Below are 144,179 nucleotides of genomic sequence, written 5' to 3' on the forward strand. Positions count from 1 at the left end.
CATATATTACCCTTTTGTTGAACAAAATAGTACTGTGTAATCTCATTTTATGAGCCACACCAATAAGTCCTCTTTTTGTTTTTCATATTGTTCCAATAGTTAATGAATGCTAAAGTACAAAGGGATATCATCACCCTTTTCTGTGTACTCCCAAAACTTCATATGAGCCTTTATACTAATTAACACTTCCATTGAAATTTCTTACATTCACAGTATCTAAAATATATATTTTATTTTCAAGACTAGGCAAACCATTGATGAATTACTTAGTTAAGGTGGATTAGAGTTTATATGAGCAATAATCTTTAAAGCTATGTCTTTAGTTCTCTAATATACACTAGACAAACCTACCTTGATTGTTCTCTCTATGTATATGTGTGTGTGCATGCATGCACGCGTATATATATGTGTGTCTCATTAAGAACTTGTTTCTATCTCTCTCATTGATATATATACATATGTATGTGTGCATGTATTTGTGTGTGTATATTAGAAGTCTCAACAAGTGCACACACATATATACACACATATGATTAGTTCAAAGAAGTATAAATATATCTTATAACCTATGAATATTAATATTTCAACAACATGATGTCAACTTAGCAAAGACATGCACAATGAGAGACCAAGATGATAGTCTCTCTCTCTCTCTCTCTCTCTCTCTCTCTCTCTCTCTCTCTCTCTCTCTCTCTCATTAAGCATATTAATTGAGCATCGGATTTATACTTGTTTTCACCAAAAAATCAATATCCCTTGTTGCCACCATAATAAATAATCCAAAAATGTGCAAGATTTAATAATGTGTTTTTATTTTTTAACCAACGTTTAATAAGGTTACTAGAGCCACGTATAAAGAAAAATGTTTAGTGAGTATTTGGAATGGATGCAAGTGAACATATGTTTATACATCAACCCATGCTTACCAAAGAAAACTTACATCTCATATTTGGAAAGAGAAGAACTTTTCCAACGTTGCCCATAGTGTGACCATCAAAGCAAAGACTTTGCTAATTATTAGAGTAAATGCATTTTATTTTGTTGAGAAAATACAAACATATCTCGCTTTGGTTAGCTATGATTAAATTTATGATAATCTTTTACTGTTATTATCTGACAATTTGTGAAACAATCATTAGGGGAGTTTTGAGGTCTCGAAAATGCCCTGTAAGAGATCCTAGAGAGAGAAAACAATTTACGAAATAAAATCATTTTATAGATTTTTTAAAAGGTTTATATTTTGGTAAGTTAAAATATCAAAATTCGTTAATAAGTCATTGTCGTGATATTCTCGTGGTCACATCAAACCTAGAAATCTAGGTCACCATAAAGTTGGCAAGGTTGTCATAATGAAGATCTTACCTCTCCTCATTAAAGTGAAAAGTAATATTCAATTTGAATTTTGGTGGATACTCGATTGCCTCCATCGTTTCTCCATCGTTTCTCTCTTCTTTTTTTCTCCTCCTTATAAGTCTCTTCTTTGTTTTCGTTCTTGCTTCTAATCATATCCTTAGCTATGGATCAATCACCCAATGATCTCTGTAACTCCTCTATGGATCAATCATCTAATGATCTCTGTAGCTCTCATAAAAGACCTCTCTATCATCTTCATATTGAGTTGGAAAATGAGTATGAACCGATAAGAAAGAGAACAAAATCTATCACGGCTACAGAGTCTATGAAACATATACTGAGGTTTGAAGGAAAGAATAATATTGATCTTTGGTTAGATGGAAAGCTATATCCCAAAGATCTTGGCAGAAATAGCACTCCTCCTTTCTATAATAGCTCGTCATTAATGAGGTTTATTGGTGATGGCTACAATGGATTTTTAGGTTATACACTTAATCTTGTTGCAGAAAAGGATATCCTTGGACTAGAGAATCATCTTTTGATGAAACACAATATAGAGTTGTTGTAGAAGCTAGAGGATTGTCAACAAAAAATTCATTCATTGGAAAAGCGTATCAACAAAAGCAAACTTTATTAGGCCTTCGAAATCGACAAAGAGCTCTTAAAAATATTGAGAATCTCAAACGAGGAGGAGGAGGCTGTGATAAAAGAATCCAAGCAGCAAGGTATATTTTTTTTCACTTGAAAAATCTTAAATATGGCTTTATTTAAACTACTTGCATTGATTTGTGATGTTAATTTTGCTTAGATCTCTTCTACAACCAAATGCAAGTGAAAGAGAATCTTTAAAAGTAGCTCAGTTTTATTATCATCTTCTTCCTTCAGTGGTTTCAAAGGATATTTTGGAGAAGAAGAAATTTAAAAAGGTAAAGAAACAATGCTTGGAGTCATTTGTGAAGGATCATTCTTTGGATTCTGAGTTGGTACAGAAGACACTGGGTAGTATTGGTATCAGTCGAGATGCTTATATGCAACTTTTCCAACTTTTACAATCAAATATGAAGCAAGGACAGGTACACAATTGCATACTTCCGAAACCATTTGTGGTTAGGACTATCAGACAGAGAGTTAATAACAAAGTGATGGAGATTCTAGGTGAGCCTTTTCATATCAAGGCTAGCTTCAAGGGCAAGAAAAAGGAGGTTACATTCAATGAATTTAACAATATTTTCCTTGACTTGCCCACCCTACAATGCTTAATGATCAAATTTTATGACTTGTCAGTAAGCAGAGGCACAGGGAGTGGCTAGATTTGTGATTAAACTTGATGAAAGTGAGATTTTGAAATGTAAAAAATTGGAGAGAATCTCTATCACCTTGATGAATAGAGCACTTTTGTCAAGTCATTGCAATCACTCAACATCATTTAGTGTTCAATCTGAATATAACATCTGGTGGCTAGGAGCATTTGAGGTAGATACTGAGAATTTTGATATACTATATTGGGTTTTTCATCAAACATCAATACCTAATGTTATTCAAAGGCAACAAGCAGGAGAAGAGCTATTTGTTGAAGGATTAGGGAACTACAGGATTGAGTGGCACATAGCCGGTGACCTAAAGACACTCAAATGTATGTATAATGTATCAAAGGGAGCTAACTCGAGATCTCCTTGCTTATACTGCATGTCACCAGCTGTAGAGTTAAACTCAAGCAATTGGAATAGAGCTCCCTCTAGGCATAATAAAGATCCACAGTTTAAACCAGTCTTGGACATTCCTTTAGTGAATGCCCATATTTGTACACTTCATGCACTTTGCAGGATAATCGAAAAGCTTGTTCATCTCTATATAGGATTTGCATGGAAGTTGAAGCCATTATCAACTAGAACAGATGCTATAACAAAGGTTGAAAAAGTTCTCTCTGCAATTGGTTTGCATGGTGGCAATGTTGTTATTGAACCAGATCTTCAAAAGTCTAAGGATGGTAATTGTGTCCCAAAAAAACCATCTATTGGTGGAGTGAAGGCTAGAAGGTTTCTAGGCTTTCATGGGAGACTTGGCAAGATAAACTCAAGAAATGGTGGCTCAACTATTAAATTTAATCAGTGGAAATCCCTACATAATGCAGTTAAGGATCACACTGATAATGGACAAGCTAGAAATAGAAAAGCTAAAGTTTGGGAAACACTAGACAAAGTGTTTTTTTATTGCGATAAGACTGAATGGAATGACGATGATCTCAAAGACTTTAAAAACCAATTGAACCTTTTCAAAAAGGCGATGACAGAAGCTTGGGGTGATCAACACTTTACTCACTATATGGTAAGAAGTTTGTATATGTTTGTTTCTTCATTGTCGAACTCATATAATGTTTTTTAATAACTTTCCTTATTTGTTGACTATGCAGCATATTCTATACAACCATGCTCCATACTTTATTAAACAATATGGATCTCTATCTATCTGGTCAACCCAAGGTATGGAAAAATCACATTATCAAGCAAGAACAAAATATTTCAGACATACAAGACATGGAGGTGGAAGACACAAAGCCAACAGTTTATTAGAGGTCTTTCAATGGTTCTATCGACAAATTTGGCATAAATTCAAGCTTAAAGATACAACCACATCAAGTAATACATCATCTTTAGCAAGGACTATACAAATTGTTACCCAAAGAAGAAAAGATAGATATTTAAATTCTTGCGCAAAGCAAAGATTTACAGAATGGTTACAAACCAAACAAAGAGTTGGGAAAAGATGGGTTTCAAGAAACCCTTAATCTTTGGCATCTTCTAGTCTGATTGTGTTGCAAAAGAGTCCTTAGTTTCAAGCACCTCAACAGGGCCTTCAGAGGAGTCCTTGGTTTCAGGTAGCTCGACAGGGCCTCTAGAGGAATCTTTTGTTTCATCCCACTCAATAAGACCTCTGTATTTCAAAAACTCTTGTTTCCGATAGCCTGGAAGAAGCTTCAAATTCTTACTATCTCCTACATAAGAGAGCAAATAGGAGCCAAGAACTCCAAAATATCCAGCTCTAGATCCACTGTATCCAGGCATAAAGCAAGAAACTTTTATGGCTTCTTCCTTCTCCGCCGAAATGATCTTGTCCAAACCTCTGCTGAAAACTTGAGATCCAATTACCTTTGAGATAGCTCTCAAAGCCATCATTGGTAGACTTGGAGAGCTTGACAATCTACTATGATATATTATAATTGTTTGATTGTTTAAGTTTCCAATATAATGGCCAAGGCTTTGATTTTTTCCAAGCTTCATTGGCCTAGAGCCCTTGGCCCTTCCAAGAAAGTTGTCCAGATCTTCAATCTCAATCTATAGAACAAACCACAACAGTACAAGATATAAGATATTTATCTATAATGCATAATAAAGTCTAACATAAACTCAATGGGTAACTTCGAATTATATTTCATACCTTAGGATGTTCATCTTCTTCAAGAAGACTATCATCATAAAGATTTATTGAACTCTTGGGCTTCTCATCTGATGGAGACTTCAATCTCTCTTCATACCCTATATCATCAATATGAAGTTTCTTCTGGACTTGCAAGAACTCTTCTTCTGTAGGTAGCCCCCCCTTTTCGTATTCTATGATCTGATTAATACATGTATGTAAGGCTATAGAGCTATCTTGGAAATTCTCTCCCTCGACATCAAGACTTGCTAGTGGTTCTTGTTTATAACCTATAAAATTCATGTCATTTTTGCCCCAACCTGCAAGGATTGCTAAGCAATAATCTTCTCTAAGATCAAAAAGATGTTGAATATCATTTAGCAATACATATCTCTTCTTGTTGATAAGATAAGTGGGAAATGTTGGAACACAGGCAAGAGGACCTTCTTCATCAACCTGTGCACTTGGCTCAATCTCCTTTTCTTCCACCATTGTGATATTGTCACTCTTGAATAAACCTACATCAAAACCTTGGACAAGTTGATTCTCAACATCTTCTTGGAACATCTCCTCCTTCTCTTCAACCTCCTTATCCATACTTGCAATATCCTCTAGCTTTCTCTGTTGATCTATATCTGGAGAAGAATTTTCCATGTACTGAAGATACACAATAAATCCAACGTCCTTGTGGATCAGAAGGCATTGGTGTTGGTACCTGTGGAAAGGGCAACATGTTTCTTTCTTTCTGAATTCCTCATCAATGAGGTTGAACCTGCCGAGCAAAGTTGACCTGGATGTATTGGTGGCTCCCATGACATCACTATAATGAACAAATCCATTAACTTCCAAACCTTGCACATGTCTATCATAAAAACATCTGTACTCCTTAAGTTTATCATCAAGATCCTCCAATAACTCCTTCAAATCAAAAGGAACATTGAAAATTTCCCTGATATAGCAAAAATTGGAAGAATTTCCAGTGGTGTGTAAAAAATCAAAGAGCCTATCATCAGATGTCTCAATTATCTCCTCCTCATCCATTCCTTCCAGAGATAGCTTCCTCTTTGTCATCTTGACGAGAAAAATATTTATCCCTGAAAAAAAAGAAGCACAATAGAACCAATATCCAATAAAACAAGATGATATCATGGAAAGAGGCCCCAACATTGATTTTCCAAGACAATAAAATCAAAACAAGAGAATTTTTTTAGTTGACTGGTGAAACACGAAAATTCAAGTGTGTAAGGCAAATGCCTATGAAGAAATCGCGTTTCATCGGACACTAGCTTGAAGACAAAAATTATTCTAATATGTGGCGGTGAAACATAATACTAAGCAAAATATCATCAACAGAGACATTGTCTCGCGTTTCAATGGTCAAAAATTGCAAATGAAGAAAAAAAACATGAACAATAAATAAATTCTATGGAAACACACAAATTGATGATATAATCATTTTTGGAAAAGCTATGCTGCTTTTGAAAGATAGAAAGCACATAACATCTTTAATTGTTCAAGTGTTATAAAACATTCTTTCTATATTAATCAAATTTATTTTGTTAAAATGCTTGTAATAAAAAAATTTGTTACCTATCAAAGATTATTGAACTGCTCTCCACACAGGATGTAGGGACCTTGAAGGGAAGTCGAGACGAAATTTTGGCAGAGAAGAAGACAATGTCGGAGAAATGGGTTTGAAATGCTTTTATATCGACCGTTAAGCATGTGGTGATAGTTCCAACGAAAAAGTTTGTGTAATAATGGAAAAATACATGTACACGTATCTGACTTAACACAGCGTAATAAACTCCTCAGAAGACGTGCGCATTCTCTTTTTCCAAAAATACGTCACACGTGTGTTAAATAACCCTTTTCCAAGTAAATAAAAAATTCCGATAAGCGAGAGTACGTCACACGTGTGTTATTAACACTTTGCGAAGAACGTTGAGTCCATGCAAATTCACCGCCTTCACCTTTCATCGCATTTCATCGCTACTCCATCTTTGTTTTTGGTGTTCCTTCCAATCTCCAAGCATTTCCTTCCAATCTCCAACCATTTCACTGCTTCCCCAACAAAGCAAACCTTCAAGCATATTGTCATCTTTAGGCTGAGATTGTGAAGAACAAGCTAAAAACAAGGTATGATTTCTGCATCTTGCTTTTCAATAACAAGCTCTATTCAATGCATTGTTTTGATATTTTTCCTTAATCCTTTATGTTATTATTAGCTCTAGATCACTACAAAAGAATTTTTTCCACAGTGAAAGCATTCCTTAATATTGTGGATATTTAAGAAAATCTTCAAATTTCCTCCCTAATTCTGTGGATATTTTAAGTAATTTTAAAAGCTTTTCTTGGATCAAAGCTCTTTTTTCTTGGTTTTGTCAAATTTTATGCTATTCATGAGCTGTCCGGTGAAACGTGAAAATAAGGTACTTCAAGCAGGTTTCCTGGCTTAAATTCGCGTTTCACTGGACACAATGGACAACAAGTCCTGTGAAACGCGAAAAGAAGCAGCTGCAAGGAGGCGCCTTGCTTGACACTCGCGTTTCACTAGACAGCTCGAGAAAAATTCAGTTGATACGAGAAAACGCCATGCAGCATAGATAACTCTTGTATGGGACTCGCGTTTTGCTTTACATGCTGGAGAAGAAGTAACATATGTTTTTTGGCAGATGGCTAGGACTAAGGCAACAGCAAGAAAAGAGAAGATTGATCCTAGGGATTTAGCATCAAAGATTCATCAGTCTTCAAAGCCTCAGAAGCTCTCTAGAAAATCAAAGCCAAGGAGAAGGTTTTCTCAAAATGTCAGGTGTCTAAGGGAGATTAGGAAGGCAGTAAATGCTCTTGACAATGCAATTCCAAAGTTGTCTTTTCAGAGGCTTGCCAGGGAAATTTGTGACAAATATAGTTTGGATAGTTTCAGATGGACAAGAACAGCTCTTAATTGTATACAAGAAGCCACAGAGGATTTTCTAATTGAGTTTTTCCAAGATACCTACATTTGTGCTGCTCATGCTCATAGACTCACACTCATGGACAAGGACATGGTAATTCTTAGGAGGCTAAGATATAGATTTTCAAAGGTCCTTGAGCCAATTCCCCTCACTGATATGAAGACATTTAATATCCTTAATGTGCCCCTAGCCTAGAAGAAAGAAAGATGATTCTGGTGTCAGGGTTGAGGATGTCACCCATGAGAAGGATACAAGGCAACATGAAAAAGAGGAGAAGGCTAAAGAGGAACAAGCAGATAAATGGAGAGAGTATAGGAGGCAAAGGGTTGAAGAAAGGGAAATAGAGCAACTAGAGTCCTTTGAAAATGAGCTAGCCACCCTTCTTGAAGCAGCTAATCCAAAAGGATTCAGTGTGTTTTGTTTCTTACCTGGTGACTTAGGCAAAAGAACTGAGGTTATCTCCTTTGATGCTGCATGTGTTCAGATTCTTAAGGATAAAAGAAGAGAAGTAAATGACAGTCTTATTCTTGCTGGCCTAAGGTATGTCCATCCATAATTACTTATACTTTTTGATATTTTTTTAGCAATAAGATTTTTCTTGTTTATACTCACTATTTTTATGCCTTTTCTAGGTGTATAATGCATGAGTTTCCTTTGGATATACAACAAAAAATTGAGGTTTTTAATCCATCTATCTCATTCTTTATGAGGAATGAGCTTGATGCAAGTTTTATTGAGCACTGGCTCAATTTGATTGACTTCGATACTTTGGAGCTGCTTATAATTCCATATAATGAAAAGTAAGTGATTCAATATTCTATTAGATTTTTTGAGATTTTATCCTACTAATTTGTTGATATATGATTGCTTTTAGTTCTCATTGGAGCTTGATTGCAATAGACCTTGTGGATAAGCAATGCTTTTTAATCAACTCTATGAAAGGAAGCCATGGAAATGCTAAATTGTAAGTTATATTATCCAAGGGCTCCTTGATATTTCAATTCTTTTTTTTGTAAGTACTCTAAATTTCAACATATTTTATATACAGAGGTGCCAAAAGATTAATTGAAGAGCTAGAGAAAAGACCCCCTATGCCATTTGATTTGCTTGCAACAATGCAATATAGACAAGTTGCGGTAAGTTATTCATTAAAATAATTGAAACATGAGTTTATTCTATGAACTACCATTCGTCCTCTTTATAGTTTTACTTTGTGTTGGTGGTTGCAGTGTCCCCATCAGGATGATAGCCATTCTTATGGCTGGAGGGTGATTGCAAATGCTAGAAGAATGGTTAACTTTGTTTATCTTAATGATGATAAACATGTAAAGGTAATATGAAAGATGCTAAACTTTAAGATAGATATTAATTGCAAATAGTCCATTGATGATAAAAATATAGTCTATTGTAAGAACAATAATGAACTAAAACTCTTTTTTCTATAAATGTGTGACAGTTTTCGAAGGATTGCTATACATCTGAGCATGTTTGGTACATCAAAGCAAAGCTCTTGAAGTATATGATGGTCAATTGTATACAACCAACAACAGAGATTGGTGGGGATTTGCACCATGAAGGAGATGCGGTGCCTATAACCACGGAAGGCAAATCCACAGCTTCAACACCTTCTATACCCAAGACATCAAAGAAAGGCAAAAGGACTCCTAGAAAGGATAGTTCTCCAAAAAAGAAATAGCTTTGCCATATCGCCTTGTAGGCCTTCATATATAGAAATTTGCCCTTTAGCCCTTGTATATCTCATAGAGATGGCAGATAGACATCTGCTACAAAATTTGTACATGTATTTTATATTGATAGTAAAGATATATTTTCTTGAATGTCATTGCAGTGTATTTTATTTTCTCTCCTTTTCGATATCTGCAAAAAATAAATTACAAATGTTTGTTAGTTAGAAAGTGAGATCTTGATATACATCTAAGTAGATATAATATGATGTGAAAACTTACTCATTTCTTGTCAAGTTGGAATACAAAGGAGCATGGTAGTTCAATGTCTTCATTTTGTAAATCCATCCTCACTTGATGTAGCGTACATGATTTTCTGATCTTTAAGATTGCAATAATATCCTCGTTGAACCAAATATCAAGATCCACAATAGGATCCTTGCTGAAATCATTAAGACTCTAGTCTAAAGCAACTAGACTACTACCAACAAAATGCCATCGACCATAGTAAAAGCTAAGGATAAAATTTTGAGTAGCAATCATATATTTACAAGCTATAGAGTCTTGATCTATCTTACATATAATTTTTCCTTCTGTCCTTGTATCCCATCCTTCATCAACAAATTGTATGATATGATCATATGTTATTCTCTTCACTGAAAGCATGGTTTTTGTTATTCTTATCTCCATATTAGAGAAGAAATCAATAAATATATTAATAGGCATAAATAAAGTAACTTTGCTTAGCCTACTTGAGATATTAGATTTTAGTGCTTTCTGGATCTCAGAAAATATCTTACATCTATAGCCCTCACTAGTAGCTGGACTTGGCAAAGGCCACTTAAAGCTTGAAAAATCTGGTAAAGGAAGGAGTTTTATTGATCCCCATTGGCAACGCCGCATAGGAATAACATAAGAATGGTCATAAAAGAATATTCCATTCTCTGCAAGCTCTGTCTTCTTTCTACCTCTATACATTTCTTCTCCAATTGAACCATGTATAACATCAATAACATCAATAATAGATTCCACTGGTTGCCATTTCTCAAGATTAGAGGGATAGACATCTACAAGACAAACAAATATTATAATGGAAAAACCTAAACCATGTTTAAGAAAGGAAAAACTTTAAGAATCAAATTCTTACAATTTGGTCTATGCATTGGAAGCTTTGAAGATCCAAGTTTCAAACACAGCTCTCTATGCATGAACACATGTTGCACTAGTACCTCTTTGATACTATTCTTATTTGCTCCAAGCTTAAAATCTCGGATTCTGCCCTTCCAAGCAGAGATAAACGAGCTCTCATGTCTTTGCCTTTTTCCACGTTTTGCTTGTTGCATGGTGATCCAACTACCTTTGCTAATGATAGTAGGAATCCATCTTCCATCATTTTGGAATGAGTTAAACATTGATATGGATGTGATTTGGGAGCTTGGACGCCTTGTTGAAGGTCGAATTTCTGTATCCATGGTAGAAGAGAGAGATACATGCATAGAGAGAGAGAGAGAGAGAGAGAGAGAGAGAGAGAGAGAGAGAGAGAGAGAGAGAGAGAGAGAGAGAGAGAGAGAGAGAGAGAGAGAGAGAGAGAGAGAGGACTAGGCTATCATAACGGAGGGAAAAACAATAGAGGAATAAAAGAAAGGAGGGAAAAAACTGAGCGCCATGCTTTTCACCAATTTGAATTTCGATTACATCAGTCATTATCATTAATGTAGAAACATCATTAAATAAAAGTAGCCGAGACTCTATGCCATTAATGCAAAAGATGTCATAATCACGAATATAAGAGACTAAAAATACATAATAAAAATACGAATTCGTAATATTATTATATTTATATATTTTTGTAAAATGATTTTTTAATTTTTTTAAAATAGAAGTTCCGTTACTGAGGCTTTGCTCTTATTGGTCTAGAGCACTCTCTCTCCACATCCTAAAAGGCATTTTCGAGACCTCAAAACTCCCCTAATGAGTACACTTGTTAGAGATCACCATAATATGAATCTAGGTCCAGATTGCTTGCAGAAAATTTTTTGTATTGTAAATATGAGAGAGAGAGAGAGAGAGAGAGAGAGAGAGAGAGAGAGAGAGAGAGAGCTATATATTGGTAAAGAGAGAATTGTTCATTGGAACACATGTCACAATCCAATAATGTAATACAAGTTCTATCGATTTGGATTGCTTGCACAAATGTTTCTATATTGCAAATGAGAGAGAGAGAGAGAGAGAGAGAGAGAGAGAGAGAGAGAGAGAGAGAGAGAACTATTTGTTAGCAACCCCTGTTTTTTGTACTTGCAAATGCATTTGTGAATTTAGAATTTTTTTTTTGTAGTTTTTGTAGTAAGTTCATGCAATATAATGTGAAGTATATCAGTATATTAAAATATTTGATTGTTGAAGTTTGGAGTTTAAAATGAAGAATTATTGAAAGGAATAACAGCTACAAGTAATGAAGCAATACATAGCTATATTTTACGAAGATTGTGAAGCAATTGTTTGCAAGGGTCTATTGTAAACGAATGCATAACTTCAATCTATATGTAAGCCTAATCAAATGAGGAAGAGAGAGAGAGAGCAATGTGCAAGTATAAGTGGATGTGTCTATAGTTTGCTTGTGTGTGCATAACTAAAGTACTAACACATCAAGATGTAATTATAAAATATGTGCAAAGAAGAGAGGGGGGATATGAATGTATATGTAGTGTGATATCTCATATGTATGCGTAATTGAACTATTAACATTGTGATAATATTATCAAAGATAAGCACATAAGATTAATCTAGTGATGTAAATAAGTTGAGAGAGAACTACTAATTCATTGTTATATATATATATATATATATATATATATATATATATATATATATATATATATATATATATATATATATATATATATATATATAGAGAGAGAGAGAGAGAGAGAGAGAGAGAGAGAGAGAGAGAGAGAGTTGGAGGTAAAAAAGAGAAAGAGAGAGATAGAGATAGAGAGAGAGAGAGGGTGTTATTGAGGGGAAGGAGGAGAGGGAGATGCATGTTGTGGGTCTCCAAGATATGAGAGAGAGAGAGAGAGAGAGAGAGAGAGAGAGAGAGAGAGAGAGAGAGAGAGAGAGAGAGAGAGAGAGAGAGTTGGAGGTAAAAAAGAGAAAGAGAGAGATAGAGATAGAGAGAGAGAGGGTGTTATTGAGGGGAAGGAGGAGAGGGAGATGCATGTTGTGGGTCTCCAAGATATGAGAGAGAGAGAGAGAGAGAGAGAGAGAGAGAGAATTGTGGTTTTGATGAGGAGGAGAGTAAGATGTGGTGGTGTAGTGGCGGGGCTAGAGGTTGTAATGTTATTGAAGGGGAGTGAGATGTCGGTGGTTGGTCCCCAACATATGAGGAGAGAGAGAGGAGAATTGGTTGTGGCTCTAATGAGGAGGGGGAGAGTAAGATGTGGTGGTGGTGGCAGCGGAGGCAATGGAGGAGCAGCATTGGTGCTTGATATATGCCCAAAGGAAAAAGAGGACCAAGTGGACTATGTGGAATAAAACTTGAGGTTGCCAAAAAAAGCTCGCTCAAAAGCTCACTCCAAAAGCTCGCTTCTCGCACACACTCATGGGACCATAGGGGTAACCCTATCAAGGAGAAGGATAGAGCTAAGCATGGTTGTCACTGATGAGAGATGAGAAATGACAAAGAATACAAGAGTCATAGTGCATTGAGAGCGCAAAGTGGAAATGGTAAGAATAGAGATCACAATGAAGAGAAAGACAATGAGAAAATTACTTTTGAGGGCATTGGATGCATGTAGAGTGAGGTGTTTGAATGTGGCCACAGCTAATATATCCATAAGGAATGAATGGCCCAATAAATAATACTAAAACTTCTTAACTGAGTAGATAATTCCAAGTCACTCCCTTTCAATTACAAAATAATTTTTCTTAGTAGAAGAGAGTTGTTTGCTAACATAAAACATAGGCTAGAACCATCCATTGATATCATGTTTTATAATTACACTACCTATTGCAATATTTGAGGCAACCATGAAGACATGGAAAGTTTTGTCCAATTTGACAAGACTAGGATGGGGGCCTTTGACAATAGTGGTCAGAGACATTAGAATGCTAAGTCTGCCACCTCATTCCAAGTGAAGGTTGCTTTAGGGATGTGAGCCAATTGATTGAGAGGGATAGCCACATGGGCTAGAAAGCATAAGTAGCATTGGACTTGCCTAACAAATCATAGTACCGTAGATGGGAAATCTAGGATTGAGGCCTACATAATGGCATGCACCTTGTTGGGTTCCATAGTAATGCCATCACAAAAAATAATGTGACCCAAAAGAACACCACCCTTCATAGAGAAAAGACACATTTCATGGGGTTAAGATTGAGATTGACTTCACAGAATCTTATGAAAGAGAGCCGAAGATGGTGAAACTAGAGGAATAATGTGTCAAAGACACTAAAATCATCTAGAAATACTCTCATGAAGTTTGTGAGCTACGGCCCAAAAAATTTCTTGCATATCCCATTGGAAGGAAGCTTATTTGATACCACTACGTGCAGACTAGAACATCATCTTGTTTGAATGGAATCGAGTGCTAATAGAGCTGAGGATCTAGTCCTTTCATAAACCCATGCAAAGACATCTTTGAATTCAGGAATGCCATGCATTGCTCTTCAAATTCAGGTTACAAGTGAGCACTGATTTATATTGGCTTAATTTCTTTGGGACCTAGATAGATGATGGAGAGAGCATCCATTGTGACTTTAGTCACTTTTTGTATTTGTGCTTTGAACTCCCTTTCCTATCTAAGCACATCTACTACATATGATTTGGCTATAGTCATAGTTTGAGTAGCTTATTTTGCTTCAGAGTCTAGACTCAAGGTTTCCATATCAAATCCTATGTTGGTACCATATCCTCCTGGGCAAGATATAGTAGGGAATGGGGATTCAAATACTACTAGCCAATTTGCATGATGTCCACTAGACACAAGGGTTCCAAGTGACCATTGTTGCTAGGAATGTAGCCTCTTCATCATCCTCCAATCCATCCAACATATTGACTATCTCAGCCAACCACCATTGGTTGACAAGTTGATCATGGAGGTAGAATCCTCTTTAAGAAAATTTTGATTTTATCGTGACCTTAGCGTATGGTTAGCCAATCACAATCCCAATTGTGATTGGCCCGTGCTTGTCATAACCAAGGTTGTTCGAGTAAGGGGTGGTAATCTTCACCTTCATGCTCCATATTTAGCACTACTAATGAAATCAAGAATGACACATTAGCTACCTCCAGACCCTCTATTGGTTGGCCATTCGGACTAGGAAGAGCATTGTGGTTTCTAGTTCATTAGCCCAAAATCTTGACAAGTGACCACTATGATAATAATGATTCCCGATCCACTATCTAACATAACATTGTTGATTACTTCATTCTAGAACCCAAGAGAGATTACTTGGATAGTAGGATCTGACAATGGTCTTGATAGAATTAGCTCTTGCTACACCTTGTAGACTTTCTCCTCTAGTGTGTAGTAGAACAAGCCAATTTAATTGAATCATTTGTAGAAAATGGACCTTGAAAGTTGGGACCTAATTTAGTAGATCTCCCAATGGAATAGTAATGGAGACTAAGCCCCATTCCATCCGTCTCTAAACTTTTTGAAATTGTCGGTGTAGAGGGATGTATCTCAACTACTAGTATTGGCTAGTTCATTCTATTCTCGTGCATATTGTGATTGTTGGTTGTAGATTCTACTTTGTAGCAGTTATTTCTATAGTCTCTTCCTCTCTCGTGGGTGCTAACTTCAAATTAGGAGTTAGCTATAGTTGTTGACTTGTTGTGGTTCCTTCCGCTCTTGTGATTCTTGACTTTGGTATAAGAATTGGCTATGGATTCCTCATCATTGTCAGCTCCTTTGGTGTGCACTCAGCCACCTACTAGTAATAGACTTTATCATACTTTGCCCAAGGAATTCATGTAGGCTTCTCCGCTATTTCTTTTAGCTTTTTACTTGACTAGGTAACCACATTGACTACGAGCTCAAGTAGCTCTTTGATCTCCATCATATTGATAGATGGCAAGGGATTCTAGTCTTGGTTTTGCTACTTTTGAGTATCATATTGTTGGGCTTTTGGATACTTTGATCTCTAGTATCCTTCTTGCATACAAAATAAACATTGTTTATCTAGGGGACAATAGTATCCTCCTCTGCCTCCTTGATTACTTTTGCATCGTGCATGGACCATGCTAAGAGATGGGTAATCCTATTGCATATAAGCAACTACCAATGCCATTGTTATCGATGGGTTGGGGTTATTCCAATGGGCAAGTTGTGCTCCCTCCATGCCTTGCTAGTTGGCATGCTATGCTCCTTGTGTGTCTTGCCATGCCAAAGGGTGTCCCATCTAACTTTGGGTGTTGTACTAGCACACCTCCATATTGTGAGTATTGAGATATTGAGCTCTACATGAGTTGGCATACATTATGTGTCTTGGTGATGTGGTGCAATATTATTCATTGGTATGTTAGGTGACCAACATGAGGATAGACTAGTGATTCTACAACTAGACTACACCCACATAGTCCATCCTTGGTTATTCCATATTTATGCCACAACTTCTTTCCTAGCAGAGTGAGTTCACACTTAGTGATCATGTGTATATACATTGTGGTACTTTAGCAAAGTGAGTTCTTTTGTGTGGAGGAAGAAGAAAAAAGAAGAAGAATATTTTAGCTATATCTCACTGTGTGCTCAAGTCTCCATTGCTTTTGTGTGCATGCTTTTGGTCTCTTCATCTCTCTTCCCTCTTATCTATTTTCATGATATCAAAGCTATCCCACAACTATGCGGAGCTCAATTGAAGGATGAGGTGAAGGTGTTGGAGCATGAAATTAAGCAAGCAAGCAAAAATAAAAGGCTCTTCCATCTTGCTTGATTTGCCTTAGGTTATACTCACAGGAGGCTCATGAGGCTAGCAAGGTTGTAGGCTTTGATTGTAGTAAAACTTGGTGAGAAAGAAAAATAGTATATATACTACAAATAGATCCTTAAAAACTTTTCCACTATGATTTTTGGCATCTTAGGTCATTTTGGCTTTCATTCTAGATCTACGTGGTCTCGACAACAATTTTTGGGTATATTGCAATTTTGGGTGCATCTGCCCCATTGGCAGGGTGCACAAGTTACAAATTTCAAATCTATAGGGTTTCAAGTGTTTGCTAGCTTGTATACATAAAAGGCATTTGTATGCATATTGTAGATTGTAGTTATTCTTGTGTAGTTAGTGAAAAAGGCTTCATGTTTAGTTGTGGTGTACTTGGTATTAGCTTACTTGTAGATAGCAAGTTTTTGCAAGATTTTCTATTTTGTCAAAATGTTTGACAACTTCAACAAGATTATCAATGAGAAGCTTGATAAGAAGAATTATCCTATATGGAAGCTAAGGATGACAAATTTCTTGAAGGGAAAATGTGTTTGGAATTACATTGAAGGGGATATGGTAGTAGCACCTGAAGTTCTTGCACGAAATGCTACTATAGAGCAGTTAAAGGCTAAGAAAGATTGGGAGTAGACATAAAGTCATGTATTGGCTATCTATTAGTGTTACAAATAGCATGATGGGCTATTTATAGGGATCTGAAACCCCCACTACTTCATGGAAGAATTTGAAATTTTTTTTCAAAGTAAATAGAAAGGCGAGAAAGCTACAACTCTAGTTAGATCTAAACCATGTGGAAAGAGGAAACCCGTCCATTAATTATTATGCCGCCTTGAAGATCAAGAGTATTGTGAAAGCTCTTCAATCTATCAGTGTGGTAGTTGATGATAATGTTGTTTTGTGTGCATGTTAAGATGGACTTGGAGATGAATAGAATAGCTTTTAGTCATTTATGAATACAAGGAATGATATCCTTGAATTTGCAGACTTGATTTCTATGCTAATAGTTGAGGAGAAGAACCTTGGCTTAGATTCCTCTTCTTATCAAAGTAAAAACAAATTAGAATTGGTGTTTTACTCTACTACCAGAGGTAGAGATTATGGTAGAGGCCAAGGTGGTAATCATGGTCAAGGCTATTATGCACAACAAAATAGAGGAGGATAGTCTTGAGGAAAGGGGGGTCAAAGAGGACAAGTTGCAGATTCTAATAGCTAGAATAATTTTGATGATAGTAGAGAGTTCTAGCATTGTGGTAAGAAAGATCACATTTTTAAAATTTGCTTAAAAAAGAAGGTTGAAATTTAAAATTTAAAAAAGCAACAAGATAGTTATGTATCCAATAGTAGATCTAATGATGATAGAAGTAAACAATTGTTTGTTATGCGTCACTTTATGAATATTATAAATGATAATGACTTATTAAAAAATGATAAATGTATGTAGACTCTAGCGCTTCTAAGCACATGACTTCTCATGGATAGTGGTTTAGAAAGATACATAGTTTAGAGTCTCTGAGCTATGTAGAGATAGGGGATGATACAGCTCACCCCATTACTCATGTTGAAAATGTTCATTTGAGTATGTAGGGTAGAAAATATAAGTACTTGGCTAATGTGCTAAATGTACTAAATATTTAAAATTTTTTGGTTTCTCTTGGTCAAATTGTAGAATAGGGATTGTAGATTTGGTTTACATCTGATGATTGTTATATAGAAGATCTAAAAAATGATTGTAGGATGATTGCAAAAGGGAAACATGCTAGTAGATTGTTTGCTCTTGATGTAAGTCTACCTGAAATGGATGTTGCTATGTTTGCACAAGATTCATGTGTTGTGGCTGATATTGAAATTTGGCATAAGAGAATTGGTCATGCGAATGTGTGGTGGTTGAAAGACATGCAATTCAAATAGATTGTGGATGGCTTGCCTAAGTTTAGAGTTGATGGGATGCACAAAGTATGTGAAGCATGTCAACTTGAAAAGTAAGCAAGGCATGCATTTCCACATGAAAAGCATGTATACAAGAAGTCACTTAAATTGATACATTCTTGATGTGTGGGGTCCTACAAAGATTGAAACTTTGAGTGGTTACATGTATTATGTTTCCTTCATTGATGATTATTTATGTGTGAGAAAAGTGAGGTATTCACTCACTTTAAAAGCTGTAAGGTCTTGGTTGAGAAAAAGATAAGGCTACATATTAAATGACTAAGATCAGATGGAGGGGAATAATATGTCTCTAATGAGCTTTTTGATTTTTTATATAAAAATTGTATACATAGGTAGTATACATGTAGATATACTCCGCAACAAAATAGAGTTATTGAGAAAAAAGTTAGGCATACTATAAAGATGGCCCGTGCATTGATGTCAGAAAAACAAACTTGTCTCATTACTATTGGGCTAGTTGCTAATGTTGTATACATTATGAACATGACACCCACTATTGTTGTATATGGTATGATACTTGAAGAGAATTTTACAGGTAGAAAGATAAATCTATTCCATCTAACAATATTTGGATGTATTTGTTTATATGTATATTCTTAATGAATTTGTGCAACAAATTGGATCCCAAAGAAAAATATGTATTTATTGGATATTCTCTTGAGCAAAAGGGATATAGATATTATAACCCTATTATACATGAGCTGAGAGTTAGCAGGGATGTTGTTTTTAATGAAATGAGTAGTTGGTACAATAATGTGCAGAATTAGTCGGGATTGATGAGCATGAGAGTGTGGTTGTGCAAAAAATAGGCCAATAGTCATAGACATTGAGTGGACCACGAGAGTCTTCTAGTTATGGTTTTATTGATAGACCTTGGAGTGGCAGATTGAAGTCACAGGTTACTCCACCAAGTATATTACAAATGTCAAGAAAAGGTAAAGAGAAATTTGGGGACTCACCTATTGTGACAAATGTATTATCAAGTTTCTCTCATATTGATGGTGATTTAGATGGCTTTGAGCAAAGCTTGGAGTAGTGCTTGGATGAGAAGTTTGGGATTCCATCTATTAAAACACTTGGTGTGTGGAAGACACAAGAGGATACTAAAGTATCTAGTAGTGATCTAAGTCCATGCATGCCAAGTAGAGTGAGAAAGCCAACGTAGCAATTTACATATGATAGCTATGTAGCTTATCACTATGCATACATGGCTAAGGTTATGCAGGATATGGAACCCACTTATTTTGAGGATGTAGTTGATAATAAGTATTGAGATCATGCTATGGATGAAGAAATGGCTGCACTAATGGATAATTATACATGGGGGTTAGTACCCTTATCTAAAGGCAAGAAAGTTATTGGTTGTAAATAGGTTTACAAGGTCAATATGTATCTATTGAGTGCTATAAGGTATGGCCAGTTGCTAAAGAGTATACACATGCTCATGGTATTGATTACGAGGAGACTTTTGCTTGAGTGGCTAAAATGGCCACTATAAGGGCTGTCATAGTAGTGGATACATCAAAATCTTGGATCATATATAAAATCTACTTTTCTACACTTCAAAATCTCACTTTCATTGAGCTTAATCACAAACCTAGCTAGTCCTTGTACCTCTTCTAGAGACAAATCATAGAATCCAATCATCAAATGTTCCAGGGGGTGTAAACGCCGCGAACAACGTAGTATGCTTAACAATTATGATATTTGCTTGTTTTCGAGATTTGATATAAAAGAGAATGAACACTTAAAGCTGAAAATGAAAATTACTCACAAAATTACAGCCATGAAAATGTAAAAGTAATGGAGACAAGATTGAGGGTTGAAGATGGGCAACCCCCCCGAAGGAATGTATTTCTGCTCAACCCAAGTCCCTTAGGGAAGAGCTCAGTTACAATCAACCTGAGAGTGAGAAGAAGTAATTCTCACTCTCACAAGATCATGCAAAGATGTACAAACACACATGCATTATCTATTATGCAATGATAAGAACTGATTTCTTTACAGTATGAGAGAAGAAAAAGGGGAAATCAGCCTTCTCCATCGTTGAACAGCAGTACATGGATAGGGCTTGCTTCTTGTTGCTAAAATGGAAGAAAGAGCTTGAAAATGAGGTGCTATAATGAATTTATAGGCTTGTTGTCCTGTAAAACAGCAGTGATAGAATAGGGAATATGGAGGAAGTTGATAATGGAGAAATGGGGGATGATGATGGGGATGGATGGGGCCAGTTTTTGGCTATCTGTGGGTGCTGTACATGAGTTTACATCAAAGAAAAATGATACTGAATGAAGAAAAACGAGCTCTTATTTATAGGAGAGGGAAGAGCTAGTACAAAAGGGGAAAGTGGAGTAGCACAAGACAAGTGTCCAGCCACATGTCATGAGATGTGATAAGTGGTGGGACATTTGGAAACTTGTGTGACAAGTGTCTTGACACTTGTCTCTTCTCTATGGCCTTCCTTTTTGGGTTGAATACTGTCAAGAATAGAAACAACCAAATTTAGTAAGCACAATTAGAGTACAGAACTTACTATTTTTAGAATGACATCCCTATTTTTTAGGACTAGCATTTTTAGGCTAATTCGAGGCTCCTAAAATTTAGGGACCTCCTAGAATTTAGGGATCTCCTAAAATTTAGGGATCCCCCCCAATATGGGTGTCATATGAAAGCTTTTTCCATGTACATCGCAAAAATGGTATCCGAATCTTCATGTGACTTTCCTATGCAAAGAAATGTGCATTTCAAGCTTTCAGTCCACACATGCACATTATACAAGCATTTCATGATCATGCCATCTTGTTGATTGTAACTGTCTGTTCTGGTGGATCTAGCCCACACTTCAAGGCATCAATCCTTTCTGTGTGCGAGTCTAACCCTGATATGCGTGAGTTCTAGTCACAGGCGCCCAATCGGGCCATATAGGTGGAAGTGTGAACTATCTTTTCTCTAACCCACCACGTGGGTCCACCATAACATGCGACCACTCATCAGTGGCCAGCTCCAATGCACTTTTCTTTATATCTAATTAGTGCAAAGGAAATAAATTTAATAAATCATTATATAGAAAAATTAATGAAAAAGGATACAAATGCTGTTTCTATAGAGTTGTAACAGCCCTCTGGCTTTTATTCAGCTGTCCTCAGCTGAAAAGCTTCTTGATATTGTTGTAGAATATTTGGGTAATCCTTCATGAATTTTTCATCTACCCACTGTGCATCTGTTGTGGGTAGATTCTTGAATTTTAGTAAGAATTTTCGTGTCACAAGGCCACTTCTCGTGGTTCGCTCCTTGAGAAACAAAATCTTTTCAGGTTCCAAGAGTTGCTCTGTTTCTTCAACTTCTGGGGGATCTTCAATAATGGGTTCCTTTGGTTCTGGTCCTATGTAAGGTTTTACCAAACTTACATGAAAAGCGTTGTGTATTTTCCAATGAGCAGGAAGCTCAAGTCGATAAGAAACTTCATTTATTTTCTCAATCACTTTGAAGGGTCCAAAGTATCTACTGGAGAGCTTTGGAAAATATGAATTTTGACCAGAACCTTGTTTGAGCCTGCTTTTATCAAACTTTAGCAAGACATATTGACATTTTTCAAAAGCCAAAGGTCTTCTTCATTTATCTGCTTGCTTCTTTTGTTGCTCTTGGGCAACTTTGATAGTGGCTCGAACTTGATCCATTGTGGTTTTTAAATCTGAAGCAAACTCATCAACAGCAAAAATCTTATATTTAGTGCGAATAATTGGAGGAGGAATCACTTTACCCTATACTATTTCATTTGGAGCTTTCCCTGTGGATGAGTGCATTGTATTGTTGTAAGCAAACTCCAATAATGGAAGATATTTCTCCCATTGTGACTTATGTTCACTAACATAAGCTTTCAACATATCCAAAAGAGTGAGATTCATCACCTCTGTTTGGCCGTCAGTTTGAGGATGAAAAGCTAAGGAGAACTTTAAAGTGGTTCCCAAATTCTCAAATAAAGCACGCCAAAAGTTACTTGTGAATTTGGAGTCTCTATCTGAAATGATCTCAGAAGGCATACCATGTAATCTGAAGATATGTTGAATGAAAAGTCTTGCAGCTTGTGCGGATTTCAATGCTTTATGACATGGAATAAAATGTGATTGTTTGCTGAATCTATCAATTATGACCCAAATCATATCATGACCTTGAGGTGTTATTGGAATACCTGAGATGAAATCCATTGTAATAGATTCCCATGGATCTTTGGGCACTGGAAGAGGTTGCAACAATCCTTGAATCTTCTGCCTATCATATTTGGATTTTTGACATACCAGACAAGCCTCAATGAAGTTATGTGTATCTCTTCGTAATGTTGGCCAATAAAAGTAGCGCTCAATTGCACTTAGAGTGGCTGCCCTCCCTCTATGCCCTGCATAAGGGGGTTCATGACTTTCTTTAAGCACCTTTTGTCGAACAAGAAGAGTGACACAAAGGCGATTGTTCATGAGAAGGTAATCGTCTTTATATGGAATAATCTGGATGAGAACCTCCTTGCTGTAAATTTGACCAAATTGCTGCAAAATCAGTATCTTCATCATAAGTATTCTTCATCGTTTGAAAATCTTCATGATGAGCCACTGTAATAGTTGCAATGCGAGGCACCCTAGAAAGTGCATCAGCAACTACCTTTTGTTTCCCTGGAGTGTACATAATTTGAAAATGAAACATAGACAAGAAATTTTCCCATCTTGCATGTTTCTCCTGCAAATGCTTTTGAGTCTTGAAATACTTCAAGCTTTGATGATCAGTTTTAATAAGGAATTCATTGCGTAAAAGATAATGTTTCCATATCTTTAAAGCATGAACCACTGCTAAGAGCTCCTTTTCATAAATGTCATACATTTTCTCCACATCATTTAGATGGCGGCTTTCAAAGGCTACGGCATGGCCTTCTTGATTTAGTACTGCACCAATACAATCACCGCAAGCATCTGCTTCCACCACAAATGGTTTTACCAGATCTGGAATGATAAGAACAGGTCCAGAAGTAAGAGCTGTTTTCAGCCTTGTGAAGGCTGCCTTCTCTTTTTCCTTCCATTAGAAAGAGATCTTCTTCTTTGTAAGGTCATGAAGTGGAGAAGCCATTTGTGAAAAATGCTTGATGAAGCGGTGGTAATAAGAGCATAAGCCAAGAAATGATCTCACCTCATGTACATCATGAAGATGAGGCCATTCTTGGATTATCCTGATCTTTTCAGGATCCATCTGAATCCCTTCAAAAGAGATGACATGCCCAAGGTAATTTATTTTATGCATGAAAAATTCACTCTTTTTACCATTTACCAAGAGTTGATTTTGCTGTAGTAATTGTAGAACAATTTCCAAGTGTTGATGATGCTCCTCTTCATTCTTACTAAAGACAAGAATATCATCAAAGAAAGTATTAACATATTTTCGATGCTCTCTAAAGATGTGCTCCATCATTCGATTAAAGGTGGCTGGTGCATTGGTTAATCCGAAAGGAACCACCAAGAATTCATAAAGACCGTATGAAGTGCGGAAAGCAGTTTTGTGTACATCTTATGGTATTACCCTAATTTGATGATAACCGCTCTTTAGATCAATGCGGCTGAAAACCTTTGAGCCTCCTAGACAATCCAAAATTCGTCAATTGTGGGAATAGGAAACCGATTCTTCACAGTGATTTTGTTGAGGGCTCGATAATCAATGCACATCCTGAATGTGCCATCTTTCTTTTGAACAAGAAGAACCGGTGAACAAAATGGTGAGCTACTTGGCCTAATTAGCCCACGGTTGAGTAGGTCTTTGACTTGCTTTCTGATTTCTTCTTGTTGAGGACGGCTCACACGGTATGGTGCTATATTAGGAGGAGAACTGCCCGGAATAATATCAATATGATGGTCTTTTGGCCTTTCTGGGGGAAGCTGATAAGGAAGATCTTCCGAAAAACAATCTTTATACTTTTCCAAGAGCTGAAGTCGCTCTTGGTTTTCAACATTCATATTATCTTTTACATTAGTGACATAAAGCAAACAACATTGAACACAATCCTTAATTGCTCTAGAGACTTGCATATGGCTTACCATAGGTATGGTGTCTCCAGAAACTCCAGCTTGGATCTTGTACTTCTTGCCTTTGTTGGTGAGTTCTACCTTCCTTTTCTGAGAGAAGATGGTTGAATCTACTCTATGATTCCAGGGCATGCCAAGAATCACATCGCAACCATCAAGGTCTCCGATACAAAAGGTATCTTCGTCACTGTAGCCTTGAATTTGAAACTTGAGCTTGCCAATGTAGGGTATCACAGTCTTCACTGTGTCACCTTCATCAGCATTTAAAGCTTGGCGAACTTTTGCCTGCCAGAGTGTCCATCTCTTCATTCTTTAATCCAAGCTCTTTAGCTAATTGCAAGGAAATGATATTTTCATTCGCCCCAAGATCTATCAAGAATATTGCTTGCTTACCTTGCAACTATCCCCAAGCTTTTAATAATTTGCGCGTCCCTGGAGTGTGAGTTGTGTTTGCAACTACATCACTGATAGCATTGATTTTCACTGGCGACTTAGGCTTGTTGTCAGAAACCTTGCTTTGTCCCTTGTTTGGACATTGCTTCGCTATGTGGCCTGTTTGTCCACATTTAAAGCACTTCCCTTCTTTCATGAAGCATTGCTTTTCTTCTTCGAAAAGTTGCTTTGCTTGTGGGTATAGATTGGAGCGAAATTGAGGAGCATTAGGAGGTGCATAGGGCTTCATCTTCTTTTGATTTGATGGCTGCTTTTTCCGCTGTTTTTGTCCTTCATTTGGGGCTGAATACTCCTCATCATCAGCTACTCTCTTCTTATCATTATTTTGGAATGATTTGTTGCCATTGTGCTCCATTTCCCATGTCTTAGCATGGTTAATGAGTTTCCTGAGACTAGAACAATGATAATGATTAAGAGCAGTATGAAGTTTAAAATGCAAACCTCCTTGAAACTTCCTAAGCTTTTCCTAACTGTTGATCTTCTTGAAATGTTGGACCTTCAAAAGTAGCTCCCAAAATCTCTTGGTATAGTCACCAAGTGACTCATTTTTCCTTTGCCAAAGCCGATCCCATTCCATTTTTACATCTCTTTTGAAATGAACAGGAATAAATTGGCTTTGTATCATGTGAACAAAGAACCGCCATGATTTTGGGACAGCATGATCATATTCCAACCCCGTCCACCAAGTATGGGCTAAGTCGGTTAAATGTAAAGCTGCAAACTTAATCTTTTCTTTTTCTTTATACTTGTCACGACCATACAAAATTTGAAATTGACGAATAAACTTTAGAAGAAGATCAGGATTTCGGGAACCATCATACATACTGAACTTGATCTTCTTTTCAAGTTGATATAGTGACTTAGTCTTCTTCTTCTTCTTATGCCTTCGTCCATGCCCGGATCTTGAGGTTGAAGATGATGAAGTGCTTGATGGGGATGAAGATGGAGACGAGGGTAAAGAATGTCGACGCCTTTGACGATGATGAGGTCTTCACGAGAAGGGTGTGACTCTTCGTTACTAGAAGAGGATCCATCAGAATAGGCGCCAGATGACTTTGAAGAAGAGGATGAGCTTCGACGTGATTTCTTTCTTTGTCTTGAAGTAGAATGGGACTGCCTCTTAGAAGTAGTTGGACTTCTTGATCGGCTCCTTTCATTGGTATGGCTTTGTCTCCTTGAAGTAGATGGGCTTCTTTCCTCGAATTCTTTGGGAGTCTCAACTTTTTCTAGTTTGAGAAGTTGCTCACGAATTTGCTGATTCTCCTCTCTAAGACTTTGAATGGCTTGAAGGATAGCACTCAACTGATCCATTGAGACTCTTAAGAAAAAAAAAGATGCTCAAGCACTCAATGCAAGGGTTGAAAATAAACAAACTTATAATTGTAAGCACTACCAGTGTTGGGGGTGAGGACCGAGCTAAAGCTCTGATACAACTATAAATGCCCCGAACAACGTAGTATGCTTAACAATTATGATATTCACTTGTTTTCGAGATTTGATATAAAAGAGAATGAACACTTAAAGCTGAAAATGAAAATTACTCACAAGATTACTGCCATGAAAATGTAAAAGTAATGGAGACAAGATTGAGGGTTGAAGATGGGCAACCCCCCTGAAGGAATGTATTTCTACTCAACCCAAGTCCCTTAGGGAAGAGCTCAGTTACAATCAACCTGAGAGTGAAAAGAAGTAATTCTCACTCTCACAAGATCATGCAAAGATGTACAAACACACATGCATTATCTATTATGCAATGATAAGAACTGATTTCTTTACAGTATGAGAGAAGAAAAAGGGGAAATCAGCCTTCTCCATCGTTGAACATCAGTACATGAGGGCTTGCTTTTTGTTGCTAAAATGGAAGAAAGAGCTTGAAAAGGAGGTGCTGTAATGAATTTATAGGCTTGCTGTCCTGTAAAACAACAGTGATAGAAGAGGGAATATGGAGGAATTTGATAATGGAAAAGTGGGGGATGATGATGGGGATGGATGGGGCCAGTTTCTGGCTATCTGTGGGTGCTGTACATGAGTTTACATCAAATAAAAATGATACTGAATGAAGAAAAACGAGCTCTTATTTATAGGAGAGGGAAGAGCTAGTACAAAAGGGGAAAGTGGAGTAGCACAAGACAAGTGTCCAGCCACATGTCATGAGATGTGACAAGTGGTGGGACATTTGGAAACTTGTGTGACAAGTGTCTTGACACTTGTCTCTTCTCTATGGCCTTCCTTTTTGGGTTGAATACTGTCAAGAATAGAAACAACCAAATTTAGTAAGCACAGTTAAAGTACAGAACTTACTATTTTTAGAATGACATCCCTATTTTTTAGGACTAGCATTTTTAGGCTAATTCTAGGCTCCTAAAATTTAGGGACCTCCTAGAATTTAGGGATCTCCTAAAATTTAGGGATCCCCCCCAATATGGGTGTCATATGAAAGCTTTTTCCATGTACATCGCAAAAATGGTATCCGAATCTTCATGTGACTTTCCTATGCAAAGAAATGTGCATTTCAAGCTTTCAGTCAACACATGCACATTATACAAGCATTTCATGATCATGCCATCTTGTTGATTGTAACTGTCTGTTTTGGTGGATCTAGCCCACACTTCAAGGCATCAATCCTTTCTGTGTGCGAGTCTAACCCTGATATGCGTGAGTTCTAGTCACAGGCACCCAATTGGGCCATATAGGTGGAAGTGTGAACTATCTTTTCTCTAACCCACCGCGTGGGTCCACCATAACATGTGACCACTCATCAGTGGCCAGCTCCAATGCACTTTTCTTTATATCTAATTAGTGCAAAGGAAATAAATTTAATAAATCATTATATAGAAAAAATTATGAAAAAGGATACAAATTCTATTTCTATAGAGTTGTGACAGGGGGTAGGCCTTGAAACTACCTTTGAAGCTGGTCTTTATATAGAAAGGCTCACCTAGAACTTCCATCGCTTTACCATTAATGCTTTATCTGATAATCTTCACCATGGATGGTCTTGATAGTAAAAGTTCATGTGCCTAGCTTTATTTTATATTTGATTGCATTAGTTGAAATTTTTTTATATCTACATCCCAACGTAAGGTCTTGTATGGGGCTGAAGCAAGTACCTAGGATATGGTATGACAGGATTGTAGAATATATTATCACCATTGGATTTCATAGAGCATAGGCAGATCACTCACTCTATGTATGTGAGAGTGATGTGGGTATTGTGGTCATTACTATATATGTAGATGATTTGATCATTGTGGGTGATACTAAGATAGAGATTGACAATGTGAAGAGTCTTCTCATCAAGACTAAACTTGAGATGAAGGATTAGGAGAGCTATGCTATTTTCTCAGCATAGAGATCATCAGAACTCTAGAGGGTATATGGTTTTCATAGAGACAATATGCGTTGGATATGTTGAAGAAGTATGGTATGGCTGATTGCAAGCCTATTTCAATACTTTTGGATGTTAGCGCTAAGATTAAAGCACATGAGGGTGACTTGATTGAGGGTGTCACTATGTATCAAAAGATTGTGGATAGCCCTATCTATTTGAAGATCACTAGTCCAATCTAGACTACACGGTTGGTTTGGAAAGTCAGTTTATGTAGCTTCCACAGACGTCACATTTGGATGCAATGTGGTGCACATTTTGCGCTATGTGAAGTCCACATTGCACTATGCCTTATTCTATGGTACAAGTGTTCCATTAGAGTTGCATGGTTACATAGATGCAGATTGGGCTAGTCGTATACTAGGAGTTTATGAGCTCATGTTGAGCTCAAGGGGGAGTGTTGAGATGTTGAGCTCTAAATGAGCTGGCATCCACTATGTGCCTTGCTAATGTGGTATGATATTATTCACTAGTATGTTAGGTGACCGATATGAGGATATGCCACTGATTCTATAGTTGGACTACACCCATGTAGTCCACCCTTGGTTATGACACATTTATCGTGCCACAACTTCTTTCCTAGCGAGTTCGCACTTTAGTGACCACATGTACATATGTTGTGGTACGATATTATTCACTAGCATGTAAGGTGACCAACATGAGGATATGCCAATAATTCTATAGCTAGAATACACCCATGTAGTCCATCCTTGGTCATGGCACATTTATTGTGCGACAACTTCTTTCCTAGAGAGCTCACATTTTAGTGACCGCATGTACATATGTTGTGGTACTTTCATGTTAGCCTTTAATTATATCGTAAAGAAGAAGAAGATTTCAACACTATCTCTCTATGTGCTCAAGGCTCCATTTCTTTTGTGTGTGTGCTCTTGGTCCCCTCTTGTTTGTTTTCAGTGAGTGGCCATATGGTATATGCCGCACCATTGCTGATTAAGACCACAGTTGGTTGCCAAATGGTCTGGATTATTACACTTGGTACACTAGAGGGTTTTTTTTATAGGTTTTCAAGGTTTATGGACCTTGTCCTTCCTTTTGGACTTTGTGGGCTTTCTGCAATCCTCATCCTTTGAGTCCTCCTCCTCATGTGACTACTCTCCTCCTCTAGGTCTAAATCCATATAAGAGTCATTGGATTCCATAAGATGAGGTTTATGGATGGATTTAGTTGATTTCTTCCCTTTTCCTGGCTTCTCTTTAGCCAGAAATATCTCAACACCAATAGTATGCTAGTAGAAATACTCCAGGTTATTACCCGATAAATCTTTCAAAGCCAACAATTTACAAATGACTTAATTAAAGCCTTGCACATATAGAGAGTGTAACATCTCATTAGTGAATTGTGTGTTTAGGGGCATTTTTCCTCTTAAGGCCTTAAACTGAGTTATATAGCTTTGGACTGTAGCATCACCTTATTTGAGTCTATGGAGTCTCTCCAACTTTTGTGTATCAGTCTTGTCTAGCTGGAACTGTGAGCAGAGTGCTGCCTTGGTACCATCAAATGTTGCCCAGTTGTTTTTCACTACTATGAGCCTGGCCACCTTTTCCTACATCGATGATCCAAATATGGCCATTTATGGGTGGGATCCACTTGGGTGGGAAAATTAATTGTATATGCTACCTAAAATTTCCCAAGGAAGCCATTTAGGTCCTCGCTTGTGTAGTGAAAACCAAGATCTTGAAGATAAGAGGATAATGTGCACAATAAGAGATAGAGATAGAGACAATATAGAAAAGGTAGTGAATTGCAGTTCAGCATTTCATTGCTAGTGGTTGTATATATACAAGGTACATTAAATGAGGTAGGTGAGCCTTATCTCTAAATATTTGAGATATTGACAAACTGGATATCTATGAGATCCTTTTGTCCACATATTGACTTGTCCTTATCTTATCCAAACTTTATTCTTATCCACAACTTTATCTTTACATTCCCCCTCAAAAGGATTCCATAGGTATCTGTAAAGAAAAAAAAAAGATTACATTCAATTCATCAATTTAGCTAAATGTTTTCCCCTCCCAATCGGATCATGCAAAGGATTTGCATGGCAATTTTGTGCTTCAAGTGAGGAATTGATTTGGTGAGGAAATCAACAACATTGTCGCATGATGGTACATATTGAAGGATGATATGGGAACTTTCAGCTAATTCACGTACAAAATGATATCTCATATCAATATGGCGGAGTTTAATGCTTACTTTTGGTCCTTAAATGACAAAGATTGACACTTTATTGTCGGTGAAGATTGGAATTTGCTGAGGCTGATACCCAAAATTGATGTCTTCCAAGAGTTTCTTCAAATAAATTATTTCCTAGGCAGCCATGCTACATGCCACATATTCGGCTTCAGTAGTAGAAAGTGCAACGGAGTGTTGTTGTTTGGTACTCCAAGAGATGGGACTTGCTGCTAAAGTAATGATAAAAGCAGTGAGAGATTTTTGGGTAGCAAGATCACCACCCCAATCTGCATCGGAATAGGCTTGTAAGAGAAAATCATTGCTGTCTTTTGTAAAACAAGTTCCCATATTTGATGTTGCTTTTAGATATCGCAATACCCGTTTGAGTTGCTTCCAATGTTCATAAGTGAGTTGATGCATGGCTTGGAGAGAATGTGTCCTGCATAAGATAAATCTGTACGGGTACAAGTAATTAGATGTCGAAGGTATCCAAGTGCTTCCATGTAAGGAATTGTCTCCATTTCATGAGCCTGATCAGTTGAAAGAGAATGGGAGGAGGATGGATTCAATTGTAGATTTTGGGCAAGTGGAGTGACCATGGGATTACATTTTAGCATGGAATAATGGGAGAGAATAGACATAATGTAGGTATGTTGATGCATTTTGATGGATGTGGTTGACTATTCAATTTCAATGCCAAGACAGTAATGCATAAGAGCATAGTCTGTTATAGCAAACTGTGAAGATATGATAGATTTGTCTTTGGACATTGCATGAGGAGTGTTGGCAAGAATAGGAATGTCATCAACATAGAGACCTAAGATAATGACAATGTTGCCTTGAGGAAGAGTATAAATGTTGTGATCTATTTCTAGCCTTCAAAATCCATGGTGTAGTAAGTGAGAATGAATATGAGTCTATCACTGCCTTGGTGCCTGTTTTAGGCCATAAAGAGCTTTATGTAGTAGGCAAATGTGTGTAGGAAATTTGGGATCAACAAAGTTTGGTGGTTGAGACATATCGATTTTTTCTTCTAAGTGACCATGCAAGAAAGTAGTCTTGACATCAATGTGGTGAATAATTAATTTAAAATGAGTTGCCATAGAGAGTAATACCTGTAAAGAGGACAAAGAAAGTACATGAGAGAATGTACTTCCGTAATGGACGCCTTCAATTTCTTCGAAACCACGAGCCACAAGTTGAGCTTTGTACTTGTCGATGGAGTCAATCTGCTTTGAGCTTTTTGCGAAGTACCCATTTGCAACTTATTGCAGATTCTCCAGGGGGAAGGGGTACCAATTTCCAAGTGTTATTATGAAGCAAAGCTTTGTATTCATCAAGCATAGCAACTTGCCATTGAGAGGCTTTAGTACCTTGAAGTGCTTGAGTAATAGTAGGGCAAATTGAAGCTTCAAGAATATTGATTGGAGGTGAATTTTGAGCTTGGCCAAGAGCATTGTTGGCTTAAAGATGAAGATAATGTAAGTTCTTGAAGCACGGAGTTGATTATGATTGTACCTCTTGTTGAGATATCGAGCTCCACTTGTGATATGCCAGGGTGACCGTTGTGTATTTATGTCACCGACTTGTCAGTTGCAGATGCGGTTGGTACACCGCCCCTGAATAATAGCTACATGATAGCTATCCTTATCTACTCTAGTTCGTGGCTCAGTTAGTATGCCACCTTAGTTAGTTGAGTTTGGTTTGAGACCCATATCTAGGGTTCTTCTATTTCTTTGTACTTGAGTTCTTTTGGTTTCCACAACAAAGAAGAGGAAAACTGTTTTCAGCCTCCACCCTTGTGTGTATTCCCCCATTGTGCAAGCAAGAAAGGTTCAAGTGAGACTCCTTCCTTCTCTCCCACAGTCTTGATATGGTATCAGAGCCTTGTTCGTGGTAAGGAGCTCAAGAAAGCAAGCCAAGCTCGCGGTGTTCTGGTAAGAGGAGCAGTGTTGCTTTCATTTTCTGTTTTGGGAGCAGATCTCTGCAGGTAGCACCAGCCGGAAATTGCAAGAGTGCATTGTCTCAGGTTGAGACGCCCTTCGCAGTGAAGCAAGAGGGCATTATATGCTGCGGGCAAGGGCTTTAGCCCTTGGCGACCTTGTTTTTTTGATTTGAGGCCATTTCGGGGCCTGTTTTGGAGGCGGAAGTTTTCTGCACGCACTCAGGAAAATGCTCAGTTTTATGCTGTGCAGCCACTGTTCTACAGGTCGGTGAAAAGTTACTGTAGAAATTGCATCGTATGCCTGTGCGTAGAGACATTGGGAGTTACAGAATCATCCTTGTTACCTGTTGATGCAAAATCGTCACTAGGAAGTGACTGTGTGGTCAAATACCACTTTCGCCAGTTTTGCAGATTTTTCCTTGTGAGGGTGAAGCTGTGTTTTTTGCAGTGACAGAATTTTTTGTAGTGTTCTGTAATGGCATCTGATTCTCTTTCACAGATTGTCACTGAAAAGCTTGACAAGAACAACTTCCAAGCATGGAAGTTTAGAATGACGAATTTCCTTATGGGAAAAGGATATTGGGAATTTGTTGCAGAAAATGAAGAAGAACCAGTTCTTCCTGATGTTCCCAATCAACAGCAAATGCAGGCATTTAAAGCATGGCATGAGAGAGCCAGGAAAGTTATGTACTGGCTATCTATCAGCATTTCAGACTCTATGATTGTGCATATTCAAGATGCAAGTACGCCAAAGGAGGCATGGGATACTCTGTCAAAGATGTATAGCACAAATATACAAGCCAGGAAAATGCAGCTCAAGCAAGAGTTGCACAATGTGCAAAGAGAAAATATGAGCATCAATGATTACCACATGAAGGTGAAGAAGATTGCAGATGCGTTTGCTTCCATTGGGTCGCCAGTGGAAGATGATGATTTAGTTTCTGTGACCTTGAATGGTCTAGGAAGGGATTACGCACAGTTTCGGACATCCATTTCAGTTCGTGAAAGATTTCCTGATTTTGAGGAGCTGATTGCTCTTCTAATTTTTGAGGAGCAAAGAAATGGTGGTGCATCTTCTTCAGGAGGAACTTCAAAAGAAGCTGTCTTCTACTCAAATGCCGGAAGAGGTAGAGGCAGAGGTAGAGGAGGCCGATTTGGAGGCCGTGGTAGAAATCAGAATATGCAGCAAACTCAAGAAAACTAGTCCTATGGAGGAGGACGTGGTAACTCTAGAGGCAGGGGGAGCCAAAGAGGTCGTGGTGGATGGCAAAGAGGTCAAAATGCAAACAGTAATGTTGAATGCTACTACTGTGGTAAAATGGGTCATATGGCTAAAGACTGCTATAAAAAGCAGAATGACATCATGAATGGAAAACTGCAACAAGGGAATTATGCAAATTCTAGCAGACAGGGTGATGACAGAAATGAGCATTTGTTCATGGTGCAGCACATGAACAATTCTGTGACAAGTGCAGAAGAAAGCAATGATGTATGGTATGTTGACTCAGGTGCATCAAACCACATGATAGGTCATGCAGAATGGATGGAGGATGCAAGGAAAATGGAAAAACCAGGATTTGTGGAGACTGGAGATGATACTGCACATCCTATTGTGCAGATTGGAAAAATTCCCTTGTCTATGCAGGATGGGAAAAAGAAATACCTATCCGATGTATTTCATGTCCCGAATATCACCAAGAATCTGGTTTCTGTCGGTCAAATGGTTGAGCAGGGCTTGCACGTCAGATTTAATCCTCATGGATGCTTTGTTGAGGATATGAAAAATAAAGGTCGCTTGATAGCAAAAGGAAAGAAGGGAAGAATGTTTACGTTGGATGCAGACATGTCTGAATTGAGTGCAGCAATGTTTGCACATGGGACCGGTGTAGTTGCAGATATTGATATCTGGCATAAACGCATTGGTCATGTTAATGTACAGCGACTTAAATCAATGCAGGCCCAAAATATTGTTGCAGGATTGCCAAAATTCAAGGTTGCAGAAATGCATAAGGTATGTGAAGCCTGTCAGTTTGGAAAACAGGCAAGGAAACCATTTCCTAGACATGTTCAAGAGAGTGAGAAGCCATTGGAATTAATCCACTCTGATGTGTGGACTACTAAAGCTGCATCTCTTGGAGGCTGTCATTATTTTGTCACTTTTATTGATGACTATAGCAGAAAAGTTTGGGTGTATTTTATGAAAAAGAAAAGTGAAGTTTTTGGGCATTTCAAAACCCTTAAAGCTATGGCTGAAAAAGAAATAGGTCTGCAAATAAAATTCCTAAGGTCAGATGGAGTGGGAGAGTACCTCTCAAATGAGTTTGCAAAGTTCTTGCAGGAGCATGGCATAAAGCAGCAATATTCATGCAGTTATACCCCACAACAAAATGGAATTGCAGAAAGGAAAAACATGCATATTGGAGAGGTATCTCGTGCCATGCTCAATGAAAAAGACTTGCCAGATTTTTACTGGGCTGAAGCAGTTGCTACAGCGGTCTATATAATGAACAGGACTCCCACTGCAACAATACATGGGATGACTCCAGAGGAGAGGTATACTGGTAGGAAACCAGATATTTCTCATTTGAAAATTTTTGGTTGCATTGCCTATGTACATGTGCCAGATGAGTTGAGATCCAAGTTGGATCCAAAAGCTGAGAAGTGCATCTTTATTGGTTACTCTCTGCAGCAAAAAGGGTATAGATGCTATAACCCTTCTACTCGTAAGTTTACAGTGAGCAGAGATGTTGTTTTTGATGAGATGAGTAGCTGGTATAAACCAGTAAATGTGATTGATGATGTAGATGCACAAAATGGTAATGCTGCATAGAATTCACAGCAGTAGTCACAAAATATTAGTGGACCTGGAGCGTCCTCTAGCAGTGGTTCACATTCTTCGCCATGGACAGGTAGATTGAGATCAGGAGAATCTTCTCAAAGCAATGCAGATAGTGGTATGCAGGTATCACGAAAAGGAAAAGAGAAGGTTGATCAGCCCATGTTTGATGTGAATGCAGGTCACTCTTATGTGGATGGTGAATCCAGTGGCTCAGAACAGAGCATTGATGATGAGTTGGGTATTCCTTCTATTGTTACACCTGGAGTAAGGAAGACCATGGATGTTTTGAGAGCACTTGGGAGTGAACCTACTTTGCGCAGGTCTACGAGAGCTAGGTATCCTGTGGATAGGCTGAAATATGATGGATTTACAGCCATTCACTATGCATATATGGTCAAAGTGATACAGGAACCAGAACCCACATCTTTTGAGCAAGCCATGGGAAAAGAAAAATGGGAGAAAGCCATGAATGAAGAAATGGATGCCTTGGAAGCAAATGCTACATGGGAGTTAGTACCTTTGCCTAAAGGTAAGAATGCAATTGGCTGTAAGTGGGTTTATAAGGTGAAGCACAATGCAGATGGTTCTGTGAACAGATACAAGGCAAGATTAGTAGTCAAGGGGTATGCACAAACATATGGCATTGACTATGAAGAAACATTCAGTCCAGTTGCAAGGATGGCAACTGTAAGAGCAGTCATTGCTATGGCTGCATCAAAGGGATGGTCTTTACATCAGATGGATGTAAAGAATGCCTTCTTGCATGGTGATTTGCAAGAAGAGGTCTATATGGAGCAGCCACCAGGTTATGTGCATGCTGTTCATCCTGAGTTTGTTTGCAGGTTGAAGAAAGCCTTGTATGGCTTGAAGCAAGCACCTAGAGCATGGTCTGACAAGATAGGACAGTATCTTGTCACTATTGGCTTTCAGATTTCCAAGGCAGATTTCTCACTTTATGTGAGAAAAACAGAGAAAGGTATTATGCTACTTGTCATTTATGTTGATGATTTGATTATGACAGGTGACAGTGATGAAGATATCCTTCATGTGAAAATGCTATTGAAGCAAAAGTTTGAGATGAAGGATTTGGGAGAGCTGCGTTATTTCTTGGGCATTGAGGTGATTAGATCACCAAGTGGGATACAGCTCTTGCAGAGGCAGTATGGATTGGACATGCTATCCAAATATGGGATGACAGGCTGTAAGCCTATTTCAGTTCCTTTGGAGCAGAATGTGAAGCTGAGCACAGATGCAGGTGAGCTTCTAGAAGACCCTACTATGTACAGACACATAGTAGGAAGTTTGATTTATATGACTATTACCAGGCCAGATTTGAGCTATGCTGTTGGATTGGTAAGTTAGTTTATGCAGGCTCCAAGGAAACCACATTTGGATGCGGCTAGACGCATACTCAGGTATGTGAAGTCCACATTGCAGTATGGACTATTTTATGAGACTGGGGTTTAGATACAGTTGCATGGATACACTGATGCTGATTGGGCTGGTAGTATTTCTGATAGACGATCTACCAGTGGATATGTGTTCTCTTTTGGGAGTGCTGCAGTCACTTGGAGCAGCAAGAAACAGCCTACAGTTGCCTTGTCGAGCACAGAGGCTGAGTACAAGGGTGCAGCAATGGCTGCATGTGAGGTAGCTTGGTTGCATAAGCTTCTTTATGATATGCATCAGTCTATAGATGGGCCAGTTGTCATTTATTGTGACAACATGAGTAGTATACACTTGGCAAATAACCCAGTCTATCATGCTAGAACAAAGCACATTGAGGTGCATTATCACTATGTGCGAGAGAGGGTTTTACTAGGTCTTATTGATCTAGTTTATGTCAGCACAGAGGATCAGGTAGCTGACATATTCACGAAGGCATTGGGCGCAAAGAAGCTGCGCAAGTTCAGAGACCTGCTTGGTGTGCAAGAATTGGGATTGAGCTCGAGGGGGAGTGTTGAGATATCGAGCTCCACTCGTGATACGCCAGGGTGACCGTTGTGTATTTATGTCACCGACTTGTCAATTGTTTGCAGATGCGGTTGGTACACCGCCCCTGAATAATAGCTACATGATAGCTATCCTTATCTACTCTAGTTCGTGGCTCAGTTAGTATGCCACCTTAGTTAGTTGAGTTTGGTTTGAGACCCATATCTAGGGTTCTTCTATTTCTTTGTACTTGAGTTCTTTTGGTTTCCACAACGAAGAAGAGGAAAACTGTTTTCAGCCTCCACCCTTGTGTGTATTCCCCCATTGTGCAAGCAAGAAAGCTTCAAGTGAGACTCCTTCCTTCTCTCCCACAGTCTTGACACCTCTTCAGTGTCGGAGTCGGATGTACTGAATAGAGTAATTAGTATTGATGGAGAAGCTAGAGATGGAGGCCATAGAGTCGTAACAATGAGAGCCGTAGGAGAAGTATTACTTGATATTGAAGACATTGCGGCTATGCGAGTAGACCTTCGAGGTTTTTGCTCATCAGTGGATGGAGCTAAGTTGGGAATAGAGGCATGGAGAGAAGCCGAGTGTTCATGAGGAAATGAAGCTTGTGAAATGGAAACTTGATCTTTATAAAGATTTCTTTAGTATGTTGAGAACTTTCAAATTGTGGATGACTGAGAGAATGGGTTTGAAGTGGAGTGCGAGAAATGATTTTGGCAATGATGGCAGCTTGTTGGCTTGCAGAGGGAGTTATTAAGTCATCATGATGCGCCAAATGCTGCCGTAATATAGTCGCATGTTGCTGAAGGATTGGATTTTTTGGCATGTTTGGACTGAGTGAAGAGTCCAGGCCTGCGTGATGTGTCAATGGGCAAGTTGTTGACTGACGGCAATCAACGCCATTTGAGAGAGTAGTAGGCATCATTTCCGCTGGTCGATGGGATGGAGCTTTAATAGCTCCTAAAAGTTTTGATAAGGCTTTATCTTTAAGGTTTGAATCCTTTGGAGATAAGGATTTTTCACATTTTTAAAGGGAATTTGAACTTTCATAAGAAGATAAGGCTGATGAAAGAGGTGAAGAGTGGGTTGTGTGGCTAGAATTGGGCGGAGAGGATGTTGTCGAAGTGATGTTTGGATTTGTATGAGGCATATCTAATGCCAGGGATTCTTTGATGGGAAAAAGTGTGAGAGATGGACTCTAGCCCGTCACCCAGTGCTAATTACGGCTGCAATCATTCATGAGGTGCAAAAATGACACCTCTACTGCTCTCTCAAACTTACCTACCCCAAAGAAGGTCGGCTTTATACACTTGGGTATTCACTACTGCAACCTTCTTCAAATGCTTTAGCCAACTCCATTTTCACTCACAAGTCTACCACAGAACACACTCCTATGGCACTCTAGGCTTGGTCATGCCTCTCAGAATGTTCTCGAACAACTTATTCACAAGAAACTTGTCCGCAGCATTCCACCTTCTCTCTCTCAACTTCCATTTTGTCAAGCTTGTGCTCTCAGTAAAGCCACAAATATTCCTTATCCCAAATCTTACTCCATTACGACTTAACCACTTCAATTAGTACACTCAGACATTTGTGGTCCAATAAATCCTATTTCTCTCACTGGAGAAAAATACTTTATGGTGCTTATTGATGATTATTCAAGATATAATGTTGTGTATTTTCCCACGAAGAAGTCACAAGTCTTCTCCAAGTTCCAAGAATATAAGGAAGCAGTTGAAAATAAGCACGAGGTACAAGTCAAAGCTCTTTGTACATACAATGGAGGAGAATACACTTCAAATGAATTTAAAGATTATTGCAAGGCCTTTGGCATTCAACATGAGCTTACCATACCACATCACCCACAACAAAATGGAGTTGCTAAAAGAAAGAATCGTACACTACTCAATGCTGCAAGAGCTATGCTATCACAAGCTTGTTTGGGAAAAGACTACTGGGAGGAAGCAATTTCTAATGCAACATATCTTCAAAACAGGTTGTATTCCAACTCCCTACAAAATAATACTCCTTACGAGTTATAGTTTGGTCACCCTCCTAGCTTATCACATTTTAAAGTCTTTGGATGCACTGCATTTCTTGTCAATCAAGATCACAAATCCAAGTTTTCTCTTAGAGCCACACAACTAAAGTGAAAATCAAGAACTTGAAGATAAGAGGACAATGTGCACAATAAGAGATAGAGATAGAGACAATATAGAAAAGGTAGTGAAATGCAGTTAAGAATTTCATTGCTAGTGGTTGTATATATACAAGGTACATTAAATGAGGTAGGTGAGCCTTATCTCTAAATATCTGAGATATTGACAAAGTGGATATCTATGAGATCCTTTTGTCCACATATTGACTTGTCCTTATCTTATCCAACTTTTATCCTTATCCACAACTTTATCTTAACAGATTGATGAGCTAGAAAACTTTAGAAATGGAATATATTCTTGAGAAGCCATAAAGGTGTGGATTGGAATACCATAATGTGGAATGTGTGAAACCACGACCATTTTGGATGATGAAAACAACCACCTTCCTAACTTTAGAGGAATCACAAGAGCAATTGGAGAGCCACAAAGCAGATCCTAAGGTCTAGAAACAACGTGAGTGCTATTTATGGGGTCAAGGAGTGGACAGCTATACTCGGAAGTCTTAGCATTGAGGAGTCAAGTACCCTTAGGAGACAGAACCTTAATGATATTTCTCACACTCCGATCATCATGAAAACATAGACTGGACATCCTTTGGTAGATGTTGAGAGCATGTGCCCATGTAGACCTACATACATGGGAAAAATTGTGCAAGTGGATTGCACCAACTTTGTAGGATATTAGAGTCTTAACATACTGAAACCCGACATAGAGATATGATGGTATTGCAAGCTCAATATTACACCATATTGGAAGAAATACTATCAAAGCACTATTATAAATTATACTTCACTAAAGAAGAAATGCTTATATATTCAATTAGCACAGTTGGTGTGTTGCATACAAAATCTCATGGTCTCACAAAGAGACATTTATAAGGATAGATAGACTCAGGCAATGAGATACATTTCCAAGGGTAATTCCCTTAGAGAAACACAAGGCACATATACTAGACACCCATGGTTGCACTCACAACAATACAATGAGGATAGATGGGAGGGTATGAAGTAGGGATAAGGGGTGAGTTGAATAGTCGGGGTCACAATAGTGCATGTGGAACCCTCATCACTTCCTTTCTACTCCTTTTGTAGCCTTTGGCTACTACCCGTGTTGTCTTGAAGTTTGCCTCTCATAACTGCAATACTATCGTCAACATTGATTGCCATTTTAGCCACAAAGCTATGAATTCTACTTTTGGCCTCCAATGGAGACCATTTTGCACCTACACATGACAATGAGAGAGAGAGAGAGAGAGAGAGAGAGAGAGAGAGAGAGAGAGAGAGAGAGAGAGAGAGAGAGAGAGAGAGAGAGAGAGAGAGAGAGAGAGAGAGAGAGGGTGGGAGAGGTTGCAATTATGGTGGCATTGCCAAGGAGGTCCATAGCTCCATGAGGTGCCTTCAATGCATCACCAATGTGAGAAAGAGAGAGAGCTATTATGGTGAGGATAAGGTTTGATGTGGAGATTTGTTTGCACAACTATTTTTTGTTCTTATTTGTGGTGGTTCCTAGATTTTATAAATCAAAAAGAGTTTTGGCTAATAATAATAATTGGATGGGTACAAGAAGCAAAGCATCACTTGGGGGGAAGAGAGAGAAAGAGGGAAAGGGGAGAAAGAGTGTGTGAGAAGGTAGCAATTAAGGGTATACTATATGGAAACCTATAAAAGAACATAGAAGGACTCCAAAATATAAAAGCTACATTTAAAATATTGTGATTTCACTTAATTAAAAATTTGAAATATATAGAGGTTTGGAAATACATTGTGCATGCAACATTGGTTGGGTTGTTTTAGGTTTGTGAAGTCTTTCAATCATAATATAGTATAGATTCCTAAGGGCTAAGGGGGTGTGTTCTTGTACCTAAATCTCAAAATGGCTATACATGCCATAAATGCATGGGAGGGGGATTCACGACACAATATCCTAAGACTGCTTTCATCCATGTTTTTCCCTAAGAAAACTGGAGGGGTTTTTGGTAACCTTGAACTTACATCTTGTCCCAAATCAGTTAAGGGGCTCAAATCTAATGTTTAGTTTGAGTACTCAATTTTAACGAATCTGAATGTTTATGATGATGTATTCTTAGGGACAAGAAACCTTTAATAGCTCATTCTTTTGAATCATTATTATGGGTAGTGGTCAAAATTTAGGTAGGAAAAGAAACATAGCAATCTACTAGTCTTGAAGTGGTTCTTTAAGAATATGCATAATCTCTTCTTGAAGAACAAAAGTTGTATCACAAAGCACGACTCTAGAAATAAAGGATAATTCTAAAATCATACAATGAAAATAGATTTCAAGTTTGAAATTTTCAAAAGATAAGTAAATCATGTCTTGGGAGATTATAATTTCACATCGATATGGCATACCATGGCTAGAGAGCTAAGATTGCAAGTGTATAAGATGTCAAACTCATAAAATGTTTAAAGAATGCTTTAGAGATCCACTTTCTATGACAATTTGGCATAAATTTGGCAAAAAATTTATATTGAAAATCGTCCTCACTCGTTTACAATAAAAAAATGTTGTAATCAAATCTTCAATTATTAAAGGCATTAAGTACTTTCATGCATAGTCATCTATAGTGCAAAGGAAGATGATGGTGCCTTTGGTAAAAGGTGGGTAGTAACATGCTTTTTTGGTCCAAATCCTTCTCCATAATAACCTAAATGTTTTCTCCTCATGAGTAGAAAAAGGGTTTAGTTGGTCGAGCATTCTTACAATATATATGTATTTACTATATTAAGTGGGGTGGGAGGTGGGTGCCACATACGGTAGCGTCCCCACCCGACCACTATGTGTGCACCTACTTGCCCCCACTTGCGGCCATTCCCATCGCATGTGCACCCATCCACTCGTGTATGTGTGCCCCAGCTTTGCGTGTTGGCCCAATGATCGCATGGCCATATATTTCATAAACTTCGTAAATGTATTCACGCTATATATATGCAAAATATATTTACATAAATTTTTACAAAATTTGCATTTCATAAATATATAATTTAATTTATAAAATATATTATGTAAATTAAATACACATAACAAAATCTATTGCATAAATTTATTTACGTACATTTATTGTTGAGAATACATTTATGTAAGTATATTAAATAAATTAATTAATTAATCTTAACTTAAGTATAAACATATGATAGCACCTGTGTGTGTGTGTGTATGTATGTATGTATGTATGTATGTATGTATGTATGTATGTATGTATGTATGTATGTATGTATGTATGTATGTATGTATGTGTGTGTGTGTGTGTGTGTGTGTAAATAGGTATATATGTGTATGTATCTCTTACTATTATTAGGAGGTTGGGGGCTGCCATGTGGCATGCGAGGCATCCCCTGTGTGAGTTGATGATGTAGAGAGAGAGAGAGAGAGAGAGAGAGAGAGAGAGAGAGAGAGAGAGAATAAAATTGATGAGAAAGGAGAGAGAAAAAGGAAATAGAAGAGAGAGAGGATAATAATAATAAGAATAATAATAATAATAATAATGTGGTGGGGAGAGAGAGAGAGAGAGAGATTCTAAAAGTTTGCCTTTGAGTCTTAGTGCGAAGCACCAAAGAATTGTTCAAAATCTCATCTTTCTTATATATTAAGCAAAGGTGGGGGGAGGGGAGTGCCACGTAGTGTGCACAAAGCCCCTCCACCATTGCTTCACCTTCACTACCACATGGTGTGCAGTGAGCCTCTCACTTGAAAAGAACCCCCTCCCTCGTTTGGGGCATCAATAGCCACATGAGCTGCGATTTTTCCCTGCATTATGACACAAAGTTGACACTCCTCGCCTCATTTGCCTTCGATCAAAGTTGCCCTACTTGCAGCATCATGTTGTGCTTGGCTCGACCCATCCCCCCTCCCCCCTTCCACCTTGAATTTTGAGGCAACAAAAACACCCATACCACACACATCCAATAGGACTTTTTAACACATGTGTGTGTGTGTGTGTGTGTAGAGGAGGCAATGGCATACAAGTACATAAAACGTGCATTACGACACAAACAATGGTTCTTTGAGCTTTAGTGCAAAGCACCGAGACAAGATTGGTGCAAAGTGTTGGTGGAACAATGTCGCAAAGCACTAGGAGAAATATGTTAACCAATAGTAATCATGATGCACTAGCTTTGGTGCAAAGCGCCAGGAGGAAACTAGGCATGAAGCACCTAGTATTCTCTTATTGCGTTGATATATATATATATATATATCCTTTTTACTTAACAAATTGTTGTATACCCCACAAGTAGCTTAAAAGTCCAATCTAAGTGACTCAGAATCTAAACCTTTGTGGTATTTTTGAGGTTTATGTTGGTGAAAATAATGACCCCTTGTGATGATTTGCATAAAAGTTATCATTAATACATTGGAATAAATCTCCAACATTAGGATTGTGCCAACTCATCATTGTAGATGATATTCAAAAGCATATGTAATCTCAAAGAAGGTTGAAGTGACCTTCTTAACCATGGGTAGAAATATTGATTTGATGTTTCTACAAATGAAAACATTTGATATGACATAGTTGCTTGATTAGGACTCTTTGTGACATTTTCTTTCAAGATGACATTTCTTGTTTCCTACAAAATGAAAAACATATGTAAATGATTAGGAGCTTGTTGAATAGAGACACACAGCCCATGATTATCTCCTTAATAGCTCAAATGCAAGGTATATGAATTTGAATGGTTTTGATGGTCAATAAATTTGTTCAAAAAAAAAAGTGGTCTAATTGATAGGTTAATTTAGAAGCATATTTTATTTTCATAAGTTAACAAGCAAGTAACTATCTTTGAGAGAAGGCAGCATTATTGTAGAATCATGATTACGTGAACCAAGTCAACATGCACATTGATAAAGTGGATCCATTGACCACTTGGTTTTCACAATATACACACTTTCTTTTATTTTTTTACTTTAATAACGTACATGATATTGTGATATCTATTTGCATTACTTGTGATAACCCACAAGATCTCCCTTTTTTAATTGGTGCTAGCTAGAATAGCTTTATCTAATTTCTTCATGTGTAACTCTTTAATGTAATACATAAAGTTTAACAAGACCATTATAGGCTTGAATCGAATGTAAGGTATCTATTGCTGTAGACTTTTCAAATGTAATGATAGTTATGAGTGCTATGAAAACCAAGGATTTCTTATGTCAAGCTATTTATGTTTCCATATCACATTTCCACATTGATTATTAAGGCATTGAAAACATAGGAAAATTTTGGCACTTCATATGAGCTTCATATTTTAATCATACAGAGTCATATCATCCATTGGGTATTCACATTAGTTGATGATAATAATATCCTCATCATTTTATTAAGATATAAGCATAAGATAATTGCTACTAAAACAAAGTTTTCTATCAAAGTGTTAACATAGCAATCCTTAAAACAAAATGATCAAGTTTGGCAATCCTATAACAAGAGGATTTTGTAGCTATTAAATGTCATTTGTGGTGGTGAAGTGGTTTCAACTACTTGTATGGAGTTTATATGGTATAGCCCCACATGGTGTGATTGTTGCAAGAAGCATGGACAAGACTAGTGATATCCTTATACTAGGGCATTCATTATTACTAATTACTAGGACCATCCTAGTAAGACTCTTCAACATACCTCTTTCTAAGACATGTAAAAATCCCTTCAAAACACCTTTGCCTATGACTTTCTTACTAGACTCTCATGTATAGATTTAATCCTTAACAACCATATTTATAAGATTTTACCCATATCTTTCATAGGAAAGTACATTATGGACCAATAATTAATGTTTGCTAGGATCTTTAGTTAGCAAGTTCCTCCAAAGCCCATGCTTGGAGCCTTTCAACATGTTTTTGGAAGATTCGATGTAAACTAGATTTGAATAGTTCCTAGTTTTATAACACTTTTTTCATTCACAATTACATTGAGCTTGATTATGAAACTTCATTCTAAATAAGAGGAACTAACCAAAGGTACTATTTGCAAGACACTAATCCTAGATTTTCCCAAGCTAAACTATCTCTAAACTTTGAAATCTTTCCTCAATTAATTCCAAAGCATAGACTTCATTTAGATTGGAATATTTCTCTAGATGGATATTGTACTTCGAGTAGTATAGTATCATACAATACATTTAAGCACATGTATCCATGGGTAATATAATACTAGCTTATAAGCTCAAGCTTGCTCATGAGATGTATTAGTACATCTTCAAGGCTCAAAAACCTTGGGATGCATGAGATTAGGTTTATATTTCTCCCATTTTTTCTAATATGATATTAGAATTTAGGTCCTCTAAACTTTCTTTTAACCTTGATGCCCTAGTTAGTTTTAAGGACCAATATATCAATGGTATGCTAAGCTAATCCTAAAATTAGTCTTTTATTAAATTCTAGATTATAGACCTATATATTAACCCAAATTAGAGAAAGCTATAGATGTTCTACAAAAACTCCAAGTGGAAGGCCTAAAATAAGTCAAAGCAAGGTCAATGAATTCAATTGAGCCTAGTAAAGAAAGGTCAATGGGATAAATCAAGGCCAATTAGTAAAGAAAAGTGGACTTAGAGATAAAATGAAGCTAGTGGAAGCTCAAAGGGTGGAAAAATGAAGCTAGTGGAAGCTCAAAGGGTGGAAAAAATCATGGGTTTTTTAATTTGAAGTATTAAAGATCTAAGGCAACATGGATTTTCATGCAATATATTTTCTTTTAGTCAACTAGATTCTATTATACCTTGTTATAATGTATTTGTAAAAAAGTGAGAGATATGTTCACTCTCATGCAAATTTTAATATCTCCTAGAGTAGTAAACATGAAGTTTTCATCTATATTCATGTGTGCATTAAAATATACACAAGGCATGCAAATATATGGGCAAATTGGTCCATCGTTCCAAATCTAATGAATCATGGGCATGCAAAAGAGTTTTACAAGACTTGAAAGAGGCTAAGGGTTGAGCCTACTTACTTGCAAAACCCCATGTCTATAATATGTAAAATAGGTAGAATATATGATTCTTATGTGTGTAAAAGTTTGAGCTCTTGCTTTCATAACTTCATTATTCCTTTCACAATATTTAAAACTACACACATAAACACACTTGGATAGAGAGTGTGTGCACAAAACCTTCTTTCATCACTTCTTCTTCTCCTCCTTCTTCCTCTTCTCCTTCTCCTTCGTCTTCTAACATTGCCATATAACATGGAGGACTTCAGACATCCATTGCATCATATATGAGAAAGAGACTAATGGAATAGGGGAGAGTGAGAGACTAGGATGGAGAATCTTCTTCTTCTCTATTTCTTGTCTATTTTCTTGGTAGCATTGGAGATGAATGGGTTGGTTGAAAATTAGTGGTTTGAGAACTTGAGGACGTCACATTGTAATAAAGATACTATCAAGATTTCTTTTAGCTAGCCAAATTATAATGAGAAATGTAATATTGGCAAGTCTACTGAGAACTTTGAGTTATTTGTGCTCACTTTCATTCATGATGATTGATTGGAAAGCTATAAATAATATGGAGGAAAAATACAGGACAACTATGTGAGAGATAGCATAAAACCATTGAGAGAAAGGAATTTTTTAAAAAATAAGCATTTGTCAAAGTCACACCTATTGCATGTGAGTATAATACTTTTGGTCCCATTTCCAAGACTAAGAAAAAATCTTTTCTCTTTTGTGGTTTCTCATACTCTCACCATATAAAGGAATAGTAGGCCATGAATTTAAGTAAATCAAACTCGGTTATATTTAGAAACTTGCGTATCCTATGGGAATTGATCTCATAGAGAGATAGATGTTGGAATGGCTATGGGAAAAAGTTGAAGCAAAATTCAAGAAATTCTAGTAGTTTTCAATAGGGTTGAGTAGAAAGAGTGAATCCTCCTTTATGGATCTAGCAAATCCCTTTACCAAGGCTTTCCAAGATAATATTGAGAGGATGGGAATGCAATTTCTATGGAGTTGGCACTTGATCTCTTGGGACCAATTGCATTTTGTGGATCCAAAAAATCACTTTACCAAGGCATTTTGGGATAAGATAGAGAGGATGGGAAGGCAAGCTCTATGGATTTACATGCACAAACACAATTTCACTTGATCTCCTAGGGAAAATTCTCTTTATCAAGGGAAAATGAAGGCCTGAGAGTGGACACAATGAAGGAAAAATAGACAAATTGGCCTTCAACATGATCCAAACATTAGGAGAAATTGGAGTCTCTTTTTTTTTTCCCTTAAGGAGTGAATAAACAAATATAGGCCTAACCTTTGAGAGAGCTGGGATTCTAGATTCATGTAACATGAATCTTCTACCCATATCTTGGCCCAAATCTTCCCTTAGCAATAAAATAAGGGAAAATGTGGGGAATACAATTTTGACACTTCCTAGAAGTTTGTGACTTGAATTTTCATTTTCTTATTTTTTTATGTTTGAATTTTCATTTCTCCCCTTTTCAATTTCCCCCTCTTTCTTAGGTGGAACTCAAATTTTGTTGGGGTAAAGGCGCCTCCGCCGTGCTGCCCCGTGTATTACTACACTGACAGTACCCACCACTGCACACTGCAGGTGGCGAGCGCCCGTCATGTCACTTTATTATTTACATTCATTTTTTAGTGACTAGTAAATAAAGGAAGGCCCGGTCACACATTGTGACTGTTGGAGTTCCCATTTCCTGTCTCTCTCTTTCTTGCTCTTGCTCTCCCGCCATAGCTCGTGTGCAAGCTTCGATCATTCTCACCTTTCAATTGGTATCAGAGCTTGGCTTCCTCCTGCTCGAGCTTGACTCGGTGCTTCTCTACCTTCGCATCAACTCTCTTCACGCATTGGATCTCCATCCCGGCAGCCATATCCGATCTCCCCGAGCTCCCGTCACTCCCTGGCTTCCCGAGCACCTTCCCGGCCTATTGAGGCACCTTCAAGGCATTGATTCTGAGGTATTTGATCATTCTTTCAGGGTTTTATTTCAGTCTACAGGTTGCAAACAGCAAGGGTAGCCATGGCTTCAAACCCTTGAAGCTTATTCCCCTCATATTGTGCCTTACACCTATCAAGGCTCAAAGAGGCTTGTCATAGGCCTTTGATAGGCCCTTCTTGAGCCCCCCATTACCCCCTTTTCAGCCCATGTGGAGCAGCATCAAGTTCAGCACCAACAGGGCAGATTGCACCATTTTTTTCAGGCTGTTAGCACTCGTCTACTTTAGCTCCACACTTGGCCATTGCTTCTTGCTCTCTACCTTGATCAAGAGGGCTATAGACTTCATGTTTGATGTCATTCAAGCTTTGGGCATTGGTCTTGATCATTCGGGGCTGATTTCTTCAGATTTGGGACTGTCATAAACTGTCATAATAGGCTGAAAACAGGGAAGCACCATTGGCATTAGCATTTGTTGCTTATACTCCATTCCGGTTGTGCTATTTGATGCCCGTATGCGGTCTACATGATGCCTAGTGCCTTGGGAATGTATGCACATGATTATGCCATGATTTGGGACTGTTATTTATTGTTATACAGTGCTGGAAATAGGGCAGCCACACTTGGCATTGGCATTTGATGCTTATACTCTACTCCGGTTACCTTGTTTGATGCCCGTATGCGATCTACATGATGCCTAATGTCTTGGGAATGTATGCATTCGATTTGTCCATGATTTGGCATTGTTTTTGGGTTGAAAATTGACAGTTTTGGACTGTTTAGAGCTGCTGTATATGAGCGGGCTGAAGCTCATTTGTCACATGTATTGCTTCTCTATTGATACCGGATGTATGCTATGGGTTATGTCATGATGTATTACACTTTGGGGATCGACTTTGAACTCATGATCGTGATTCCGGAATGCTTTTGAGCATCGCATTTGCTCCGTTGTTATTGGTTTTTCATTGGCAGTTTGGTCGACTTGACTGGCATTTGGGCCGCTTATGCCTATTGTCTATACTTGATGGATAAGCTCTATGCATTACATGCTTTGGTCTGTGGTTGATGCCTCTTAGTTCGTCCATGCTTGACAAATATTTTGGAGCTCCGATTTGGATGTTTTGAGCACTTCCGACTCACAGGGATATTGACTTTGGCTTGCTACTGGATGTATTGACTTGACAGAGATCTTGCCATTGGGATTATGTCTTGCTTAGTGGTTGCTACATCAGTTGCTTCATGTATGTCATGCTCTTGGGAAGCGTATGACGCATTGACTTGGTCACTTGTCACTGGTACTTTGTCTTGGGTTGCTTGAGCCCTTAACTCGATTGTACGCCTTTTGTGCTAGTGGGAGCATCTTGCATGCTTACTTGACCTTGAGCATGGATTACATGCTATTGGAGCAGTCTATGTCATTGAGCAGTTATAGATGTATTGAGACTTTGGGATTATACTCCGACAATTGGATGTTGCATTGAGTATATGTCTTGGTTCACATGATGCTTATGAGCCGAGTCTCAATTTTGGATCCGCTTTCTTTTGAGCAGACACCTATTTGTGTCAGGTTTTGGCAGTTGGTTCTACATTTTGCCTAGATTGTCTGGGGTGTGCCTCTTACTGGCAGATGCTATTTGACATCTCTCGGTGTTATGCTCATGTATTTTCACTGTCATTTGGCTTTGCTTTGTCCTCTTTATGCTGGCTTTGGACCTAGCATTGTTTAGTTGATATTAGATCCAGTTTTGGGACAGTTTGCTCTCATTATTGCAATTCTGAAATTTATTACAGCAAGCATTTATTGGTGGACTGAGCAGTATTTTTTATGCTGAAATATCCTGATTTGGTGTACTGCACCTAGTACTAAGTGGGCAGCATCTTTTGGCACACTTTTCTCGCCATTTGGAGCTCATTTTAGTGGATTTTGGGCATTTTCTGTAGTAAAACAGCCAGCAGTTTTACATTGTCTATGCATTTCCAGCCTGCATTATGGCGTCCTCTTCGACTGATAATGCCATATTTAACATCACAAAGTTGGATGGTACCAACTACTCTTATTGGAAGAGTCAAATTTGGCAGGTCTTGGTGCAGAAATCTCAGATTAAGCCACTTTGGTTGAGTGGGGAGCAGCCTGAAACTATGGACAATGACGACTGGCTTGAACTTGATGAGCTATGCAAGTCCACGATTGTATTGTCTCTCACTAAACAGGTACATTATAATGTATTTGAGGAAGCACAGAGTGCATGGGATCTGTGGAATAAGATCAAGAATCTTTATGATAAGAAAAGTCCGGTGAGTCAGATATACTGGTTGAAGCAGCTTATGGATCTGCGCATGAAGGATAATGCGACTATGTCTGCTCACTTGAGCCAGTTCCATGCTATACTGAAGAACCTGACTTTGCAGGATATCACCTTTGGAGAGGAAGTAACTCCTCTTTTCTTGCTTGGGACTCTGAATGAGTCATGGGATGTATTCCGCACTGCCCTATGTGCCTCTAGTGCTACTCTGAAACTGAATGATGTTGAGAGTGCTCTTCTGTAGGAAGAGGTTAATCGCAAAAACTTGGATGCCTCTCGTGTTTCACATGCTTTGACAGTTAGAGGCAGGAATGACAGGAATGATCGTGGTAATAACCATGGCCGTGACTCGTAGAAGGGTCAGTCTAAATCTCGTGGAAAGTCGCGTGGGCGCAACGCTAATGTCACTTGTCATCATTGTGGGAAAAAGGGCCATATCAGACCATAGTGTCATGAGTTGCGCAATGAGAAGCGCAAGGATAAGGGCAAAGAGAAAGTGCAGGAGAAGTCCTCTGATCACAGCATAGTACCTGCGAAGTCCAGCGTCAAGATTGAAGAAACTAATGTCATGCAGACCGAGGATTCCGATGGTAGTGATGAGTTCATACTTGCAGCTAGTTCTTCTGATGCTTCACACTTGACAGAGACACCTAGTATGTATGCACAGTGCTGGTTATTGGATTCAGGTGCGTCCTTCCATGTGACGCCTTACCGTGAGTGGTTTCACTCTTACCGTACTGTATCTGGATCAGTCAGACTTGGAGATGACAGGTCTCTTGATATTGTGGGCTGTGGAGATATTCAGTTGTTGTTTTCCACTGACAGTTCCTTTTTGCTCAGGGATGTACGTCATGTACCTGCGCTTACGTGCAGTCTTATGTTTGCAGGACAGTTGGATAATGCAGGGTTTCATGTCAGTTTTGGGGATTCTGCCTGGAAGATTACCAAAGGCAGACTTGTGCTTGCTAGAGGCGCGAAGGCTGGCAGCCTCTATCCTCTTGTTATATCTGGGTCTTCTGTAGACCATGTTTTGGCAGTGGGCTCTATCCCACATGTATCACTTTGGCATGCCCATTTGGGGCATATGTCTTTGGAGGGAATGAAAATGTTATCTGGTTTGCAGTATCTTCCGCCTTTGGACTATGCACGTTTTGACTCGTGTGATCATTGTCTTTATGGTAAGCAGAATAGGTCTACGCATAAGAAATCGGGTAGGCCATGCATGAGTGAGCCTTTGGCTTTGGTGCATTCAGATGTTTGTGGGCCCATGCCGTGTATGTCTATGGGGGCGCGAAGTACTTTGTTACCTTCATTGATGATTTTTCTAGGAAAGTGTGGGCTTATCCCATAAAGCAAAAGTCCGATGTCTTGGCAGTCTTTCAGCGTTGGCTTGCTCTTGTTGAGAACTAGACTGGGTATAGGCTGAAATGCCTTAGGATTGACAATGGGGGAGAATATGTCTCACGTGCTTTTGAGCAGTTTGTGATGACAGGGGTATTAAGCATCAGTTGACCGCCCCTTACACCCCCGCCCAGAATGGTTTGGCTGAGCGCATGAACAGGACTATTCAGGAGCGTGTCCGCTCTATGCTTAGCCATGCAGGCCTACCACAGAGCTTTTGGACTGAGGCAGTTAGTACGGCAGTGCATGTCATAAACCGATCGCCTTCTAGTGGATTGGATTTCAAGGTTGCAGAGGAAGTTTGGGCTGGTAAGCCACCCTCTTATGCACATCTCCGTGCCTTTGGATGTGAGGCATTCTGCCATGTGCCCAAGGACAAGAGGAGTAAGTTGGATCCAAAGAGCATTAAATGCATCTTTCTTGGTTATGGTGATTCAGGAGAGATGGGCTATCGCCTATGGGATCCGCAGGCGCTGAAAATAGTACACAGCCATGATGTAGTCTTCCATGAAGACAAGATGCACAGGCAGCCTGAGAAAGTGGTTGAGATCCGCAGAGTGATCTTTCAGGAGGAGCCTAGAGCTCCTGCACAACCAGTTGGACAACCTACAGCTGCAGCAGATGCTCATGGTCAGGGTGTTGGACAGGCAGGTGGGCAGGCAGCAGAGCCTGCAGTGAGACGGTCTGCTAGAGACAGACATCCACCTGATAGATTTCAGCCCTCTATGCATTATATTTTGGTTATAGATGCAGGAGAGCCTTTCACTTATGATGAGGCTATGCGCAGGGGTGACAGTCACTCCTGGGAGAGGGTTATGTAGTCTGAGATCGACTCCTTGCATAAGAATGAGACTTGGGATTTGGTTGCCTTGCCTAAGGGCAAGAAGGCTTTGCCAAGCAAGTGGGCGTACAAGCTAAAAAGTACCCCTAGACACCCCAAGCCAGTATACAAGGCTAGATTGGTAGCAAAGGGTTTTAAGTAGGAGCATGGCGTAGACTTTGATGAGGTCTTTTCTCTTGTGGTTAAGATGACCACTCTGCGCTTGGTCTTGGCTTTGGTTGCTCAGCTTGACTTAGATCTATATCAGATGGATGTCAAGACGGCTTTCTTACATGGAGACTTGCATGATGAGATCTATATGGAGCAGCCTAAGGGCTTTGCAGAACCTGGCAGGGAGCACCTAGTGTGCAAGTTGAAGAAAAGTCTTTATGGCTTGAAGTAGGCACCTAGGGAATGGTATCATAAGTTTGATGCCTTTATGCAGTCACAGGGATATAGCAGGAGTGCTATGGATCCGTGTCTTTACACGAAGAAAGCCCGTGATGGTTCATTGCTTATTTTGGTACTCTATGTGGATGATATGCTGATAGCAGGGAAAGCTCATGATGAGCTAGATGCTCTTAAATCTCAGCTGAAGAAGAGCTTTGAGATGAAGGATTTGGGGCAGGCCTCTCACATACTTGGTATGCGCATTAGACATGACAGGCATCAGGGACTCCTCTACTTGTCACAGAGGGAGTATATTCATAAAGTCCTTGAGCGCTTCCACTTGCAAGACGTAAAGCCTATTGGCTGCCCATTGCCTTCTTATGTGAAGGTATCACAGGCCGATTGTCCGTAGACAGATGAGCGGAGGGCCGAGATGGCCCAGATCCCTTATGCTTCAGCCGTGGGCAGTTTGATGTATGCCATGATAGCCACTCGTCCAGATATTGCCTTTGCAGTTGGTGTTGTGGCACGCTATATGGCTACACCTAGTAGGAAACATTGGGATGCCGTGAAGGGTATCATGAGGTACCTGAAGGGCACAACATATATGTGTATTTGCTATGGCAGCCAGGATACAGGGGTCGTGGGGTACACTGACTCCGATTATGCAGGACATGCAGATAGTAGGAAGTCCACTTCTGGCTATGTATTCACCTATGCTGGAGGTGCTATCTCTTGGATGTCCAGGGTTCAGAAATGTACGGCTTTGTCTACCACTGAGGCCGAGTATGTTGTAGCTACTGAGGCTTGCAAGGAGGCCATATGGCTAGGCCATCTAGTTGCTGATCTTGGGATTGATGCTATACCTACACTGCATTCGAATTCTATGAGTGCCATTCAGTTGGCTAAGAATCCGGTCTTCCATGCGAAGACAAAACACATTGAGGTGAGATATCACTTCATACGTGGTGTCGTGGAGGACAAGTCTGTTGACCTTGTCAAGATCTCCACTGACGAGAATCCTGCAGATCTGCTCACGAAAAGCCTTACTATTGAGCGCTTTGCCTTCCTCAAGAGATTGATGGGTGTTGGATGAGATGTTGCCTTTCCTCATCCCTTGTACCTATGTACAGTTGTACTGTCTTTTTCTTTTCTTTCTCTCTCACTGGGGTAGATTCGTCTTTAAGTGAGAGGTTGTTGGGGTAAAGGCGCCTCCACCGTGTCGCCCCGTGTATTACTACACTGACAGTACCCGCCACTGCATACTGCAGGTGGCGGGCGCCCGTCACGTCACTTTATTCTTTACATTCATTTTTTAGTGACTAGTAAATAAAGGAAGGCCCGGTCACACATTGTGACTGTTGGAGTTCCCATTTCGGATAAAGGCGCCTCCGCCGTGCCGCCCCGTGTATTACTACACTGACAGTACCCACCACTGCACACTGCAGGTGGCGGGTGCTTGTCACGTCACTTTATTCTTTACATTCATTTTTTAGTGACTAGTAAATAAAGGAAGGCCCGGTCACACATTGTGACTGTTGGAATTCCCATTTCTTGTCTCTCTCTTTCTTGCTCTTGCTCTCCCGCCATAGCTCGTGTGCAAGCTTCGATCCTTCTCACCTTTCAAATTTATCATATCTCTTTCCCGCTTCTTCTTTTCTGATGAAATTTTATAGCCTCATTGTTGCTTGCCCTATCTGTAACCTTGTGAAAATTCATTTCCTCTACACAAACACAGAGTGAGTTTCACATGTTTTATGAGAGCAGAGCTTGTTCTACCAAAGCCCTAAGATTTTCTTCACAAAACGTTATAGGTATATTGTTCTCTTCCATAGATGTTCTATGGTAAAGTTTTATCTCCTTTTGGACAAAACCTGTGCAAGTTATGTGCATTCTCTGGTATGTAATTTATTTATTTTTGGTACTCTAGGAGTATTTTATAGTCAAGAACAATGATATTTTGAACACTCCACTTCTTCTTCAACATCTTACGGTTTCTTCGTAAACAAAGTTACAAGTATGTTGTCTTTTTTTTTACTGCTCCATAGTTAAATTTTATATCGTTTGGGCAAAATGTATGCAAGCTATATGCATACTGAGTTTTCCTTTGTTTTTTTACTCCAAGAGTCTTCAACTCAACTTCTTAAAAACTCAACTTCTTTAACATCTTTGTGCTTCTTGGCAAAGAGAGCCACATGTATATTGCCACTTTTGCCTGTTACTCCATGGTTAAGTTTCAACTCGTTTGGACAAAGCTTTTGTAAGTTATATGTATGCGTTGACTCAATATTTCTTTTGTTTTTGTACTCTAGGAATTTGTCAGTGAAGGAAAAATGGCCTTGTTATAAGTCAACTTCTTGTTCAACATCTCTAGGGGACTTCTTTGTGAAAAGAATTACAAGTATATATATTTTTTAAAATTGCTCCATTTAAATTTCATTTCATTTGGAGAGAAAAGTTTCAAATTATATACATGCTAATAGGTAACTTTTCTATTTGGCTATCATAGATGTCTTCATGGAGGAAAAACATCAGCAACATACTTGCGGTGGAGGTCTTCAATAGGAAAGATAGTGGCGGTAATTGGATTTGTGATAAGTACTATAAGTTGGATTAGATTTTGATGCACCCAAGTACTCGAGGGAGTTTCAAGGTTAGGCATAAGGATGTTGCAAACCCTAGCAAAAATTGGAAAGGTAGAATTTTAAAGTTCAAAAAAGTGTTTAATGGAACAAGTACAGTAACAAAAGTGTTGATCCAACATGTTTACATGCACAAACTAATCTCTGTACACGACAAGAACTACATTGCAAATTATAATTAAAAAAATAAGTTTTTAAATTTTATCATTGTTTATTCTTTTGCATCAGAGTTGTTTTTAAAATTCTTTGTAGTGTTCTAATTCAATCTTGTTTTACTAACAGCTCTATATCCATCAACTTTGCATGAATGGCAGAATGTGGAATGTTTGAGCAGGAATATACATGTTTGGCATGAAGACATAGGTTCTTTGATCTATGATAATAACTCTGCAAGTCAACTTGCAACTCAAAATATTTTTTTAAATAATTCATTGTATGTAGTAGAAAGCCAAAGATTGCATCATGTCCCATTGTTGCCACTATCTAGTGGTGAATGGTTGATTGGTAGCTTGGAGTTGTCAAGAGCATGTAAGTCGAAGATAAAATCTGACATCAATAGTGCTATGAAACCCACCACAAGCTCCAAAGATGTGCATCTTAGTTGGTTCCATTCTCATTGTTTGCACATTTGTTTGGTTCATGTGATGTTTTGAAGAAAACAAAGATTAATTATCAATGCAAGTGTCCATCCGAGGAATGGATGAGTCAGCTATTGGGTGAGTCTTAGAAAGTAATTAGAACACATTTTGATGAGACGATTGAGTGCAGGGTCAACCAACCTGAACTCGCATTCAAGTAAATCTTTTTTACTATTTTGAATTCCTTGATTTAATTGACATATGTCTTGCTTAGATGAATTGTTGTGTTATTAGCATTTACTTACAATTATTATTTTTTAATTACACGTATTTCATCGCTAGACAAACTCTGTGCATTCACTTTCGATATAGAAGATGGCGACTTTTGCGAGGGGAGTGGATCAGCTTGGATCAAGATACCCAAGATGAGACACATATAGTTCTCATAGATGTGGTTATCTTGTGGAATGGTCATAATCCTTTTGTGGTCAGCGCAGAGAGCCATTAGCCCATTTCTTTTCTGAGACAAGAAATCCAATTAATGTCCAATGAGCCCCTCTGCAACTTCTATTTCAAGTTAGATAATAGAAAAGTTAGGATTTGTAGTGAGCAATGCATGATATGTAAACAATGTGCTTCTCCACATATCCTTGAGATAGTGGAATCATTGTAAATTTTTTAAATAAAGAATGAATATAATTTTTTTAAAACTTCTGAGTACTTTCAATTTAGATAATCTTAGTTTACTATGATCCAAGCGTATGATAATACATACTATAATTAGTTAATCATGCTGGTTAAAATCATAATTAAATTGCAAGTTGGAGTTCTATCATATATGCAATATTGTCTTTGCATAATGATATATTGTAGCTAATCTCTTCTACTTATTTCTTAAAATTGAATATCAAATTGGATCCAAGGGATTTTGAAGGTCTTTTAGATTTTTTTTAAATTTTTTTTCTATATTTTCTATAGTTGGACTTGAATATACTCAGTAATCCAAGTATATTCGAGGACATAATAATGTAGAACAAAGCATTTGTTTGTATGAGTAATTTTAACGGTTACTTTAAAGTATTGAAATAAAGAAACTAAGGTAAGATTTTTAATTTGAAACTTTAGGGTTAAAAAAGAACATTTATTTAAAACCTTGGATACATAAAAGCTATAACTCCAAACTCATTTTCACTTTCATTCTCTACTTTCCTACACTTGTGCTCTCCTTCCTTGTGAGGTGCCCGCCCATCGGCTTTCCAGGCACTCTTTTAGCGGTCTATCGAGAAATGAATCTAAGCATCGCTACCTGGCACTCCCAGGGAATGTTTCGAGTTTTGTCGCCTAGGGTTTCGTGAATCCGCCTTGCAACGGAACATTCACGACCAAACCCACTAGGATCGACCTGAAATTCGGGTTCCTAGTTGTCAAGGTCTCATGATAGCATTTTAGCGTCGGGTTTTGGACATCCTACTTTACGCAGAGATACCCAATCCGAAGCAAGCCCATGCCACACTTGGTTCAAAGAGAATGGGAAACGAGAGGGATCCGCTGCTCAACCTCTTTGCCCATAGGGCATAGTCCCATTCCGGTCCCCTAAAACGGCACGAATCGAGGCTCTATTCTAACAATTTCTAAGGTTTCAAGACGGTAAACCTTGTGAGAAGCCTCCCAGCTTTCTGGGACCACCCTATCGTAGGACTGACCCGTCAGGGGTTCTGCCCACCCGCTTCCCTTAATAGCTTTAGTTTTCTAATTAGGTCCTACCACATTTATGTGTGACACTTAAAGTCAGCTTCATTAATTAAGCCTTTTAGAGAACAGAGTTCGTTCACATAACTTATAGCACAAACACAAAAACAGAGCAAAGCAATCTATTGACAAAAAAGTTCAAACAAGTTCCTTAACTTATCTTCAAGTTAATCTTTGTCTCCCGCCCATATAGGAGAAATTATGTATCGCTTCTGTCCAACAGAAGTATCCCTTTTGCCCTGCAGAAGTAACTGGTCCAATTCACATGGCACCACAAACTCAATCCTTTATCTAGAATAGGATCTCCCAACATGCCCAGATGTTGGGGTCACGGAGGTCTTCAACTCCATTCTAGACCTAGCAAGGGGTGTCCAGAGCTCCAACTGACCCGCAAGCTGTCTAGGAGCGAAACATCATTCCCGTGGTTGGCCTTTTCACCACTCGACCTTCAGCCCATGAATCGAGCAGTGCCCTCTCGGGTTAATCCGCGGTGTGATCATGGAGGTGATCCACCCGTGCAATATATCCTTCCTTAATTAAATCCTTTAAGCACAAACAAGGCATTCAGCCCTAATATCATTCTCCAAGAAAACATTCCTTTATTCCCATGGCGACTTGTCATCACAAACCCTTGCCATGAATTTACCATAAATCACAAGCACTTGGAATAATCATTCAAACAACAACTAACAACTAGTTGAATGTAAAAGCATTTAGGATGTTGTTCGATCAATCAACAAAACCAATTGCATTCTTTCCAACCGATGCAAGAATAGACGATATAACATTTCCATCATATATTTGCTCTCCCCCTTGGGATCTAAGAGCAATACTATGCAAAAATGTTCTTAACACTTCCTTCCTTCGACTAGGGCATATGTTAAGGGTTCAAATACTATTCATGATGTAAGTTCTATAGGTCACTCACCTTGATTGATAACCCAACCCTAGATTTGGATTGGCAAAAGTCATCATTATCCAACGGATCTCAAGACATCTTAGTTTTAACCCTTATGATTAATTTCTTATACTAGCTCTTAGTCAAGTCATGAGGAAACTAGAAAATTATCCTCATATATCAAACATGTTATAGACATAACGTGTAAATACTTGATAAGACAAGTGCGAGATGATCTCAAGTAATTAGACTTCAACAGGCCTTGCATTGACCTAGAATCTAGTTTTTCTTAATATTTGGGCTTTTAGGCTAAGTACTTTTGAAGTATTTAAACTTTAAACTAGTACTTTCTATTCATGATTCTCAATGTCATATTCTTTTAGTAATTATGCTATTTGTAACCCTTGACTAATTCTTCATTGTAATTGCTCTACCAACAAATAAGTCATATGTAACTAGGTGCAATTATCTTCCCTTGATATATGCACTTCAAAAAATCCATCTTTCGAGTAGGTGAGATGAAATTTATCCTTTCCCATGACCTATACTCGTGCATTGTAGTATGGGGACTAAAGTATCTCATACGAGAATCAAAGCAAGAATCTATCAATTGGGAAAATACATCACTTACGATCGGAACCACAGTTGGATTGACAGTGATGCCTTTGCCCAAAGCCTTGTTGCCAGTTGTAGCATTATCATCCGTACGCGACATTCTTCGCTTGGAGACCATCGTCCACAAGTAGTCTCAAGAGATTAAGAAGGTGGCATAGATTCAAGATGGGAGAGCGTAAGAGAAGATGGTTAAGTTGAGGATCGAGATAGAGGGAATTGAGCTAATTCTCTTCCTTGTAGCCTCTCGGGGTGACTCTTCTCTCTCTCTCTCTCTCTCTCTCAAGATCTCTTTCAAGCTCTTCCTCACAATCTCTTAGAGGGGTATCCTTCTCTCTACCTCTCTCTCGCAGCCTCTCGGGGTCTCCTTATGCTTTTCTATGCCTCTTTCATGCCTCATATTTATAGTGAATTAGAGAAGAAGGCTTGTGGTTGAGAAGTGGAGCTCTTTGTGGAGGGGGATCTTGGAAAGATCAGTGATCTGATGCTCAGATCATAAATCTGATGGTTCCATTGGCTACGAAAGGGGGGTAAAACCCCAAGACACTTGATAGAAAGCTCTTAGTTCACTCCTTCTTCTTTTCTCTATTCAAAGTGCTGTCCACTGCCTGTGTACTGCGATCGCGGTGCATGCGATTTCACAAATCCTCTCTTTATTTTTTTCTTTCTATAAATCTCCAAACTAACTAAAATATCACTTGTCTTTTCTTTTAAATGACATCTAGTTCTAAAAATCTATATATATATATATATATATATATATATATATATATATATATATATATATATATATATATATATATATATATATATATATAAGGATAATATCTAAAATATCTAAAATATACTAGTTTTGCCCAAAATCTAATATTTTTGGACTATCAAAACTATACACATTAACCTAGTGATTAATATAACTCATAAGTCTCGTTCACGTTGTAATTTACGTGAAGGGTGGCTACGGTCCTTTTCAATCCGAGAAAAATATCAGATTTATGACTCTCGATTTTTCTAAATAAAATATTTTAAATTAAATAAAAATTATTAATAATTAATATTAGTTAGTTTTTACCTTAGTTAGTCTTTAGTTAGTAAGCTTACTAACTTATTAATTGACTAACTAACTTTCAAACTAACCAACTACCTTTTATTGTGTGGAAATATTACATTCCTTCTCTCTTTCTGTGCCATGGCTACCACTCCCACCTTTGCTGCATGGATTATCTCCACATGCTACGCACACATAAGAGAACAAATGTACCCTAGGTTTTGCACAACTTTGAGTCTAAAGAGCCCACTTTTCGTCGTAGACCCTAGCTCTAGTATATTGGCATCGTTTTGTGATACGGAAAACCCTCTCACCTGCTCTATTCCGGACTTTGCTCTCACATAGGTCTCCATAGATTTCTTATATAGTTTATGTGCTAGATCAAGCCATGAAAAGGTAATAAATCGAGCCCTCGTGCATGTGGGGCAACATCTCTGCACTAGAGCAATGCCCACCTCATCCCAAGACCATGTCACGATGGATCTCATCCAACGCGATGCAGCATTTGCCATATATATTTTATGTACTGAGGTGCAAGAGGATAGTGAGGAAAACATCAACACACCCTCTTGGTCACAGCTAGAGTATTTCAAGAGGGAGCCTGAGGAGATCTATTTCGAGAGGGAGCCTGAGGAGATCACACTCAATCCAAGAGTAGAGGTAGCACAAAGCTTAGCCATTGTGCACCCACCTCCTTACCCTATTGAGACACTGACAACAAGTGATGAGCCACCCCTCGCTTTTCTCCATGCTATCATCATCAAGGGGGTGGAATATTTGCTTATGTAGGATGTACTAGAAATTTTGAAGCTAAGGGAAGAAGAGCTATATTGTATCATGGTGCGTGATACACCTGATAATTTTGTAGATTTTGATATACAAGATGCACCATCAAATGTTGATGAGGTGGCTTGATATGATGGCACAAGTGTCGATGATATCTCTGCCATTGTGAGCATCCAAGAGCAGATTGAGAATGCAACACCACAGTATGAGATATCAGATGAGAGTTCAAGCAATTGCAAGAAAGCATTTTTGGACCTCGACCTGACTACAGAGTACCTTCCCAAGAGAGAGACGAGGGTGGCCCCGTTGCAGGAGCATACCTAGATGCTTCATTACAATAGCATATAGATGAAGGTAATGTTATCGGATTCGTGTAGAAATTTACCAGTAGGGCCTCTAGGGCATCGGGAGTGTGTACATAAAATTTTGTCGGGATCGGGCCCCTAGAGATTCAGGCCCCCAAACGTGAGTCTCCAACTAGGGAAGCTCTAGGGGCTTGATCCTGGCAAAATTTATGTGCACACTCCCGATTCCCTAGAGGCCTTACTGGTAAATTTTTATGCGAATCTGATGTATATATCTTTAGCACACTCCATGCATAGTGATTTTGGACACAGTGAGTTTGACATTGAACTTGTGTGATGTAGGACATTGTCTATATAGATAAATTTTCATATAGACAAAGTGGCTAATTTGGTAGCCAAGGAAGGGTGTAGGGCTCGGCATTGAAGGAATATATTGGCCAGCTTGTGAGCGACATTATTGTATTCCATAAGACATGTTCTCTGGCTTTTGCTACATGGTGGCCCGTGGCATGGTTGCTCGTGTTGAAGACCCCAATGTTATTAGGCAGGAACTACTAGGGAAAAATGTGTTGCTGCCTATGATCAAGAATAGCTTTGACCATGGGGAGTCTAGCTCAAAGAAGCCTAGGAGAGAGTAGATGTACTTAGTGTCGAATGATATCTCATCACCAATGTAATGTAATTTGTAATATTTTCTTGAAGTAATGAAAATCGTGGATTTGTGTGCAATGTAGTATGCCATGCGCGTCATTTATTTTTGTTTTTACTTGAATTTTACATTTATTTATCATTTTTATACGCAACACAAGTCGTACCCTAAATTTAATACGTAGTGCTTTATCGAGTTCGTGTGCAATATGTATTCATTCAAACGCATGTAACGATAACTCAAAGATATAAATAAAACAAATAACAAGTGAATTAAAAAAAAAGATGTGCCAAAAAATTTGTATTCATATTCATAACATTTTACATGGGATCCATTACAACCAGGGTTTCACAAAATCTCTTTGGAAGCTACATTCCGTATATGTTTTGGTAGTACACCCCTATCGTTGTTGATCTTTGCAAAGGACTATCCTTCCATCACTGAAACAACCTCACTATTCGCAAATCCCTATTGATGATGGTGACTCTCCTTGCATGTACTGCTGCATAGATCAAGTCTCCGAACAAGTTGATGATGTAAGCTTCAACAGCTTCCTGTAGTGTAAGGAGGGCTTAGGCAGTCCAACAAATTGAGTTTTTGCAACTGTGTTCCATCTAGGAAGTGCATCTTTCTTTTCTTGATGAGTATGCCATCCATAATCTCACGCACTAGCTTTTGGAATGGAGCCTTTGGTATTAGGAGGTGCATGGTCTTCTAGTAATGGCGGATCTCACGAAGAGTCATTGTGCCTGGCTTCCATCAATGGTTGTGATGCTGGCGTGGTGGTAGTGGTAATGGAGCTGGGGAGAGGTAGCCTTTGCTGCATAGGATTTCTAAGGGGTGTCTCCAGGTCGCTTGCTTGGTGCGTGCCATGTCTTCTAGGAGAGAAAACTCAAAACTCAAAAGTGAAATGTATAAAATGAGGTGAAACTTTAAACTTATAGAAAAACTTTCAAAAACCCTTAAACCTAGTTAATGTATCCAAGCTTTGGAAATATGACTAGTGATCTGATTGACGTGAAATTTCACCTGTGGACTCCTCTAGGGTACATCAACTACCCAAAAAAAAATTGGTCTCATCAGAAGTATTTGGGGATTTAGGGCCCCAGACGCAAGCCTCTGGATAGGTGTCCTAGAGACTTCTGAAGGAGCTAATTTTTTAATATCCATGAGTTTTTATGATGCCCGGCATGTGGGTGAAGTTTCACTAGATTTTGATTTATAAAATTAACGGTTAAATCATTTTTTGAAAATGCATTAATTGGATTATACTTCACTGATAACAGAAAAACTCACCAGTACATGGAGTGTACGCAAGTGCATATTAAATGTGTTGTCAACCAAACTACATGAAATATTGTAAACTTAAAAATTCACAAAAAATAAGTCATGGTTCAAATGGAATATCGCATATCGGATATAGTGTTTGCCAAATTGCTAAGTACAGTAAAGATATAGTGCATCGGCCCATGCATAAGTGATAACTGATGTATGTGTGATTGTGCATTGAATTTATCCTCAACAAAACTACTTTCAAAATTAGAAACTTGGAAATACACACAATGCAAATCATGGAAAAATAGAAGATCAAATATCAGATTCGGCATTATGAAACTATGAAATACAGATAGATAGTGCATTGCTCCAAGTACAACTAGAGCTAGGCAAAATTTAGCTCCATTTTGTAGACCACTGCTATCAAATACTTGAAGGTCTATTGGAAAGATAAACTAAAACTAAGCTCCTTAAAATCTACAACCAAACATGAGCTAAAAACATAGATCAAAATTACAAGGTAGCTTCTCAAAGCATATTGTTGACATTAAGATTAAAGGCATCCTTGTTGTTGCGGATCCTACGAACAAGAACCATATCTATGGGCTTAATAGTGATACCTCAAGCATGAATGGCTAAAAGTTGAGAATCACCCATTAGATCAATCAAGTAACTTTCAGTTGCTTCTTGGAGAGCAAGCAAGGCTTGGCTTGACCATCGCTCCACATTCCTTGCCTGGTTCCTTGAAAAGAACTTATGATGATGCCCTAACTATGGATCTTGCAATATTTCTTGCACCAACCTAGAGAATGGTGCCTTAGCAATAATCAAGTTGGCACTCTTGTGGAATGTCCTTATCTCATGTAGTGCACCTGTGCTTGGTCTCCATCTTCACTTCTTATGGTTGGAGGACATGAATGTAATATCTCATCGTCGTCATCGTTATGAAGATCCCTCCCCCTATTACATACCACTGTCGTTGTCAGATTATCTCCCCCCCTTCATTTAACCAAATTTAAAAATAAATAAAAATTATTTTTTTAAAAATCATGTTCTTCCCCCTCCCTCAACGTTGTTAGTTGGCAGAGGGAGAGGAAGTTAAACTACACATCGATGGGGGGGGGGGGGCTGTTACCATTAGGTGAAGAGGACTTGCAGCAGGCATTGGCACTAGGATTGGGGGATGATGTGACAGAGGTAGAGCCGTCGAGGTAGAGGAGGATGATGATTACGATGGGGGGAGGGGCACACATGTGCTACCACCTACAACCCCCCAACATCCCTTCCTTTCTCTCAATAGGTAGCATGGCGGTAAAAAAAAAAGGGGGTCCTTTGTAGTTAAGGACCCCCTATAAGAGTATCCCCCCCCCAATTATTACCACCTCACCTTATAACCCCCCCCCCCCCCCCTTAAGGGTACAATAATTCCTTCCTTCCTTTTCCCCCTAAGTATCACCCTTCTTCCTTTGTGAATCTCCCCCTTCCTTACACTGACACGTTATTCTTTCCCCCCCCTTTTGCTGCCATCTTGAGAAGAAGAGAAGTAGAGGAAGAGGTAGTAAAGGAGAGTGAGAGAGAGAAAATAATTTCAATAACAAATCCTTTATTCGGTGAAGGCTCGAGTACCGTCTCTCCCCATCGCAAGTCGCATAACTACTCCATCGATTGCCTTTAAGCGGACAAGGAGATCTCAAAATTCAAGACAAGATGTAGGGAACCCCAGCACCAAGGAATCCTTCGAGAGAAGTGGATTGCCCCCCCGGAACCCCGTAGAGGGGGGATCTGCCCCCTCTACACCTCCTCCCCCAAGTAGGTTGGAGAGAAAATGTGTGCTGTGACATGTCCTCCAAATTAGATCTTAGTGTATTAAGGGCTCTGGAAAAGCATAGATTCTCACTTGCAAAATAGCAACCAAAACCCCATACGCAAATAAAAACGAACAGAAACCCTAGAACCTCAATGGGCCAATTTCACCAACAAGGGAAAAGAGGCCACACCACAAAAACATGTATAGGTTGCATTCGGACAAAGCAGAATGGAACAACATCAAATGACAACTGCAATGATAACTAGACATGACCGTCTTGATGATAGATGCACCTTGGACGGCACTGCACAGATGACCCAAGACATAAGTAGAGAATCCACATCTGGTTTTGCAGTCGAGGACTCAAAGGCATGCATCAGAAGGCTTAAATTTACAAGCCAAGACCCCGAAGATGAAGATATAGTACCGCCTGCTTATCTTAGGGTCAAATTCACTACAAAAGGAGAGTATTGTATCGATGCTCTCATCGATGGAGAAGATTTTAATATCTTGACCTATGAAGCATGGACCCTACTAGGCCAACCAGAGCTCACACCGACTAATAAAACTCTTAGTCCTTACAGGGGCATCCACAAGCACTTATAGGAAAGTGCAAAATCCTTGTAACTACTGAAATATAAAGCTTGTATGTCTTATTCCATGTTCCTTCGAATAGTGCTAATTGTGGAAAGGAAACCCTCTTAGGATGACCCTTCAAAAGGGCGACAAAGTGTGAGACCGATTATGAAGCACAGAGGATACACTTGACACTACCAAGTGTGAGGATAGTCACAACCTTTAGTAAAGGTGACCTCATCAAACCTCGAGGGAAAGACAAGGAACATTCTGGCATACCAAGCAAGCCTAGTAATGAGAGCAAGGACTTGTTGAAAGAGTTGGTACAAGCGCATGTTGAATAGAAAGAACCAGTGAGCGGGATCATGCTTGAAACTAGAAGGTCAGGAGATAATGCCAAGGACAGGTTTTGGACTTACAAATATCATAGAAGACCACAAAAGAAGCCTAAGCCTTATAGACAAAGGTATCGATGGAGAGCCAACAAAATGCCACGATGGATATCCAAAGCGTTGCTATGTGCTCAAGGGTATTACGCTGGTAACCGATGGATTTGGGTGCGAAACCCTCGGATAAACCACCTCTATTAGCTAAAGGCTAGATCGTATCAAGAGCGAAGAAGCGCAAGAGGAAATCTAAACAAAAATCCAAGTCTTTACTCAACAAGGTTGGAATGACTGAGCCCCTCACGATTGAAATCAAGAAACCAAACAGGACTATTTGAAAGGTAGATCCTCAGCCTAGCGTGCTTAATAAGCAGATATCAAATGTAACCATCGGGTGTACACAAAAGCCACCAGTGCCCAAGGAGCCTTTGATTTCCCAAGAGGATAATGAGCATCATAGGTGCAACATTGCTCATGGTAATGTTGATTGCTCAACAAAGCAAATGACAGAATCATCTAACAGCCACGAGCAAATATTCCAGCCATTGCCAAGTCCATCTAGGAGTCCCAAATCTCCTACATTCTCTTTCCCTAAATGGACACAGGAAACACAATAGTAGTCACCAAGTGCAATTGCTTACTCCCTATCTCTATCTCCAGCCAAGATTCCAAATGTCCAAGAGGTGGGACATGACACCACCCTTAGCTCTCAGTCTAAAGATATGCTTGTGCAACCGACTATGGCTAGCTCATCGATATGCACAAGTGAATGCTGCTCAAAGGGAAACAAAAGACACAACCATGTCTAATCTGCCTAAGGACTTGGCACTACAATCCACCAACAATAGCTAGTCCACTGAACTAGTGGACTAGTTCCAATCAAGAATCGGAGGAGGAGCTAAATAGAGGAGAATAGCTAGTCCAACAAGCCACAACTACTTCCCATGAGGACACACTAACAAAAGAGAATGTTGAGGCCCAACCAAGCACATCAATGATGGACCTAGTTCAGGGTCCTCAGTCTTTAAAGAATACACCTCAATTGCCCAAGAAAAAGAGGAGAAAACAATGAAAACAATGGCAGTTGCAAGTGGCTGTAGATGCCAAGAAGATCGAGACCAAGAGCACTGAAGAGCTGAGGAATAAAACATCAAGTCCATCCACCAATGAACCCATTGCCATCTCTCCTAGTAGTGGTGAAACCTCAAATGCATCCGTGTGTTTTGAAAAATCAAAGCAACCATTACCATCAATGGTTGCTTGCAACACTTGATTCTTCAAAAATAGAACTCGCATTGACCAATAACGAGTGGATACAACACTATCACCATAGAGTGACAAGACTATGCTAGTCACATTCGAGGAGAACCATGACACAATAGCAATACAACGAGCGAGGGAAACTCCAAAAGTTTTCCCAACATCTTTGGATATATTGCTCATGGTCAATTACATGCCTCTTGGCCTCATTTAATGACTTAGGATCTCACATCCTTGGATTTGCGTATTAATCTCTAAGCCACTCATAAAGAGCTTACATAACACATCACCTGGCAATGCAGTATCCCTTCTTGGCCAAAGCCTAAGAATATCATCAAAGGCTCTAGCATATTCTTTAGTAGAAGGATAGGACTCTTGTCTAATCTGCATAAGTTATCCTAAAACCTAGGTCATAGGCACCTTCTTTTCATATTCATCTAAAAATTTATCGCATAGCTCATCAAATGAGTTAATCGACCCTCTTGGGAAGCTCCAGTACCATGTCCCAGCTTCTCCCTTCTTCAGGGTGCTAGAGAATACAAGCATCCAATGTATATCATCATACCCACTTGCAAGTTAGGTCGTATTCTTTTAAGTGCAACATTGGGTCGTCATTTACTAGCCCATGAAATACTAGGAGATCCCTATAATGAGGAGGGCATTTAATCCTCTCCTTTGGGATTAGCACTGGGTCATTAAAATCTTCATAATCATGACCTGGCTCCAACGTCTTAGGGTCCCTAACCTCTTATGTTTCCACCTTTATTGGTGTAGGAAGGTTAATATCATCCTTTCCATCCCTTTCTACCAACTCATAGAGTGTTCTAGGGAGTCCTATGCTATGCAATAGGGAGTCTACTCCATTGCCTCTCGATGGTGTTTCAATAATTCTATCCTTATTTGCTACAATTTCTCTAGAATCAAAGGTAGGTCCTAATAGAAACTTCCTCTCTGATAAGGGTTTTCCACATATGTAGATATCGTCCAATGCTTTATGAATAAGCAAAATTGCGCTATGGAACCCAATTGCATCAGGCCCTAGCATCAGAGGTATCTTCTACTCATAGGCATATATTACTTTGACTAGTGGCATCACGGTCTTTCCCTCTAAAACCTTAGCACCACTGAGGATTGTAGATGCATGTGTCTTCCTAGCCTCACTTTTACTTTCTAATCCTTCCTCTAACTCCCATGGACTATTTCTCATGATTACTCCATGGGTATTTCCCCATAGTGACCCAAACTCCAGCATGGTGTCACTTTCAAGACAAAGGGTAAAGTAAGCGGCCAAATTTCTAGCCAAAGATCCCACTAAAACCATTTAAAATGGACAAAGTACCTTTAGGGTTATGGGGATTCCTTGGTTTCATTGTCATGCTCATGGCTAAAACTTTAATCAGCCTATTTTAGCATCCACTGCTTCAAGGCGGCTATCAACTATAGAATAAAGCTAATAGGTCCCCTATAAGATCAAGATTTGGAAATTGCCACTTTTGCTGGCTCCTAGAAAATGCACCACTTGTTGGGACTAAAAACATGATCGGCACTTTCTCTCTAGCACTAGCCGGACCTCTAAAAGACACCCCACATGGCCTCATGGCCAAGAGCGTCTAAGGGACACACTATACTAAGCTCTAATATTGATCTTGCGTTTGTAATAGGACATAGTCCAATGTTTGCCTTCCCCTACTCCTCAAAGGGAGATCCCATATATATTGGTATAATATACCACATATCATATACCTAGGAGGCAACCTCTCGGTTGAAACACAGTGGCCCCATTGCAGCTCTCCTACATCTCGGGGATTGGCCCCTTGATGCGTTGCTCCAACATAGAGAACACACATACAAGCTCCACCCTTTTGTATATCGAATGATCTAGGAGTTTATATTTCCTCACTAAACTTACCCTAAGGAACTACTTATCTATCCTAAATCAAGGACTTCCTCACACTCGCAGCGTTGGTCAATGTTTGGCATACAAGTGCTGTGCATCCAAGATTTAATACCATGCGGCATGCAAAAAGTAAATGTGGATACCTATTGTGCACAAACATTTTATTCTAAAACAAATCAGCAAAGTGGCATGTAAAATCAGCCCTTTAATGATTTCCAATCTATACGTTGTTGCTGTGTTGCTAGAGGCTAGCATCGAGTTTCTTCATGCTATTAGTCTCTTCAAACTTAAATGATTATCACCCTATATGATGTGCACAACCAAAAGATCATACTTTACTTCATTTTTTGCACTTAAACACTTTCACAACCCTTCTTTTCCCCCTATCGTTTATGTGTTGCATCGTTGCATTAAAATTAGCCCTTTAATGATTTCCAATCTATACGTTGTTGCTGTGTTGCTAGAGGCTAGCATCGAGTCTCATCGTGCTATTAGTCTCTTCAAACTTAAATGATTATCACCCTATATGATGTGCACAACCAAAAGATCATACTTTACTTCATTTTTTGCACTTAAACACTTCTACAACCCTTCTTTTCCCCCTATCGTTTATGTGTTGCATCGTTGCATTAGTGTAGGGTTTTGTTTTTTTTTTCATTTCCAATGTATAAAGCAAAAAAAATGCACTAAGACATACGAACAAGGATGAGCTGAGGCTATACCTTATGCCTCAACCATGCTAGACATTCACGAACATTAATCATGTTTTTCCTTAATTTTTGAAGTACGAAAACCCATTTTATCTTATTTTTTCTATTTTTCCTATTTATTTATTCATAAAATAGGGTATTTATTAATCTATGATTATTAATTGATTATGAAAGTTGAAAGATGTTTTTTGTCAGAATTTTACTCCATGTGCATCTCGTTTTCCCACCCGAAACCAACAAAACCTTCATTTTTACTCTAAAAATGCACTTTTCGAGTTAGATTTTCATTATTACGACTCTGTATCATTACAGTTCTGCATTCCTTTTATGTGCAGCCGTCAATCATGATGTAAAAAAGATCCAAAAAAAAAATCGTTCCATATGAATTTCATTTAGACCATCAAACATTTAAAAAAAAACAATTTTCCTTTATAAAAATGAGGCATACCGCTTATGTGCGTGTTGCGGGTTTTTTAATAATTAATACGAACTGCCAACCAACAATCATTCTTCAATCTTGAACACCTTCACTCAGCCTCCTCTTGATCTGCATGAACTACTACTTGGAAGAGAGAGAGAGGGAGGAGAGAGAAAGACTAGATTTGAACCAGGCCATCCGGGCAACCATTTCTCGTGTGAAGCCTGCTTAAAATCAACCCCACTGCCCCTTCCGCCTTTGACAAGATTCAATTTTTCCTTGAGTTTCAGATTTTTTGGCAAAATTTGAGCACTTTTTTGGGGCAAAAATCCACCGTTCAGTTGTTCTCTTTTATCATTACTTATGTTTCATTATGATTGTCTACTTGCTCATTAGTGATCCACCCTAGCATGCATCCTCAATATTTTAACATGGTATTAGAGTTAGTCTCAAGGGTAATGAGTCATTAGGGCCATTAGTTAGGTAAATCAGGTCATCATAGGTTGGATTTTTGGTTCCCTTCTCCTCTCCATGATTTCCTCACTTACATTCATAGCTACCTACCTGTCTTGGAGGACCTAGATCTCTCCAACCAGGCCATTTTAGCTTGTGACTACTTCTAGGATTATATTCCTCTGCTTGAGGTACTTCAACCTAGCACCTCAAAGTGTGCCATTGTGCAATCACTACTCTAGCATTGCAAATATCCCTACTTGCTGCCATTTTTTGTGCCCTTTTTTGTCATAGTATCCACTTGGCCTGTACACACAACGATGTGACAAAGACCATAGGGATTTTGAAGCTAACACTTGAGCTTCTTCCTCATCAAGTATTGTGTCAAATGGCTCACTCCTCAATCCACTTTGAGAAAAAGATTAGTTGCTTCCTAAAACCCTAAAAGAGGAAGCCATAGCCATCAACCTCCAAGCTCATAATTCACTCCAATTTCTCACTCATCTTGGCTCAATCATGTCATTTACTCTTTGATCTACTAAATACTCAGTCCTTAGCAAAGCTACCACTTCAATTCAACAAGGAAGGGATTCAACATCAAAGTATCTCTTGATAATCACATAGTGCTTTTTGGCACTAGTGCTTATTGTGTCTTTTGACACATTCAACTTTGACTCTCTTGCTAGTCTAGTCTCAAGTATTTGCTACTGCTCCTACCATCAAAATGGGCAAAGATTCACCCTCATGTTGATTCAAAGGTGTCCGGTTCCACACATGGCAGTCAAAGATCAAAATCATCTTGATGAAGAAAGACTTCTGCTCAATCACAAGTGACCAAGAAAAGAAACCAAGGGAAGCTGCACTCTTAGTGATATGGGATAAAAATGATGTTAAGGCTCAAGCTATTATCAAGCTTAAACTTGATGACAACTACATTCATCATGTTGATGAGATTGTGAAACCTTTCAAGGAACATGGGATTGGTTAGAAACCTTATTTGGAGCTCACTCAAAATCCTCCAAATATGGTTTGCTATTTGAATTCTTTAGGCTTGATATGAAAAGTAGTACCTCATTTGGGACTCATTTGAATTATATGGAAAGCTTGTTGACACAACTTGCAGGAATCAACTCGAAGATGGATGAAGACATTTGCATTGGAGTACTTCTCAAAAGTCTTCCATGTGAATATGATAATGTGTCTACCACATTAATCAACATGCCAAAGCCAAAGCTAGTGGATATCAAAGCTTCCCTCCTTAAAGAGGAAAAGAAGATCAAGAGCAAAGGAGAAGCAAGTACCCTAAGAGGAGACCAACAACTCCTTTATGTGAAGGAAAAATATAAAAAGGACATAGTTTGTGATTTTTGTAAAAGAACTAGGCATATTGAGAAGTTTTTTCATGTTAGAAAAACATCTCAAAGAGCATATCTTACAATAGTCAAAGAAGATGAATGAAACAATGAAGAAAAAGAATAATAATAAATCCAAGAGAAAAAGGATAGGACTCACCAGCCCCTCTTTTGGAGCTCATTTTTTGATAGATTTTTTTAGGTTTTGAATGTATACTTGCCTAATGTTCTTACCATAAGCTCTTGTACTCCTCATGTAACCTTTGCACTATAGCCTCTACACACTTAGTGAGGCCTTATGACATCCTCTAGCTTTATATGGTTGGTTTTTTCTATGTCTACACTTAGCAATGTTCTACTCATGATAGCCTCTGTATACTCATTGCTTTTCTTGGTTGCGATTGAGGAGGGGTGTTGAGAAATGTGCAATCACACCCACTCTATAGCTCCTTTGTAATGAACATCAAGGCAAAGAATCTCATTGCAAAAAAGTCCTTAGACTAGGTCATATATGCATAGTCTATTAAAACCACCATTGGTGAATACCATGGTCCCTTTCCACGTTTTTCCACCTACTAATACTACCTATTGTAAGCCTATAAAAGGAATTAATCCCCACACTCATTTAATCTATCATTCTCATTCAATTGCATTTGCATTATGCTTGAGTAATATCAGTTGTTCTCTTTTATCATTACTTATGTCTCATAATGATTGTCAGCTTGCTTATTAGTGATCCACCCTAGCATGTATCCTCAATATTTTAACATATATACCCATATATTCCACTCTTGGTTGTATTACATTCATTGTGCCACCTTATCTATCCTTAGTAGGCTCACACTTAGTGACTATATGTACATATGTTGTAGTACTTTCATATTAGTCTTTTATCATATTGTCGACTAAGTTCATTTGTGTGAAAAAAGAAGAAGAATATTTTAGCCCTACCTCTCTATGTGCTCAAGTCTTCATGCTCTTGCTTACTTTAGCTCCCTTTTCTCTTCTCTATTTTCAACGAGACACTTGCATTGTGAATCTTAGCTCTTCATTAGGTCTCATAAGTCAAACCTAAAGGTATTTCCCCAATGGTTGTCTTGTAAGTTGTATGATAATCCCAAATTGGCAATTGCCACAAGTTTATCATCCCAATTTGATCATGAGATTGTGAGAGTCTTGTTTAGGATAGTAATGATGATATTATTAGTAATCTCCTCCACTTGGCCATTAGCTTAAGATTAGTAAGGGCTAGAATTTTGGATGTGGGACCAAGAACATGGATATGAGATATTCAATGATATCACTTAAAGAACGGGTTCCATGGTGTTGACAATCTCAATCGGGTGACCAAATTGTGATATGATTTTCCCCCCATAAGAATGTTACCATGGTTTTGACATCATTTTTTCATATGATCCTAGAATTTTCCCACTTAGTGATGTAATCAATAGCCATTATAATGTAGCATGGTCAACAATATTAGGTAGCAAGACCTAATGTATCCCACGAAGTCTATATCCCACTTCTTGAAGGCTTGGCAATAAGAAATGACAAGAAATTTATCTTTCTTGATTGGTAGTTTGGTTTGTTGCCACTCAATATAGTGTTTGGAAAAATGAGATGTGTCTGTGAAAAGAGTGTGTAGAGGCGACCACCAAGACCCATGAACCGCTTATTGTTTCAAGCATTTCAAGCCGAGCACTAATGGCTACCTCTCAGATAGCCGACATGCTATCCATCTCTACGAGTGTAGTGAGCTTAGCTCCATACCCGATTGATTTCCTCCTCTCCTGAGAACTCTGGTAGCTCCATGATCCAAGTGCAAGCTTCAAGTGAGCTTGATCCTCAAGCTACACGCTCCAACCTCCATTGCCGTGAGCAAGAGAAGAGAAGAGAAGAGAAGAAGATGGAGAGCTTCGCCACCACGGTCCCTCGCCCTCATACACTCACTCCCTCACACTCTCACACTCCCTCTCTCAAGCACAAGCTCAAGCAAGCAAGCAAGCAGCAAGAAGAAGAAGAAGAAGAAGAGAGCTACTTTTGGCCACACATAAGAATGAGCTTCTCATTCACTTTTCAACTTTATATACAAAACCCTAAATCCCTTTTGGGTGGTCATCCCCTTATCCCCTTTTTTACATGGGCGACTGTGGCCTAACTAGGCCCTTTTTCCCACTCTTCTCCTATCTTCCTAGCTTCCTTCCTACCACCCATCTACTTTTACAATTTGCATGGTCGCTGCACTCTTAAAATAAATCATGGTGAGCCTTGCGCTCTTTTACAAAAGTATTGACTTGCGATTATTCTTGTGCGACTTTCTCCTTGCTTTAGGACTTTTCTGCACTTCTTGTGTTTCCATATTTTTCTTAGTGTGCCTTCGTCTTTTGTTTCACTTTTTCCTTGGCCTTGTCTCTTGCTTTAGATTTTTTGGATTTTCCACCTTGTTCATCTCAGGGTTAAGAGAGTAGCCACCACAATTGGGAGTGTAAAATCTTTGTGGATGTAATGCTGGCATTAAAATGTCCTCCTATAATCCCTCCATGTGATTTTTGTAGCACATCCTCTATTTCATGCTCACACATGTATCTTTGAAGAAAACCATCCTACCCTAGTCAATATGATTGACCATCAATTATGTAATGGGATTGAGTCTTGATTAAGGAGAGTTGATAATACTGTTACCTTTCAAAGACCAATGAAAGTATCTCAAGGCACTCCTCCCCAACTAGAGCAAACACAAAGATTATCAACAAATACCTTGAGCCATCATCTCATCCTTGAAAATAGTATACATGGGACATTGTGTAATATTCTCGGGCAATAAAAGTTAGTTGGTTAGTTTAAAATTTAGTTATTCAATTAATAAGTTAGTAAGGTTACTAACTAAAGAAAAAATTAACTAGCATTAATAACTAACTAAAATAAATAAATAAATAAATAAATAAATAAATAAATAAATAAATAAAACCAAGAGTCGTAACTCGATATTTCTTATGAATTAACAAGGGCCGTAGCCACCCTTCATGGAAGTTATAACGTGAGCAAGAGATATGAGCTATATTAATCACTAATGTTAATGTGCATAATAAGGATGGTCTAAGAATATTAAACTTTTGGATAAGACTAGAATATTTTAGATATTTTAGAGATTATCTTAAATTAAAAAAAGAGATATGGAGATTTATAGAACTAGATGTCATTTAAAAGAAAAAAACAAGTGATGTGTTAGTTAGTTTGAAAATTTTATAAAAAGAAAAATAAAGAAAAGTGACTGGCGAAATCGCGTGCGCCGCGATTGCAGTTTACAAGCAGTAGACAACACTTCGAACATAGAAAAGAAGAAGGATTGAACTGAGAGCTTTCTAACCAAGTGTCTTGGTGTTTTACCCCCCTTTCAGAGCCAATGGAACCATCAGATTCATGATCTAAGCATCAGATCACTGATCTTTCCAAGATCCCCCTCCACAAAGAGCTCCACTTCTCAACCACAAGCCCTCTTCTCCAATTCACTATAAATAAGAGGCATGGGGGGCACTTAGGGAGACATAAGGAGACCCCGAGAGGCTGCAAGAGAGAAGAAGAGAGAAAGAAGAATACTCCTTCAAGAGGATGCGAGAAGCTAGAGAGAGAGAGAGAGAGAGAGAGAGAGAGAGAGAGAGCTCAAATCCCTTGTCTCGATCTTTAACTAAGCCATATTCTCTTACCCTCTCTCATCTAAAATCTATCCCACCTTCCCTATCTCTCAAACCACTCGTGGATGATGGCTCCAAAGCGACGAAGTGGAAAAACCATGGAGATCAATGCAACCGGTCAAGCAACGGGTATTGCCAATGATACGGGAGTGCCCGAGGTTGCGGGAGTTGCCACTACCAATGGAACATCGGGTGTGGCTAATGCGAGCGCAAGTAAAGCTGAAGTTCCTAATGTCATCATGCTACCAAACCAGGTTATTCATTACTAGAGTATTATTTTGCAATATAAGATAATTACATAAGATATTAGCTTCCATATTCTTCACTTACACATTAAATTGATAACTCATCTAGAAAACATATTAGTACAAGCATAAAACGATTAATCACTATGATTTGTAGCTAGAATAGTTGAGATTCTAAGGCATAGAATCAGGATAGAATTATTTGCCAAAGGTTATTGTACATATGTCTTTAGGCGCATTCAATATAGTTATGATAAAATGCAACGAGGTTAAGAGTTGATTAGTGATGGTTATAGAAACTGATTGTCTATTTAGGAATCCTATAGGTCATCTTCTTGAGTTATTGACACAATATATTTCCTTAAGGGATTTTGCTTATGTTGGATAAGTGAATCCAAATGGAAAACTCATGCCTTGCTTAACATGTTATAAGAGGTGTACTCAACACTTCTTTATGGGGAGAAGAATTCTCATTAGAATGTAAGGTTACCTTAGAATAAGGTCTACCTTGGCTATGTGAAGCTGTGAATTACATGTTGGGATGATTGTCATTGCATCATTTGATACACATTTAAAAGAACTGTTTGTGTTTGCTAGAATCTAGATTTTTGATTGAAATTATTGTCAACAGAATAAAAGGAAGGATTGCGCTAGGCTACCCCCAAGCTAGCGGCGAGACCCTACTCCAAGGGGGTCATGATTATCGCTACGAGAGGCTTGGACCGGCTCCGTAGGCAAAAGGTCTGTTAGTAGGGATAGTCTCGGGCAGTAGGAATTGTAGGTGCTAGAGGGGGCCCTGGCTGTAAATCGTGCATTGTTCCAAGAATCTGACGAGCCCCTTTGTGACCCAGGATGGAATCCTGGAACCCTAAATACTAGTTATGAGGGTGGAATCTTGGTGGGACAGAATATCCTTATGGAATTCTGTGTATCTTCCGCTAGGACGGAATGATGGAAATTGTGATAAACTTCCAATATAATAAAGAAGTTTGCTTTACTGTTCGAATTGTATGCGTGTTGGTGAGATAAATTATGTGAAGGAACATGTGACTTAATGGACTAATTAAGGTTGTATATGTTCCAATAAATGTGTTGTAGGTAATTAAAAAACTAAAGATGACCCATCATCAGAGGAAAGCGGGTGGGCATAACCCCTGACGGGTCCGTCCAATGGTAGGGTGGTCCCGATTAGCTGCGAGCTTTTCTAAATCGAAAATAGAAATAGGAAGACGATAAATTGACCAAGTAGTCATTAGGTAGAACCGACTTGCATTGTTTTAGGGGGCCGGAATGGGATTTTGCCTTATGGGCAGGAGGGTTTACGTACCACACTGGTGCGCAAATCGGATGATGTATGCTCACGTAGTGAATGTCGGAAGGTCCCCAAGAACAAAAGAACTCTACTTTTTGCACAAAACTCAAGGTAAAAAGCATGCACGACATGAACAAGAGACCAATTGGGTGCAATCTCCCCCCATGCCTTATGTGAGCGCTCCACAAAGCATGTATTTTATGTATTAATCATCTTCAAGCTCAAATAATAGCCAAAATTACAAAATAGCACGCTTTTGGCTTTTGAGTTTGCTTTAGCACAAAATAGAAATAAAGCTAATGGGCGGCGCCCAAAGAGTCAGGCGTACCCAATACAATGTCCAAATACAAATATCATAATCGTACGCCCATGCGCATACAAAATAATAAATAAATATCCAATGCCTCAATAAATAGGCGCGACAAAATATAGGCGCCATGTCTAAGGTATGCGCCCATCAAAATATAAATGATAACTCGAATACATGCTATCCTCCAATGCTTTCCTCCGCCACTACTGCTATCTCTACATATCAACTGAAGCATTCACAATCGTTAGTAAAATAATACAATTAAACAGACAAAAGTGAATACCTAGCAGTCTTCAGCTACATAAATAAATCAACTGGTTAGAAATCAATCCTAACCTTAATTTATCACGAGTGCGCACTCTAAACTCATAAACATTTATTAATTTAATATGTATTTTGCAAAATCACCTGCTATGGAATCACCCATATACACACTAAATTAATGAAACGCCTGAAAAGGATAGGCGTCCCCATCAACTTCTCGCACAAAGAATCCACTTTGCGTATGAGCCCTAGTCAACAAAGTTTACGGAATCCACCATGAAATATGCCTCCTGGCATCATACCCCCGGGGTGGGATAGCAATTGACCTCAATTGCTATTAGCTCAATGTGGAGCTAACAGAGTGGGAAAAGCATTTAAGTCTCTAGCGTGCATCCATTGGGCTTCCTCTACAGGATGGTTTTCAAACTTGACTAAATATCTAGAATATCTTCGGCCAGTTCTAGTGGTCATAAAGTCAGTATCTATGATAGCTTCAGGTTCAAGTATTTCAGTCTCTTCATCTAACAAAGGTGGGTTTTCGTAAACAGGGTGTACAAGTAATTGGCCTCTAAAGGGTCGTAATAAACTAATGTAAAATGTGTTGTGAATTTTCCAGTGAGGTGGTAATTCTAACTTAAATGCATTGTCATTGATTTTGTGAATGATCTTAAATCGTCCATAGAATCTAGGCGCTAATTTCACAACTGGGTGTTTATCTACACTTTGTAATCTACGTTTTTTCTATTCTCAACCAAACATAGTCATCAACTTTGAAACTCATTGCTTGTCTTTTCTTATTGGCTTGTTTGGTATATGATTGCTGGGCTTTGGCAATCATGTCTTTAACCTCATAAAAAATAGTAGTGTGCATATTAGCAATATCATCAGCACTCTAAATTCTATTTGATAAAGATGCAACAGGTGTAGACAATCTATAACCATAAATCACTTCAAACGGTGCTTTCTTTGTAGATGTGTGTGGTGTATTGTTATATGCAAATTGTAATAAATGCAAATGTGTGTCCCATGTCTGTGGTTTAGAAATAGTGTAAGCATGTAAAGAATCTAAAATAGTTAGTGGCTTCTGTTTGTCCATTAGTTTCAGGATGAAATGCAGAGGAGAAATCAATCTTTGTTCCTAAGTTAGCAAACAACGTTACAAAATCTAGAATCACGATCAGAAATAATAACTTTTAGTAATCCATGATTAGTGAAAATAATTTTAAAAAACAATTGTGCTGCCTGAGATGCTGTTAAAGTTTTCTTACATGGAATGAAATATGCTTGTTTACTAAACCTGTCTACTACAGTCCAAATCATGTCATGGTTAGCTTTAGTATTAGGTAAACCAGTAATAAAATCCATAGAAATTTGTTCCCATGATCTTGATGGAATAGATAAAGGCATAAGTAATCCATACTGTTTACCATGATGTCTCTTAACTCTTTGACAAATCAGACATTCAGAAACAAAGTTAGATACATCAGTGTCCATATGTGGCCAATAAAAATCTTCAGTCAATGTACGTAAAGTAGATATGATACCTCTATGACCTTGATATGGAGGACAATAAATTTCATTCAAAACAAAATATTTGAATGGAACTGTAACACATAATCTCTTTTCATAAAACATGAATCCATCATTATAAGATAGTGAATCAATAGGAATCCAATTATTTCCAACTAATTTATTCCAATCAACATGAAAAGTAATGTCCTGGTGATAAGTATCTTTCATAGGAGTTAGAGAATCAAATGATATAATAGAGATATTATGAATGGTGGGTCTTCTACTTAATGCATCACCCACTACATTTTCTTTACTTGGTTGATATTGAATAATGGGATGAAAACTCTGAATAAAAGCTACCCATTTGATATGTCGGTCAGATATTTGAGGTTGGATAAGTAAATGTCTAATACTTTGTTGATCAGTCTTAATCATAAACTCAGAACCCATTAAGTAATGTTTCCATTGTCTTAAAGCTTGTACCACAACTAATAATTCTTTATCATATGTGGAATATTTAAGTTCGGAGGGTTTCAGTTTACAACTAGAATAGGCTATGGGATGATTATCTTGCATGAGTACGGCTCCTATTCTAGATCCGCTAGTATCAGTAACTACTAAAAAGAATGGTCTATTAAAATCAGGTAGTTGTAATACAGGAGTATGGGTTAATGCATGTTTTAATAAATCAAATGATTTCTGTTGATTACCAGACCAATGATAAACAATACATTTCTTTAAAAATTTAGTCAAAGACAAAGAAAGTAATGAAAAATTTCGCACAAATTTCCTGTAAAAACTAGCAAGACCTAGAAAAGAACGTAACTCATGCACATTTTTAGATATAGGCCAGTTCAATATTGCTTCTATCTTCTTAGAGTCAACTTTAATACCATCTGATGATACAATATGACCTAAATATTTAATTTCTGGTTGAAAGAACTAAATCTTTTTCCGGATTAGCATACAATTGATTATCTTTCAACAACTTGAAAACCAAGGATAGATGTTCATAATGTTCTTTCTCATTTTTACCAAACACCAAGATATCATCAAAGAATACAATAACACAATGCTGATATTTCAAATATATATGATTCATCATTCTATTAAATGTAGCAGGTGCATTAGTCAATCCAAAAGGCATCACTAAAAATTCATAATGACCAAATTGTGTTCTAAATGCAGTCTTGAATATGTCAGACTTATCTAATCTCACCTGATAATAACCAGATCTAAGATCTATTTTACTAAATATGGCAGAACCTTGTAGTTTATCCATAAGATCATCGACTCTAGGAATTGGATATATATTCTTTACAGTAATTTTATTTAAAGCACGATAGTCAATGCACATACGATAAGTATTATCCTTCTTCTTTACCAACAAAACAGGTGCACTAAATGGAGAACTACTAGGTCTAATCAATCCTCTATTTAGTAATTCCTCAACTTGATTTTGAATTTCTTTTTGCTCTATCTGGTTATGCCTATATGGTGCTTTACAAGGTGGTTGTGTACCAGGAATTAAATCTATTTTGTGGTCTTCAGGACGTGAAGGAGGTAAACCAGGGGTAGATCTTCAGCAAAACAGTCTTTAAATTGTGCAAGGAATTCTTTATGCCTAGGATGCATATGTTTTTCTTTAGCTTGCAGTTCATTCACCCAAATTAGATAAGATTTACTACTTTTGCGTAATGCATGTTTAGCTTGAGTATGAGAAAGCAGTGGAAAAGCATCAGATGCATGCATACCATACAATATAATATGTTTTCCTTGAAAAAGAATATTAATTGAATGCGTGGAATAATCTATATCAGGGTTATGCTGATGACGCCAAGGCATACCTAAAATAATATCATTGGACTGTAATGGTAAAACTAGAAAATTCATTCTTTCAGTATATTCACCAATTTGAATTTCTAGATCATGCACCTCTTGTGTTCCATTATACCTTGTGCCTGATAATGCTGCTTTAATGCGATAATGCGTAGGAACAGTTTGTAATTCTAATTATTTCGCTAACTTTGCAGAAATAAAATCATGTGTACTACCATCATCATGTAAAATGATCTTTTCTTTTCCATGCACTAAACATTTCATTGTCAACAAAGAATGTGGAGTTGGCATACATGGTAAAGTATCCGAAGGAGTGGTAATGTCATCTTCATGTTCTGTAAAGTCAGCCATTTCTTCATGTTCTTCATCTTCCATTGCTCCAAGATAGTTGATATGGATAGGTGACTTCTTCGATTGGCAATTGGCTGCTAGATGTCCAGGTTGGTGGCATTTGTAACACACTATAGGTTTGGCTTTAGATACATTGTTTACAATGGCAGGAAGTCTAGGAATATTAGGATTTGGCTGTGAAGTTAGCTTAGGGTTTTGATTGGTATTTGATGACAAAGCAGGTGGTTTTTCCCAAGACTTATGGAAAGATGATGAAGGAAATCGACCTTGATTGAATCTTCTAAAATTTGAATTGAATTGCTTAGATCCATAGTTACCATTGGCTTGAAATTGTTGTGGACACTTATCTCTTCCTCGAAGCTTGTCTTTAGTGTCATGAGCTAAAGAAATTGCATCTTTAAGAGTTGCAGGCTTGAACATATTGACTTCAGCGTAGTAATGCCCAAGTAATCTAAACATATACTTGCGCTTGTGAGTCGCTTCAGGTACGTCCTCAAGCATGCGTAACTGGAGTAATGCATTCCAAAAGCGTTCGGTGTACTGAGGAATAGGCTCACGATCTCTTTGCTGAAGAAGGTCCCATTGCTTTATGGCTTTTTCATGGAATTGTGGAGGAAGGAAATTCTGCATAAACTTCTTCTTGAAACTCTCCCAGGTAGTGGGACAATTTATGCTCTTACGAACCACGGTCCACCACAGAGATGCTCTATCCACTAAATGATTAGTGACACACTTGATTTTATCTTTTTCAGCATATGTTTCCTCATGAAAGTAATCATCAAACTGACTGATGAATGCAAGAACAGTTTTTCCATCTCGAGTGCCATTGAAAGTACGGAATTTGAAATTTCTTTTACTTATCTTTGTTTCTTTGCGGATGGATTGAGCTTCGAGAGTCGCATCAATGGTACGTCGGATAAGATCTTCAGATTGTGGTTCCTCTTTGTCGGTAGTCGATCTTTGTAAATTGGCCAATTGAACTTGCAATGCTTATCGGGCTCTTCGTTCTTCGTCCAACTGCATCATAATTAAATTCAACTTTTGCTCCACCGTAAGTTCAAGAAGATCGCCTTCAACCATCAAATCATCCATATTTTGTTCCGTCATTCTGCAAAACTTCAAAAAACCTCACACTCTCAAAATCCAATTAGCGGGATGAGCGTAGCTCAAGATCAGGTATACAAGGCTGATATATTTTTGTGTGTGGCTTTCACAGTCTTTGTCTTTGGCAATTACATGATTTGAAATCTTTGAAAAATCTACGTTTTTACCTTCTGCGTGTGTTGAAACTAGTTCAACAAGTCTGCGTATGCGAACAGAACCTTCCAGGGAATAACTTTGCAGTTTGGTACTTCTGCGCAGGAACAATCCTTATAGGAGTTTTGAACACAAGTCAGTTCGTGACTTCATGTTACTTGCCAGACTTGTAGGGTAAGTAACTTTTGACTTGCAGAATCTGAACAAGTAGACTTTGTGTGACTTTGACTTATAGTAGTAAGCTTGAAGCTTGATCAGCCACGACGTCGAATTTTAGGGGGGGCGTTTTTGATCCGCGAAAATCACAGAATGGCTGCCCTGCTGCCGTCGATTGAAAATTTTGAAGCTTTTAAGCTTCTTTAAGATTTATAAGATTTATATTAAGCTTTTAAGCTTATGAGTTTTGAAACTTATCTCTGTGTATCCACAACTTGGAGAAGAGGATGTAGAAGTGGTCCTCCGCTATTGCAGGCCGGTCCTTCGCGATGAGAGGCTGGAAACAGAGGTTCTTGAGCGCCAGGAATCCACCCGTATCGACCGTTCACGATGAGATTGACCGTGGAGCTCAATCGTTCCAAGAGCTCCGCCTTCGCATAATATGAGAAGCGATTGGAAGCTCTCGATCTCAGCTTTGCTCTGATACCATTGGTGCACAAATCGGATGTTGTATGCTCACGTAGTGAATGCCGGAAGGTCCTCAAGAACAAAAGAACTCTACTTTTTGCACAAAACTCAAGGTAAAAAGCATGTACAACATGAACAAGAGACCAATTGGGTGCAATCTCCCCCTATGCCTTGTGTGAGCGCTCCACAAAGCATGTATTTTATGTATTAATCATCTTCAAGCTCAAATAATAGCCCAAATTACAAAATAGCACGCTTTTGGCTTTTGAGTTTGCTTTAGCACAAAATAGAAATAAAGCTAATGGGCGGCGCCCAAAGAGTCAGGCGTACCCAATACAATGTCCAAATACAAATATCATAATCGTGCATCCATGCGCATACAAAATAATAAATAAATATCCAACTCCTCAATAAATAGGTGTGACAAAATATAGGCGCCATGTCTAAGGTATGAGCCCATCAAAATATAAATGATAACTCAAATACACACTATCCTCCAATGCTTTCCTCCGCCATTGCTGCTATCTCTACACATCAACTGAAGCATTCACAATCGTTAGTAAAATAATACAATTAAACAGAAAAAAGTGAATACCTAGCAGTCTTCAGCTACATAAATAAATCAACTGGTTAGAAATCAATCCTAACCTTAATTTATCACGAGTGCGCACTCTAAACTCATAAACATTTATTAATTTAATATGTATTTTTCAGAATCGCCCGCTATGGAATCACCCATGTCACACTAAATTAATGAAACGCCCGAAAAGGATAGGCGTCCCCATCAACTTCTTGCACAAAGAATCCACTTTGTGTATGAGCCCCGGTCAACAAAGTTTACGAAATCCATCGTAAAACCTCACGGAATCCACCGTGGCACGGAATCCACCGTAAAATATGCCTCCTGGCATCACACACTCCCCTCCGTCTCCCATTCTCTTTGAACCAAGTGCAATGGCAAGTCCGCTTCAGATCGAGTAATCCTCTAAAAAGTGAAACTCGAAATTACTGACGCTAGCTGGCTGCTAGAAGACCCATCCGATTTTAGGAACCCAAATCTTCAGGTCGATCCTAGTGGGTTCGGCCAGAACTCTCCCGTTGTGAAGTAGACTCAGTAGGCCTAAGTGACAACCCCGTGATGTTCCAAGGGAACACCGGGCGGCATCATTACGGGAAAACCTACTGATGGACTACTAAAAGGTGTGCCATGGATTGAGACTAGCAGACACTTCACAGTTGGTATCAGAGCCCACATTAGTATAGATTACGATGCAAGCTTAAGAAAAATATTTTTTTTTTCCAAGCATAGCCTAGGACATGTTTTCTTCTCTTTATTAATGTATGTTTTTGAATTATGGCAAAGTAACGAATCTTGAAAGTGATTCTTGATCTTTCAAGTAATGTTTATGTCAGCTATGCATTCATCCAATTTTGCCTGGAGAATTCAGATGATGTGGGTACTAGATCAGTTGTACAACCCCTCACCTCTATATCGTGAAAGACAGTGGATGATTAGTGGAGGATATTGCTATATTGATGCAAGCCGTCTAGCTTATCTTCAAAATAATTTGAAAAGGGTAAAATGGATGGAAGATCTTAAAGTTGTTAAGATCTATCTATTTCATGAGGCCAGTGTAAACTCAACCCTGTATACTAAAGGTAAGAAGATCAAACTAAACCAACATATCTACGGGGAAGTTACAAAGATCCTTCCGGCTGACAGAATAAAAGTCATAGGTCGCTCTAGCCACCGCAACTACAAAAAAGACGGATTTCCTGAACTCCCTCAAAAATATAGATTCCTAGATATTTACTCTCCGAATCCAAGTTACTTCATAAAGGATGTATCAGAGTGTCATAGTTAGATTGTAGTAGGGAATCTTTTCCTGAGAGAAAATAAGATGAGCCTGCAAGCCATCTGAATAATGTATTTCCTTCCATCTGATTACCTTGTACATCCGTTGTAATAAAAGATTGATTGATACTTTATCAATCAGAGAAATAATGCAATCTTTTTTTTTCTTGAAAACTCTGAAATTGCAATTTAACTTTAGCATGGGAAGAGAGTTTATTTGAGAGTTGTTTTAATAAACTAAGCGAGAGATATTTTGAGTACTGAACTCTATTATTGATGCTATATAGATTTGTAAAATTCAACTTACGAATTGGTAAAAATTTCCCAGAATCTCGTACCCACAATAATTCCCAACGAAGCTCAAGAGAAAAGGAATCTTTTGAAGCAAGTCAAACCTCCAGAGTTTGACAGGAAAGGCGAAAATGTGGAAGCTGATGCAAAAATTTGGATCGAATCGATGCAAGATTATTTTACTGCTGCTGAAACTATCCCAGCCAACCAAGCCATGATAGCTAAGCTAAAATTAATTGGCGAAGCTCGACTTTGGTGGAAGCAGTGGTGCCGAGATCAAGGTGTCCCTGAAAATACCATTACTTGGGATTTGCTGAAAGAAGCTGTAAGAGGAAGGTATCAACTTATCGCACCCAAAAGATGAACAAGTTTTTCAATTTGAAGCAAATGGGACTGACCTTGGAAGCATACTATGCCAAGTTTGTTTCTCTTCTTAAATATGCACCCCCCATGGATACTGTTTAACAAGTGTCCAAGTTTTGCAATGGGCTAAGTTATCCTCTGAACACTTGTTTAGAATCAATGCGCCCCATAGACCTCCAGGATGCTTTGATTCGAGCTACTCCTATTGTGCGGGAAGTACAATCAAAGCCTAATAACAATAAGTTCAGGAGCTACAATAACCAGAACAAAGGATTCAAAGGTCAAGCAAAAAGAACCCAAGGACAATTTTTCCAAGGACAAAAGAAGAAGGCAAAATCCAACGCAGTTGGAAATTTTGTTCCTACCCAGGGAAACACGGATGGTCTTAGGTGCTTCCGCTGTAATGAGACAGGACATTTCAGGAGAGATTGTCCAAAGCTTGGTAGAAACCATCACCAAGGCCAATTTTGAGGTCAAGGCAGAGCTGCCCAATGTCGTGGTCATGTAGCTATGGCAAGAGGAAGAACGTCAAATATTACCCTAAAAGAGACTAATAAGAAGGAAGACCCTACTATGGAAGAAGATATTGAAAGAGTAACTGTTCATGCTGCATTCCACAAGAAAGGACCAAATCGTCAATATTCGGTAATACAGACACCGGCTAGTCACACTACAAGATATAGACCTTATAGCGACGTTTAAAGCGACGAAAATACAAACAACAAAATTTGCCCCCGTCGTCGCAAAAAGCGTCGTTATTGACGACGCCATGGAATCGTCGCAATTAGCGTCGCTATATGCGTCGCAAATGCGACGCATATAGCGACGCAAATAGCGACGCATATAGCGACGGTTATATAGAATTTGTGACGCTGATAGCGACGACAATAGCGACGCCTGCAGTAAATTTGCGACGCAAATAGCGACGGTAACAGAGGAAAATTTTTTTTTGTGGCAGGGCAGCTAGCACTGTGTGCTGTATGAGAGCCATACAAAATAGTTTCTGCACTGCTGCATACAAAGCGTTTGCAAACAAAAAGAATCTATACTGAAATCATAAAACTGATAGATGAAATAAATACATGATATCGCATAAAATGCGATTGGTACAATCATAAAACAATATCACTAATACATAGAAAATGTCTACATAGATCGGGCGACTAAAAACTAAAGGTATGTGAGCGCTAAGGATCCGAGGGCGAGCTACAAATCGTCGTCCCCCGAAAGCTCGTCCCTCTGCAAAGGAGCATCAAACGGATTCTGCAGAAAAAGAAACAACATATCAATCCACCATACAATAATGCATTCAAATATCTCATGGTAACTACGGACATGAAAGATGAGAGACTTACTGCGCCGCCGCGTCTGTACAATCGGTCGATCAATGATCTGAGACCGTGCCTCTCTGCATATTGAGTCTCAAGGCCTTGCGGATCGCGATTTGTAATGGAGTGCTGCAAAGAAAACAAAATGCTAACTGTTAGAAATATGATTGTCAGTACAAATAATATCTCAAAAAAACAAATAAGCAAAACAAAAGAGAAACTTACAAAGTCCTCCAAATATGTCCTGTGGCCGCCACTCCCAAGATGATGTACCGATCCGGCCTCGATTCGTGCCCTCGCCGCCTCCCGCTGCTGACTCCAACGTCCTGGCGAATTTGTAGCCTCCTCCCTCAGTCGGCGCCAGTCCTCTGCATCTAACCACTCGGGCTTTGGAGCCCCACTCTTGATTGCCTTGCGTGCGTCGGATCGTCTATGTGACATGTATGCACGCATGCAATCCATCATCCAGCCCGTAGAGAATCTATCCACTGCGGCTGGCACCGGGAACTCCTCATGCAAGGATGCTACTATGTACTCCTTGCTCCCCTCCGGTATGTTCCTCCAATGATCCAGGACGTTGTGCCGAAAAACTTGTTGGCACAACTCCCTCATGCGAGCTATCACCCTCCTCCCCTCATCATTCATGATGATAGCTCCTGACCTGCCATCCACTAGGTATCCATAATCCCTAGGAGTGTGCCTCGTATGGGCCCTCTCCCATCTCCGTCCACGCTCCTGGGCATATCCAGGAGACCCCTGAACATCCGGTGTACCGACGGGGGTACCCTCTCCCGGAGTGCCACTGAAAGGGGTGCCACCAGAGGGGGTGCCACCAAAAGGAGTGCCACCAGAGGGGGTGCCACCAAAAGGAGTGCCACCAGAGGGGGTGCCACCAAAAGGAGTGCCACCAAAAGGCGTGACATCTGCCGACGGCTGCGCAAAAGCCGGAGTAACTGGAGTGGACGTCCCCACAGGTGTGACAAATCCTGGAGGTGACCGAGCTCTAGCTGAACGACGAGACGGAGACACCACGTCCGTGTCTCCACAGCAGCACCCCCCTGATCCTCCTGCAGTCGCAGTCCCTCCCTCTGGCCCAAGTCGCGAGCGTCGAGATCGTCTGCTCGAAGCTGAAGCATCTGATCGCACTGAAGCTGATCTAGCAGAGCGCCCTGACGAAGAACGAGACAGCTCCTGATCTGCTATCTCTCTGAATCTCGCGAGCTGATCTGGAGACATACGTGCCATCATCTCCTGAAACTCCTCATCGCTCATCCCTCGACTCATCCTGAAAATAAAGATACCTGCAGAGATAAAAAATAATGTTAGAATAATCAATTGAAACTATACAAAGCGCATTAATATAAATCATTTTTGAAAAATCCATCTTAAAATGCATATCTTATCTACCTTTATGGAAGATCTAAACAACGAATTGAGTAATACAATTCTCCAAGAATGAAGTATTCTATGATCCCATGTTAATCTCCTGACATAACTCTGCATACACTGGAAGGTCGATAGACATGTCACCACAAAAGAACGAGTCTGCCTCGTTCTCAAAAAATTCTACGACTTCTGTATTTCCATCATTGTTAGCCGATGCGGTCTCCAAGCTTGCGGTGGCCTCCACCCCTTGTAATTTCGATCCCTCTATTTGCATATATTCTTCATCTATGCCTGGAACATCGCTTTGATCGTATACTCTCGCACCTCTAGGAGTTGAAGGTATAACATACCACCATCGAGGTTGTCGGGGATTTGGATAGAAGATTACCTGTTCACAAACACTTACAAACTGTCTTCAAACCATTGTGACATAAAGCATGTCGTATTACAATTAGCAAGCAAATGACTAGAAGATTACCTGTTCACAATGTGCCGGCAACACAAAGGTGTCGCGCAAATCCGTCCATTTTTTTTCGGAATCTATTTCGAGAAATCCAGATGGACCTCGTCGAACCGTTGCGCCAGCTCCTCCAAGTACCACTTTGAACCACTACACATCGAATATTATCATGGAGAAGCTACGGTAATCCACCGTAATAATACTTTGCAAATTCCCAAAATACTCCATCTCATCCACAACCGTGTTCGGATCCGTTGCTCGTCGCCGGCTCTCTTGCTCAAACCTTGCCATGACACCACAGTCCATTGTGGAGCGCATTTTGTCAATATGCTCCACCCGAAAATGCCGTCCGCGCGACCACGCTGCACTATATATTTTGTACTGCACATTGAAACACTCAAATTAGATGTAGCAAACAAATTCAAATACGACACATTCTAAACCCCTCATTACCTTTGGACTACATCCCCTCGAGAACTCCCACTCCTCCATTGAGACCTCTGCCCCTTCGCTGGATGCTGCGATCAAGGCTCCATGCAACCATTGTGTTGACATAAACCGCGGCATCTCCTCCATGCCTTCGGGATATTGAATCGGTCGGTGACGCGTACTGCGTCGGAATTCAGCTCGCGCTTCCTCTCGATCTTGCCTTGCAATCTGGTACTTGGCGAGCCACGTCTCCATGGAGGCATGGTGCAACATACAAAAGCGATTCACTTTCTCTTCCATTGAGGCATCCATTCTTTTTTCTACCCCATTTCCAACCACCACATCTCCAGTCAGCCTGTCATCGTCCTTGAGCATCCATAGCATTTCATTGTCTGGTTCCACCGTTGGTAGCCATTGTGAGATATGCACTAATGCCTCTGACACCAACCAACCCTCCGCCATGCTACCTTCCGGACGAGCTCGTTGTCGCACAAAGCCTTTCAGGGTTTTCATGAAGCGCTCCAGGAAGAACATCCATCGCGTATGGACAGGTCCGGCAATCTCCACTTCGTCCACAAGATGCACAAGAAGGTGAACTTGTATCGTGAGCATGCTAGTGGGCAGGTATTTCTCAAAGAGACAGACCGTCTCAACTGCTCCCCGCCTTGCGGATTCAATAGAGGACGTCTTAATCTCTTTCTGTGAGATCCATTGCACCAAAGTCGACAGCTTGTAAATGGCCCCGCGAATTTCTGGAGTTAGGCATCCCGCGATCGCGATCGGTAGGACAAACTGCCACAAATGAGAAAGCATTAAGAATAATGGTCACTTTTCAAATTTCAAAATGTCCACGCTAATTAAAATCCATTCTGTTCACAAACCTGACATATCTTATGCCAATCATGGGATTTTAGCCCAGACATTTGGTCATCTTTAGAAAATGCGGACCTGAGAGAACGCATCATACCCGTCGGAGTGCGGATAGACTTGATTACTTGCTTCACAATGCGCTCTTCTTTGGTAGACAAAACCCAGGGAGCGCGAGGAAGCTGCACTCCCCCTTCAGCACTCGACTGCGGCCAAAGCGCCTCCATCTTACCTACCTCCTTTAAATCCATTCGTGACCCTATAGTGTCTCTCTTTCCTGTGATGTGGTCCCATAGCAAGCTGCCCACATTTTTGAAAATATGCATGGGATCCAACAAGTGGTTGACCTGTAAGTGGGTCCAATATGGCAACTCGTAGAAAACTGAGAACCGTCGCATTCCATTTGGATGTGATTCCGGGTTTACCATTTTCAGCTCGTACCAGCTTGCAGCGTTCATACGTGCTGGAGGTCGTCCAAGAAAACCTTCCCTGAGTTCATGATCCTCCGGCAAGAAAGTGGCGTGTCCTTGATATACCATCTTCTTCATGGTTCGTGACCTTCGGGAGTCTAACTGTGGCCCACACAATGGACATGCATGATAACCTGAGGTAATGAGACCTGCAAGGCGATCCACGACCTAGTGAATACTTGATTGAATGAAATAAAATATAGATATTACCGGCGTGAACAAAGGTCTGCTCACCTGAGCACTCTCCCAATCCCGGAAAGTCATGCATCGTCCACATGAGAATGGCTCGAATGTTGGCTGACCGCCGACCATCGCGCCTGCTCATATCTTGCACCGTGACCCCCTCCTCCCACAAAATCTTAAGCTCATCGACTAATGGACGAAGATACACGTCCATATTTTTTACTTTGTAGCGGCCCGGGACGAGCAAGCTAAGGATGAGATGTCCTTTCTTCGTAGAAAGCCATGGAGGAATGTTGTAGTTGACAAGCACTATAGGCCACACACTGTAAGAAGTCGAGCGCAGACCGAATGGGTTCACACCATCCATGGCGAGACCGAGCCGAAGATTCCTTGGCTCTCGCGCAAAGCCTGGGAAGGTAGAGTCAATGTGGCTCCATGCGCGCGAATCTGCTGATATTCGTTGCACTCCATCCGTAGACCTATTCTGCACATGCCACGTTGTCAAGCTTGCCATGGCAGACGTGCGAAACATGTGGTTTATGCGGGGGATGAGCGGAAAGTGTCTGAGGACTTTTTGAGGGATGGTCTGCCCTTGCAAGTCCTGTCGATACCTGTGAGCACCACACTTTGGACATGTCTCCATAGTCTCGTATTCATCTCGAAACAATATGCAGTCGTTGATACATGCATGGATGTTATTGTAGTCCATGCCAAGCTTCCGTAAAACATGTCGTGCATCATCACGAGACTCAGGCATGGTGTTTGCAGGTGGCAATATATGATATTTCAATAACCTGAAAACATCATAAAACACCTTGAAAAATCCATCCATATTTACAATAATACTGTTTTTAAAAAAAACAATGAAGTCTATATGCAAGGTACCTGAATAACTCAGTCACACTCGTATCGCTCCAACCGTATTTCGCTTGCACACTTAAGAGTGCAAGCAATGTCTTCAACCGAGATACTCGGCACCCATCATATAATGGTATGGATGCTTCCTCTCTAAGCGGGTCAGATGTCTCAACATCCATGGGAATCAATGCATCGATCATTGCCTCCATCTCAGGCTCCAAGATTGTAGGCAAGTCGGGAAGGTTGTCTGTCTCCTCTGGCATTGACGATATAGATGGGCCTTGCGAGTGGTCTATTGGCTCCTGCCATCCATCCATCTCACGTCCACGAACTCTTCTAATTGGCCGCAAAGGGTGCACTCCCCCTTGGGTCGAGACATCACCCCCCTGGACACAAAATTTGCCAACAAGACCCAATCTTATTGTGTATGGTTTTCAATTAGCTTGAGAGTACAATGCATGAAAAATGCTAACTTGAAAATACCGTTTGCTGAAAATCTGCAATCGCCTGATCAATAATCTCAGGTTGAAACTCGCCAAATCGTCGTACGTGTTCTATAGACAATCGGCGTTTTCGTCTAATTGCCAACTTGCATTGAGAGCAAGGACATGGGACACGCTGATTAAGATACGACTCGCGGTCTTGAACAATAGGACCTTCTTCGTTTGCCATCTTATCTACATTACAGCAAACGAGGCTTAAATGGATAGCTTTTTGGAGATGTACGTCAACTTGCAAGTTGACCATAAACCTTGCATTGTATATAGTAGTCGAGAGATTTTCCGATGTTATATCTCGGCCTTGTATCATGCTCAACGATTTGTTTGTCCCGGTAGATAATTTTTTGTTATATCTCGGCTTTGAGTATAAGTAATCCATTTTAAAATTAATGCGCGCCATCTATGAAATTTTACAACTATAGAAATAAAATTTATTTCAATCAATTCTACTCATAGTCATAAGACCTGAGAGAAATTATCCTATACTCAATTTAAGGGATCTCCACTTCTATAACAATAATTTTGGGTTAATTTTGATGAAGTACGTGGCCGTATGCAAAGCACATTGCATACCATTATCGATACGTATATTATCTTAAATTTCATTCCCTTCCCTCTCCCTCTCCCTCTCCCTCTCTTTCTCTCACCCTCTCCCTCACCCTCTCGTTCTCTTTCTCCCCCTCTCTCATTTCCTCCCTCCTCCTCCCTCTCCCTCTCCCTCCCTCTTTCTCCCTCTTTCTCCCTCTCCCTCTCCCTCGCTCCCTCGCTCCCTCTCCCTCCCCCTCCCTCTTTCTCTCCCTCTCTCATTTCCTTCCCCTCCCCCTCCCTCTCCCTCTCCCTCTCCCTCTCTTTTTCTCCCTCTCCCTCTCTATCTCTCTTTCTCTCTCATTTCCTAAACAAGCAAAAAATAAAGTGATTTAAACATCCTCCAAGCAAAAGGGAGAGGGAGAGATACAATGCACTCTCCCTCTCTTTCTCTTTATATCCCTCTCTCATTTCCTTCCCCTTCCTATCCCTCTCACTCTCTTTCTCTCTCATTTCCTCTCCTAAACAAGCAAAAAATAAAGTGATTCAAACATTAAACAAGCAAAAGGGAGAGGGAGGGAGAGAGAGAATGCACTCTCCCTCCTTCTCCCTCTCTTTTTCTTTCTCTCCCTCTCCTATTTCCTCCCCCTCCCTCTCCCTCTCCCTCTATTTCTCTTTCTCTTTCTTTCCCTTTCCCTCTCCCTCTCCCTCTCTTTCTCTCTTACTCTCTCGTTTCCTCTCCTAAACAAGCAAAGAAGAAAGTAATTTAAACATTAAACAAGCAAAAGGGAGAGAGAGAGAGAGAGAATGCACTCTCACTCTCTTTCTCTCCCTCTCCCTCTCTTTCTCTCCCTCTCTCGCCCTCTCCCTCTCCTTCTCTTTCTTTTCCTCTCCTAAATAAACAAAAGAGAACGATTTAAACCTTCAACAAGTAAAAGAAAGAGAGAGGGAGACTCACCAATGAGATATGGCGAGCGTGGGCGGCTTCTCTTTGCAACGAGGGCTCCTCCTCTCCTTCGCGAACAACGACGGTGGCGGTGGCGGTGGCGGCGGCGGCGGCAACAAGTCTCTTCCTCCTCTTCTTTCACAAAGCCTTGGCTCTCTCCCTCGCTCTCGCTCTCAAAAGGCGAAGAAAACAAAATGAAAACGGCGCTCTGGTTTCGGCCGCGCTTTTTTTCCCTGCGGCGTCGCTATTTGCGTCGCATTTGCCACGCAAATAGCGACGCATATAGCGACGCAAATAGCGACGCCAATAGCGACGCCGATAAACGCCGTCGCTAATCGGCGTCGCTATTGCCCCCAGTCCCTTGTAGTGTCACCAAGGTAAATCATTTAAATTTTTAATTGACTATGGAAGTACACACTCATTTATTTCACCCAAGTGTGCTAAGAAGATAGGTGTAGATACGGTAAATGTATCAAAGCTGCCTATGGAATTAGCAAATGGAAAGGAAATACTTTCTACACAGCAAACTGCCAAGGTAGAGTTTAACCTAGGAGAAAACCTTTCAAGTATGAGGTTCATAGTAATGAACCTAGGAGCCTATGAATGTTTACTAGGAATGGATTGGCTGATTCCCAATGATGCTCATATCCATTATGGAAAAGTTCAAGTCACATTTCAGGATTTGAATGGTGAAATAGCAACTACACAAGGTGAAACAGGGAAACCTAAAGTTCAATTAGAAAAAGCTTCTCGAATTGTGAAAGGCTTGAAGAAAGGATTACTTGTTTACTTGATCAAGCTTAACAAGATAAATCAAGATGGTCATACAGAAGAAGAACCATCTTGGTTAAAAGAGTACGCTGACATATTTCCTAAAGAGCTAACTGAGTTACCTCCGGAAAGAGAAGTTGATCATGAGATCAAACTTGTTCCAGGAGCCGCTCCAATAGCAAAAAGACCTTACAAAATGTCTATTCCTGAAGCCATCAAACTAAAAGAGCAACTCAAGCAACTACTAGAATAAGGGTATATCCGGCCAAGTAGTTCACCATGGGGAGCCCCAGTATTATTCCAAAAGAAGAAAGATGGAACTCTCTGTCTTTGTATTGACTACCAAGGGCTAAACCAGGTGACAGTAAAGAATAAGTACCCAATCCCAAGGATTGATGAGCTTCTTGATCGTCTACAAGGAGCAAAGATCTTTTCTAAGATTGTTCTATGGTCAGGATATTATCAGATTAGAGTCAAGAATGAAGATATTCCAAAGACCGCCTTCATCACAAGATGCGGCCATTTCGAATTCATCGTGATGTCATGTGGGTTGACAAATGCTCAAGCTACCTTCAACAGGTTAATGTAGGACATTTTTAGACCCCATCTTGATGATTTTGTTCTTGTATTCTTTGATGACGTCCTAACTTATTCTAAGGAGGAAGAAGATCATAAACCACATCTTTGCATTGTCCTAGAGACAATGAGAACACACAAGTTGTATGCCAAGAAGAAGAAGTGTGCATTCTTCAAAAGGAAGATTGAATACTTGGGATTCATAGTGTCTATTGAGGGTATATTAGTAGATCCTGCCAAGGTCAAGGATGTTCAAGATTGGCCACCCCCAACCACTATCAAGGAAGTGAGAAGTTTTCTAGGTCTAATAGGATGGTATAGGATATTCATCAGAAACTATGCTCAAATTGCAGCATCTCTTACAAATTTACTTAAGAAGCAAGTTGCCATTAATTGGATGCCAATCGAACAATCTAGCTTTGAGCAACTAAAGCATAGTTTGGTAGCTACTCCTATCTTAAGGCTACCTGACTTAAGCAAGGAATTTGAAGTTGTCACAGATGCCAGCTCTCTTGCATTGGGATGTGTACTAATGCAGGAAGGACATCCTATAGCTTAATCTTCAAGAAAATTGAAAATCCATAAGCAGAAATATGCTACTCACGACCTGGAGTTATTAGCTGTGATTCATGCTCTCAAATTATGGAGACAGTACTTGCTTGGAAATAAGTTTTCCTTAGTCACAGATCATAAAAGTCTTAAGTGGATTTTTACTCAGCCTGATCTTAATATGAGGCAACGACGTTGGATCGAGGTTCTACAAGAATATGACTTTGAAATTAAGTTCAGACCTGGTAAAGAAAATGTAGTAGCAAATGCCCTTAGCCGTAAAGCCTTCCTTAATGCTCTTATCACTGAAGAACCATCTAGGTCAGAAACTCTGGCTACAATGGTATCAATGCCAACTAATCCTATCATCAAGTTGACCAAGGATGAAGCAAATAAGGACCCAGACTATCAACAATTGTTTTGGGAAGTTCAGAATAAGGAACAAGATCCCAAACTCAAGACTAAGTATCAGGAATTCTCTATAGATGAAGATGAAGGACTTGTTTATTTCAGAATGAGACTATGCATTCCTTCAAGTCAGACTCTCAAGAGAAGGAGACTTTGGGAAGCACATGATTCTCCTTTTTCAGGACACCCAGGATATGCAAAAACTCTTAATGTTATCAGGAAAAGTTATTACTGGCAAAAACTCAAGGGTGATGTACTTAAGTATGTCACTGAATGTCTAAATTGCCAAAGGGTAAAATTTGAACGTGCCAAGTTCCCAGGAAAACCCCAGCCACTTGGCATTCCCTAGATGAAATGGGAATTTATTAGCATGGACTTTATAGTTGGGTTACCTTCTGTACAAGGAGGATATAACTCAATAATGGTGATAGTAGATATGCAAACAAAGGTCACTCATCTTCTCCCAACAAAAACCAATTACAAAGCTTCAGATATTGCTAGAATTTTTGTAAAATAGATTTTTAGGTTACATGGGTTACCTAAAAGGATCATCAGTGATCGTGATTCTCTTTTCACATCGCACTTCTGGAAGAGTTTATTTGAATCCATTGGAACGAAACTTTGTTTTAGTACTGCTTATCATCCACAAACTGATGGGCAGACAGAACGAGTTAATCAAGTAATTGAGGATATTCTGTGTGCATATTGCAGCAAGGAACCTAAAAGGTGGATTCAGTATCTATCCTTAGTGGAATTTTCCTATAATGCCTCCTATCATCGAAGTATTCAAATGACTCCATTTCAAGCACTATATGGTCAAGATTGTCGTATGCCACTTAATTCTTTTGATCCTACTCTAAGGGTAGAAGCCTCGAGAAAAATATTAGAAGAAATGGATGATCAAATCAGATCATCAGACAGGATATTCAAGCTGCCAAGGATCGACAAAAGGCGTATGCTGATCTAAAAAGGCAAGAACAAATCTTCAAAGAGGGAGACATGGTCTTCATCCGTGTCCATCCAAAGAAGAGTTCTCTATCTTTAGGAGAATTTAAGAATCTAAGTCCAAGATATTGTGGACCCTATAAGGTTCTCAAGTGCCTAGGACCAAGCGCTTACAAGATACAACTCCTTGAGAATATAAAAATCCACAATGTATTTCATGTTAGCTTATTGAAAGCATACGTAGCTAACCCTAACCATATCCTTGATGATGAACAAGTTGTAATACCTAGCCAAGGAGTCCTTGAGCTACAACTTGACAGAGTAATTGATGTAAGGGAGAGAAAATTGAGGAGTAGAACCCTTAGAGAATACCTTGTCCAATGGAAGGATTATCCTGAAGAAGATGCTTCATGGATAGATGATGATGTTCTTCATCAACAATACCCACAGTTTCTCTCGATGAGGACATCTCAATTTCTCTAAGGGGAGAAGGATGTAATATTCCCAGGCAATAAAAGTTAGTTGGTTAGTTCAAAAGTTAGTTATTCAATTAATAAGTTAGTAAGGCTACTAACTAAAGAAAAAATTAACTAGCATTAATAACTAACTAAAATAAATAAATAATAAATAAAACCGAGAGTCGCAACTCGATATTTCTTATGAATTAACAAGGGCCGTAGCCACCCTTCATGGAAGTTATAACGTGAACAAGAGATATGAGCTATATTAATCACTAATGTTAATGTGTGTAATAAGGATGGTCTAAGAATATTAAACTTTTGAACAAGACTAGAATATTTTAGATATTTTAGAGATTATCTTAATTTTAAAAAAAAAAGAGATATGGAGATTTCTAGAACTAGATATCATTTCAAAGAAAAAAAACAAGTGATGTGTTAGTTAGTTTGAAGATTTTATAAAAAGAAAAATAAACAAAAGTGACTGGCGAAATCGCGTGCGCCGCGATCGCAGTTTACAAGCAGTAGACAGCACTTCGAACATAGAAAAGAAGGAGTGAACTGAGAGCTTTCCAATCAAGTGTCTTAGAGTTTTACCCCCCTTTTGGAGCCAATGGAACCATCAGATTCATGATCTGAGCATCAGATCACTGATCTTTCCAAGATTCCCCTCCACAAAGAGCTCCACTTCTCAACCACAAGCCCTCTTCTCCAGTTCACTATAAATAAGAGGCATGGGGGGCACTTAGGGAGACATAAGGAGACCCCAAGAGGCTGTGAGAGAGAAGAAGAGAGAAAGAAGAATACTCCTTCAAGAGGATGCGAGAAGCTAAAGAGAGAGAGAGAGAGAGAGAGAGAGAGAGAAAGAGGAAGAGAGTTAGCTCAAATCCCTTGTCTCGATCTTTAACTAAGCCATATTCTCTTACCCTCTCTCATCTAAAATCTATCCCACCTTCCCTATCTCTCAAACCAGTCGTGGACGATGGCTCCAAAGCGACGAAGTGGAAAAACCATGGAGATCAACGCAACCGGTCAAGCAACGCGTATTGCCAATGATACGGGAGTGCCCGAGGTTGCGGGAGTTGCCACTACCAATGGAACATCGGGTGTGGCTAATGCGAGCGCGAGTAAAGCTGAAGTTCCTAATGTCGTCATGCTGCCAAACCAGGTTATTCATTACTAGATTATTATTTTGCAATATAAGATAATTACATAAGATATTAGCTTCCATATTCTTTACTTACACATTAAATTGATAACTCATCTAGAAAACATATTAGTACAAGCATAAAACGATTAATCACTATGATTCGTAGCTAGAATAGTTGAGATTATAAGGCATAGAATCAGGATAGAATTATTTGCCAAAGGTTATTGTGCATATGTCTTTAGGTTCATTCAATATAGTTATGATCAAATGCAACGATGTTAAGAGTTGATTAGTGATGGTTATAGAAACTGATTGTCTATTTAGGAATCCTATAGGTCATCTCGTTGAGTTATTGACACAATATATTTCCTTAAGGGATTTTGCTTATGTTGGATAAGTGAATCCAAATGGAAAACCCATGCCTTGCTTAACATGTTATAAGAGGTGTACTCAACACTTCTTTATGGGGAGAAGAATCCTCATTAGAATGTAAGGTTACCTTAGGATAAGGTCTACCTTGGCTATGTGAAGTTGTGAATCACATGTTGGGATGATTGTCATTGCATCATTTGATACACGTTTGAAAGGACTGTTTGTGTTTGCTAGAATCTAGATTTTTGGTTGAAATTATTGTCAACAGAATAAAAGGAAGGATCACGCTAGGCTATCCCCAAGCTAGCGGTGAGACCCTACTCCAAGGGGGTCATGATTATCACTACGAGAGGCTTGGACTGGCTCCGTAGGCGAAAGGTCTGTCAGTAGGGATAGTCTCGGGCAGTAGGAATTGTAGGTGCCAGAGGGGGCTCTGGCTGTAAATCCTGCATTGTTCCAAGAATCTGACGAGCCCCTTCGTGACCCAGGATGGGATCCTGGAACCCTAAATACTAGTTATGAGGGTGGAATCTTGGTGGAACAGAATATCCTTATGGAATTCTGTGTATCTTCCGTTGGGAAGGAATGATGGAAATTGTAATAAACTTCCAATATAATAAAGAAGTTTGCTTTACTGTTCGAATTGTATGCGTGTTTGTGAGATAAATTATGTGAAGGAACATGTGACTTAATGGACTAATTAAGGAAGCTAGTTGTATATGTTCCAATAAATGTGTTGTAGGTAATTAAAAAACTAAAGATGACCCATCATCGTAGGAAAGCGGGTGGGTGTAACCCCCGACGGGTCCGTCCAATGGTACGGTGGTCCCGGTTAGTTGGGAGCTTTTCTAAATCGGAAATAGAAATAGGAAGATGATAAATTGACCAAGTAGTCATTAGGTAGAACCGACTTGCATTGTTTTAGGGGGCCGGAATGGGATTTTGCCTTATGGGCACGAGGGTTGACGTACCGCACTCCCCTCCGTCTCCCATTCTCTTTGAACCGAGTGCAATGGCAAGTCCGCTTCAGATCGAGTAATCCTCTAAAAAGTGGAACTCAAAATTACTGACGCTAGCTGGCTGCTAGGAGACCCATCTGATTTTAGGAACCCAAATCTTCAAGTCGATCCTAGTGGATTCGGCCAAAACTCTCCCGTTGCGAAGTAGACTCGGTAGGCCTAAGTGACAACCCCGTGATGTTCCAAGGGAGCACCGGGCGGCATCATTTATGGGAAAACCTATTGATGGACTACCAAAAGGTATGCCGTAGATTGAGACTAGCGGACACCTCTTACATTGGAAGGTGGCCACAGGATTGGTCAAGACAAAATGCATGACAACATAGGCGAACACTTTCCATCCAATGGGCAAAGGAAGTCTTTGGTTGATGATTTGAGTGAGCTTGTACACTTGATTATAGCTAGAAAATCCTTCTAGATAGCCATATGATTCCTTTTCTATCACTTGTCCGATCATGTGATCAATTATGGTAGAAGATAATGTTCTCCTTTTCTTGCAGCATTGAGCTTTTTGTAGTTAATGAGTACACAAATCTTACCATTTTCTTGACCACCTTAATAATGGATGATACCTAATTTGTACACTCAATATCATAAATGAATATTACTTTTTATGATTTTTAAAGCTCTTCTTGAATATGATGTATGCGAGAGGATTCATGGGGGGGCATGGTCTTTGTTTTAAGGGCTTGGCATCAAGTTTCAATGGGATTGTACTATTAGCACTAAAAAAAGTATACCCTTGAGATCTATGTACATCAAAGTGAGCACATCACAATACTCCTTTAGTAGATTAAGGTGTTTTCATCCTCTATACTAATGTCCTCAACAATGTAAACCAACTTCGGGGGTTACCCTAATTCTGCAATGTTTACCTTGGTTTGTTGGTCTACCCTTCATACCAAGCAAGACAATGGCCTGATCTCCTTTCTTATACTTTGTAAATATTTGGGAAGATCGTATGGTTTTCTTTTTACTCTTGGCTTTAGACTCAAAGGAATGGAAGATTCAATTCAAGTAAGAGTTGAATACTTTGAAGAAAGGGAAAATGTCTATCAAACAATGAGTATGTTTTGAAGGTGAGGAGCATTGTAGATGCTGTGGAAACACTTGATGCAATGCATGATGATGATGATTCAGTCTCATCTACCTTGGGTGGCCTTAATAATGAGAAGGCATGCAAATCATTTGTCTCTTCTATATATGTATGGAAACCATTTCCATATTTTGATGAGTTGGTCTCTTTCATGATCACTGAAGAGATCAACATGTAGGGTGAATCATCTAAAGGAAGTGGTGAACATGTCCAAGCATTTTACTCAGGTTCAAGAAGGAGACGTTGGTAGGTGAATTGGGTAGTCGGCCTCTAACAACCCCCCAAGACAATACCACAAGATAAAGACCGAAGATCTTCCCTCAACAAAACCCATGAAACAACACTATTGAACACATGATCCAAAATTCCTGATCAGTTACTTATCACTGAGACTTCAACTCAACACTTCAAGAGTTCAAATCTTCAAGTTCAAATTTTACCACTTTTAGAGAAGATCTGATGCTGAAACAACTGTGGCATAGAATTTGACAACATGAGCTTTCAAATTCACACAACTTCTATTTTTTAGGGATGGCAACCCCAAGCAACAAACTACCCCACATGGTATAGTTGCATCAATTAGTGTAAAACCAGTTGTAGTTCCTTTCTATTCTTCTTTTCTCAGAGCATACATAAATACAATCCAAATACATAGGTAACCAAAGCTTTATACGGTAAATTTTCATGCCAATTCAATGGCTACAAGCATTTCAATGTTGTAGACATTCTGTTACTGCATCAAAACAGATCTTACACTAATATAGCAATGGAAAATCATGATGACTTTCATGGGAAACCGAGTTGGTGACGTAGGTGCTAATAAATTCACATGTTTCCTCATAGAGTATAGAAATTGCCTCATAGAGCATTACACATAACATCTCATAACTTTCTAACCAGACTCAGATCGCCGAGCTTCAAAAAGGAAAGTTGTAGCTCTCTTTCCAATCTATAAATCTTTACAGTAACGTAGAGTCAAATTCCTTGATCTGCTACCCTGAAACAGCTCTACACAGTTTGTAGTCCTAAATTTCTACATGCTCTATACATCAAGCTTAACTACTTGTTCCAAAAGCACAAACTTGCAAATGGGAAGACACACTCTTTGATTTCAGATTGTCATTTTAGCATATCAACAGATACATCTTAGCATATCTTGCATTGATGAAGGGTTGTGAGAGCTTCAAGCTTTATGAACTCTGATCCATTATTTTCTTGGGTGCAAATCCTTTCAAATTTTCGCTAACTCAAATCCGCGCATTCAACATTTTTCATAATACATATTCCATGCCTCATACCCAGTTTCAAATGTAGAGACCTTTTACTTCTATTCTTCTCTGCTAATGGGAAGCCTTACACAACAACTAACAAACATCACTCTCATCATGAAGAAGAATAGCCCTCTGCTGTCTTTCACTCACATCCATACACCAGAATTGATCTGCAAACTCTCTGCCCCACAAAGCAATAGAAAAAAACAAGACAAAATGAAGAATCTTATTACCAACATCTGACAATTGAGAACTCACGTCAGCCCATTGACTTCAGCAGCTCTGCCATCATGCTCCACGGCTCTAATTACTTCAACTTCATGGCCTTTTTCTTCTGACAATTTTGTCTTCTTCTTCTGAGCTTCAGATTTCTCCCTTCTTTAGCGTGCAAGATTCTTCTTCTCCCTCTCTCTCTTTCTCCCTCTTTCTCTCTCTCTCTCTCTCACGTTGATTGTCTTGTGTCAAACACTTCTCTTCTCTTTTTCCAAAAAAACTACTCACATTTTTTCATTTTCCCTTAATTTTTCAAGTTGCCCCTTGCTTCCCCTTAATTGCTAGATGGCAAACATGCCCCTTGCCACGTAAAATTCCACTCAGGGACTCGAAATTGAAAACGAGAACACATTTTCTTCTCTTCGTGTATGAAGCACATGTCTCAAAACTGAAATATCACAACCACGTGTCAAACATGCATGGTACCACTTGGAATTTCCATTTATCAACCCAACTCGCACTACGTGTAAGTGTTAGAAAGACAAAAAAATGATATTTTCATGTGTTACCCCACTTGACTTCACGAAGCATCATATTCCCGGTCGCTCACTTTCACTCACCATGATTAGCCACCTCCTGGTTTGGAACACAAAGTGTGAATAAACCTTTATTAAAAGCTTCAAAAACATCTGACAAAGACAAACACCTTTTTCTGAAAATCTGCTTCATACAGCGCATTACAGAATAACTCATAACTGTCTAACCAAGTCTCGGATCACCAAGCTTCAAAAAGGAAAGTTGTAGCTATCTTTCCAATATAGAACTTTATAGAAAAACTTAGAGACAAATTACTTGATTTGTTTTCCTAAAATAGCTCTGCACAGTCTGCAGTCCTAAATTTCTGCATGCAGTCCACTTTAGATATTGACCTTCTAGAGATGATAATCTTCACATTCATGCTTGGATCAACACCAAACTTGATGGAGACCTTTAGTAGGTGTCAAAGCACACTCTGAATATGCTCTCCATCATTTACAACCATCTGATCAACACCATATTTCAGAAAACTGAATCTGTCCCAAATAGTAAACTAGAAGCAACCTACTTTATATATAGTATGTACATTACCTACATCCTCTTTATTTACAGGATTCTGCATATATATTTCTTTAGATGGAACCCATTGATTCTACTGTTGTGAACAGTCCCATCTAAATATTGTAGCATTTAAGTGCCATTTTCAAAATTCTGCTTGATGAGGAAAGGTCCTTCCCATCTAACTCGAAACTTGGTTTGAAAAGTAGAGTCTAAGATATTGTCATATCTCATAACCAACATTCCCTTTGCAAGTTTCTTCTTCTTCAACTTTGTATTAAAACATTCCCTTCTCTTCACGATTTGTTTTTCATAACAATCCATTGCTTGTTGCCTATCCAACTATAGGGTATGCAAGTTCAGTCCTCTGCCAATTCCCAATTCTGTTTGATCTAACTGATGCTTTCTTACAAACTCCATCATAGGGAACATGACATTCATAGGTTATAAAGCTTCTTGACCATATACTAACTGAAAAGAGGTGAATCATGTACTTGTCTTCTACATTGTTCTACAAGCCTACAAACCTTGATGTAGATAATTGTCCCAATCTTTAGGATGATCTTCTACCAGCTTAAAGAGAACCTTTTATAACGTTCCATTGAATTCTTTCACTAGTCCATCACACTATTGAGGGTAATAAGGAGTAGCAAATCTATGTTTCAAGTCTAGTTCCCATGTTAATTCATTCAATAGCTTAATTTTGAAGCCAGGACCTTGATCTGTCACTATTTCTAGTGGTATTCCAAATATGCAGCATATGTCCTCCATGAGGAACTAAGTTACATCCTCTTTCTTGGGATTTCTTGTAGCCTTAGCTTCATGCCATTTGGTCATATAATCAACTGCAGTAATGATGTAAGACTTTCCTATTCTTGTACTAGGCAAAGGTCCAATAAAATCCAAACCCCACTTCTCAAATGGTCCATAGGCAACAATGGCTTTAGCAGGTTCTAGAATTACTACCCTTTTTGCATATGATTGGCAAGCATGACAACTTTTACTCCAATGAGCAACATCAAAACTTAGACTAGGCCAAGTAAGTCCTACTAGTAGAATTTTCCTTTGGTAAGATCAGAAACAAAATTACCACCACATGCTTCCCATGACAGGAAGATAAACAAATAGAAATCTTTGAACTATCCAGTACCCTTCTTAGTACATTAGCAATCCCCTTCATGTACAACTGATAATTTATGAGCACATATGCCCTAGCCTTACTGATAATGGCATACCTTTTGTATTTATCAGTCAATGACCTTAACTCCCCAGTTTTAGAAACTCTTCAATTAGGTGAAGGCTTTCCTTGCCCTCATATCTAGGATTATCCACCCTCATTGCTGCAACATATTGGGAAAGAGAATTTTTAGCCAATTCATGAGCTCTACCATTGTTCTCCCTATCAATATGCCAAATTTCAAATTTTTGCAGCTACCTCATGAGGCCTTTTATCTTAAAAAACTAGTCCTTCAAAATATCTTTATTGGATTTCCAAACATTTTGAACCTGCCAACATAGCATCTCCCTTTGCAACTATCTTCATATATCCTAGCTGAATATACTGTTTTAGGCCAGCATGTAAACTCACATATTCAACTTCATTGTTAATTTGTATCTCTTTACTCTCTTGACTTCCAGAAAAGACTTCTCGATTTTCAACATCCATAATGACAAAACCCAGTCCTCCCTTTTTCAGCAGTCTTCTATAAATACCATAAAAAAACAAGGTAGCATCTTTATCCTTCATCTCCTCATGAATTTGTGGATGCGGAATCAGCTTCCGTCTTATAATAGGTGCACTTTCAACAGGTTCTTTATAAGTCAAGATATCAGCTAAGCTAGCTCTTACATTATCCTCCTTCAAACATGTAAATTCAAATTTTGAAAGGTGAGTAGGATCAAAGCTTGCACGCGAGAGCTATGGTAGGAGAGCAAGAGCAAGAAAGAGAGAGACAAGAAATGGGAACTCCAACAACCACAATGTGTGGCCGGGCCTTCCTTTATTCAAACTGTCACTAAAAGAATAAAGAATAAGTGATTGTGACAGCGCCCGCCACCTACAGTGTATAGTGGTGGCGGGTACTGTCAGTGTAGTAATATACGGGCGACTAGGAAGAGGAGCCTTTACCCCAAACAACCTCCCACTTAAAGGCGAATCTGCCCTAGTGAGAGAGAGAAAAAAGAAAAGACAGTACAACATGTGCACATGTATAGCAAGATGAGGAAAAAGACGTCATCTCATCCAATGCCCATCAATCTCTTGAGGAAGGCAAAGTGCTTAGTAGTGAGGCTCTTCGTGAGCAAGTCTGTAGGATTCTGCTCAGTCGGAATCTTGACAAGGTCAATAGACCTGTCCTCAACAACCTCCCAAATGAAGTGATACCTCACCTCAATATGTTTCGTCTTCGCATGGAAGACCAGATTCTTGGCCAATTGAATGGCTCTCATAGAATCCGAATGCAGTGTAGGCATAACATCTGTCATACCAAGGTTTGCAATCAAATGACCTAACTAGATAGCCTCTTTGCAAGGCTCTGTGGCTACAATATACTCAGCCTCTGTAGTAGAAAGGTCCGTACACTTCTGCGCCTTGGACATCCAAGAGATGGCCCCTCCAGCATAAGTGAACACGTAGCCAGAAGTGGACTTCCTACTATCTGCATGTCCTGCATAATCAGAGTCAGTGTACCCCATGACTCCTATATCCTGGTGGCTGCCATAACAAAGACACATATCTGTTGTGCATTTCAGTTACCTCATGATACTCTTCACGGCATTCCAATGTTTCTTGCTAGGTATAGCCATATAACGTGCCACAACCCCAACTGCAAAAGAAATATCTAGACGGGTGGCTATCATGGCATATGTAAGTCTGCCCATGGCTAAGGCATAGGGAATCTTGGCCATCTTGGCCCTCTGCTCATCTATCTGTGGACAAGTGGCCTGTGAAACCTTCACATGAGAAGGTAATGGATAGCCAATATGCTTAACATCCTACATCATGTGGAAGCGCTCAAGGACTTTATGTATGTACTCCCTCTATGACAGATAGAGGAGTCCCTACGATCTATCTCACGTGATGCACATACCAAGTATATGAGAGGCCTATCCCAAATCTTTCACCTCAAAGCTCTTCTTGAGCTGAGCCTTAAGAGCATCGAGCTCCTCATGAGCTGTCCCTGCTAAAAGCATGTCATCCACATAGAGTACCAAAATCAGTAAAGAACCATCATAATCTTTCTTTGTGTACAAGCACGGATCCATAGCACTGCAGCTGTAGCCCTGTGACTGCACGAATGCATCAAACTTATGGTACCATTCCCTAGGTGCCTACTTCAAGCCATATAGACTTTTCTTTAGCTTGCACACTAGGTGTTTTCTGGTAGGGTTTGCAAAGCCCTTAGGCTGCTCCATGTAAATCTCATCATGCAACTCCCATGTAGAAAATCCGTCTTAACATCCATCTGGTACAAGTCCAAGTCAAGCTGTGCAACCAAGGCCAAGACTAAGTGTAGGGTGGTCATCTTGACCACAGGATAAAAGACTTCATCAAAGTCAACACCATGCTCTTGCTTAAAAAGCTTAACAACCAATCGAGCCTTGTATGCCAGCTTGGGGTGCCAGAGATACTTTTTAGTTTGTATACCCACTTGCATGGCAAAGCCTTCTTACCCTGAAGCAAGGAAACCAAATCCCAAGTCTTATTCTTATACAATGAGTCAAGCTCAGACTACATATCCCTCTCCCAAGAGTGACAATCACCCCTTGCGCATAGCCTCATCATAAGTAAGAGGCTCTCTTGCATCTGTAACTAGTACATAATCTATAGAGGGCGCAAAACGGCCAGGAGGTCGTCTATCTCTAGTAAAACACCTCAACCCAGGCTCTACTGCCTGACCAAAATCCTATCTAACATTAGCATGTCTAACATCTGGTCCATGAGTATCAGCAGGTGATGTTGCACGCTGTCTAATTGGCCCTGGAGAGGGCTGAAGGGAGAAGGTGGATCCTCCTGAAAGATAACTCTGCGTACCTCAACCACTTTTTCAGGCTGCATATGCACTTTATCCTCATGAAAGATGAAATCATGGTTGTGGATCACTTTCCGCGCTTGCGGATCCCATAGATAGTAACCCATCTCTCCTGCATCTCTATAGCCAATGAAAATGCATTTGACACTTTTAGGATCTAGTTTATTGCATTTGTCCTTGGGCACATGGCAAAATGCCTCACATCCAAAGACACACAAATGATCATAAGAGGGGGGGGGGGGGTGGGCTTGCCTACGCACACCTCGTCTACAACATGAAAGTCAATGCCACTACTAGGCGATCAGTTAATGAGATGCACTGCAGTAGTAACTACCTCATCCCAAAAGTGTTGCGGTAAGCCAGCCTAGCTAAGCATGCTACGGACCCTTTCCTGAATGGTCATGTTCATGCAATCAGCCATACCATTCTAGGGTGGGGTGTAAGGGGCGGTCAACTGATGCTTAATACCCTTCTCATCACAAAACTACTCAAAAGCATGTGATACATTCTCACCCCCATTATCTGACCTTAGGCATTTGAGCCTTTTCCCAGACTGGTTCTCTGCCAATGCAAGCCAACATTGAAATGTGTTTAGGACATCAAAATTTCTCTTTATGGGATAAGCCCAAACCTTACGTGAGTAATCATCTATGAAAGTAACAAAGTACTTTGCCCCACCAAGCGACTGACAGGGCATGGGCCCACATACATCTGAGTGCACAAGAGCTAAGGGCTCACCCATGCTTTTCTTACTAGAATTTTTATGCGTATTTCTAGTCTACCTGCCATACAAATAATGATCACAAGAATCAAAATGTGAAGAGTCAAAAGGTGGAAGATACTGCAAAGCACGGAGCATTTTCATTCCTTTAAGAGACATATGCCCCAAACGAGCATGCCAAAGGGATACATGGGGGATAGAATCGACAAACAAAACATGATCCAATGTAGCTCCAAATACAAGTAAAGGATAGAGGGTGCCAGACTTGGCACCTCTTGCAAGTACAAGTCTACCACGAGTATTCTTCCATGCAGAGTCTCTAAAAGACACAAAATACCCTGCATCATCAAGTTGTCCAGCTAACATAAGGCTCCGTGTCAATGCAGGTACATGGTGTACATCATGTAAAACAAAAGAGCTGCCAAAAGGAAACTTCAGCCTAACATCTCCAATGCCCATAATGTCAAGAGACATGTCATCACCAAGACGCACAGATTCAGACATGGTACGATAGGTATGAAACCAATCACGAGGGTGTCACATGAAAGGATGCACCCAAATCCAAGAGCTAGCACTGCACGTACATAGAATGTATCTCAGAAGTCTGTAAGGCATTGCATGAAGAAGCTGCAAGTATGTAATCATCATCTGAATTAGTGGCCTGTGTGACATTAACCTCTTCTATCTTCACACTAGACTTTGCAGGTACTATGCTGCGCTCAGAAGACTTTTCCTGCACTTTATCTTTTCCCTTTTCCTTGCGCTTATCATCGCGCATTTTATGGCATTGCGGCCTAATATGTCCTACTTTCCCACAATAATGATAGGTAAGATCAGACTTTCGTCCTCCATGGGACTTACTGCGACCACGTAACTTGGACCTGGACTTTTGAGAGTCCCTGCCCTTATGATCATTAGCATGCCTGCCATGTCTGCCACCTCTAATGGTCAATGCATGTGAAGAGCAGGAAGCATCATTGTTTCTCTTGTTGATTTCCTCAGTCAATAAAGCACTCTCAACATCTTTGATTTTCAGCCCATCAAGCTTGTTCGTGCATATGGTAGTACGGAATACATCCCATGATTTAGGAAGGGTGCCAAGTAGAAATAACGGGTGCAAGTTATCGTTAAACTCAATACCTTGTGACAACAGATTCTTCATGATAGCATGAAACTGATTGAAATGAGATGATAGGGATGACCCCTCCTTCATGCAAAGGTCCATTAACTGCTTCAGCCAATACATCTGTGATGCAAGACTCTACTGTGCATAAAGCTCCTCAATTTTCTCCCATAAGTCCCATGCACTCTGGCTCTCATCTTCAACAACATTATGATGGACCTCTTTTGAGAGTGACAAAATAATGGTAGACTTGCATAGCTCATCAACTTCCATCCAACATCATCATCCATATCCTCAGATTTGACACCCTTGAAATGCAAGGGTTTAATCTGCAACTTCTTCACCAAAACCTACCATATTTGGGACTTCCAATACCCATAGTTGGTACCATCCAACTTGGCAATGTTAAAGAGAGTTGTGTCTTTCAGATGACCATCCATACTGTCCAAAATCAATGCAAAAAAGGAAAAATTGCAGGTTGTTGTAATTAGCAAAAAATGCACTAAAACCACTGCTAAAACTAGCTGAAAGAGTGGATTTTGCCAAGAGAAGCACCTATCCACCAAATATGACCAAGATAACATCAAATAGTAAGCATTACCCTCAAAGAAGTGCTCAAAATCTATAGATTTCAGCTTGTTGTAATAAATGACAGATTTCAGTAAATGAGAGCTAACTGTGCTAGAAGCGGATCCCAAGTTAATCATATACTGCCAAGACCATAACCAACATCATGCGGGCATAACATGGGCATATGACAGTTAATAAGCATGAATTCAACACCCAAACATGTCATGAAATATTTGCCAGTGAGTAGACACATCCCCCAGTCAACGGAGCAAAGTGTGCCTGCCACTACCAAGACTTGACACAAATAGGTGTCAGCTCACAAGGAAAGGGACCCAAGTCAAAGAGTCAGCTCATAAGCATCGAAAGGAACCAAGATATATGAACCATGTATCATTCCAAAGGGTAAGAAATCCCAAATAGTCTCAAAAGCTCAAATAGCATAAACCGCTTGCTCAATGTCTGTCAAGCATCCAAAGATGCTCCCACTAGCACAAAAGCCATAAATATCAAGGAACAAATCTCAAACAAAGCATGTACAAGCACCAGTGACAAGTGTCCAAGATCAAGCATCAATGAGACATCCAGGACATGGAGACGGTGTGACATCCATATGTAGCATCCATAGACATCAAGTATATCCCAAAATAAACTTTGGCAAGCCAATAAAACTCCAAAATATGCTCCAGACAATCGAATGTCAAGCCCAAGTAAATCTCCAATAGCATCCAAGCTCAAACAATGTAACTGACATAGGTAGGTGACATGAGCATAAGTGGATGTCCAAAGCGGTCAAGCATAGACCGATAAGTGCCAAGATACATCCAAGATAAATATCCAAATGCTATGGAAAGTGGAGCTTAAGCTCAACCAATGATTAAGAAGCAATGTCGAACTCTTTTCCAATCCTCGATGGTCAATACATCATTGTACATCTCCAAGACATGACCCGAATAGCATAAGCATAAGCATACATGAGTAGAATAGCTTCAGCCCAACTGTTTACAGCAAATATTCACTGCTCCAGATTGAGTATTTCAGGCCTCAAATCAGTACCAAAATGATGGCAATCCATTTACATAGCATCTCCATACATGTAGACATCATCCGGACATCAATATGCATCAAGTGATCAATCTCGGTAAGCATAGACTTCAAGAGATAAGTGCTGCCCTATTTTGGCTAGATCTAGGACTGTTCAAAACAGCCAATGGTTGAGCTAAATCAGCTCCAAATGTGTCTCACATAAGAGGCATAACATCCACAAGTGATTCGGTATCAATAGACATCAGTAGAAGCATCACATAAGCCATAGGCATATAAACACATTCTGTCTTAGACCTGAAATCTATTGCAAAATATTCCCTCATCAAAATTTGGCAAATCCAATATCACTGGCGCGTTCGGAGCGTGCCAAAACCCCAACTTAGACTCTTACCTTGCCTGAATTAGGTTCTGAATGCCTGAGATATGACAAAAATAGTGATTTTTGAGCCATTTTTGCAAATAGGCGCAAATAAAATGTGAGCATGCTGTTGTACTTGAGGGGCCAAATCAAGGTGGATAGGGGATAAGCAAGAGCCCAATGAAGGCCTACAATAGGCCTACACAAGCCTAGGACAAGTCCAAGCAAGAGGTGAAGAGAACAAGCTTCAATGATGAAAGCTATGGCTGCCTCTTCATGAAACCTTGCTATTCATGTCAAAGAATGGCTAAGAACTAAGTGAGAAGCAAGCTCTCATACCTTGTGTAGATGCTGGGGAAGGTCGGGAAGCGCTCGCATAGGACCTGCTCTAATACCAGTTGAAAGGTGAGAAGGATCGAAGCTTGCACGCGGGAGCAAGAGCAAGAGCAAGAAAGAAGTGGGAGAGCAAGAGCAAGAAAGAGAGAGACAAGAAATGGGAACTCCAACAACCACAATGTGTGGCTGGGCCTTCCTTTATTCAAATTGTCACTAAAAGAATAAAGAATAAGTGACTATGATGAGCGCCCACCACCTGCAGTGTGCAGTGGTGAGTACTGTCAATGTAGTAATACACGGACGGTAAGAGGAGGCGCCTTTACCCCCAACAAATTCTTGCAAAGCCAGTAGCCACTTAGTAACTCTTGGAGCATTTTCAGCAGATCTCAAAACCTGTCAAAGCAACTGGGAACCAGTAAGTACTACAAATGGTTTTTGAATCAAGTATGATTTCCATCTTTTAACTACATATACCAGCCCCCATATCAACAATTCTTCTTCCATCCAAGCTTTTTCAGTCGCTCCAATATATATACTTATATAAAACACCGGACTCATATAAGATATCCCTTTTCCCTTTTGCATTAAAATGGCTCCCACTGCATTTTTCCCAACAATGATACTAATGAAGAAAGGTTCATCCTAGTTTGGAGACATAAGAACTGGCAAAGTACTTAACTTTTCTTTAATATGCAAGAATGCATCCTCTTCAACTTGTGTCCAAACTAAAGGATCCCTTTGAGTTGCTTTTTGCAAAGGATATACATATTCAGCCAGCATATGGAATGACCTTGATAGATACCTTAATTTTTGAACAAAGCTCATCAGTTCTTTTACAGTTTTTGGAGAATCCATAAGAAGTAAAGCCTCAACTTTACTAGGCTCAGGTGAAATATAATTAGCACACACTTCATGACCCAAGAGTATCACTCTAGTTCTTACTATCTTACATTTATCAAAGTTCAACTGACCAACATCCTCACCAAGTCTACAAAAATATTCATCAAATTTTTTAGAGTGTAATGCCCTTGAGCTGTACATACAAAAGTCATCCATAAACACCCACAAAGATTTCCCAATGAAAGGAGCAAATACCCAACTAACTTATCTTGAAAAGCTAGCATATGCATTCATCAAACCAAAAGGCATCACTCTATAATAGAAGCATCCCCATGGGGTAATGAACGTTGTTTTCTTTTGATCTTCTTCCGCTATTCTAATTAGATCTCATCCTAAAATGGAAGAGGATAGCAGTCTCTCTTAGAAGTTGCATTAAGAGGCTTAAAATCAACACATAATCTCCACTTTCCATTCAATTTCTTTGGTCAGATTACAACAGGAGACACCCATTCTTCATCATCAATAGGATAGATAAATTCACCGTCAAGCAACTTCTAAATTTCAGCTTTAAGTACATTTTCCTGAATTGTACCAAGGCTTCTAAGTTTTTGATATGGTGCATAATGCTGTTAGTACCCCTCAATTGGTGATATTCTGTAGCAAATAGTTTCGGGTATTTCTGAAAAATGGCTAAATATTCATCTCTTTCATCATTAGTAAAGTCATTTCCTAGCATATTCATAAGCTTAGGCAGTCCAACATTCATTTCATGTTGCTGATCACATGTTTCCTACATGAAGTCTGTACTTCCTGCATCAATATTTACCACTTTTTCCTCTCTTTTTGAACCCTAGATTGACAACCTGAAGAGGTCAACATCCCTAGAGAGTAGGCTAGCTTCCCATTCTCTATCTTCCTCATCAAGGCTAGAATTTTCTCAATCACTACTTTCACCACCTCTAGCATCACTTTCATGTCCATTTTGAATTACAAACCTTGTTTTCATGTCAAAGATCACCCTCTTATGAGGTGGCTTCTCTAGATAGAGTTCCAATTGACCTCTATACCAATCTTTTCTAGATCTCATACCAATCAACCACAGTCGTCCCAAGATGAGAGGATATGCCCCAAGTTTTGCATGCATAACATGGAAATCCAAACATGCTCTTTGGCCTCCAATGTTGATCTCCAAGTTCTCAATGACTCCCAAACATTTCACTTTTGATCTATTTTCCATTTTAACCTTAAACAGTGACTTCCCTGTCATTTTAAGATGCATTTGCAACATTGCTTCTTTAGTGATTACACAAACTTGTGCACCACCATCAACATAAACTTGATCAATTTTCCTTCCATGTATCCATGCACCCATGACTGGTATAATGCCTTTCACATTTGATAGGTATATCACTCCAACATGCCCAGTTTGGGTTTTTCCTTTCTTGATGCTAACCAAACCATGCCATTGCCTCCTCGGAGATGAGTTCATCTGTAGTAGCTGACCATATGTAACATTAGCCTTTTTACCTTTTAAATCCTCTAGCAAGTTGTAAGGAACTTGATTGACTCCCAAAGAAAAGTCCCCCATTTGAATCTTCCTTCATTGTCTAGCTTTCCTACTAGTTTTTGGATCATCTGCAACCAGTTTTCCCTTTTTAATCCTTTTTGCCCTTTGAGTTTCAGTTTCAGTATCCCTCTCTCTGACTCTCTTATTAGCTAGAACATTTGCATTTTCCCTATCATCAAACATACTGGTTTTGATCAGATTCATACCCAATGTGCATTCATTAGGTCTTCTTTCCAACTGTTGTCTAGTTGGTTCAAGTGGTCTTTTTTCCTGTTGAGGTCTAGCATCTTGCCTAGCATTCCCTTGTGGCATGGGATACATCTCCCCTCTTTTTCTTCTTGGATAAGGGCAATTAGGAGCAATATGACCTCTCTTCCAACAATTAAAGCATTCAAAGTTTTCCCATCTATTTCTTGGAGGTCCTCTTAATCTAGGTTGCATTTGAGGTTGCCTTGCTTGCAATAGGCTCATATTCAAATTCAGATTTGCCAACTGTTCCTCTAGTTTATTAATCACATCATCATCAACTTTTCTATGGCCTTGTTGAGTCCCATTCTCTACTCTTTCAAATGCCCCATGAAGATTCACAACTTGCTGTCCTGCATTTCTTGCAACATTGTCAACTTGATTAAGCCGTAAAAATGCATGCACAACAATACCTCTTGATTGATCCAATCTCAATTGTATTTTCCTTTGCTTTTCCTTGGCTATTTTGGCTACATCTTCATATGTATCAGGGTATTTGATCAGAATCTTTTCTCTAATTTCATATTTGAGCAATGAAACAAACTTGTCCTTTTTCAAGAACATCATGGGAGGTTGCTCCATACTCTATGCAATTTCTATCCACTTTGCTTCAAATCTCACTGCAAATTTAGACACTTCCTCATTTTCTCCCTCAAACATCTTTTCCAAAGATTTCCATAAACTCTCAGGAGTTTGCTTAGTTGCAAATCTTGTAAGGAACTCATTATTGACTTCATTCCAATTTTCCCTTGTCTCTTCATTTATTGAGTTCCACCATAACCTTGCAGAACCTTCAAGTAGCATGATGATCATTCGAAGCTTATCTGCATCAGTGTCTCTTCAATCTTGGTAGGCCATCCACTCCAATCTCTTGATAAACTAATTATCATCCTCATTTTCAATACCAAAGAAGGATTCATATCCAAAAGCTGCCATGGTTGAGTTTGTGTATAGGTTGGTTTCCAAACCTTACACTTTCCAATCAATAAGATCAGCAAGAGATCTTCAACATGGGAGATCCTCAGAGGGGGCACCAATCTATGGTAGGTGAATTGGGTAGTCGGGCTTTAACAACCCCTAAGACAACACCACTGGATAAAGACAAAAAATCTTCCCTCAACAAAACCCACGAAACAACACTACTGAACACATGATCCAAAATTCCAGTTCACTTACTCCTCATTGAGACTTCAACTCAACACTTAAACAGTTCAAACCTTCAAGCTTAGATTTTACCACTTTTAGAGAAGATCTAATGCTGAAACAACCATGGTATAGACTCTAACAACACGAGCTTCCAAATTCACACAACTCCTATTTTTTAGGGATGGCAACCCCAAGTAGTAAATTGCCCCACAAAGCGTGGTTAGATCAATCAGTGTAAAACCAATTGTAGGTCCTTTCTATTCTTCTTTTCTCAGAGTACACATAAATGCAATCCAAATACACATGTAACCAAAGCTTTACACAGCAAATTTTCATGCCAATTCAATAGCTACAACCATTTCACTATTGTAGACATTCCATTACTGCATCATAACAGAGCTTGCACTAATATAGCAATGGAAAATCATGATGACTTTCATGGAAAACCGAGTTTGTGACGTAGATGCTGCTAAATTCACATATTTTCTCATAGAGCAAATAAATTGCATCATAGGGCATTACACATAATAGTTCATAACTTTCTAACCAGACTCAGATTGCCAAGCTTCAAAAAGGAAAGTTGTAGCTCTCTTTCCAATCTATAACTCTTCAGAACAACTCAAAGTCAAATTCCTTGATCTACTACCCTCCTAAAACAGCTCTACACAGTCTCTAGTCCTAAATTTCTACATGCTCTATATAGCAAACTTAACTACTCTGTTCCAAAAGCACAAACTTGCAAATGGGAAGACACGCTCTTTGACTTCAGATTGTCATTTCAGCATACTAGTAGATACATCTCAACATATCTTGCATTGATGAAGAGTTGTGAGAGCTTCAAACTTTATGAACTCAGATCCATTATTTTCTTGGGTGCAAATCCTTTCAGATTTCCACTAATTCGAACCCACGCATTCAACACTTTCTCATAATACATATTCTGTGCCTCATACCCAGTTTCAGATGTAGAGGCTCTTTACTTCTATTCTTCTCTGCTGACAGGAAGCCTCACACAACAACTAACAAACATCACTCTCATAATGAAGAAGAATAGCCCTCTGCTATCTTTCACTCACATCCATACACCAGAATTGATCTGCAAACTCTCTGCCCCACAAAGTAGTAGAAGAAAACAAGAAAAAAGGAAGACTCTTATTACCGTCATCTGAAAACTGAGAACTCGAATCAGCCCATTGACTTCAACGGCCCTGCCATCATGCTCCACGGCTCCAATTACTTCAGCTTCATGGTATTTTTCTTTTGAAAATTTTTTCTTCTTCTTCTGAGCTTTAGATTTCTCCCTTCTTTAGCGTGCATTAGGAGAAATATGGACTCTCTTTTTTGCCCCTTAAGGAGTGAATAAACAAATATAGGCCTAACCAATGAGAGAGCTGGGATTCCAGATTCATGTAACATGAATCTTCTAGCCATATCTTGGACCAAATCTTCCCTTAGCAATAAAATAAGGGAAAATGTGGGGAGTACAATGCTGTCACTTCTTGGAAGTTTGTGCCTCGAATTTTCATTTTCTTATTTTTTATGTTTGACTTTTCTTTTCTCCCCTTTTCAGTTTCCCCCTCTTTCTTAGGCGGAACTCAAATTTGTCATATCTCTTTCCCCGCTTCTTCTTTCCTGACGAAATTTTACAGCCTCACTGTTGCTTTCCCTGTCTGTAACCCTATAAAATTTCATTTGCTTTGCACAAGCACAGAGAGAGTTTCATGTGTTTTATGAGAGCAGAGCTTGTTTTACCAAAGCCCTAAGATTCTCTTCACAAAACTCTACAGGTATATTTTTCTCTTCCATAGATGTTCTATGGTAAAGTTTTATCTCGTTTGGAGAAAACCTGTGCAAGTTATGTGCATTCTCTGACATGTAATTTCTTTTGTTTTGATGCTCTAGGAGTCTTTTACAGTCAAGAATAGTGATATTTTGAACACTCAACTTCTTCTTCAACATCTTAGGGTTTCTCTGTAAACAAAGCTACAGGTATATTGTCTTGTTTTTTTTTGCTCCACTGTTAAATTTTATCTCGTTTAGACAAAATGTATACAAGTTACATGCATACTGAGCTTTCCTTTGTTTTTTTACTCCAAGAATCTCCGAGGGTGAAGAACAATGATTTATTAAGAACTCAACTTCTACAACATCTTTGGGATTTTGAACACTCAACTTCTTCTTCAACATCTTAGGGTTTCTCTATAAACAAAGTTACAGGTATATTGTCTTGTTTTTTTGTTGCTCCACTGTTAAATTTTATCTCGTTTAGACAAAATGTATACAAGTTACATGCATACTGAGCTTTCCTTTGTTTTTTTACTCCAAGAATCTCTGAGGGTGAAGAACAATGATTTATTAAGAACTCAACTTCTACAACATCTTTGGGATTTTGAACACTCAACTTCTTCTTCAACATCTTAGGGTTTCTCTATAAACAAAGTTACAGGTATATTGTCTTGTTTTTTTGTTGCTCCATTGTTAAATTTTATCTCGTTTAGACAAAATGTATACAAGTTACATGCATACTGAGCTTTCCTTTGTTTTTTTACTCCAAGAATCTCTGAGGGTGAAGAACAATGATTTATTAAGAACTCAACTTCTACAACATCTTTGGGATTTTGAACACTCAACTTCTTCTTCAACATCTTAGGGTTTCTCTGTAAACAAAGTTACAGGTATATTGTCTTGTTTTTTTGTTGCTCCACTGTTAAATTTTATCTCGTTTAGACAAAATGTATACAAGTTACATGCATACTGAGCTTTCCTTTGTTTTTTTACTCCAAGAATCTCTGAGGGTGAAGAACAATGATTTATTAAGAACTCAACTTCTACAACATCTTTGGGATTTTTTGCAGAGAAAGCCACAGGTATATTGCCATTTTTTACTACTGTTCCATGGTTAAATTTCAACGCATTTGGACAAAGCCTATGTAAGTTATATGTATGTGTTGACCTAAGATTTCTTTTGTTTTTGTACTGCAGGAATCTGTTAGTGAAGGAACAATGGTCTTGCTATAAGTCAACTTCTTGTTCAACATATCTAGGGATCTTTGTGAAAGAAATTACAGGTACAATGTTTCTTTTTTAAATTGATCAATTTAAATTTAATTTCATTTGGAGAGAACATTTGCAAATTATACACATGTTGATAGGTAACTTTTGTATTTGGTTGTTATAGATGTCTTCACGGAGGAAAAATATCAGTAGCATACTTGCAGTGGAGGTCTTCAACAGGAAAGATAATGGTGGTAATTGGATTTGTGATAAGTATTATAAGTTGGATTGGATTTTGATGCACCCAAGTACTCAAGGGAGTTTCAAGGTCAAGCGCAAGGATGTTGCAAACCCTAGCAAACATTAGAAATGTAGAATTCTAGAGTTCAGAAAAGTGTTTAATGGCACAAGTGCAGTAACAGAAGTGTTGATTCAACATGTTTATATGCATAAACAAATCTCTGTACACGACAAGAACAACATTGCAAATTATAAACAAAACAGTAAGTTGTTAAATTTTATCATTGATTATTCTTTTGTATCAGAGTTGTTTTAAAAGTCTTTGCAGTATTCTAATTCAGTCTTGTTTGATTGATAGCTCTATATCCATCGACTTTGCATGAATGGCAGAATGTGGAATGTTTAAGCGGCAAGATACATGTTTGGCATGAAGAGATAGGTTCTTTGATCTATGATAATACCTCTGCAAGTCAACTTGCCACTCAAAATATCTTTTTTTATAATTCATTGTATGTGGTAGAAAGCCAGAGATTGCAGCATGTCCCATTGCCGCCACTGTCTAGTGGTGAATGGTTCATTGGTAGCTTGGAGTTGTCAGGAGCTTGCAAGTCGAAGATAAAATCTGACATCAATAGTGCTATGAAACCCACCACAGGCTCCAAAGATGTGCATCTTAGTTGGTTTACTCCATTCTCATTGTTTGCACATTTGTTTGGTTCATGTGATGTTTTGAAGAAAACAAAGATTACTTATCAATGCAAGTGTCCATCCGAGGAATGGATGAGTCAGCTATTGGGTGAGTCTTGGCAAGTCAAAAGAACACATTTTGATGAGACGATTGAGTGCAAGGTCAACCAATCTAATATTACATTCAGGTAAAACTTTTTTGCTACTTTGCATACCTTGATTTAATTGACATAGGTCTCGCTTAGATGAATTGTTATGTTAGTCTCATTGATCACTTACCATTATTTTTGTTTTTATTATAGGTATTTCATTGCTAGACAAATTCTGTGCGTTCGCTTTTGATATAGAAGATGGCAACTTTTGCGAGGGGAGTGGATCAGCTTGGATCAAGATATCCGAGATGACACACATACAACGCTCGTAGATGTGGTAATCTTGTGGAGTGGTCATAATCCTTTCGTAGTCAGCGCAGAGAGTCATTGGCCCATTTATTTTCTGAGACAAGAAATCCAATTAATGTCCAGTGAGCCCCTCTACAACTTCTATTTCAAGTTAGATAATAGAAAATTTAGGACTCGTAGTGAGCAATCCATGACATGTAAACAATGTGCTTCTCCACATATCCTTGAGATAGTGGAATCCTTGTAAAAAAACTTTATAAAGAGTGAATACATACCTTTTTTGAACTTCTGAGTACTTTAAATTTTAGTTTACTGTGATCCAAGCATGCGATAATACATACTGTAATTACTCAATCGTGCAGTTAAAAATCATAATTAAATTGCAGGTTAGAGGTCTATAATCTAGAGAATATTGTCTTTGCACAATGATATATTGTAGCGCATCTCTGCTGCTCGTTTCTTAAATTTTAATATTAAATTGGATCCAAAGGGAATTTCAAGGCCTTTTAGATTTATTTTCTTTAAAAAATTATATATTTTCTCTCGTTAGACTTGAATATACTCAGCGACCCAAACATATTCGAGGATATAATAATGTAGAACGAAGCGTTTGTCTGTATGAGTAATTTTAATAGTGACTTTAAAGTACTGAAATAAAAAAACTAAGGTAAGAGTTTTAATTTGAAACTTTAGAGTTAATAACTTTATAAAGAACCTTTATTTAAAACCCTAGACACATAAAAGCTATAACTCCAAACTCATTTTCACTTTCATTCTCCACTTCCCTACACTTGTGCTCTCCTTCCTTCTCTCTTTGTGTCCCATGGCTACCACTCCCGCCTTCGCCGCATGGATCAGCTCCACATGCTACGCGCATATAGGGGACCAGATATACCCTAGGTTTTGCATGACCTTGAGTCTAGAGAGCTCGCTTTCCATTGTAGACCCTGACTCTAGTATACTAGCGTCGTTTTGTGATGCAGTGAACCCTCTCACTTGCTCTATTCCCGACTCCACTCTCAGGTGGGTTCCCATGGATTTTTTATATAGTTTGTGTGCCGGATCCAGCCATGCAAAGGTGATAAGTCGAGCCCTGGTGCATGTGGGGCAACATCTCCACGCTAGAGCAGTGCCCACCTCGTCACAGGACCACGTCACGATGGATCTCATTGAGAGGGATGCCGCCTTTGCCATATATGTTATGTGCATTGAGGTGCAAGAGGACAGTGATGAGGACATCGACGCACCTCTTGGCCACTACTAGAGTACTTTGAGAGGGAGCCTGAGGAGATCACTCTCGATCTGAGTGTTGAGGCAGCATAGAGCTTGGCCATTGTGCACCCACCTCCCTGCCCTGATGAGATGCCCACGAGCGAAGAGCCACCCCTCTCTTCTCTCCATGCTATCACCATCGAGGGGGTGGAATATCTACTCATGCAGGATGTGCTAGAGTTGTTGGAGCTTAGGGAAGAAGAACTATACTGTATCATGGTGCGTGATGCACCTAGTGATTTCATAGATTTTGATTTACAGGATGCCCCACCACATGTTGATGAGGTGGCTCGTTATGATGGCACGAGCATCGATGACATCTCTGCCATTGTGAGCATCCAGGAGCAGATTGAGGATGCGGCGCCACAGTATCAGATCTCTGATGAGGAGTTCGAGCGGTTGCAGGAAAGCCTTTTTGGTCCTCGACCCAACTGTGCAGTGCCTACCCAGGAGAGAGACGAGGGCAGCCTAGTGGCAAGAGCAGACCTGGATGCTCCATTACAGCGGCAGATAGATGATGCAGAGAAGGTAATGTTCTCGGTTTCATATGAAACTTAACCAGTAGGGCCTCTAGGGCATCGGGAGCGCACACGTGTTTTTGTCGGGATCGGGCCCCCAGATGTGCCCTGGCCGGAGGCTCGCGTCAGGGGCCCTGAATCTGCACGTGTTTTTGTCGGGATCGGGCCCCCAGATGTGCCCTGGCCGGAGGCTCGCGTCAGGGGCCCTGAATCTGCAGATTCAGGGCCCCTGACGCGAGCCTCCGGCCAGGGCACATCTGGGGGCCCGATCCCGACAAAAACACGTGTGCGCTCCCGATGCCCTAGAGGCCCTACTGGTTAAGTTTCATATGAATATGATTTATATATCTTCAGCACACTCCATGCATAGTGAGTCTGATACTGAACTTGTGTGTTGCAGGAGATTGTCTATATAGATGAGTTTTCATCTACGCAAGGTGCCCGATCTGGTAGCCAAGGAAGGGTGCAAGACTCGGCATTGAAGGAGTACGTTGGGTAGCTTGTCAACGACATTATTGTATTTCATAAGACATGCTCCCCTGTTTTTTCTGAGAACTTCTTGAAGTTGAGGGCACTAACAAAGGCTGGGCCCTTCAAGACCATCCCGACCAACTCCAGCCTGGAGAAAGTAGTGTTGCTTCGATGTTCGAAGCTACTCTACTTATTCACGAGTACTAGGTCTGGCCCACTTTTCTCCATGGTGGCCCGTGGCATGGTTGTCGATGTTGAAGACCCCACTGTCATTAAACAGGAACTATTGGGGCAAAATGTATTGTTGCCTATGATCAAGAATAGCTATGACCATGGGGAGCCTAGCTCGAAGAAGCCTAGGAGAGAATAGATGTACTTATTGCCTACTGATATCGCATCACTGATGTACTGCACTTTGTAATCTTCTCTTCAGGTAATGAAAACCGATGTTTGTTGGATTTGCGTGCAATATAGTTTGTGATACGTGTCATTTACTGTTGTTTTTTACTTGAATGTTACGTTTATTTGTCGAATTTATACGTAACACGATTCGTACCCTAAATTTAATACACAGTGCTTTATCGAATTCGTGCGCAACATGTATTTGTTCGAACGCATGTAACGATAACTCAACGATGTAAATAAAATAAATATCAAGCGACTAAACAAAAATAAGACGCGTCAAAAACTTTGTATTTGTATTAATAACAATTTTACATGGGGTCCATTACAACCAAGGCTTCACAAAATGTCTTCAGAAGCTACATTCCATGTGCTTTTGAGTTGTACACCTCTATCCTTGCTGACCTCCGCGAGGACTATCTTTCCATCGCCGAAAGAACCTGACTATCCACAGATCCCTATCGGTGACGGTGACCCTCCTTGCATGCACCACTGCATAGACTGAGTCTCCAAATAAGTCGATGAGGTAGGCTTCAGCAGCTTCTTGTAGTGTGAGGAGGGCCTAGGCAGTCCAGTGATCCGGTTGTTTCACACGTGATGTATCTAGAAACTGGGTCCTGTTGTTCATGATCAGTATGCCCTCCATGATCTCCCGCACCAACTTCTGGAATGGAGCCTTCGGTATCAGGAGGTGAGTGGTCTTCTGGTAGTGGCGGATCTTGCAAAGAGCCACTGTGCCTTGCTTCCATCGACGCTTGCGATGCTGGCGTCGTGGTGGTGGTGGTGGAGCTGGAGGACATGGCTGCCGTATGGAATTTCCAGGGGGGTATCTCCGAGCCGCTTGCTTGGTGCGTACCATGTCTTCTAGGAGAGAGAACTCAAAACTCAAAAGTGAAATGTGTAAAATGAGGTGAAACTTTAAACTTATAGCCAAACTTTTCAAAAATCCTAAAATTTTAATTAATTAATCCACGCTTTGGAAAAATATCACCAGTGCTTCGATTCACATGAAATTTTACCTATAGGCTCCTCAAGGACACATCAACCACCCAAATTTTTTTTGGCCCCAACAGAAGCCTCTGGATCACCTGTCTGGGCCTCCGGACAGGTGACCCAAAGGCTTCTGATAGGGCCAAATTTTTAATATAAATGAGTTTTTCTAATGCCTAGCATGAGGGTGAAGTTTCACCAGATTCTGATTTATAAATCTGACGGTTCAATCTTTTTTTGAAAATGTATTAACTGCATTATACTGCACTGATAATGTATTGTCAACCTCGCAACTGTAGATTAAATGTACTGATAATGAGTGTGCGCAACTGCAGATTAAATGTATTGTCAACCTCGCAATGCGAAACATTGGAAACTTAAAAATTGACAAAAAATAAATCATGGGTAAAATGGAATATCGCATATCGGATATATTGTTGCCAAACCACTAAATATAGTAAGGATATAGTGCATCGGCCCATGTACAACCGATCACCGACGTGTACGTGGTTGCACATTGAATTTATCCTCAACAAAACTACTTACAAAATTAGAAACTTGAAAATTCACACAATGCAAAACATGGTCAAAATAGAATATCACATATTGGATTTAGCATTGCGAAACTATGAAATACACGGTAGATAGTGCATCGCACCAAGTACAACTAGAGCTAGGGAAAATTTAGCTCCATTTTGCAGGCCACTACTATCAAATACTTGAAGGTCTACTGGAAAGATAACCCAAAACTAAGCTCCTTACAATCTACAACCAAACCTGAGCTAAAAACATAGATCCAATTACAAGGTAGCTTCTCAAAGCATATTGTTGACATTAATATTAAATGCATCCTTGTTATTGTGGATCCTGCGAACAAGAACCAGATCTATGGGCTTAATAGTGATACGTCACGCATGAATGGCTAAAAGTTGACCATCACTCATTAGATCAATCAAGTAGCTTTCAGCTGCTTCTTGGAGAGCAAGCAAGGCTTGGCTTGACCATCACCCCACATTCCTTGCCTGGTTCCTCGAAAAGAACTTGTGATGATGCCCTAACTGTAGATCTTGCAGTATTTCTCGCACCAACCTGGAGAATGGTGCCTTAGGAATAATCAAGTCGGCACTCTTCTGGAATTTCCTTATCTCGCGTAGCGTAGCTGTGCCTGGTCTCCATCTTTGCTTTTTATGTGTTGGAGGGCGTGTACTATGAGCTGGAGCAGTAGTGGGAGGTGGAGCAGCTGGAGCATGTGGACCACCATTTCTAGACAATGGCAAACCATCATTATCGACCACACTAGGGCCACCATTGTTGGCCACAGTAGCGCCACCATTATTGGCTGCAGTAGGGCCACCGTTATTGGTCACCAGGGGATCTTTGTCACTCACAGTACGCTCACTAGATTCGAAAGAGTGTTGAGCTCTTGCTCTCGCATGCGCCTTTTTGATAGGAAGCTTGGAACGTGCCATGGCTGTGATGATGAAGGATAGAAAGGTGGAGAGTAGAGTGGAGAGCAATGGGAAAAAATGAAAGGAGAGACGACTTAAATATGAAACTTTCAAACTTACTATGGTGTAAATGAATTTTAAATTTATCATTTCATTTCATTTCTCCACCCCATCCCTACCTCTCTCTATCTCCTGACACCCCCCTCATGCCCCCCCTCTCTCTCTAGGCCAGTGAATGTTCCAATGTTTGGAATTTTCATATCTTTGTCTTAGGATTTCAAAATTGACTTTTCATAATTAAAAAACAAAGTTCGAAATTGACTTTGAAAAACATAGTGACAAACCTTTGAAATTTTAAAGAAAATTTATAAGACATCTCATGTTAGAGATATGAGTATTGATGTGTCATATCTTGGGACTTGTGCACTCTTGTGGACTCTAAATGCATCAAAATTATTATCTTTATCTAGGTCTCCATTTTTTGCCATCTCTATCTTGGGTTGCCAACCATTCTACGTGCCGTTGTCTAGCTGTGTTGTTTTCATATCTTGCTTTTCTCACTTCATATATTGCCCTACTTATAGATTCTGCTTGAGATGTTTTGGACTTCTTTTCTTTTTCCTCGTATCGTATCTCTAGTCTCCTATACCACCATTGGAATAATTGCCTCATAGAATTGGAATCATTGATGCTACCTCCATGATCAGTTGCCTTTTGAAAAGCATAGCGAGCTTGCCAGTGAGATCTTTCCATGCCTTGAGTTGACCATATTGCCAAACTTCCTTGATCTGCAAAGTATGGACCATGTGCTTCAAGTATATGCTGCACAAGAAAAGAGATTAGAAACACAAAGTAATTTGAAATGATGATTTTTTTTTGCAAATCTGGCAGTAGTACTATCATTGTCTTGTATCATGTGCTTGTCTTGTATTCATGATGATTTTGTGATCCTGCATAAGTCATTCCTAGAGCTTGTGTTGCTACCACTTTTTGTCTCTAATAGACGTATTGTTTTTATTTCAACAATACAGTTTGGGTTGATCTTTTAAGTACACTTGGTATTTGATCTCATTGTTGTGACTATGCCTAGCTCTGAACCCTAGATGCTTGTTGATTGTTGAGTATGATGTTGGTTTTCAACTATGTCGAACTACTTGATTCATGGGTCAAAGGTCGAGTGGTGAAAAGGCCAACCACGAAAAGTGTGTCTCACTCCTAGGTGGCTCGAGGTCAGTGGAGCTCTGGACACCCCTTGCCAAGTCCAGAACAGAGTTGTAGTCTACCGTGAGCCCAACATCTAGGGTATTGGAAGATCCTATTCTAGATAAAGGATGGAAATTTTGGTGCCATGTGATTTGGACCAGGTACTTCTATTGGACAAAAGGGATACATAATTCTCTTGTATGGGCAGGAGACAAATATTAACTTGAAGATAAGTTAGTGAACTTGTTTGTCAAAAGGACTGCTTGTTTTGTTTTCTTGTTTGTGCTGTAAATTACGCAAAAGAATAATGTTCCCTAAAAGGCCTAATTAAGGAAGCTGATTGTGATGAATGTCATACATAAATGTGATAGGACCTAATTATAAAACTAAATTTATCAAGGGAAGTGGGTGGGTAGAACCCTGACGGTAGTTTGTCCTACGACAGGGTGGTCCCAGAGAATTGGGAGGCTTTCCACAAGGTTTTACCATCGTTTGACATTTAGGTATTGTTAAGTTAGAACCTAATTCATGCCGTTTTAGGGGGCCGAAATGGGACTATGCCCTACAGGCAGAGAGGTTGAGCAATGCATCCCTCTCATTTCCATTCTCCTTGAACCAAGTGCGGCATGGGTTTGCTTTGGATTGGGTATCTCTGAGTAAAGTAGGATGTCCAAAACCAGATGCTAGAATGCTGTCAAGAGACCTTGACAACTAAGAACCCAGATTTCAGGTCAATCCTAGAGGGTTTGGCCCTGAACGTTCCGTTGCGAGGCAGACTCGGGAAACCCTAGGCGACAAACCCCCAAACTTTCCATGGGAGTGTCGGGCGGTGACACTTAGATTAGTTTCTTGATGGATCGCTAAAATGTGCTTGGACAGCCAATAAGGAGCACGTTACAGTTGGTATTAGAGCTAAACTTCATAATGATGCATAATTGATTAATGTGTGGTTCGTAGACATATCCTAAATAGAATAGCCTAAGCGGTACGGCTTGATTGCCAGGCACCTTCCGCACCCACGAATGCTGACATGCAAGAGAAGAAATTCCTTCTCAAGAAAATTAAGGCACTCGAGCTTGATGGAGAAGAAACTCCTTCTCAAGCAAATTAAGGCACTCGAGCTTGATGGAGAAGGGATAAACATCGCAGCAGAAGCGGAGATATGGATTGAAGCGATGGATGACTATTTCTCTTTTTCGAAAACTACCTCCATGAATCAAGCAAAGATAGCCAAACTTAAGCTAGTTAGCCAGGCTCGGATATGGTGGAAGCAATGGTGCAAAGATCAAGGTATTTTCGAAGCCACTGTCACTTGGGCTCAGCTGAAAGATGCTGTACATGGACGATACCTTCCGTTGACCTACCTGACTTTGAAAATGAATGATTTCTTCAAGCTCAAGCATCTGGAATGAACCTTGGAAGCTTACTACTCAAAGTTTGTATCCCTACTAAAATATGCACTACCTATGGATATTGCGCAGCAAGTATCCAAGTTTTGCCATGGCCTTAACACTCCTCTGAACCACTGTCTTGAAGTAATGTGCTCAATGGACTTGCAAGATGCATTACTTCAAGAAAAGCCAATCATCCAAGTACTTAAATTGGGCAATTGTGACAAAGATGGTTCCCGAGATCAGGACAAGAGATGCCACACATGAGAAGAGATAGGGTGCATCCATAGGAGATGTCCCTACCATCAATGTTTCCATTGTGATGAGCTAGGACACATCCAAGCAGACTACCCTGATCTAAGTCTAGAAGACATTGAGCCTCCAAGAAAACGAAGCTACACATGTGCAGTATATGGATATATAGAGGAATTAGATGAAGACAAAGACCTATAACCTACAATACCTAGGATGATTAGAAATCCTAGAAATTTTGTCGACATGAAATACAACTTGTATTGGAATAAACTTTACTCTTGTAAATACAGTTAACCTGAGTAATATGAGTTGTATCTATTTTGAGCCTAGAACTTGTAAATGATTAGAGATACTCTGGCAAGGAATGACAATTATAACTTGCAATGAATTTTTCTTAAGTCATTCCTTCTCAACTAATATAGATTGGGTCTTACCAAAATGCTTGGGTAAGTTACTCATGAATATATGTATGCATCATGTGGGTTCAAAATAACATAATTTTAAAATACCATTTTTGTACATTTTTTACATACAAAAGGGTACAGTATAAAGGGGTTATTTATAGATTGAATAGAAAAGGGTTATGTTTTATTCAAAAAAAAATTCACAGATAAGGATATTTATAAATAGGCATTGAACGCACGTGATGTAGAGGATATACATATAGTAACTTCCCCGAGCCAAAATGTCAAAGCTTGGAAGTATTCTTTAATATTACAAGCAAAGCCGATTGTCCATGGAGCTCAGTCCCGAACTAAGAAGAGGACAATCCGGGAACATAGTTTCCGAGATAAAGGACCACTTCGATCTGCTAAAAGGATCCTAGGACAATTTGGTTTAAAGAAGAAACTCCTGCCAAGGACAACCAACAACCTTATGACCACAAGTGATAAAGCTCCGCATTGTTTCTATTGTAGGGAGTTAGGTCATTTCAAAAGGGAATGCCCAAAGCACCCTAAAAACCAATGCTATGAGTGCCACAAGATTGGACATAACTATGTCGATTGTCCAACAAAACTCAAAGAGAACTTGGGCTTACAAGAAATGAAGTTGGGAGTTAGGTCATTTCAAAAGGGAATGTCCAAAGCACCCTAAACGCCAATGCTCTGAGTGCCACAAGATTGGAAATAACTATGTCAATTGTCCCAACAAAACTCAAAGAGAACTTGGGCTTACAAGAAATGAAGTTTTACAAGCTCCAATGATCCTGAATATTCCAGGATACTTAGGAAAAACCTAAAAGATATTCATGAGATGTAACTACAATAAATTTTCTCTTGTAATCAAGACTCGGATATATCAAATACAATGGGTTATTGTTTCAGAAGACCGCATGCCTATGAGTGATCAGGGTAGCATAGCGAAAACATGGTGGGCCCATAACCCATAGGTTCCCAAATGATACCCCCAATTTCTCTCGAGATGAGGATATCTCGATTTCTCTAAGGGGAGGAGGATGTAATATTTCCATGCAATTCAAAGTAACATTAATAACTTAAAATTTTTATTTAAAAAAATCAAGAGTCGTAAATCTGATATTTTTCTCGGATGAACAAGGACCATAGCCACCCTTCACAGAAGTTACAACGTGAACAAGAGTTATGAGCCATATTAATCACTAGTGTTAATATTTATAGTATGGATGGTCCAAAAATATTAGATTTTGGGCAAAACTAGCATAGTCTAGATATTTTAGATATTATCCTAAAAAGATATGAAGATTTCTAGAACTGGATGTCATTTAAAAGAAAAGACAAGTGATGTTTTAGTTAGTTTGGAGACTTTATAAAAAGAAAAAAATAAAGAGAGAGATTGGCGAAATTGTGCGTGCCGCGATCATAGTCTACAGGCAGTAAACAACACTTTGAATAGGGAGAGAAAGAAGAAGTGATCTGAAAGCTCTCTAACCAAGTGTCTTGGAATTTTACCCCCTTTTGGAGCCAATAGAACCATCAGATTTATGAGTTATGCATCAGTTTACTGATTTTTCCAAGAGTCCCTCCACCAAGAACTCTTGTTCTCAGTCACATCCCCTGTTCTCTAATTCATTATAAATATGGGACATGGGGAGGCACAAGGAATTACAAGGAGACCCTGAGAGAGAGAGAGAGAGAGAGAGAGAGAGAGAGAGAGAGAGAGAGAGAGAGAGAGAGAGAGAGAGAGAGAGAGAGAGAGAGAGAGAGAGAGAGAGAGAGAGAGAGAGAGAGAGAGAAGGTTCTTCCTCCCTTTCCCCCTCCTTAGAGGGTGGCCACACACATTCTCTCTTTTCCTTTTCTCCAAGCCAATTTCCCCCAATTTCCCTCCTCTCGAGCAAGTGGCTATTGAAGTCTTGTGCGAGTTGCGTTTAAAAGAGAAGAAGATCATGCCCCCCAAGTGGAAAATGTTATGTGCAGATGGCAATCCCTCAACAAGCGACGGAGCCTCGGGAGGGCATCACTATCAATCCAACCATGGTTCTGGTCGTAAGTAATGTATTTCTAAATTGATAGATGCTTGCTTTGATTCTTGCAAGAGATACATTAGGCTCCATACTATGATGTACGAGAATAGGTCATGGGAAGGGATTGGCCTTTTCTCACATATTCGAAAGATGGAGTTTGCAAAGTGCATGTATCAAGGGAACTTAATTGCACTTAGTTGCATATGGCTTATTCATTGATAGAGCAATCAGCCAAGGGTCATGAATAGAAAAATTGTAAAAAGAATAACATTAGGAATTATGCATACAAGTATTAAGTAAATTTTACATAGAATCACTGTTTGATCCCAAGGGGGAGAGTGAATATGAGATGGAATTATTATCACATCTATTCTTGTATTGTTTGGAAAAAAATACAATTAGTTTTGTTGGTTGATTGAACAACACCCTAAATGATTTTTACAATCAAATGATTGTTGCATGGTGATTTGGATAAATATTCCAAGTGCTTGTGTTTGATGGTAAAAACATGTCAAAGGTCAGTAATGACAAGTAGCCATGTGAAATAAAGGAATGTTTCACTGGAAGATGATATTAGGCTGATTGCATTGATTATGCTTGATTCTTAATTGGATTAATTAAGAAAGGATATTTTTCACGGGTGGATCATCTCCACGATCGCACTGTGATTGCTCGATTCATGGGTTGAAGGTCGAGTGGTGAAAAGGCTAACCCAGAAAGAGTGTCTCACTCCTAGGTCGCTTGGGGTCAGCGGAGCTTTAGACACCCCTTGCCGAGTCCGGAATGGAGTTGTAGACTACCATGAGCCCAATGTCTAGGGCATTGGAAGATCCTATTCTAGATAAAGGATGGAAATTTTGGTGCCATGTGATTTGGACCAGATACTTCTATTGGACAGAAGGGATACATAATTCTCCTGTATGGGCAGGAGACAAAGATTAACTTGAAGATAAGTTAAGGAACTTGTTTGCGAAAAGGACTGCTTGTTTTGTTTTTGTGTCTATGCTCTAAATTATGCAAATGAATCCTGTTCCCTAAAAGGCCTAATTAAGGAAGCTGATTGTGAATGTCATACATAAATGTGATAGGACCTAATTAGAAAATTAAAGCTATCGAGGGAAGCAGGTGGTGGTGGGCAGAATCCTGATGGTCTATCCTATGGTAGGGTGGGCCCAGAGAATTGGGAGGCTTATCATAAGGTTTTACCATCGTTTAACCTTTAGGTATTGTTAAGTTAGAACCTAATTCATGCCGTTTAGGGGGCCGGAATGGGACTATGCCCTACGGGTAGAGAGGTTGAGCAATGCATCCCTCTCGTTTCCCATTCTCCTTGAACCAAGTGCGACATGGGTCTGCTTTGGATTGGGTATCTGTACGTAAAGTAGGATGTCCAAAACTCAATGCTAGAATGCTGTTAGGAGACCTTGACAACTAGGAACCCAGATTTTAGGTCTATCCTAGTGGGTTCAGCCACAAACGTTTCGTTGTGAGGCGGACTCGGGAAACCCTAGGCGACAAACCCCCAAACATTCCATGGGAGTGCCCCGAAATAGCAATCTAGTGTGGAGTTAAGAAAGCCACTTCTATGATCAATCAAAACTCAAAAGCAAGCAAGCACTACACTTAGTGCAATGAGTGATAAAGGAGGGGGGGTAGAATGTCAACCCCTCTACCCCCATGAGGCATTGTCTCACACTAGTCCCCTAAAATAGTGTGTTTTGCAACAATCCTAGATATGGACCCTGGAGATGTGATCAATCCAGCTCTAGATCTAGATCTAAACTCATCAAGAAGCAAATGGACAGATCTGGTCCACCTAGGGATAGGAAAAATTCCATTAGGGAAGTTATCCACCTACTTCCCATGCATATATGGAAGGCAATTATTTAGTTATCTAACTAGTTTATCATATTTTAGTATAGACATTTATAACTTGCTAAGCATATGTTATATGTTCCTTACACAATGTAGTACACATATGCAAAAATAAGAAAAAAAGTCATTTCACAATATATCTTATTGACTCTTGGAATCCCATGTTGATCCTCATGGATCGAGCTTGATGCTTTCCCTATGATGTAGACTTGTGAGCTTTTTAATTGACTAAGCCCATGCATTCCATGGGATGTGGGTAGTGTCACTTAGAATATGCAACTTGGTGATTACCAAACTTTACCCCCTAGATTTTGCAAGTGATTACACCTCACATAGGTACCAATGCATTATATTAGCTTTTTATTTATCACCCCAACCATATTTTCCAACTCTCTATAAAGTTATTAGCTCAAATTGACTTTTTCTAGTAGCACTAAGACAATCTACACTACTCTATAGTAGATGAAATAACAAACTTCCACCATGCTAACATTCTCACTTATGTATAATGTAGTTAAAATTAAAAAGCACAAGATCATGAATTGAGTAACTAGATTTTTATTGGCCAACTTATACATATATGTTGGAACATTGCTTATCTGTATATAATTTTTGTATGTCATCCATGAGCACCCATAGGAAAAATAGGACATAACATAGGCACATTTTCTCACAATAAGTTGAAAATATCAACATAATGATCATCTCAAGTTTAAACATGAATATTACAACCATCATGATTATCGTAATGACCTTGACTAGATATGATAGCCACCATAACTTAAATTCAAAAAAAAGAGACAAATGTTATTTATTAGTTGGCCAAGCACCTAAAATGGTCATCCTCAATTTTGTTGCAATTGGGCACTTTGATATCTAAAGGTTTGTGCATACATATCTTCACAATGCATCATATGTTAAAATAGACAATGCACATCTACATCTAGTTTGAGTGCTTTTATATGCAATAATAAACTCTTATGTAAAGATGATTAGTGCCCTTCAAATAGCCATATGGTTTAGAAAAAATGGAAATCATTATTTTAAAAAAACTCATTAAAGCATGAGAGCTAGTTGTTAATATATAAAGATGTCAATGCTATTGTATAATGTTCATCGATCAAGTAATAAGACTTGAAACCATAGTTGCTATGTAAGTTGCTCATGTAGTGTATGATGGAAAATGTATTCAAAGAAACCATAGTTGCTATGTAAGTTGATAGTCAATGCATAATAGCTTTAGTGTCATGATAGTTATTTGTATGATATATAAAAGTTTCAAGTATAGATTAGATACACAACCTACATCATCAACATGAAATAGATTAGATAATATGTGATAGCTATTTGAATATTTTCCTTTTCCTTTTGTTTATCTTGTTACATATTAATTATTGACTCAAACAAACATTAAAAGTAAATTTACTTGCAACTTTACAATTTTGTTAAGTAATCATAAATTAGTGTATGTCATAATAACCCATATAACAATTTTCAAAGATGATGGATTCATATGTCTATTTTGATGTCTGGCATCTTATATGCTTTGTTTTTTCCATGTCTCTTAAGCAAATATATAGACATGCATTGGTACTTACTAGTTATTAAATTAGAGTCATACTAATACAAATCATTAATGTTCCAATCAAATACATGTATTGTTGGTGATGTGCTCATGATGTGGGTGTTTTGTGATTGTGTAGGGACAATGGTAGTCATGATGGTGCTAGTCATGTGGTATGGACAATAAATAGGGTAATCATAGTACTAGTTTCAATTATAGTAATAATGTTGGTGGGAATGATCCTAGCATCATAAGCAATATCAACAGATACCTCCATTGCGAACATCCTTGCACTTTTATGATACATTTTATGTGAAAATTGCAAGAATGTCAAGGTTAGAACTTCAATAGTCCTTGTAAAAAAGAGACCACATTAAAAGGGCCAGCAAGTAAATCCTCAAAGTCACATATAGTCATAATTAGTCTACAACTAAAATAGAATATCAAGCTTGAGATATTTGTATACTCGGAATTTCTTTTTGGATCCATTGTGCACTCAAACTTACTTTCTTGGATTCAATGTATAAACTAGTATTTTGAGTTAGTTTTTGGATTCAATGTGTGTATGATTTCTATTGGATCGACTCATGCATCATATTTTGTATGCTTGTTTGGTCTTAAGTACTTTCATGTTTGCAAGCAACATACTTCTTCTTCATATCAATAATGTCCTTTGGCTTTTAGTCAATTGTATATATGATTACAAGTAAAGTATTTTAATTCCATTTTACCCAAACCTCATATAAAGCATACTTGTAATGCTAAAAGATATGAATCCATCTTTAGTTATGAGTATGAGATCAAGGTTCCACAAAGCAATGTCTACTACATTGCAACACTATCTATTTAGACTTGTGTTAGTTACTTATTAATTATACTATAAAAAAATTGGTTCAATCAACAAAGATTCAAAGGAAATTTAGGTTGCTATTTAACTTCATGAATTTATATGTATCTACCTAGATCAAAAAGTGGTCATTATTCTCATTTCAAGGTTCTTGAAATAGACTATGATTAGGTTTTCTCTGGTTTCTTAACTGTGAAAATTACCTTTAGGCTCTCCTTGACAAGAAATATAAGTTTTGCAAATATTTGAGCAAGTAAAAAAACATTTAGACTAGGACCTAATAGTGAGATGCTCTTAATGCATGCATCAACCTACACCTAGGTCTAGGCTATAGACTAAATCAACATTATACACATTCTAGTGGGCCACGATGCCACAACATTGTACACAAATTTTTTTCTCAATTTAAGCTCAAAATATAATCTAAACATCAAATTTTCATGATTCCCTTTACACCCAAGTTATAAAGGGCTCATTTTTGTTTAAATCACTATTTGATATTTTGCACAAAATACCTTTGACTTTAGTGTTCGCAATATTTTTGTCTTATTGAGCATAGATACTTTAAGGACCCTTATGACATATGTTTGTAAACAATAAAAGGGGTAGAGCTCCTTTTGAGGATGCTCCCTCATGATTAGTATCTTTTGAGGGTCCTTTTGAAGAGATATCCCCTAATGAGTAGGGATTGTTTTGAAGATATCACTCAAGGGTTGAGAAATTTTATTCTTTATGTTGAAGTTGTTAGGAATTTTGAATGTCTTCTTGTGGGACTCTGAGTTAATCTCCTCACATTAATCTAAATTATTTTGCTAGGATTTTAAGAATTGTCCCCCTTTTTTGCACTTCAATATTGTCTCTTAGAATATGAAGAGAAGACTTGATGATCAAAAGTCAATAGCTTCTTGAAGCAATAGATCCCATATATCAATTATTGGTAAAATATTTGGATGTTTTTATATGACATCTTAGTTATACATATACAAAAAATATATGGATATTTTGACTTCATTATATGAGGATTTAAGAATAAATCCTAAATACCTACTTGAACTTCAAGTGATGAGGAGTTCAAAATATCTGTCCTAGTGTAATCATAACTAATGTGACATGAACCACTTTGCCAGATATATGGCTCATGAGTATGACCAAATTATCTTATGTATTTCATCTATTCCAATGCCATGTATTTAAGAAACACTACCTTTCTTATCATGTGTAACGTGCCCACCTATTGGCTGTCAAAGGACGTTTTAGCAGTCCATCGAGAAACGAATCTAAGCATCGCCACCCAGCACTCCCATGGAATGTTCCAAGGTTTTTCACCTAGGGTTTCCCAAGTCTGCCTTGCAACGAAATGTTCACAGCCGAACCCACTAGGATCAACTTGAAATCTAGGTTCCTAGGGGTCAAGCTCTCCTGACAGCATTCTAGCATCGAGTTTTGGACATCCTACTTTACGTAGAGATACCCAATCTGAAGTAGATCCATACTGCACTTGGTTCAAAGAGAATGGGAAACGAGAGGGATGCGCCACTCAACCTCTCTACTTGTAGGGCATGTCCCATTCTAGTCCCCTAAAACAGTATGAATCGGGTTCTAACCTAACAATACCTAAAGGTCGAGAACGACGGTAAAACCTTGTGAGAAGCCTCCCAGTTCTCTAGGACCACCTTGCCGTAGGACTGACCCATCAGGAGTTCCGCCCACCCACTTCCCTTGATAGCTTTAGTTTTCTAATTAGGTCCTACCACAATTATGTGTGACATTTAAAACCAGATTCATTCGCATAATTTACAGCACATACACAAAAATAGAGCAAGGAGTCCTTTTGGAAAAACAAGTTCCTTAACTTATCTTCAAGTTAATCTTTGTCTCCTGCCCATACAATAGAAATTATGTATCCCTTCTGTCCAACAGAAGTACTCGGTCCAAATCACATGGCACCATAATTTCCATCCATTATCTAGAATAGGATCTTCCAACACCTCCAGACGTTGGGCTCATAGTAGTCTACAACTCCATTCCAGACTAGGCAAGGGTTGTCCAAAGCTCCACTGACCCCAAGAGCGACCTAAGAGTGAGACACAACTTCCATGGTTGGCCTTTTCACCACTCAACCTTCGACCAGTGGATCGAGTAGCACCCTCTCGGGTTGAAATGCGGTATGACCTTGGAGATGATCCACCCACGCAAAATATCCTTCCTTAATTAATTCAATTAAGAATCAAGCACAATCAAGGCAATCAACCTAATATCATCTTCCAAGAAGCATTCCTTTATTCCCCATGGCAATTTGTCACCACAAACCCTTGCCATGAATTTACCATCAATCACAAGCACTTGGAGTAATCATCCAAACCACAATCCAACAATCAATTGAATGTACAAGCATTTAGGGAATTATTCAATCAACGTAAAAAACCAATTGTATTTTTCCCAACAATACAAGAATAGATGCGATAACAATTCCATCGCATATTTGCTCTCCCCTTTGGGATCAAAGAGCGATTCTATGCAAAATATACTTAACACTTGTATGCACAATTTTTAATGTCATTCTTTTTACTATTATGCCATTCATAACCCTTGACTGATTCTTCCTTGTAATTTCTCTATCAACAAATAAGTCATATGCAACTAGGTGCAATTAACTTCCCTTGATACATGCAATTTGCAAGCTCCATCTTTTGAATATGTGAGATAAAATTTATCCTTTTCGATGATCTATACTCATGCATCATAGTATGGGGCCTAACGTATCCAATACGAGAATCAAAGAAAGCATCTATCAGTTTGGAAATACATTACTTACGATCGGTCCCGCAGTTGGATTGACAGTGATGCCTTTGCGCCCGAAGCTTCGTTGCTGGTTGTAGGATTGCCATCCGCACACGACATTCTTCGCTTGGGGGCCATCATCCACAAGTAGATTTGAGAGATAAGGAAGGAATGGATTTTGAGATGGATGAGCACAAGAGAAAATGGCTTAGTCGAAGACCAGGATAGGGGGAATTGAGCTAACTCACTCCCTTGCAGCCTCTCTCTCTCTCTCTCTCTCTCTCTCTCTCTCTCTCTCTCTCTCTCTCTCTCTCTCTCTCTCTCTCTCTCTCTCTCTCAAGCTCCTTGCAATCTCTTGAAGGGGTATCCTTCTACCTCTCTCTCTCGCAACCTCTCGGGGTCTCCTTGTACTTCCTTGTGCCTCCCATGCCTCATATTTATAGCTAAACAAGAGAAGAAGGGTTGTGGCTGAGAGGAAGATCTCTTTGTGGAGGGGATCTTGGAAAAATCAGTGGTCTGATGCTCAAATCATAAACCTTGTGCCTAGCCACCTATGTATTAGTTACACTGACAGTACCCACACCATGTATTAGTTACATTGACAATACCCAAACCATGTATTAGTTACTAAGCCATTAACTTGTGGATAATAAGAAGATGAATTTTTATGCATAATGAGAAAAAAAGAGGTGAGCTCTTTGATGGCTTTATTAACAAAGTGGTATCTCTATCACTAATCAATTCATTCATAGTGCCATACCTAATGAAGATATCCTAAAATAAACATTTAGCAACTAATTTGGCAGTGTTATTTTGGTAGGGCCCATGCTTCTACCCATTTGGTGCAATAATATCTTACCATTAGTATATATTTGTTTTTTGTGTAAGCAAAAATAAGTATAGCAGCCAAAGAAATGGGATCAAGATAAAGTCCAATCCCCATTTCTGGAAGGTTTCCAGAGGTAGGATACTCTAGACTAAGGTAGGAATTGGAATGCTAAATACACTTGCAGACATCACTGTGCATGGTTGGTCACCACAAACCAACTTTCTCAATTTTCATGTTGTTACTTCAGCAGAGCAAAGTGACCATTGGCATTCCCTTGATGGGCTTCCTCCAAAACAATCTAATTCTCCATTAGGAGGACCACTTTTTGTAGGATTCCCAAGAGAGTGTGGTAATACAACTAGCCCATGATAATCTCAAAACACTTGCTCCAAAAAACTAGTCATTTCCATTGGTCCTTCTAGATATGGGACAAGGTATGCCAATTTTTAAGAAAGCCATTATTTCTTCATACCATGAACACGAAGGGTTTGGTGGCTCAAGTTTTGGTGTATCCACTTTTGTATTAAATAATTGTGCATATGGGAATCATCTTCAATACTAATTAGTGGTTCTCTAGAATTAAAGTGGGATAGAAAGTCCATAGTGACATGATGGCTTTTAGGGTGATGTATTACTATGTATTCGAATTCTTATAGCATCAAAATCCATCTGGTGAGTTGCCTAGTGATACTTTGTTGCTTGACCAAGTAGACTAAATTTGAACGATCCACTTGAAAAATGAAAGTGTGCCCCAACTAATAATATCAAAATGTCTTGATTGAGTAAATCATGCCAATAAACTCTTGTTTGGTAGCTAAATAGTTTCTCTTTGCATTGCACAATATTTTGCTTGCTTTAAACACTGGTCAAGTACCATCCATCAACATCCTACAACATAAGCACACTCTTTGCATTGCACAATCTTTTACTTGCACTAAACACTGGTCAAGAACCATCCATCAGCATCCTACTACATAAGCACACTTCCAATAGCTATGTCAAAGGCATCAACAAATACATGGAAAGTTTTCACCCAAACTGGTGGGATCATATGGGGGCCCTTGAGATTAATAGTGAGAGGTGACGGAATGCCAAGTTAGCTTCTTCATTCCACTAGTAGACAAATTTTGCTACATGCACCAACTTGTTTAAGGAAATAGCTAAATGTGCCAAAAATTGCATGTGGCATCCATGCCACTAGACTTGGCCCAAGAATCTAAGTAGTGTGGATAGTGAATCCAATATTGCGGCTTGCATGATTACTGCTAGCATGGTGGGCTCAATAGCAATGCCATTTTGAGAAATGCTATGGCCCAATAAAGTGATGTCTTGAATAGCAAATACTTATTTTAGAGATTTAAACTTAAACTTACCTCTCGGCAACATGTAAAGAAAAGTTGATGGTGTGTTAGATGGAGCATGGCCTTTACAAAGATACTAAAATTATCCAAAAAATACTCTCATAAAATAAGTCAAATAAGGCCCAAAAATCTCCTACATTCTCTCTAAAAAGAGATTGAAGCATTATTGAGGCTGAACCACATCACTATACAGACATACACTCCCCATGCTATGATGAAGGCTCTTTTAGATTGATCTTCTAGAACAAGGCAAACTAGGTTGTATTCACTGAAACCATTGAGAAAAGAGTACATCTCATGGCCAGCAACTTCATCCAATATAGTATCTAGATATAGGGGATGGGGAAGGGATCTAGAATTGTGGATGCATTAAGCTTTCTATAGTCCACACATATTTACAGCTTCTTGTTTTTTTCAAAACTATGACAATTAGGAAATCCAATCCGCTCAATCTATTGGAATGATGAATCCAACTCACAGTAGTTGATCTAACTCCTCTTTAACCTATTTTGTAACGTGCTCGCCTATCGACTGTCCAAGCACGTTTTAGCGTCCATTGAGAAATGAATCTAAGCGTCGCCACCCGGCACTCCCAAGGAATGTTTTGGGGTTTGTCACCTAGGGTTTTCCAAGTCCGCCTCACAATGGAACGTTCATGGATGAACCCACTAGGATCGACTTGAAATCTGGGTTCCTAGGGTCAAGATCTCCTAATAGCAGCCGGTTTTTGGACATCCTACTTTATGCAGAGATACCCAATCCATAGCAGATCCATACCACACTTGGTTGAAAGAGAATAGGAAACGAGAGGGATGCGCCAGTCACCCTCTCTGCCCATAGGGCATAGTCCCATTCCGGTCCCCTAAAACAGCATGAATCGGTTTCTAACTTAACAATACATAAAGTTGAACAGCAATAAATCCTTGTGAGAAGCCTCTCAGTTCTTTAGGACCATCGTACCGTAGGACATACCCATCAGGGGGTTTCGTCCACCTGCTTCCCTTTATAGATTTATTTTTGTAATTAGGTCCTACCACATTTATGTGTGACATTTAAAATCAGCTTCATTAATTAATCCTTTTAGGGAATAGGGTTCATTCGTGTAATTTACATCACAGACACAAAAACAAAACAAGAGTCCTTTTGACAAACAAGTTCCATAACTTATCTTCAAGTTAATCTTTGTCTCCTGCCCATATAGGAGAATTATGTATCCCTTCTGTCCAACAGAAGTACTTGGTCCAAATCACATGGCACCAAAATTTCCATCATTTCTCTAGAATAGGATCTTCCAATACCCTAGATGTTAGATTCACGGTAGTCTACAACTTTGTTCTGATCTAGGCAAGGGGTGTCCAGAGCTCCACTAACCCCAAGCGACCTAGGAATGAGACATAGCTTCCATGGTTGATCTTTTCACCACTCGACCTTCGGCTCGTGAATTGAGTCGTGCCCTCTCAGGGTAATCCATGGTGCAATCTTGGAGATGATCCACCTGTGCAAAATATCCTTCCTTAATAAATCCAATTAAGAATCAAGTATAATCAAGGCAATCAGTCTAATATCATCTTCCAAGGAAACATTCCTTTATTTTCCATGGCTACTTATCATTACTGACCTTTGCCATGCTTTTACCATCAAACACAAGCACTTGGAATATTTATCCAAATCACAATGCAACAATCAATTGATTGTAAAAAGCATTTAGGGTGTTGTTCAATCAACCAACAAAACTAATTGTATTTTTTTCCCAAACAATACAAGAATGGATGCGATAATAATTCCATCGCATATTCACTCTCCCCCTTGGGATCAAAGAGCGGTTCTATGCAAAATTTAGTTAATACTTGTATGCACAATTCCTAATGTTATTCTTTTTACGATTATGCTATTCATAACCCCTGACCAATTTCTCTATCAATGAATAAGCCATACACAACTAAGTGCAATTAACTTCCCTTGATACATGCACTTTGCAAACTCCATCTTTCAAATATGTGAGAAGAGGCCTATCCCTTCACATGATCTATTCTCATACATCATAGTATGGAGCGTAATGTATCTCATACGAGAATCAAAGCAAGCATCTTTCAATTCAGAAATACATTACTTACGACCGGAACCGTGGTTGAATTGGTAGTGATGCCCTCGCTCGAGGCTCAGTTGCTTATTGAGGGATTGCCATCTGCGTGTGACATTTTCCACTTGGGAGCCATGATCTTCTTCTCTTTTAAACATGTCTCGCACAAGACTTGAACAGCCACTTGCTCAAGAGAAGGGAAATTGGGAAAAATCGGCTTGCGGGTTAGGGGATGAGCTCGGGGAAAAGGAAAATAGAGAATGTGTGTGGCCACCCTCTAAGGAGGGGGAAAGGGAGGAAGAACATTCTCTCTCTCTCTCTCTCTCTCTCTCTCTCTCTCTCTCTCTCTCTCTCTCTCTCTCAGCCTCTCGGGGTCTCCTGCTTCCTTGTGTGGTGCACAGATTGGATGTTGTATGCGCGCGTAGTGAGCATCGGAAGGTCCCCAATAACAAAAGAACTCTACTTTTGCACAAAAAACAAGAGAGAATATCTAGAATAGTTTCAGGCTCAAGGATTTCAGTTTCTTCTTCTAGCAAAGGAGGGTTTTCATAGACAGGGTTTATAGGTAATTGGCCTCTAAATGGTCGTATTAATAAACTCCTAAACAAGTGCGCACTCTAAACTCATAAACGTCTATTAATTTAAATATGTATTTTACAGAATCACTTGCTATGGAATCACCCACTTGCACATTAAATTAACAAGGTGCCCGAAAAGGACAAGCGTCCCCATTGACTTTTCGCACAAGGAATCCACCTTGTGTATGAGCCCCGGTAATAAATATAATTTTACGAAACCCACCGCAAAACCTCACGGAATCCACCATGGAATATGCCTCCTGGCATCATACCCCCGGGGTGGGATAGCAATTGTCATCAATTGCTATTAGCTCAATGTGGAGCCAGCAATGAGGGGTAAGCACTTAGGTCTCGAGCATGCATCCATTCAACAGGATGATTTTTAAACTTAACCAGATATCTAGAATATCTATGGCCAGTTCTAGTGGTCATAAAGTCAATACCTAGAATAGTTTCAGGCTCAAGGATTTCAGTTTCTTCTTCTAGCAAAGGAGGGTTTTCATAGACAGGGTGTATAGGTAATTGGCCTCTAAATGGTCGTAATAAACTGATATGAAAAGTGTTGTGGATTTTCTAGTGTTGTGGTAATTCTAGTTTAAATGCATTGTCATTGATTTTGTGAATGATCTTGAAAGGTCCATAAAATATATGAGCTAACTTTACAACAGGGTGTTTGTCAACACTTTGTAATCTTCGCTTTTCAATTCGTAACCAGACATAATCATCAACTTTGAAACTCGTAGCTTTTCTTTTCTTGTTGACTTGTTTTGTGTATGATTGCTGGGCTTTGGCAATCATATCTTTAACTTCATCAAAAATAGTAGTATGGATGTTAGTAATATCATCAGCAGCTTGTACTTTGTTTGACAATGATGTAACAGGTGTAGGTAATCTATATCCATAAATAATTTCAAATGGTACTTTTTGTGTTGCTGTATGTGATGTGTTATTGTATGCAAACTAAAGTAAATGTAAATGTGTATCCCATGTTTGTGGTTTTGAAATTGTGTATGTATGCAAAAGATCTAAAATGGTATTGTTAGTAGATTCTATTTGCCCATTTGTTTCAGGATGAAATGAAGATGAAAAATCAATATTTATTTTTAAATTAGCAAATAAAGTAATCCAAAAATTATTGTAGAATCTAGAATCACGGTCAGAAATAATAACTTTTGGCAAACCATGATTAGTGAAAACAGTTTTTAAGAAGAATTGAGCAGCTTGAGATGCAGTTAATGTTTGCTTGCATGGAATAAAATATGCTTGTTTGCTAAACCTATCAA

At 39.2% G+C, this 144,179-nt stretch overlaps 1 long non-coding RNA gene across 1 annotated transcript; it reads right to left on the reverse strand.

Annotated features, from left to right (window-relative positions):
• Positions 1-87,494: 87,494 nt before the first annotated feature.
• Positions 87,495-88,160, reverse strand: LOC148033728 (uncharacterized). Its single transcript, XR_015691475.1, has 3 exons — positions 87,966-88,160; positions 87,768-87,869; positions 87,495-87,675 (listed from the first exon to the last, which is right to left on the reverse strand). It is a non-coding gene; the product is annotated as an uncharacterized LOC148033728 (long non-coding RNA).
• Positions 88,161-144,179: the final 56,019 nt, after the last annotated feature.

Source organism: Lygodium microphyllum, chromosome 7 (assembly GCF_053477565.2).
Source record: "Lygodium microphyllum isolate KBCC chromosome 7, Lygodium_microphyllum_v1.1.10, whole genome shotgun sequence".
Taxonomy (NCBI): Eukaryota; Viridiplantae; Streptophyta; class Polypodiopsida; order Schizaeales; family Lygodiaceae; genus Lygodium; species Lygodium microphyllum.